The sequence below is a fragment of the Colias croceus genome, chromosome Z (genome assembly GCF_905220415.1).
Source record: "Colias croceus chromosome Z, ilColCroc2.1".
Lineage (NCBI taxonomy): Eukaryota > Metazoa > Arthropoda > Insecta > Lepidoptera > Pieridae > Colias > Colias croceus.
Genome location: NC_059568.1, coordinates 1,886,909 through 2,031,087, shown reverse-complemented (window position 1 = coordinate 2,031,087; position 144,179 = coordinate 1,886,909). Strand labels below are relative to the sequence as shown.

At 33.9% G+C, this 144,179-nt stretch overlaps 4 protein-coding genes across 7 annotated transcripts; 2 read left to right on the top strand and 2 right to left on the bottom strand.

Annotated features, from left to right (window-relative positions):
• Positions 1-9,291: 9,291 nt before the first annotated feature.
• Positions 9,292-19,015, bottom strand: LOC123705590 (hyphally regulated cell wall protein 3-like). Of its 2 annotated transcripts, XM_045654449.1 has the most exons (3): positions 18,986-19,015; positions 10,557-11,925; positions 9,292-10,022 (listed from the first exon to the last, which is right to left on the bottom strand). In XM_045654449.1, the coding sequence occupies exons 1-3, from the start codon at positions 18,998-19,000 to the stop codon at positions 9,340-9,342; spliced, it is 2,067 nt and encodes a 688-aa protein (XP_045510405.1). In that variant the 5' UTR covers positions 19,001-19,015; the 3' UTR covers positions 9,292-9,339. The 2 variants fall into 2 exon arrangements, with proteins under 2 accessions (XP_045510405.1, XP_045510404.1); XM_045654448.1 differs by having other exon boundaries at positions 9,292-11,925.
• A 25,724-nt stretch (positions 19,016-44,739) lies between these two features.
• Positions 44,740-66,875, top strand: LOC123705593 (protein artichoke-like). 2 transcript variants are annotated; one of them, XM_045654451.1, is made up of 8 exons: positions 44,740-45,099; positions 61,383-61,551; positions 62,540-62,746; positions 63,078-63,266; positions 64,177-64,407; positions 64,865-65,098; positions 65,191-65,389; positions 65,803-66,875. In XM_045654451.1, the coding sequence occupies exons 1-8, from the start codon at positions 44,774-44,776 to the stop codon at positions 66,150-66,152; spliced, it is 1,905 nt and encodes a 634-aa protein (XP_045510407.1). In that variant the 5' UTR covers positions 44,740-44,773; the 3' UTR covers positions 66,153-66,875. The 2 variants fall into 2 exon arrangements, with proteins under 2 accessions (XP_045510407.1, XP_045510409.1); XM_045654453.1 differs by having other exon boundaries at positions 44,741-45,099; positions 64,877-65,098.
• A 6,229-nt stretch (positions 66,876-73,104) lies between these two features.
• Positions 73,105-96,782, top strand: LOC123705592 (protein zer-1 homolog). Of its 2 annotated transcripts, XR_006753315.1 has the most exons (9): positions 73,105-74,413; positions 79,725-79,927; positions 81,120-81,291; positions 84,502-84,660; positions 89,855-90,016; positions 91,086-91,235; positions 92,451-92,594; positions 92,717-94,045; positions 94,762-94,888. XR_006753315.1 is itself a non-coding variant. In XM_045654450.1 (8 exons), the coding sequence occupies exons 1-8, from the start codon at positions 73,400-73,402 to the stop codon at positions 94,932-94,934; spliced, it is 2,286 nt and encodes a 761-aa protein (XP_045510406.1). In that variant the 5' UTR covers positions 73,107-73,399; the 3' UTR covers positions 94,935-96,782. The 2 variants fall into 2 exon arrangements, 1 of the variants encoding a protein (XP_045510406.1); XM_045654450.1 differs by lacking the exon at positions 92,717-94,045 and having other exon boundaries at positions 73,107-74,413; positions 92,451-92,703; positions 94,762-96,782.
• A 2,882-nt stretch (positions 96,783-99,664) lies between these two features.
• LOC123705597 (glutamine synthetase 2 cytoplasmic-like) lies at positions 99,665-135,878 on the bottom strand. Its single transcript, XM_045654464.1, has 8 exons — positions 135,765-135,878; positions 114,438-114,485; positions 112,848-113,045; positions 103,777-103,938; positions 102,929-103,142; positions 101,921-102,178; positions 101,323-101,462; positions 99,665-101,102 (listed from the first exon to the last, which is right to left on the bottom strand). The coding sequence occupies exons 2-8, from the start codon at positions 114,460-114,462 to the stop codon at positions 100,954-100,956; spliced, it is 1,146 nt and encodes a 381-aa protein (XP_045510420.1). The 5' UTR covers positions 114,463-114,485; positions 135,765-135,878; the 3' UTR covers positions 99,665-100,953.
• Positions 135,879-144,179: the final 8,301 nt, after the last annotated feature.

Genomic DNA, 144,179 nt, shown 5'->3' with positions numbered 1-144,179 from the left:
TAAAGATAATATATTCAGTTCTACGTTCATCTTATAAAAATTGTACCTAACTACGACGTCATACAAAATTGTCGCTGAAATACGTTTTTCCCATCACAATAAACGCATAAAATGCAAAAAATGGGGTCTAAAACGGTACCATTTTAAGAAAATTAACAGCCTAATCTATCTTCTTACCTATAAATTATTGAGGGATATATTTTTTTAGATTCTTTTTCTTTATAGATTCTGATAATCTTTTTGTATCTAAATCAAAATTTTATTTCAAACTAGCTAAAAAACCCGGGTTCGCCTGGGAGTTGATATGAGATGACGTGGTAGAATCGAAATAAAAAAATAAACTATGACGTAAAAAGTAAAAAAAAAGTTTATTGGAAACGTTTTATCAAAATTTGAAAATATTTTCTCTCTCACACTTTCTAGAGTATTCTGGTCATTATCGTCCGCCATAATAAAAGGTTCTATAGCGGTAGCATTTGTAGTAAAAGTGTGAACTTTAAAAACCTAAAATTTTTAATGTTTTGAGAACTAATTTGGATAACTAAAATTATGTCGCTTTAACTCCAAAATATAAGTTAGCTAATGACGTATAAATACACAAAATTTAATAACTTTATTATAGCAACAAATTAAATTTAAGACTTTATTGAAATTGGAATTTTAAATTTCGTGTCACTACTACACATGCTACAATTGCTCGCAACGCTTTTGGAAATGCAACCCAAACAATCGTTGTCCTGAATGAAGTTCAAATCTAGACACGCGGCAGCGTGTCAAGCCGAGTTCAAGCGAAGAGAACTGGCCAGCAGCAGCCGTGTGTATATTTACACGAACCATTTCGAGCCACTTTTCACCCCCTTATAACTCGAAAACTATTTAAGTTAAATAAACCAAATTTGGTACATATCAAGAGGACCTCAAGATAAACAAGAACCTTAAATTTTATAAATACAGATTAAACAGTTGCGTAATATCCAAAAATCGCAATTTTTAAGACTGACTGACTTATAGATATATACAAAACCTAACCCACTTCCAGATGACCTAGAAAGTTCAAATTTTGTAATCAACTAGGTAATAGTGAGCGTACAAAGGAAAAAATCAGAAAATACTGAATTTATTAATATTTAATTTTTTATTCAATGACATTAATTTTGTTTGTATGGAAAAATGGAAAAGTTTAAAAAAATAGAAAATAGTATATTCACCTTACTAGTCTTAAAAAATAGATCAAAACTAATCAGTGGCCGAAAAAAATTTTGAAATCCATCAATAAATGACTGAGATATAGATTATTGAAGTTTACACATTTTAGGACGAAACATCTGTAGATTCGAAGCGCCTCTGACATCACACTCACTCGCGCTAGTATCGCTAGGGCATTACTTCGATTGCATGATTTCTTTATTCAAAACTGTTATTAAACGTAAAGTAAAAGAAAATTGTAATAAAAATATTGCTCATACAGTTAAAAATAATATATAATTTTACATTTATTTATTCTTTATTTATGAGTGTTTACTTTAGTTTTAATTTCAGTGTAAATAAATAAATAAAATCTTTATTTTGCTTTAAACATGGTATTCAATGGTGATACAATTATATTAATAAAGCACAAACATGTTCAGCCAATACAAGCATGCAAAAATAATTACCATAAAATATGGTGTAATGGAAGAAGGCTTCGTCGAAGGTCGAAATGATTTAATTTGCGTAATATTAATATAAGTGAAACATCTTTAGGCGCGTTTAGAGTAAAATTTCAAGATCGCGTCATGGCAATACCGTAACGTCATGGAGTAAGGCGACGATTCTTCTACAACGATCTTTGCATCTTGGTAATTATAGTGTGTGTACAAATTCACGCTGGATGTTTAGAAGACCATGTAATCTTTTAAACAGAAAACGAGTTTAAAAATTGCAGATAATGACGGGGCAATGTGCGCTGACATTCATAACATACAAGAAAATATAGAAAATAATACTAAACAACATACAGAGAAACCGCAAGAAAAAATAAAAAAAAAGTTTGGAAAATCCAAAAGTGCACGCCTCATAATCTCATCCTTTACAATAAAATTGATTATTTATAAAGGTGTATATAATATAAGTATGTAGATACACTTGTTCTCATGCTCTTGTACTGTCTCAAGATCTTTCAAGGTGTCACTACTGTTAAATTAGATGGTAATTTAAATTGAAAATTAACAGGCTCGATAGAGCCTGGCGCCAAGTACCGTTCAACACATGTGCGTAGCACGTGTGCGCCAGCTCTTCGAGTCTCTATACCGTAATCAGAACGGTATTTTGAGGTTGTAAATTTTTTTCCCAAAAATTTTTTTTCACTCAAATATCAATTTATGTCAAAATATACACTTAAATAAAGTATATCCATCGTTACTGACCAATTTTTATAATATTTTTATAATAAACTCTATTTTTAATTAATATTATTTATTAGCTCAAACTATAGTACCCCCGATTTTTAGATCTTGGCTTTTTTTCATGTAAAAAGTGGACGGGCACAGACTATAAAAAAAAAATATGATCACATATAGTTATCTCAGAAGTAGATAGGATACTACGACGCGGCTTCCGCTTTTACACACGAGAGTGCGGTGTCTTTCATTTACATAAACTATAGGATCTGAATAGTAAATATGTATATCCATATACCTTTGCATGCCAGCGCCCCCAGTGTCCTTTTTCATAGATCTGTGTCGGTATGTATGTTGTCGGTATTGTCATAGTTAAGGGGAAATTCATAATTAAGGGGAAATATATCTGTTGGCAGAACTGGAAATAGGGAGGGGTTTGAATATACGGTTGAGGTGAAATGAATATACCCGTGAATACTGCAAGACATATTATGTAAACAAACATGAAGGATTAATAAATATATCCTAATTATATGATTCTAAAGTTAGCCAACATCTAATAATTTTTGAATTTTTTTTTAAGCAAAAAATCACTAAAAAAATTTTTTTTTCAAAATTGCACATGAAAATTTTTTTATTTTCTACATGTTCAATTTTATAAAATATTTTTTTTTTTAATAATTATTTATTAATTATTATTTTTATTTATTTAATAACAATTAAACCACATCGAATCAGACCCTGAAAAATGAAAGGGTTCTATTGCTGAGCATACTCAAGCGTAAGAGAAAAAAAAGACTCGATTAGTAAAGTATTTCAGTTAACAAGAAAATCCTCCGCACATACAGACACACGGACGTCCAAGACAGAACTTTTTTAAACTGTTTTTAACTAGTTTAAATAACAAAAATGACATCAAAAATATCATGAATGTTAAAAATAGTGTTTTTTCTTAATATGTGTGTGTATGTATTATCTTACAAGTGCAATGTATGATACATAAAGACATTTTAAGTTTGAAAAATCAGATGTTTTGCGCGAAGTGACAGTAGTACCCACCTCAACGCTTCGCTTATGAGGCGTGCAAAAATCGTATATAAAAAGTATTATAAGTATTCATAAAGTAAATCAAATTTGCAGAGTAATTTTCTGTACAAAAAGTAATGATATCCCATCAAAAACATAAATGTAAAAATTGGAGCCGAGTTCAATCGTTGACTTAATTTGCCAAAAAAAGAAATGAGATCTAAATGTGTGCCAAGTTCTGCAGACAGTCCAGAAATTTATTTACAAAGATGTATTAAGTTCTTAGGTTGACTGAAAACTCAATTGTTTTATTTTCCCTTAGAGAACAATGTTTATTCCAAAATATAACTTTTTTAATTTGAATAATATAATTATTTTCACAAAGCAAACAACTAATGACCTATTGAACCCCATAATTTGATGAGGCTAGTTTTACATACCTAGGTACTGTTTATATTTTGTGAGGTTCTAAAAACTTGGACGGATTTTAACGAAATTTGGCACAATTATTCTTCATACTCCTTATAGTATACTTTTTATAACGCTGCGATCAATATGAGCAGAGAGCAGTGTAGGGAAATATTGAGAAAACGGGAGAAGTTACTCCATTTTTTAAGCTTCCGTCGAGTGTGCACTGTGCAGCCATAATGGATAAAGCTACATATAAATCATGTTAAACATCTCATATAAGCAGAGATTTTAACTATTCTGGATTTCAAAAGTAATATGTACCAATAAAGAGAGAGCAACATAAAGTTAATCCTACTGAGATCTAATGCTGTGGAGCTAGTTTTAACCATCCATTGTTGACAACAAGGTAATGGGATAGCGTTTGTCACATACTTGATACTACGGTTAGACTATTGTACCTACAAGACTGCAACGCATCAATTGTTCAGTATATGACCTAGGTTTATAATATTTAAAACATGCATCTCGCAGCCCTAGCATCAACGCATTACCAGTTAAATTACTCGGGAATTCGATATTATGGCTCGCAATTCGATAAATCAAGATAACACAGATCGAGCATGCGGATGGGCAACATTAAAATGCCAGTAATGTGCCAACTTCAAATTGCAATCAGCTAATAGATATAGATATTAAAAAGCATCTGACGTCGCTTTTGCGTATTGGAAACAGGTGAAATTGCTGTACATTCCACAACTGATATTATGCCTCCATTTTATCTTGTACGTACTCTGTACAGTGTACACGTAATGTACGGATTAGAGTTTATTTATAACGATGTTCCTCAATGAAATGATCGATATTTGAGAGTCAGAAATATTTATACCTATATAAATGATTACATTTTTGAAATATGTGATTCTGGATGTATTTTATCTATTTGTATTATTTTTGCCGTGTAGGTACAATGCGTGTTCTATTTTTTTTGAGTTAGGTCCGATTTTTCAATCCTTTATCCATCCAACAAAGCAACAACACGAACATTTTAAAATGTCACCTGTAAACCTTCTGTAAACTGTCTTATACGGACAATTAGAATCCTACATTTTTGAAATGGTAGTATAATAAGAATTTTTAGTATTATATTTTGCATTGGTGAGCTACAGAGCTCAGTCGAAAAAGTTCTGTTCAAGACAAGACGAGCATGCAATCATAGCAATTCGTAATTACTAGTTAAAATAGGTATATTTTTCATTTTTTTACTACAAACTGTTTCAATCGGTTGAAGTTTGAACATATTATTATTGAAATAAAATAACTGGGTAAATTATATTATTTTTCTATATTTTGGTTGAAAAGCACTTCTACAATTTGTCTAGTTGAATAAATAATTAATGATTGAGTTCATTATGATTTTCACTAACCCGCACTTGGCCGGTTTGGTGGAATTTGTATTTTGTATTCTCAGCAGACTGAAACACAGGGAGTATGATGTCTGTATGCCAGTGGGAACTAGACATGGGCTAGTGATAATTGTTTATTTTATTTCTATAGAATAAAAAAATGAATTTCAGGTACACATATAGCTTAAGAACCTAAGTTAAGAACAGGTAAGTATTATTATTATTTCTGGTTCGTTGAAATCGTCGCTGCTTAGATTAGGGTAGGTACCTAATGATTGATTATTGTTCGTTTGAATCACGGCTGATTTTACTGTTGAAATATTCAAGGAAGCTACGGGAATGAAAAGGTGAGAAACAAAAATAAATAGGTGATACGAATTTCATCGGGATTTATACAAATACTAGGTTTCCGCCCGCGGCTTCGCCCGCGCAGTCAAAGAAAAACCCGCATAGTTCCCGTTCCCGTGGGATTTCCGGGATTGCGTTATATTCCTGGGATAAACAGTAGCCTATGTCCTTTCTCGGGTATCAAAATATCTCCATACCAAATTTCATGAAAATTGGTTCAGTAGTTTAGGCGTGATTGAGCAGACAGACATGCAGACAGAGTTACTTTCGCAATCATCTTCATTCTTTAATATTATTCACCTTTTTATAATGTATTTTTTTTTCTCTCTTTAATTTATGGAATCTGTGTACCTACATATCGTAATAATACACGCACAGGAAAAACAAAAAATAGTAGATAATTTACGTTAAAGTAATTACTTAATAGATAGTAATTATTATTATATCATCTGTGGTAATGTGGTAATGATATTTAAAGTGTTTATCGAATGGTTTAATGTGTAGATACAGTCTATTTAATATTCTGTTCTCGTTTTTAACATAAATGAATTCATGAATAGACATGAATATACAGGGTTACAGGAAAAGTCGATGTAGATCCGTTAAGGGCATGTAGTACACATCATTTCTGAATGATTTCACTATACCCGGCGCGGCCTAAGATGATCCCTATGACACTGACAGTTATTCTCAAGAGACAAACTTGTAATGGCGTCACCATTAAATTAGAAACGTATTGGAGGTGTCTAAAAATGGCATTTATTAATTTTTACGTAGCTTTATGCCATTACAATGATATTCCGTTGGAATTATAACAATTCTTAACATTTACGAGAAATCATATCAATCTGACTTTACGTTTACGTCCTTCAAAACTTACATCGTTGGCATTTATCGACTAGTGCGGAAAGTAGCGATAAACAAATTTCGATAATGGAAACGAGTTCACATTTTTTTCCATGCTTAAGCTATAGTTCATTCACTATTGAGTGGAACAGAAGATAGCAGCATAATTAATTAATTACCGTTCGCGTTAATTTACTTACCTATGTTAATATAAGTTTTTTACAAAAATGAAATGGGGGATTCTATTTTCATGATAAAATAATATACACTGTGTTAAACGGGTTAAAAATCACGAGAAAATGATAAGGTGCATTTTTATGTTTTGGAAAACTTTCGTTTCACTTACCGTTTCGTTTACATAATAGACGTTAAAAATTCATTTTATAATATTTGTAAAAACATGTTTACAGACGTGGCTGAATGCAAACCACGCCTTTGCCTATAAAATAGTAAATTATCGACACGATACATCATACGAGCAATCACTAAGACGAACTGTCATAGGGATCATCTTAGGCTGCGCCGGGTATATGTAACCTCCCATCCTAAACTTAACCGTTTTCGAGATATTCTAGTTTTAATTTTTTTTATGAAAATGCCAAATTTTTCGGCTATTCAATTGAATATTTTGAATTTTTTTGACTCTTATGATTATTTTTTTGGTTTTTTACATGAAGAATGAGATGCTTAATTACCTCAATGACTAAAATTGCACGTAAGTTAACTAAATAGGTCATTGTAGACGATCGAAACTTAAGAAAATAAGTACAAATTATAAAAATATATTTTTCTTTTCTGGATATCTCAAAAAATTATTATGGCACTTGCTCTGCAGATGTGCTTAAAAACATCTACATTTTATCAGCTATCCAACGAGGTATAACAACCTAGGGTTGTATTTAAACTCATAGAAAAAAACACAGTTGAAAAGGTTCAGGTAGTAGGTCTAACGGGTCCCTCGGCTATTGTCCTTCAAGTTAATCCGGTGCGTGTGAGCGAGAAAACTTACGATTTATGCAGATGAGAGTGAGAAAAATAATGTTCAAAAACAAGTTTGGGGATACAACATGCCCATTGTTTTGTATTTGGTCGTTTGTTTGCTTGCCATCCATTTTAGTCTGCTCATGCGATTCGTCCATGGTAGATGCGAATTATTGTGCTTTCGGATTCCCACACGACTTATGTGTGTGACTTCGGTGACCTACTAATGATCTCCCATTACAATTACTGCGGGACATGTGGTTTCAACATGATGGCTGCTCTGCTCATTTCAGAAGAAGCGTTAGGGAATGGTTGGACACGTAACTATCCTAACAAATGGATTGGACGAGGTTGGCCTTTACCCTGGCCACCCAGATGTCCCGACCTGACCCCCATTGATTTTTATGTATGGGGGCACATGAAGAGCATCGTTTACAGTGAGCCCAACCCCATATCGTTAGTGGAAGTTCTCAAAGAAAGGATGCTGCTTGTGTGCTGTTGAAATGCTGCTAACGACATAAGAAGAACATTAACCACATGGTGTAGTGAAAAGTGGACTACGTGAAGGAATGAGAAAATGTGTGCGAAAGAGGTGGACACGTAGAACATGAAGTCATGAACTATAAAATTTTATTCAAAAACATTAGGTGAATAAATGTTATTTTGAACTGATTTATTGTTTCATTTAGCTTACTACAATCACCGACGATCTGTACGCCAACTATGAGTTGAGCGTGAGTGACTTTGTATGCCAACTAGCGTTAACAACGCACCGATTACGTTATTTTCCAAACAATAGCCAGTAACTAGTCACTTACGCTCAAGTAATAGTTGGCGTACGGTCATTATTTGTACGATCGACGATGTGAACAAAAAAAATGCTATAAAACTGAATGATCTCCTAGGTCAGGATAGCGGGATATCGATGGATGCATGAAGGTTGTACCTAGCCGAGGGAGGCCTATGTTCAATAGTGGAAGCCAGTAGGCTGAAATGATGATGCTGAACTTAAGTCAAATTAATAAGATTAAATAAGGGCTATTTATTCTGACTGCCATGTAGCCTTAGAAACTAAGTTTCACCTTTGAGGTTAATAAATACCCTAGAGTGTTATACCTCGTTGGATAGCTGATAAAATGTAGATGTTTTTAAGCACATCTGCAGAGCAAGTGCCATAATAATTTTTTGAGATATCCAGAAAAGAAAAATATATTTTTATAATTTGTACTTATTTTCTTAAGTTTCGATCGTCTACTATGACCTATTTAGTTAACTTACGTGCAATTTTAGTCATTGAGGTAATTAATCATCTCATTCTTCATGTAAAAAACCAAAAAAATAATCATAAGAGTCAAAAAAATTCAAAATATTCAATTGAATAGCCGAAAAATTGGGCTTTTTCATAAAAAAAATTAAAACTCGAATATCTCGAAAACGGTTAAGTTTAGGATGGGAGGTTACATAGTGAAATCATTCAGAAATGATGTGTACTACATGCACTTAACGGATCTACATCGACTTTACCTGTAACCCTGTATAAAGCAAGGTTAATAAATATTGAATACCTAATCCAAGTCAGAGTTAATTTATTGTGATAATTAAAATCATTCATTCATTGAATTGTTGAATTTTTAAGATTCTTAACATTAAATCTTTTATAAAAACATCTTAACTATAGATAAATAATTGTTTCATAAAATGATTAATGTATTTTTTCGCATGAACATTTCGCACAACCTGAATAGTTTATAGGACAACTAATAACGAAACAATGCAATTAAAGTAGATAAGTGCATAATTTCAAGTCAATTGATAAGTGTCAGAACGTTGTAAATGGATATTTCAATAAAATATGAGTCAATATTTAAATAAAACATGATTTTTTGGATAGTCATTTATTTGCATCCAAAATTAAAAGTAACAGTCGTCGTTACATAGCGTTAAATTTACAATACTTTGAACTGAGGTGTTCCGTAAGTTTCGTGGGGAACACCTTGACTAGTAGAGACTAAACTTGATCCAGCTTGGTTGGCAGATAAGTTGCTCACTGTAGTTGGTTCGTATAAATCGGCTAAGGAGGATCCGCTGACAGATGATAAACCGTTTGAACCAGAAACACCGCTTCCAGATCCGAAAGAGGAGACTGTTGAGCCAAATCTGTTTGAAGCTAATCCAGATCCAAGGCTACCAGTGTAAGTACCGAAGCTTACGCTTGGCTTTGGCGTGTAGTAGGAAGAACCAGTGCCTTGACCACTGCTGCCGAAAGAATATTTAGATGTTCCAAAGCTGTTGCCTGAACCTAATGAAGAACCAGAGTAGACAAGAGGCTTTGTGTTATAGTAGGATGAACTCTTTGTTTCAGAAGAGTCAGATTTGTATGATCCACCGCCAGATAATCCACTTCCAGAGCTAAAGCTTGATGATGATGAGTATTTGTTGGATCCTGATGATGATCCAAGGTTACTTAATCCAGAACCGCTGTTGACGCCGAAAGATACAGCGGGTTGAGCAGTGTAATAACCAGAGCCGAAGTTACTGCCTTGATTTGCGCTCTCACTGCTGATTGATCCAGTTCCGCTGTTTAACCCAAAGGAAGCACCTGAACTTGATCCTAATCCTGAGCTTGAACCTGAAACAAAGGACGAGCTTGAGTCTTCGCTGCTTGACGCGGAGCTAGAACCACTCTTGGAGTCCGATGCATATGAGGATCCTGAGTTAGATTCTAGACCACTTGCTTTGTTAGATTCTAAAACATTTCCTGCGCTAGATTCTAAACCACTTGTTGTGCTGGATTCTACATCACTTCCTGAACTAGCTTCAGAGGAACTGCTTGAAATTTTGGAATCATTTTCATTAGTGTTTGATTCTGCGCCAAATCTGTTGTTAATCTTCTCTTGATCTTCTTCGTCCTCACTAGAGCTGACGACGCTAGCTACAGTTGAAATGCTTGAGCTAGGTATTACACTGATTACGGAAGATTCTTTATTATACAATGAAGATCCAAAGCTAGAAGCAGAACCAATACCAGACCCAATATTATTAGAGGATAGCTTGTTTACAGTTATTAACCCGGATCCTTTATTTGAGTTTGATTGAAGACTGACAGCTGATGGCGATTCACTTACTGATGAAAATTTATCTCCAAAAGAAGAGGATACTGCACCTGAGTTTGATGAGCTGCTTTCGGATGACTGGGACGATCCGATCAAGGAGTCAAGTGATCCAGAGCTGGATTCATCAATACCCTGGTTAGACGAGCCTACGATGGTGTACGGGGATCCTTGACCGGAACCTACGTTGAAGTTTTCAAAGGAGGCTTTTATACCACCCTTGTTATAATCACTAACAATGTTATCAATAAGAGCTTGAGACTCGGCCTTGTCGTTGTATTTAACGAAGAATACTTCAGGTTTGGATGGTGCCTTTGATTCGAATTGAGGAAGAGCAATGTTCTTAGCATCTTCTGGTTTCTTAACCAATACGTATACAATAGTTTTCTCTTCCTTCTGTTCTGGCACTGTGATAATTTGTGGAGCTGGAGCGGGTTGTGTTGGGGCCTTGACGAAAATGATCTTGTAGTGTTTTTGTGGTGGTGGCAGCACAATAGGTTTACGTTGGACAATTTCTGGTTCCTCGGGTGCTGACCATACGTAAAAGTGCTTAAACACTTGTGTTGGTTGGTTCGAATTTTGGATGTAATATTCGTTTTTCACGCCTGTCGATTGTTGATGTTGGTATTTACTTGCAGCTTCATAGTGACTACCAACATTGTCTAAAGCACTCGTGTCAGATGTACTTTGGAAAGTAGATTGATATTCAGTTAGTTGATGATCTGAAGATCCCACACTGCTGACAGCTCCGGGTACATTTCCTAAAACGTTGTAATTTGAACCACTTTGTGCACCATTGTAATAACCGGAATTCAATCCTGATCCAGTGTCGTAGTTGGATCCACTGTTTGAGCCGGAACCGAAAACGTTATATCCAGAACCACTTTGTGATGCACCATTGTTGTTATAACCAGAGTTGTACTGGCCGGAGTTTGATCCAAAGGCATATTTGCTGCCTCCAGATGATCCGAAACGATTTCCGGTAAGGTAAGCTCCTGACTGGTAGCGATTGTTTAATGCACCAGATCCTAAACCAGATGAGGAGCTGCTTGAGCTGTATTTGCCGCTGTTGGACGAGCCTTGAACATAACCAGAACCGGATTGGTATCCGGTTCCAGAAGAGCTAGCTCCAATGGTAGACAAGGTTGCGGCATTGCCTGCATCGTATTTTCCAGAGTTGGAGCCGAGGGCGTAGCCGTTCTGGTAGCCACTACCGATGCCACCCAAAGAGCCGCTGCCTCCGGAGCTGTAGGAGTTCGAGCCACTCGAGTAGCTGGAGCCTGACTGGTAGCCAGAGCCGGACAGCCCGCTGTTGTATTGACCGCTTCCTAATTGATATGTAGGCAAGCCGAACGACGGCGCTTTGTATTGGTAGCCTTGGTTGACATCAGCAACCACAGCTCCAAGAGCGACCGCGAGCACCTGAAACAACGAAAAGGACAATTAAAATAATTACGTTAAGATATATCTGTATAAAAATAAAAATATCAATGGAACTTCTCTATTATTGGATAAATTTCCAACATTTTAAATTTAAGTTAGTTTGTATTTTGCGCTTATGTTTCAGATATATCAGCTCTTCTACAAATATTGAATTTTTAGTTAGATGATGTAACAACGTTTTTACGTATCTTTTGGCAAATTAAATTTTTAAGAATGAATACAACCGCAAATGTCACGGATGTATATTTTTTGAAGATATAATTAATTGAAATAAAATTCAGTGTCAATGAGTTCCGGTGAATATGAATCGATTCACACCATTGTTCACACCTGACTTTTTGTCTTCGAAGTACACTGTTTTGTTCCGAATGAAATTGTATCAATTTGTTAAAAATCAATCAAATAGGACATAGGTAATTAACATTATTTTTACATATAAGTCCTAGTTCAGAACCGGATAAGTGTTACCATTGCCTAAAAATCTAATGTCGTTATGTTTAAAATCACTTTAAAATGCATTATTTTATTTATACCCCTATTGCGTACCTAACGCGTGCACTTGTAAATCTCATTTCAAAAAAACGCACTAATATTTAAAAACGCATATTGTTATTTGTTAGTAATATAGTGTTATAATATTATCTGTGGTAAAAGATGTGTTTATGGTCAGTTCAAGGTGGGTCTCGGTGAGGTTTGGACATTGCGCAACCCATGTCTCAGAGCATTGAACTTCACTGTAATAACATATAGGCTAAATTACGACTCCAATGCACACATTGAAGCGAAAGTTAAAATACGTAAATTAATGTCTTATTAAAAGAGAAACCTATCGTTTATGTATGTTATTGGTATTCCCTCCTTTTGTCATAGTAAAAAATTGTTTTTGATGATATAAAGATAGTTGGAATTTTGTAATACATATCTAGATTCTAGGTACTTTCTTAAAGTTACAGTCTAGTTAATGGAAATTATAACAAAGGTTATAACGTTTTCTTTGTTTACGGCGATTATCCATAATTGAATTAAAGTTACCAAATGTCAAATGTATCTTATTATATGTATACGAATATTTATATATATTGCAATTTTATATACGTAATTATTTCGCAATCAACACATTCTATTAATTTGTAAAGATTTTTATGAGATTGTTTTCGCCCATGAAATATTTTTATTTAGTATTTTTATGCACCCACGCTTATTATTATCTAACATGCAGCTATAAATTTGTCTATATAAGGAAGGATTAATAATTAATTTTTTGTATAATTATTTTTAAACATGTTTTATATATTTTTTTCGTTTGTGTTTTTTTAAATTAAAAACTAACCGGCTGACCCTGCACGATTGTTATTGATGGTAATGATTTTTTTTTTTAAATCTATACAATGTTTTATTATCCCCATTATTATGTAATTAAAATTGAAATCTTTTGCCAAACTCTAACGTTTCGTCCAATCGATTGAGTATATAGGTACCTACATGTAATTTCATCAGTCATTTGAAATGTACGAATAATATTACCGACTTTCTTGTGTGTGTATAAATGAGTAATTTTATTTGTGTTTTATGTACTTACACGATTATACACACACTATGAAAATTTAAGGGAAGGAGTTTCATGCGGAAGTAATTTATAATTAAAAAAGTCGTTGATATTTTATATAAAGGTTTTTCCCCATTCTCAAAAGGGCTAAGAGACCACAGACAACAATTATTTATAGGGCAATTACCACAGACAATATATTTATGACCGCCATAAAGTATAAACCATATCGGGGATTTCCGAAATCTATACATATAATAAATCTGTAGAAGGGTCAATTCTGTACATTGAAAATATTGAAAAAATAAATAGCAGGGGGTGTTACTGGATCGATACCAAGCCCAAATATGTGATTAAAAAAATTTTTGTCTGTCTGTCTGTCTGTCTGTCTGTCCGTCTGTCTGTCTGTATGTTCAGGCATCACGTGAAAACTAGCGGTTCGATTTCGATGAAACTTGGTATAATTATACCTTATTATCCTGGGCATAAAATAGGATACTTTTTATCCCGGAAAAATACGTAGAAAAAAAATAAATCTTAATTTTTCTTAATTTTTCCGCGCGGACGGAGTCGCGGGCGGAAGCTAGTTTTAAATATTTCAACAACAATGTGACCAAGGCCAATTCAATAATTCATTAAGTTTATTGCTGTCTCAATATTAACCACTATGAGGCAAAATGTTTTCGTGTTTGCGGGTGGAAATTAAATAGGAAATAGATATTAAGAAGCTTGACGTACAGCATCCTCGTGTGTCAGACTGTAAACAGTCTGACACACGAGGATATTGTACCTGGATCATAGCAAACTTTCATGACATGATCCGGGTGGTTGGTTGGTTGGTGATTTTAATTTTTGATTTATTATTTGCCGTGACACTTCGAGATTTTCGAAATGTATGTAGGTAGTAAGGTAAACGCAGGTATTAACGACCCCTCTAAGGCAATTTCAAAATCAACCATATTTTTTAAGTATACTGGTTCTTCTAAAGATTTATAATTTCATTTTATATGCTAGTGTTATGTATAAAAAATGTATTTATTGAAGCAAATACATTCTAATAAAGGATTATCTTGTAAAAAATAATTTACAATGTGACTTTGTCGATTGTTGCTATTACCGACCCATAAAAACAGCTGTGAAGCTATTAACGATTTTTATGCAGCTATTCCCGATCGTATGTGAGAGGAAGCCTTTTTCCAGCAATGGAATGTATAGAAGCTAGTGATGATGATGATTACCGATCTTAATAAAATGAAATAAAAATGCAAATATATTCGTATTTTTTAATTGTAGTTATTTTTAATAAAACAAATGAGTACTTTTTAGTAATGAACTAAATAATTATAAACTTTTAAATTAATCAACATAATACTATTAATATATGTACATATATTAAATTAAGGATTTCAAACTCTAGGATATTTCGTTATGCTATTTGATTGATTGCTTCGGCGAGTTGTGTTTTACTGAATACTTTGCGCCGCTTTCGTGGCTCCATATTTCTGGAAAAAATATACCTAATTATATGTTTTATGTTAATTTAACCTAAAACCTAAAAATATAATTTTTTTTAATTTTTTAAATTTAACCTAAAAATATAATTTTTAATAGGCACCTATTATGTCATAAAAGTAATAAAAATATATTTGCACGCTCAATTACGAGCAGAATGTTTAAGGATCAATATTATCTGTATATACAAACATCTTTATTCTACATTCTGCAAATAAAGCAATTTGAATTTGAATTTGTAGATGAGAAACTAAACAATCTATATTCGATCGGTAATAGCTTCCTATAGTTGCTATTGCCGACCCACATGGGTCGGTATTAAAGTATGTAAGTATAAACCTAAATTGTATTACCGACCCATAAAAAAATGGTTATTTTAATTCATTTGATCATCAGACTATAAAATAGATTATAATTGTACTACTTACTTCTGTAACTATTCGATAGGGATCCTCGAAAATATCATAACTTTGTATAAATTGACAACGCTAAAAGACACAACACTAGACAAAAAAGTTTAGTCGCTAATAGATTTTTATGAAGACTCATAGCTTAGATTTAAACTGGTCCATAAAACCACTTGTGTTAGTGTGATATAATAACATAAAAGAAAATAAAACAAAAAGTTACGTTGCTGCCATTGCCGACTTACGGGTCGTTGATACCTGCCGCGGCTTAAACTGGTGAAGCTAACACCGTCCCATTTTAATTTTAAGTTTTATCGTTTCAAATTACTTTTTATTAATAAAATGTTGTAAGAAATGAAAAGTTGACACTTAAATGCATTGACATTTAGTAATATAAATTAAAGTATAGATGTCATTTGTTTGTAAATGTCTTAAAAAGATACTCACAGTACTTACCCGAAGGAACAACGGAACAGTACGACACGTCCTGCTTCCACGCTACCCCGCAGCAACTTACGCATTTTAACTCTTTTTTGCTCAGTTACTCACTCTAACGTTAAAGTATACGATGCTCAAGTAATACATTCGTGTATAACTTTGCCTACCTATAGCTAGAATAGTTCTGGAAACGTTTAAATTTCGAATTACTTTTATAGGTCGGTAATACCTTCAGATTTTCGATGGGTCGTTGATAGCTGCGTTTACCCTAATTAATTTTCTGGGTCACTTTTTATTGGCATCTTTTCCTAGCCTGAGTCCAAGTTTAGATCAATTATTCACAATAATATTAATTCGTTTTTCGTATCATTCAGCGAGCTTGGTTAAATGCAAGTTTTAATCGTGGAAGTCGATCGAATGTTTTGACCACACAGAAATGATGTGATAGGTCTATTTAAGTTAAGAATTTTTTTTTTATATCAGAGGAAACAAAGGTGGAAGCATCCTATGAACATTGAACACTAATGGCTTCGACAAATAGAGCATTTACAACCCGCGCGTCAGAGCGCTACCAAGATATTGTAAGTACTACGAGCTTATGGATTTCTCAGATAGAACGCGTAAGCGGTCGTCAGAACGTCGCGCGTCGCGCGTCGCGCTGTGAACTTATAGCACCGCGTATCACGTAGGCGCTTATAGATGCGTGCTACGCGTTCTATCTGGCAAAGCCTTTAGTGGCCACTACCCCAATTACCAATTAGGTACCGATCTCTTGTAGACTTAAAATCGTAGATGCTCTTTTCTTGAACGCCCTTATTTCGTAACCGGTTATTTTTTATATAATTTTTATTTATCGTAAGGTATCTCATTCATTTCTTATATTTTCGCGGTTGTTAGCTTAGAAGTGGAAATTTATTTTTCCGTGATCCAGTTTTTAAGACTAGAAAGCTTCAGCTCTTTTGAGCAATTATAGAGTTTCTTGCAGGCTCATCTCTGCAGAAACTGCTTGTTGCACCTGCACCGTGACCGCGGTGGGTAAATGTAAATACTATCGGTCGGTATTTTGTTGCTAGATCTACTTTGTCTATTGTTAGGGAAGGTTTTATTACAATACTTATTTCCGCAAATTATATAATTTAAAAATTATTGTCAACCTCTTTGATATAATATTACAATTAGTTTTTAGTTTTTTTTTACGATTTTAATTTCATTCGGTTTACACACTCCTTAGATATTTTTATCTCACTATAAAAATCAGTGACATTTTTTAATTGCTCCTATAGATTAATTGCAATTACCTACTACCAAGCAGCGCAGCAAAATTAATTTTTAAAATAAAATTAGTTTTGAAAACAAGATAACTAATGAAATTATTATATTGTAACTGATCCTTGATAACTGCACAACGTTTGAATTAAATCTGAACGTTTTAAACGTTCATATTTCATGGGTCAAAATCGAGTCTAAAATAGTCTGTTATATTTTCATACAAACTTATAAAAATACAGGTGAAGATAAAAAGCACGTTAAAAACAATCACATGATTACAATTAGATGTTAGCGATAAGGATCCATAGTCTTATTCGGGTGATAGGTAGGTACTTTTAACTAAGACACTGTTATCTGGGGGCACGGTAGTGCCCCCGCCAAGACGAGCCAAGCGAACAAGCGAAGCGCACGGGCACTACCTACCTTTTCTCGAAGCGCTTCGACGTTTTTTTGAACCCTCATAACTTGGGTTTGGATTATGCTAGATCAACAAAATTTTCAGGATATATTGTCAATAGCGGACTTATTGAATATATTAAGTTTTAATTACATTAGCTTTTATACTTCAGATTTTATTTATATCTAAAAAACGCTAATTTCGTCACTGACTCACTGATGATCATCAAAATTCTTAAGGTATTTCCTAATGTCCTAGAAAGCTGAAATTTTGTATGTAAGCTAGTATTAGCACACAAACAACAAAAAAATTATAAAACTTGTAACTTTCATCCCCCAACCCCTTAAACTAGGGGATGGGAGTTTGTATGAGACCTGTAATTTTAAATTAAATTTTGATGACGCTAGAGGTCTAATCTAATAATCTAAAACTTGGTTCCCCTAGATATATAATATATCTATAGGTACTCCTTGTTAAAAAAAAAATTAATCGACATATAAAATTTTGTTACAAACAACTTACAAAAAGAAATGAAATCCCACCAAAAACATTTTCATGTAAAATGTTACCAAGACGAGCCCATATGACTCGCACGGTGAAAAAGTTATCAGATCTCATGTAGAGCCAAGCTTCTAACACTACACGCCCTAACTCTATAAGGCCTAACTTCACAAACTCTACACCTTAGTCAAAATATGTGGCTTGGCCGTTCGTTACTACAAGAACTATTGTATAACACAAAAGTAATGAACAGTGAATTAATTTTTCACCTTACGCCGATGTGAATGTAGCGAAATGGCCAAGCCACATATTTTGACTAAGGTGTAGAGTTTGTGAAGTTAGGCCTTGTAGAGTTAGGGCGTGTAGTGTTAGAAGCTTGGCTCTACATGAGATCTGATAACTTTTTCACCGTGCGAGTCATATGGGCTCGTCTTGGTAACATTTTACATGAAAATGTTTTTGGTGGGATGAGATTTTCAGATTTTCTTAATAGCACATAATATTATTGCCTCTTTATCAAATCGGTTTAATAGTTCACATATTATGTAATTAAAATAATTATTAAAATTAAACCATTAGTAGGTAACCCAAAAAAAAATATCTTAGTTCTTTATCAGTGAAACAAAAATTTTAAAGCAGGTAACATTTATATTATTGTTAGGTACAGCTAGAAAAACAAAATTAAATTCGCTTAGCAATAACCGTCGCGGTTCGATCACAAATGAAATATATCACTGAAAACTGTTACATAATATCTAAACTTAAACTAAAATATGCACGCTAAATATTATCTATGGTACATAAATTGGTAACACTGAAACACACATACCGACAGTCAATTTAAAAAATAAACACTACAAAGTTAGCGCAGATTAAATATTAAAAAAAAATTAATTGTCAAAATATGTCAAACACAATTATACCACAGATAATATTTAGTATGTAACTGAGAAAAGAATAGTTACGCACCCAGATAGTAAACATCTTGAGGGTCACAGACGAATACCGACCCGTGAATGTTGTTTGTGTGTCGAAATCCAACTTATATAGAGATCTGGTGCTCATCTCAAGTACAAGGTCATGAGGAACCGGTAACGAAAGCTCTCGCCGTGAAAATGCAACGAAATAAGTGACATCTATTATCTAACACTGTGCTTTAGGCAATTACGCAATGGAGATTATTTCGTTATAACTTTGCATTGTTGATAGGTTAGAAGTTTGTTATTTTAGACAGGACCATATCAGGCTTTACAATGTTATTCATAAAATGTAGTATGGACGATTAAAGTTTCGGAGTCTTTGAAATTTTATAGGAATAATATAATAAGTTAATAATAACTTAATAAGTATAAGAAATTTGAAAATATTAATACTTAAATAGTTTTTAAAGATAAAAAAAAATATAAATATTGGTATTTTATAAATTATTGGGTACCTATTAAAGTTAATCTTCCTAATACCACAGCCTGATTTAGACAAAACATCTGTGTAAAATGTTAAAGAGATTTTTTATTTTATTTTACATACCTACATAGATTCCTTACAGCTTGTATTACAATATTTATAATTAACTTTAACAAAACAATACGCCAATAAAAAGGAATACCAATAATAAGACAATTAATGTGACAGTAGTTTTACATTTCTAATATATAAAAATCAATGCCACTTTTCGTTGTAATTCCATAACTCGAGAACGGCTGAACCGATTTCGATAATTCTTTTTTTATTATATTCCTTGAAGTACGAGGATGGTTCTTATGTAGAGAAAACGTAAACATGTACCACGGGCGAAGCCGGGGCGGACCGCTAGTTAATTATAAATAACAATGATAAAGTGGAAAAAAATTTAAAATATTCTTTCGATAAAAAAGGAATATTCTGTATATTCATCAAGGTGACTTCTTCGCATTTGTTTTAACTCATATTATGAACCTATAGCACATCTATAGTCCAAATACTATAAGTCCAAAATATAATGGGACATATACAAGGTCTTACCCGCGTCGGTATACCTACTAAGCTCAAAGGAGGTTATAGCTGTTTTGCATACGCTGAATGCTGAATACGTTAAAAATACTAATAAAATTCCAGACGCATTTTTTTTTTCAGATACATAGATGAACTCTTAAAACTTTATGTGTTCACCCCTAACAAGCAACCCGCCCAACTTTGCCACCCGCACGTGAAACAAAATGCTCACATTATTTAGCGAGCGGTATAATATGGCGGCTGCGCGAAGCTAGAGAAGAAAACATGGATTTTATTTTAAGGAAAAGTTTAGCAACAATTTTTTGACGTAATTTTGTTGTTTAAGTATTTTTAACGTGATCAGTATATGCAAAACTACAATAACACAATAACAGTTACAAGGTTACAAGTTTAGTCTCTTCGCGCTAAGTATATCGATAGTGGGAGACCCTGTATGTATATTGTATATTATGCAGTCCGTATACTGACCGACTTATTGACGATCCTATCCTGCCGGACTAATTTTTTTTGTCCGCTCGGCTCTGGGATTTAAAAATCCACACCTTATTTGTATGTATTACCCCTAATAAATGTAGTTAACCAACTTCTTAATTCATGTACATGTCGTGGTCATATCGTAGATTTGATCATTTCATGATATGAGTGGCCATTTCACGAAATGGTCGCATATCGTGAAATAGCCAACATAGTTTGATCAGATCGTTAAATCGTCAACGTTTCACGATTTGGTCATCCACATTTGGCCAGATCGTATAAAATATAAAGAGTCCATAAAATATTAAAAAATTTCAGAATAACTATATTCTAAAAACTTGTTTAATGTCATTTAAGTTAGTGCCGCGGCAACGGCCGGCGAATGCCAGAAGCGAATCGTTTTTGCAATAGAAAACAATTAGGTTAGGTTACACTTTGATAAACAACGCACGAGCCGAGCGAGCAAAGCGAGCGTGCCGCGGCAGCGGCCGGCGAGTGCCAGAAGCGGATCGCTTTTTAAAAAACAAACAATTATAATAATATAGTAGTAGTTTCTTAAATTATTTTATTTAAGTCGCATTTTTTCTTAAATACATATAAGATATCCACATTTTACATAGTACTCGTACCTCTTCGTCGTAAATTCTTTGCTATGACTTTCTTCATAATATTGTTATTAAACGAATTATGAAGTTTAACTGCGAATAATTTAATTTTCGCCAGCGGCCGCCATCTTATCACATAAACACAGAGCTTGCAGCGCCTCTACCAACGATTAATGTAACTATTTTACGATATGATCAAATAATTTTGGTCATTTCATGAAAAAACCATGCGTTAATTGGCCATATCGTGAAACGATTTCTTATCATTGATCTGCCCAAACCACATCATGATGTGGCCAAACTAAATTGGCCATTTCACGATATGCGACCATTTCGTGAAATGGCCACTCATATCATGAAATGATCAAATCTACGATATGACCACGACATACATATATAAAACATTTTAAAGCTTATAAACACCTCTTCGGTTCTAAACTAATATGTTATTAATAGTCATTATGTTAATAAAAAAAAAGATATTTCCCGCCAATGGCTGTCAGAAAATGTTATGGCCCGAAATGTTTTAATTTCAAATTAGGTAACCAAATAATTATCATGGTAACGCGAACAATCCTTGACATGAATCCTGCTATTGATGTAAAAAAAACTAAAAAATGTTATACAATATGTTTGTTTTTACATCATCGTTGTGTAGTTGATTAAATTCTTTCTGATTTAAAAAACTATGACGTCATTTTTTGCGGATTTGCAAAGATATCAAAATATATAAGTTACTAGTAGGTTACAAATATGAAGTCATCGTTAATTCCCTTTATTAGTTAATTATAATATTCAACGCGCTGGAAATAATAAAATTTGGTTTTGGCAAATCCAAATTTTCAATGTCGTTCTAATTTTTTTGTATTGAATCGAATACTCTAGAGTCTAGTGTTGCCTGTAATTCAATTAAAGTCAGTAACGAGGCCGAGAAAATATTAAGAAATATTTGTATACTTTATGAAATATTTTTAATTCGGTCAATGACCTTTGATGATAAATAATTAATTAACAAAATATGTTATCGATTTTATCAATATGTTATTCTATGGATTTACATAAGAAATCCTATACTTGTTCGTACGAATTATATTGAAATTATTAGCATATTGTAATCTGTTAATTCGATTTAATATAATGTTATGATCTATCTTGTCACTAGTTAATCTGCTTATTAATAGAGAATACATGGATCCCGGTATAGAACGACCTTCACCCAGCTGGTTAAGGGATGAAAAGTATTTTATTTTAAATTGAATATAATATTGCAAACCATATTTTCAGACCGGAATGTACTTATTAACAATTTTAAAAACGTGAATCTTAAGGACTCAAATTTTATAAGTACATTAACTCCAAAATCAATATTTATTCATAAATCAAAACCGGGGAAATTACAGTTATAGATGTTCTTTTGTTACTTTTTTCATTCACTCCGCACCTAACTATTGACCCTGAGACACGCTCGTTGTGGCAGAAGCTTTTTGTTCTTTATATAAATGTCGGTGAAACGATTCGCTTATAATTTATATTCGCATAATATGACACGCGTAATACGCAACTGTTAATATCCTCATGAAATATAATTAATTTCTGTTAACTTTTTGCTGACCGCATGTGATAGGTCAAAGGTGCATATTAAGTTATTTCGAACTTTGACTCTGTGTTTGATGGCTATAAATTATCTTGCGAGTCCCAGATGGATAAAATAGGAGAATTCTCTCCTATTAAATATTGTATATTAAGATTTTAGGGGTTGTTTTTTTATTACCTATTACATTATTTTCATTGGTTTTAAGAACTTACTTACAGACAATTCTGAATGAGGAATTAGCTAAGTTCGTTTTAAACCGACATAAATAAATTAATGCAATAAATGGCCCTTCCATGTTTAGAACAGTTTACAGATCCGAGTTGCATCGTTGTAAAGTGTCTACACTCTACATTGCACCACTCGTAGCCATTCGATCTAATTTATCATTGTACAGTCCATACTAATCTACCGATTGGGTTGACATTTAGCATGCCATACCCAGTATAATGCAGCCTGCAGGCACCCAGGCTAAGAAAGGATTTTGATAATTTCTACCCCCAAGAAAGGGGATGAAAATTTATTTAGTCCACGCGAGCGAAGATGCGAGCAACAGCTAGTTGTTTAAAAATATGTATATGGAAAATCTTATCTATACCATGGACCAATATACTCATTGGTCCATGTCTATACTAATAATATAATAAAGTGGAAGAGATTATTTTTGTTTGTTTTCAGAAACTACTGGTCCGATTTGAAAAATTCTTTCGATGTTAGATAGCCCATTTATCGAGGAAGGCTATATTTCATCATCACGCTAAGACCAACAGGACCGGGGCGACGCGGGTGAAACCGCGGGGCGCGGCTAGTATATCTATACTTACTTCTCGGTTTTAGAGTTAAAATAATACCTATTATGTTTATTTAGTAAGTATATTATGTATATAAAAATTCAAACAAGTTTAACTTTTTACTTTATTCTCGAAAGAGAAATGAGTTCAAAAAATAGTAATTCTAAAACATGAATATTATCTATGGCGAGGACAAACCGAAAAAAATCTGAGAAATAAGTAATGGAGTAGTATTAGTGATCCGGTTGGTTCGTCTGCGGCAAATATTTGTGAAGCAAACTAATATATTAATAATATTTCTTATTCGCCGGTTTTTTTTTTGTTGTCCAGTCCAAGTATACGGATACAGATTACAGATACGGTGTGAGATTGACTCATTAAGAGTATATTATCCATACTAATATTATAAATGCGAAAGTAACTCTGTCTGTCTGTCTGTCTGTTACTCAATCACGCCTAAACTACTGAACCAATTTGCATCAAATTTGGTATGGAGATATTTTGATACCCGAGAATGGACATAGGCTACTTTTTATTGCGAAATATGTACCACGGGCGAAGCCGGGGCGGACCACTAGTAGTGTATATTTTGTCTATTATATGTTTATAAAAATGAAACCAATTTTGACGGCATCACACGTGAACGAGTGGACCGATTTCGATAATTATTTTTTTATTATATGCCTTGAAGTTTGAGGATGGTACCTATGTAGAGAAAACGTACCACGGTCGAAGCCGGGGCGGACCGCTAGTAAGCTATTATTTTCTAGTATCATATTTTTTAAATATTATTTTATAGCTGAATCAGACAGAAATTATATAAACTATACGCACTTAACGGGAATAAATGGGCTTAAGTTGTTTAACCGTCTGTCTGTCTGTCAGTTACCCTTTAACGTAAGAAATTCCTCACAAACTTTAGCATTTATAACATGAGTAGGACGGAAAATGCACTAATTTTGAAGGTTAACGTATTTATAAACTATACCTGGCGGCATCTTGGAATGATAATTATTTCTTCCACTTATTAAGGGCCCTTAGTAGGTGAACACGGCAAAATGGACTGTTTTCTATGAGCTATAATTGAAAATATTGAAGAATTTTCGCTCTGAAATTTCTAATATGTATTACAGAACGTATGTGTGATGGGATGACTGTTTCCAAAACACGATAGGAAAAATTTTGCTCGATAAAAAAAAATCCTGAAGTTACCTCTAAAATATCATATAAATGCTCATTACAACCGTATTTTACGATAATAATTCGTATAAAATCACAAGTACATAGGCATTTACCTTCTCGATTTCGTGACTGTTTTAGATTTAGAAAATACTAAATATTTTCATTCACTTTTTGATAAAAATGTGAATGGCGCTTACGTTTTTTAGTTTCGAGCACGTTGATTCCATACTAAACGCGGAACCCCTCACCGCTTACCTCAGACCCGAAAAGCTGAATTTTTGCTCACCGCCTAACCCCCCTTAATAAAAATAAAAAACTAAATTCACCTTTAGCGCGTAAATCAATCTCTTATATAATAAACAGCACCGAGTTCTAATGTATTCAGATACTATATTCCCGCCCTTAGTTTCTCCAGCGTGATGATATAGCTTAAAGCTTTCTCGATAAATGGGCTATCTAACACCGAAATAATTTTTCTAAACGGACCAGTAGTTCTTGAGATTAGCGCTTTCAAACAAACAAACTCTTCAGCTTTATAATATTAGTACCTAGATACCTATAGATTAAATATTATCTATTACGACAAAATTCGAATGATAGCCTGGGGTCCTTTGAATAACTCAGCGACCCCTGTTTAAAGCGTTGCGATGGAATACCTACAGTGGGGTTTTAGATATTACCCACGGTCCTTCCCCGGGAGTCATGGGCTCTATGCAAGATTTCCTTACGAAAAAATAACTTGAATGTCTTCAATGCACAGACATCATACAACAACGCTTTATATAATCACGTGGAGAATATCACATAGGCTTGATAATACTAGTATCATCAATATGAGGTCATTAACCTTTATGCGTGTATACCTACATTAGTTAAATAGTTGAGAAGCAGTCGTTAGATGGGTTTGGGTGTCAAGAGTAATAATTTATGCTATAAGTGTATTTTTATAACCGACGAATTTTTAAATTAATTATTCATATTATGTTTCCAAATAGTTATCAAAACAAAAACACTTTGGCAAAAGTTTGGCAATTAAATAATAAATTACATTAATTATATTAAATAATAATTAAATAATTATTTGCATTTTTACGGCAATTATAACGTGATAAATAATTACTATAGTAAAAACATGGTAAAAACGCACTAAATGATTAAATTATGGTATTGTCACCGATAGATAAAAATTGAAATAAGTCCTACTAATTATTCCTACTAATATTATAAATGCGAAAGTTTACGAGGATGTGTGTGTGTGTGTGTTTGTTACTCTTTCACGGAAATTCTACTGAACCGATTACAATGAAATTTAGTAAACAAGGTTTCATCCCGGAAATCCCACGGGAACGGGAACTATGTTTTACTATGTTTTTCTTTCAAAACGCGGAAGAAGCCGCGGGCGGGAAGCTAGTCTGTTCATATATGAACAAGATTCAATTTCAAGATTCAGATTCAATTCAACTTTTGTACGCTTTTTAAGTTTTATTATTTTACACTTACGGATCGTAATCGTAGTGGATCGAAATCAAGTCTAAAGGAAGTACCTAGGCTTTATAAAAATATTCAGGTGAAGCTTTTATAAAAAGTTTGTTATGGACGATAAAAACCCATGGAGGGTTGTCGCGTAAAAACCACAGGACAGTTCTTTGGCATATTATGATTATAATGTACATGTCGTGGTCATATCGTAGATTTGATCATTTCATGATATGAGTGGCCATTTCACGAAATGGTCGCATATCGTGAAATGGCCAACATAGTTTGATCAGATCGTTAAATCGTCAACGTTTCACGATTTGGTCATCCACATTTGGCCAGATCGTATAAAATATAAAGAGTCCATAAAATATTAAAAAATTTCAGAATAACTATATTCTAAAAACTTGTTTAATGTCATTTAAGTTAGTGCCGCGGCAGCGGCCGGCGAATGCCAGAAGCGAATCGTTTTTGCAATAGAAAACAATTAGGTTAGGTTAGGTTACACTTTGATAAACAACGCCAGAAGCGGATCGCTTTTTAAAAAACAAACAATTATAATAATATAGTAGTAGTTTCTTAAATTATTTTATTTAAGTCGCATTTTTTCTTAAATACATATAAGATATCCACATTTTCCATAGTACTCGTACCTCTTCGTCGTAAATTCTTTGCTATGACTTTCTTCATAATATTGTTATTAAACGAATTATGAAGTTTAACTGCGAATGATTTAATTTTCGCCAGCGGCCGCCATCTTATCACATAAACACAGAGCTTGCAGCGCCTCTACCAACGATTAATGTAACTATTTTACGATATGATCAAATAATTTTGGTCATTTCATGAAAAAACCATGCGTTAATTGGCCATATCGTGAAACGATTTCTTATCATTGATCTGCCCAAACCACATCATGATGTGGCCAAACTAAATTGGCCATTTCACGATATGCGACCATTTCGTGAAATGGCCACTCATATCATGAAATGATCAAATCTACGATATGACCACGACATACATATAACACATATAATGTATTTTGTAAAATTAAATTGTAAAACTGACATGATTAAAAATAGCAACTATGGAGTTTCTTGCCGATTCTTCTCCGTAGATACTGCTTTCCGAATCGGTGGTAAATGTTAAAATATGTAATGATAGATAGGGAGGCGAAGAGGGGAATTTTCTGCAATACTCGAGCGTGGCAGTTTAAGATATGAGAGATACCTTAGACCTAATAGAACAACCTTGTTAACTATTTAGCTCTTTAAGTAGTGACGCGCGCCCAGGATAGACGATCAGATTAGTAAAAAAAAATCGATAGTCTGAAATACTCGAGCGCGTCAGATTAAGATATTGGGGGTTGATTTTAGTGTTTTAAGACTAAATTTAACTAATCTGACGATAAGTCCTTGACGCCGCCAAGTTATAGGGTCGTGAACTTGTAAAAAAAAAAACGTTAATCCGGCATTCTCGAGCGCGATTGTTTTTATTTTTATTTTGAAGAATATAGTCTAAAACTTACTAAAAATACAAAATCTGCCGGTTTCCGCGTGACCGGAAGTCTGGAGGAGCCATTTCGTCTTCCGAAAAACGCGTTGCAGTATATAAGTCGCGAACGATACATTTTACAAAAAAAAAGTTTGAATAAACAAAAAAGGTAATTTTATTTTACACAAAAAAGGTCTCTTTACATTTTTGTCCAAAGTTAAAACTTTTTGACTTGAAGCATCATAAAAACTCAAACTCCCGGTTTTTTGAGTATATCTCGAAAACTGAGGGTGTTAAGAAAAATTGATATGAAATAACGATGATTAAAAAAAAGAAACTCTCAAACCTTTTTCGGTCAGATTAAGAGAACCCACCAACATTTTTGTCAGATTAAGAAAATATGCTTTCAGGAGACCGAGATAAACCTCCCCTATGAAAATCTGACGCGCTCGAGTATTTCAAAAGGACTTTTTTTTTCTGCATTTTCAAAAATTCATCGTAACTTATCGTCACGCCGAAATCGTCAGTTTTTTTAAGGGGAGCTTCCTTGGGGCCTACTTAACACCCCTTCCGAAAATCTGACGCGCTCGAGTAAATTTTTTTTTTTGTGCATTTTTGACGAATTGATATGCCTAGCCCCACCACGCAAACCGGCAGATTAGTATACCGTTGTTATCAGAGGCACTTGGGGCATACGTAGTATGAATATCTGACGCGCTCGAGAATGCCCAAGTAACTATTTTTTTTTACATTTTTGAAAATCCGTACACGCCAAACCCACCGCTAAAATGGTTTTTACCATAGAAGCTTTTCTTTTCGAAATTATTTTATCTATCGATTTTGATAAGTCTCGACGGCGCCGTTTAATTACGCCATTTAGCTACCTCGCCTCCCTATCTATGACGTTTCAAAAGTGCTTCTAAAAGAAGTCTAATTGAATAAATAAATGTTTGAGTTTGAGTTTGAGTTTGAAAAGTACGTGCCATACCTGAGGAAATAACTTAGTACAATTCGCCTTCCATGCCTTCAGCTTCGGGACTAAGTAAAAATATATGGATTTTTATTTGTTTTTACTATTTTCATATCTTATCTATACATCTATATGTCGTGGTCATATCGTAGATTTGATCATTTCATGATATGAGTGGCCATTTCACGAAATGGTCGCATATCGTGAAATGGCCAACATAGTTTGATCAGATCGTTAAATCGTCAACGTTTCACGATTTGGTCATCCACATTTGGCCAGATCGTATAAAATATAAAGAGTCCATAAAATATTAAAAAATTTCAGAATAACTATATTCTAAAAACTTGTTTAATGTCATTTAAGTTAGTGCCGCGGCAGCGGCCGGCGAATGCCAGAAGCGAATCGTTTTTGCAATAGAAAACAATTAGGTTAGGTTAGGTTACACTTTGATAAACAACGCCAGAAGCGGATCGCTTTTTAAAAAACAAACAATTATAATAATATAGTAGTAGTTTCTTAAATTATTTTATTTAAGTCGCATTTTTTCTTAAATACATATAAGATATCCACATTTTCCATAGTACTCGTACCTCTTCGTCGTAAATTCTTTGCTATGACTTTCTTCATAATATTGTTATTAAACGAATTATGAAGTTTAACTGCGAATGATTTAATTTTCGCCAGCGGCCGCCATCTTATCACATAAACACAGAGCTTGCAGCGCCTCTACCAACGATTAATGTAACTATTTTACGATATGATCAAATAATTTTGGTCATTTCATGAAAAAACCATGCGTTAATTGGCCATATCGTGAAACGATTTCTTATCATTGATCTGCCCAAACCACATCATGATGTGGCCAAACTAAATTGGCCATTTCACGATATGCGACCATTTCGTGAAATGGCCACTCATATCATGAAATGATCAAATCTACGATATGACCACGACATACATATAACACATATAATGTATTTTGTAAAATTAAATTGTAAAACTGACATGATTAAAAATAGCAACTATGGAGTTTCTTGCCGATTCTTCTCCGTAGATACTGCTTTCCGAATCGGTGGTAAATGTTAAAATATGTAATGATAGATAGGGAGGCGAAGAGGGGAATTTTCTGCAATACTCGAGCGTGGCAGTTTAAGATATGAGAGATACCTTAGACCTAATAGAACAACCTTGTTAACTATTTAGCTCTTTAAGTAGTGACGCGCGCCCAGAATAGACGATCAGATTAGTAAAAAAAAATCGATAGTCTGAAATACTCGAGCGCGTCAGATTAAGATATTGGGGGTTGATTTTAGTGTTTTAAGACTAAATTTAACTAATCTGACGATAAGTCCTTGACGCCGCCAAGTTATAGGGTCGCGAACTTGTAAAAAAAAAAACGTTAATCCGGCATTCTCGAGCGCGATTGTTTTTATTTTTATTTTGAAGAATATAGTCTAAAACTTACTAAAAATACAAAATCTGCCGGTTTCCGCGTGACCGGAAGTCTGGAGGAGCCATTTCGTCTTCCGAAAAACGCGTTGCAGTATATAAGTCGCGAACGATACATTTTACAAAAAAAAAGTTTGAATAAACAAAAAAGGTAATTTTATTTTACACAAAAAAGGTCTCTTTACATTTTTGTCCAAAGTTAAAACTTTTTGACTTGAAGCATCATAAAAACTCAAACTCCCGGTTTTTTGAGTATATCTCGAAAACTGAGGGTGTTAAGAAAAATTGATATGAAATAACGATGATTAAAAAAAAGAAACTCTCAAACCTTTTTCGGTCAGATTAAGAGAACCCACCAACATTTTTGTCAGATTAAGAAAATATGCTTTCAGGAGACCGAGATAAACCTCCCCTATGAAAATCTGACGCGCTCGAGTATTTCAAAAGGACTTTTTTTTTCTGCATTTTCAAAAATTCATCGTAACTTATCGTCACGCCGAAATCGTCAGTTTTTTTAAGGGGAGCTTCCTTGGGGCCTACTTAACACCCCTTCCGAAAATCTGACGCGCTCGAGTAAATTTTTTTTTTTGTGCATTTTTGACGAATTGATATGCCTAGCCCCACCACGCAAACCGGCAGATTAGTATACCGTTGTTATCAGAGGCACTTGGGGCATACGTAGTATGAATATCTGACGCGCTCGAGAATGCCCAAGTAACTATTTTTTTTTACATTTTTGAAAATCCGTACACGCCAAACCCACCGCTAAAATGGTTTTTACCATAGAAGCTTTTCTTTTCGAAATTATTTTATCTATCGATTTTGATAAGTCTCGACGGCGCCGTTTAATTACGCCATTTAGCTACCTCGCCTCCCTATCTATGACGTTTCAAAAGTGCTTCTAAAAGAAGTCTAATTGAATAAATAAATGTTTGAGTTTGAGTTTGAGTTTGAAAAGTACGTGCCATACCTGAGGAAATAACTTAGTACAATTCGCCTTCCATGCCTTCAGCTTCGGGACTAAGTAAAAATATATGGATTTTTATTTGTTTTTACTATTTTCATATCTTATCTATACATCTATACATATAATAAATCTGTAGAAGGGTCAATTCTGTACATTGAAAATATTGAAAAAATAAATAGCAGGGGGTGTTACTGGATCGATACCAAACCCAAATATGTGATTAAAAAAATTTTTGTCTGTCTGTCTGTCTGTCTGTCTGTCTGTATGTGAAGACATCACGTGAAAACTAACGGTTCGATTTCGATGAAACTTGGTATAATTATACCTTATTGTCCTGGGCGTAAAATAGGATACTTTTTATCCTGGAAAAATACGTAGAAAAAAATTTATCTTAATTTTTCAGTTTTATCCATAGACGTTGTTCCGTAGAACCGCGAACACACGTTGCGTATTATTATAGGCCTAGCCGTATTTGGGAATTGGGTCCAATAGATATTTATAAGATGTTATTGACAGAGGTACTCAAAATGGAGAAATAAACCATCCACGCGAAGACCGACATCCGCGCGGACGGAGTCGCGGGCGGAAGCTAGTTACATAATATAATCTCCAAGTTTTACCTACTGAAATAATGGTTCAATTTCAAAGTTGTGTGAAGATTTTTCATTACATATTCATTTTGATTACTAGCTGTGCCGCGCGGTTGCACCTGCGAGCGAATCTGGGGGGATAAGTTACGTTAGTTAGTATTTATACAGCTTTTGTGGTCATTCTGATTGAGTATTATCAAAATCCGTTTAGTGGTGAGTTCCCGTGAAGGTGTAACAAATACAAATATAGGTATCAATCCTTTAAAACTATCGCATAATTACGATATTAGTAGGATTTTGATGTCGAGTGAAGGCGATTTATAGTTTTAACCTTTAAAGGGAGAGAGGTTCATTTGTCATGATAGTGAATTTCTTTACCCCATGAGGAAATCCTGTGACGTCTCCAAAAAAGCTAGCATTGAATTATTTCAAAGAATTGCTTTTAAAAGATTTGGGCAAAACAAATTTAAAACTGTTAAGAATTAATGAGGTGCATCTAAACACAAATCACTTTTAAAAATGTCTAATAATATACTTATCTATTATTTAAATACACACGGAAGTCTTGTATATGCAAGCATTTTATCTAATAGAGTGCAAAACAAAGGCGACCCCATATTTTAGTGCAAAATATTAAATTTATTGTGCTTGTTTAATTAGTTGTATATTATCAACTTGTTTTATATTTATTATTTCTTTATTATGTTTGTTTAAAGTATATTTCCTCGTTTCAAAATAATACAGAATTATCACTTATAATACCACAAGAGCTTCAAAATTATCGGGTATTTTCCGATAGGTTCGTTGCAAACAAATGAAGGAGTCAAGTTTTTAGTCAAGGCTAAAAAATCACGAGGGCGAAGCGCGAGTGATTTTTCCTGAAAAACTTGACGACTTTATTTGTTTGCAGGGAACCTTGAGGGAAATGCCAGATAATTTTGAAGCTCGTGTGGTATTCGGGGTTCTTACTGTTCTGTGTATTCAGGAGATTATTTTTCCGTCCCAAATGTCGGCCAATAATTTCACAATTGAATTAAACCTGTCAGTTTGACGTCAACGACCAGAGAAAATTTTCAAAAAATTATCATTATACCATGTAGGTGACGTGACGTCGAATGGTGCAATTCTATTGGTCGATATTTGGGTCGGAAAAATAATCAAAGATAAATGGGATAAAATATGTTCTTATAAATTATTTACTTAATATATATACAAAAGATATATATTATTATACATATTTATCATAATATATAGCTTTTTTATTATTATATACTTATATGATAAGAATATTTGTATGTGGACTCATATACAAAAGAAAATGTTTACGCTACGGAAGTCTACGAACCCATAGAGTCGTTTTTAGGACGCCTAAGGTTTCGATGTGAGATTAATATAATATCAAATTACGTGATTCTTTATAAATAATATGTATATGTATATATATATCTAAGAAATAATACCAGAAACGTTGTATTAATTAATGTTTTACTTTTATTTAAGTTAATTTAGTTTTTTTTTTTAATTACAGAGACCAGAAATTCAAGTATTAAAAAGTCTAGCTTGATAAGGACACCATTCTTAAATTAGTTTATATTTTTGTGGGATTGTAGTATGTAAATATATTAAACTGTTTGCACTTTGAATATACATAAAAAATACGTCATAGAGATGTAGAGCTTAAAGTTATATCGATGTCTATGTTTGTTTATTGCTTTGAAAAGTTATAATAATAATAATTAATTAATTAATTAATTATTAAGGTAATTCTCTATTCTTATCAATCTGTAAAGTGTGATGAGTAATTGATCCCTTCTTAAACGATTTTTATTATTATGAAATATATCAACCATTGAATGTATAAAAAAATATCTAAGAATAATATCGATTTTGTAATTCTCGTTTTATCCTTATTATACATGTAAATTACCAACTTATATCCTACCCGGATAATTCGTTGATAATCCTAAAGTATGTATGACAAATCTCTAATAAATATCATAATAATAAAAAATATGTTATATCTTGACCGCATTTTGGCGGTCAAACGGAAGCTATGAAATGCACCTGTTAAGACGCTTGCTCATTCTTTTCAACACAATAAAAATAAACATAGCAGTCAAATGGTAAAGTTGAACATTATCAGATCTATTATAATGTCTGTTGATTTCATTAATATTGATGTTTTTTTACTAAATTGATCAAGTTTTATAGTTTTAGTCTGGACCAATTTCATGCAACAGGTAAGAACAGTTTTTGACTTATACTGTACACAATATTGCATGTTCATTTATAATTATTATTATTTAAAACAATCGGAATTTCCTCAACTCCATTTTGAGATCTAAATGAAACGATTGTAAAAATAATGCGAATATATGATAATTATATGGCCCCGGCGTTTATTTTATTATTATTAGAGCATCTAATAATCATTGGCAGCTCATTTGGATATCAAGTTCGACTCTCATAATAGAGTTGGTATTATTTTTATCGTCAATTTGTGTTGAATATATTATGTCTGTTAATTACTAAAAGAAAAAAATGTTACGCAATATTTTGATAAAACCAGGCTTTTAAAAAATATGTACACTTTACCTACATGTGTAAATGATACTAACGATATAAATAAACATTGCATCAATTTGGCCCAATTAGCTACATTTCCGCCATGTTGGCAGGAGCTTTAGGCAAGAGCTAATTCAAAATCAAAATTTTGACATGACGGCTAATATTATTTAAAAAAACCCGCGCAGTTCCCGTTCCCGTGGGTTTTCCGGGATAAAGCCTTTCCTATGTGTTAATTTAACCCCTCTATATGTGTGCTAAATTTCATTGTAATCGGTTCAGTAGTGTCAGCGTGAAAGAGTAACAAACACACACACATCCTCACAAACTTTCGCATTTATAATATTTAGGATTAAGCTTTTGCACACTCATCTAGTCTAGTAGCACAATCTATAATACTATCTAATATCCATCTAATAGTCATGAGCTTTTCATTAAGTTGGACGCCTTCCTACAACAAATGTGTGACACAGTCTCTGAGGGCGGATTTCCTCCTTCAAGCGAAGGCGATCCGATTTACATCCACACAACTTACGTTCTCCTGTAGATATAAATAATTTTATAGTAATAAAATTGTAGTTAATAATTCATAATTTAAATTAAACGAAATTTCTTCCAATCATTCTATAGATATAGAAGTGACTTCTAAATTCTATTCTTCCTTAGATAGATACAGTTTGAAATAAAACATCTACCTACTATTTATACTCCCTCAGTTGGGTTTTAGTTTCAAGAAATAATTTGTATTGTATACTCGATTATTGATAAATAATAAAACCAGTCCTAAACTTCAAGTTTAGGACTGGTTAGGATTAACCCATACCTGCTTAATTTGGCAAACGACATTTTTAATAGACCTTAGGTAATATTTTAAATTAATAGGTAACTTTTTATTTTCTTTATCATCTTCTTTATAATTTATTCAAAAGATGTTCTTGGTAATCTAAAAACTAGTTTAGTATCCGGGTGGATTTTATTCCACTGAAGTATAAGGCAAGTTACAAACGACGCGATATGAAAAACTATTGGGCAACAATTGTTATTCTCAAGTTCAAACATTTATTCAACTAGACTACGCTCAGACGAGCGTAAGCGAAGGGCCGTTTAGTAAAAAAAAAAACAAAAAAGAAATATGATATTTCTTTTTTGTTTTTTTGACAAATGATAGAATATAGTTAGTAATTAAATATGGCCACCACCAATTTCTGATATTTTCATATAACATTATGCGTAATTTCAACAGAAAGAAGTTGTGAATCAGGCCTTTGGTTAAGTTGTTTAGATAGTGTTATAATCCATTGTATACAATGTATCCACCATGCACATAACATTGACATTTGACATTGATTGCTATTTTCCAGGAAACCAAACGAACAAGAAGTATAAAAGTTGTAAATTATTTTTTCCCAGACGTCCATTAGCGCGGCTTTCCCATCGTTGATTGGGAGTATTAATTTACTCTCACCCCTCTTTTGTTTGCACCATGTTTGTACAAAACATAATGCGTTGTTGTTAACGTTCTAGGTCTTACTACCTTTGTTCGGAAAGTGGTAAACACGTGGCATAACAGGCTGTTAACGTATTTTTCTCACTACATTTTTATGTGAAGCAACAAAAAGGAGAAGCGGTTAATGATAGATGTAGATGGATTAATCATTAATTAGATGAGATTGCTGCTCTAACGACGAAGGAAAACATCGTGAGGAAATCGACATGTCGTCTAATCAAAAGTTCGATGACATGTGACATCTGCCAACCCGCACGTGGCCAGCATGGTGGACTATGGCCTGATCCCATAAGAGAGGCCCGTGTCCCAGTAGTGGGAAAATAATGGGTTGATGATGTCGATTTAAATGGATAGAAATCTCAGTTAGTTTCTGTAGTTTTGTCCATTGTGAATCACATTGTCTTTTAATTTTAAATATATATTAAAAATACGTGTATTATCATGTATTTCCCAGAAGTTTCTCGGTCGCTGCGTACGCTGCCCCCCTTAATTATCTTTGACGCTAGCCTATATAAAATCCCATTTCTTTGTTCGTTCTTAGTATATAATGTATCCAACCTATAAATATTGATAGAGCCACCGATCGTCGAAAACAAGGTCAATACACTCATATAATATATAAGATATATTATTTCTATATAACTAGTTAGTAACGAAATTATTAAATGAAAAATATAATTAAAATGGATTATAGATCTTTACAATTGTAAACTAGGTAAGTTATGATTGAACTAATGTTTGCGGATGTGTCTACTGTCACTACTAAACTTAAATTATATTTATTTTTTATTTTAAAGTACAATGAAAAATAATCAAAAATACATGATATCGATTATCGAATACAACATTGATAATCAAACCAATATAGCAGTATATAATTTAACTCAATTTCCCTAGAAGAAAAATACGAAACAAAACATCGAGTCCTGATACCTACTAAAAAGAGATCAATAAAATCTGTTTAGGTATTTATAGTTAACATTTCACTCAGTAATAATAATTGGATCGACTTTCCTTATGGCTGTTAATTAAGTCCACCATAGTCAACGTGGAGTTTGGGACTAATGGATACAATAGTAATTTGCGATCCTCTAATTGGCCCTTCGTTAGTAATTGTTTACATTTCACGAGAAAAACTGCTTATTTATTTATTATAGAATTTTCCAGAATGATCGATGTTTATTTGAACTAAGAAAATACGTTGTAAACAATCGTGAACTCATAAGATTAATTTTTCGCATGATATATTTCTGCTAACGATTGTTTATGCTTTTTAATTGGTATGATTTTTATCAGGAGCTTTTCATAACTTTTATATTTCTATTGTCTTTGCTTATAGTCTTATATCAACAAAGTTTCTAGCAAAAAATTATAAGTAAGACGGTAGCTTGTAATATTTTAATGAAGAAACAAAATGATAACTACTTAACTTGATTGTTTCAATTTTTCTTTAAAGGTAAACTAGCTGTTCCCCGCGGTTTCACCCGCATTGCTCCACTCCTGTTGGTCTTAGCGTGATGATATATAGCCTATAGCCTTCCTCGATAAATGGGCTATCTAACATCGAAACAATTTTTCAAATCGGACCAGTTGTTCCCGAGATTAGTGCGTTCAAACAAACAAACAAACTCTTTAGCTTTTATAATATTAGTATAGATATAAAGTTTCTCAAAGGAATTTTAATATGTTTCCTCCTCAGGTTTCCTCTATTCTCGAAATGTCAAAGTTCAATAATAATTGTAAAAACAGACATTTTTAAATGTAGGTAACGATCCATTTATCTAAATTTATTCTTTGTCTATCATCAATACAACATGGCGGACGCTGAAACGTCATTTTGACATTCCAATACATAGAGTCCATAATCTATGCGTAGGTATTATATTATTCTGATCAATTAACGGAATTTAGGTTCCCCTTTCGTGTATTTGAGTTGTATAAGATAACAATGTTCACACCTTAAACTACTAGAAGTACTTGTTAGTTGTTACTGATTGACAACAGACAGAGGTCCCAAACTACTTACAGCAATTAATCCGTTCTCGATACATAATTGAGTAACGTGCATCGCATATATCCGATCGATATCTGTATGACAATAACGCATGCGTCCTGTAGATGCTCGAAATTAATTATCCACCACACTGCACACATGATAGCATGCGGATTGAGTTCCCAGAAATGCACCTCAAATATAGGAGATATGAGGGGGAAACACAAGGGAAGACGATCAGTTAAGGTCTTTGATATGTGGGTGGTGGTCTATGTCTTTTGATATGTGGGTGGTGGTGATCTATGTGGGTAGGAATCAATGTCGTTACTGCTTGAAATAAAGGTGGAAGACTTGGAGCTTTTGAGAGAAGGATTAATTTTTAGGGTTTCATGAAAGTAAAACGGGGTCTATTACTAAGATGGACCTATTAGGAAAATGGTTGGCATTTTAATTACCAATAATTAATCTTCGTTGAAAAGATGCTTACAAAAAATATATTCACTAGCTTTCTTCCCGCGGTCCAATTCGAGTAGCAAATCCGTGGTAATCTTAAGTTCCACGTTCTACGTTCCACTTATTATGTCTCGTCACCAATACTTAATCATAAAACGGTTCCAATACGACGTGAAAGAAAGACAAAAAAGCTCATTTTCGCATTTATAATATTAGTAATATCTATTCATGAAAATGCATGCATGTATTTAAAACTCGACCGGTTCTCAATACATTGTAATTAATAATAACCCCTACTAATTTTTTTTTACATATTTTCATTGTACAGACACCACTTTTCTAGAATTTTATTATATGTATTGATGATGATGATGATGATAATTGAGATTAACTTCAAATCCTTTCATCGGTACAATGCCAAAATGGAATAATTATTAATTATATAACCATTTTGAATTAAATTTCTATTACCTACGCTTTCTTTTTACAAAATCTGCACTTATAGTAGTTACAAGTTTTTATAACAATCAAGTTAAGAGAAAAAAAGACAACATATTAATCTTAATGTTAATAAGTATATATATTATAAATCTCGTGTCACAATGTTTGTCCTCAATGGACTCCTAAACCACTTAACCGATTATAAACATTCGCACACCATGTGCAGTTCGATCCAACTTGGGAGATAGCCATAGGATAGTTGAAATCTCAAATCGTTTTAGAAAAAGCGGGCGAAGCCGCGGGCGGTATGCTAGTTATCTATTAAAACAAATAAAAAAAAAAGTTACCTTATGGTCTGCCCATGATTCATGCATGCCGTTGCCGTAGCCGCAATAAAAAAACTGAGAGCACCTACTAAAACTTAATAGCAATATTGTATATATCAAGCTAGCTCATATCAGCTATTGTAGGCGTTTAAGTATAAGAATTATTCATATTTGTGTGTCCACTGTCCCCTATTTGTTAAGTCGTTTATTATTGATAATATTATTATTTTATTGAAGTGAAACTTTTTTAAGCGCGTTGAGATTTAAATTTCACGGTCGTGTCATAACAATACCGACCCATCATCCGAACCATAAGGCGACGATTGGTAGGTATCCTTGAAACTTGACAAAGAAGTTTGACTTCTGATATGTGTGCACACACCCTCTTTTTTTAAATCCTCATCTTTCTGTTCGTCTGGACATTACGTATTTTTTAATAGGTACATATAATGAAGCTGTTGTATAGTACCTCGACTTTATTATGTATTTGTAGGTACTTATTTTGTTGATTGTACAAAACATTTTCAGTGTAACCTACATATTTTATAATTTGTAACTTGTAGTTACTTTACCTATATGGTTGTTTAACACGACAATGGAATTTGGATGTATAAGATTTAACCAAGGATTGAAAAATCGGCCCTAAGATTGTTTTTTATTAACACAGAATACTGTGAAAGGTTGCAAAAATATAACACCTTACTTTAAAAGCACGCTAAAGGTAAAGTTGATAAGTTCCCGAAATAATGCTCGTGTATTAGATACTAGCTGTTGCCCGCGACTTCGTCCGCGATTAGGTCGTTTTTCGTCATTCGTCGTTTAAAAAAAATACGTGACACTATTTTAAAATGTTCTTAATTATTGTCTCTTATAAAATTTAACTACATTAAAATTGAACACTCTGATAAGAAAATCTTAAAATCTGAAGAAAACATGAATGAATGTGGTTTAAATTCTACATTACTTAGTATCAAATAATAATCTAAATTAAATGTAGATTAACAGTTTGAGCACACCATTATAGAATATGTACCTAAGTATTAAATTACGTTAGTTTACATAGTAACTTTACTAAAAACACGATGACTATCTTTCGCGCTCGATACCACAAACTAAGCATGTTTGTGGTACGTGGCCCGCGTCACTTGACCCCCCGTGAGTTCCCCTCCGTTGCTATGTGAAAATACATTCGTCGCCCTACTGTAGGAAAAATTGTAATACTGTGGCCTGCGCGTTATAACACGTCCAGGGAGTTCCTGAGTGCCGATATCACCATCTTGAGGAAAAGCTTCTAATGTCGATTTAAAACTGCATACATACGAATTAACCTGTTCTAAAATTGTGAAATGAGTTCAGTTTTAAATTTGAGAAATATTGATTTCTTGTATTCCACTATTCGTTGTAGTCGAATACAAAATATATTTAAACAAACTTAGGTTGGCCTTCAGACAAAAGGGATCCTATCAAATGGTAAACTTGACCTTGTATCTTAAAATATAATTATAATATTCGCGTCCCTACTCTAGTCATTGCTTATGCTCATGTTCATCTTATTATGATGCACCCTATCATTTGTCAAACGGTCTTCATATTGAGTAAGTAAAGTTTTTAATTGTGAAAAAATGTATTATGGTTTACACTACATATTAACACTCTTTTATCATTTAACATAAAATATACCTAAGTCTGTGAGTGTGTAAAAATAAATCCAGCTAATTACACATTAAACTTATGTTTATAATTTGGTATACGACATGAAAATATATTAATTGTCAAGCAATAATAATACAGATAAATACTGAACATAAGTATAATAGATATTAAGTAGTATTAGTTAAAATATACTTTGACTACTTTGACTGTAAGTTAAAGTTTAATTTTACTAACAACATGTTAATGAAGAAGAAATAATAATTACCAACGTACTAACCTTTTCTATAATTCTATAATACTTAACACGGCACATTTTTCAAATTATCTTGCTCAACTCTACTAAAAAATTTGAGGGTTTTGTTGGAACTTTAATATGTAAAAACTATGATATATCTAAACTACGATACAACTTGCATGCGGAAATGCTCATTACAATTGTGAATCTAAAGAATAACTAACAACATACTGTTCAATTTTATTGAGCTGATGAATATCTTTTGCCTGGAAGAAATCACCGTCGCCTAACAAATATAATGTGTTTTCTTATAAAACCGTTACATAATTAATTTTATCTACTTAAATAATGAAAATGATATATTTATAAAATATAAAACATATTATGTAAAATGATTAAAAATAAATAAATGAAGCAACTACGATTCAAAGAAAACTTCTTTTTCAGTGTGAAAATGCTCTAAGCAATCCTGGATGATGAACTGTATATCATGTACCTACTCTGATCCCAGTACGGTCGGTACGTCGATAGCCATAACGATAAATATTATAATCAGATAACCGCAAAGTCAAAATAAAAATAAAATTTTGACTTTGCGGTTATCTGATAACTTAAAACATTACTTGTAAAGTTGTGAGTACAAAATTTACGTTTCATTTGGCAATAACATTTTTTTCGGTACTAAAACGTAGTAGTTTGATATGTGGTTGGCTGCCCCTCCTCTCCTTCCTGAAAAATATCCTCCAAAATTTCCCGAGATACTTCCAATGATTGAACCATTGGACGTTGGACATTAACTTCAGTCAAAAATTGACGAAGCGGATGATTACTAATTTCCACTTAATCCTCGCTGCTACTGTCTTTATCATCAAATCATCAATTTTCAAGTGGTGTAGTAAAAATATCAGCAGAAATCGTCTTCCAAAGGCGATATAATTTTATTAGCATTGAATCTGTAAATAAAAAAATCAAAAGTTAACTGTAAATCTATAAAAAAAGCTACTTACAAATAAAATTTTATCAAAAACTTCTGTTCCCAATGCACCTCAAAATAATAAAAGAAGCATTCATTTCATTTCATTTAACAACTTACCAACAAACAACAACAACTTACCTTTTGTGGGAACGCATGATGGTGAAAATTCACAAAACACGAAGATTGCATTTGTTATTTTTTGTTTTATGGCATTCAATTGCTTTATAAATATCACTACATAGTATAAAAAAAGTCGCTTTCTCTGTCCCTATGTCCCTTTGTATGCTTAAATCTTTAAAACTTCGCAACAGATTTTGATGCGGTTTTTTTAATAGATAGACTAATTCAAGAGGAAGGTTTTAGTACATAATTTATTAGGTTTTAGACAAAGCGGACGAAGCCGCGGGCGGTAAGCTAGTAAATTTATAAAACACGAAGATTTTTAAAATTGTAACTAATGAACACAACAATATATTATTATACTCTTTGGAACACAATCATTAGATTAACTGTAGATAATGGTGTCTATTTTTACTTAAAATAATAAACATCTACCCTCACTTTAAAAAAAATGTAGTTTATTATTTACACGAAATATATCTTATAGGGAACGGAAGATATGGGTTAAAGAGTTAAATAAATAAATAACATAATTATATTTAAATTATTAATTTTTAACATTGTGTTCAGTAGTGTTAACATGTAAATTGATTTGATTTTTACGAAATCTCATAGATGGCGCTGTTACAAAATTAACATTATACAACTTACATTCTTTAAGCTATGTTTCTCTTCCCAAGTTACTTAAATGGCATAATTTTTTATAGTGTCAATCTAGATATTGTCAAACAACATTTATATATGCGTCATTTGATTATTAATTTCCAATAGTTAACGTGTAAATTGATTTGATTTTTATAACATTTAATAGATGGCGCTGTTTCTAATTTGTCTTTATACTACTAAATTCATTAAACTGTTTCTCTGCCCAAATTACGTAAATGACATAGTTTTTATTTTGTAAAGCTAGATAATAGCATGGCTTACTCGAAACCAACATTTAAACATGAGTCTTTAGATTGTACGCTGTCGTAATACACGGAATACGTAAGAAAAATAAAGGTTCACAGCTCCTCCCCCGTAGGTGATAGCTTAATAATATGTAGCCTATAGCCTCACCCGTCCTGTTAGTAATATTCATACAAAATTTGAAGTAAATCTATGCAGTACTTTTCGAGATTAGCTCGGACAAACATACAGACAAACAGACAAACAGACAAACAGACAAACAGACAAACAGACAAAAATTCTAAAAACTATGTTTTTGGCTTCTATATCGATTATAGATCACGGCCCAGGTATTCTTTTAAAAAAATATTCAATGTACAGTTTTGACTTTCCTACGATTTTATTATATGTATAGATAAGCTTATTGTATAATGCTCAAACGAACCTGTCACGTCGCCCATGCTAACAAGCTTTCAGAAGCCGGATAACGGAAGTTTAATTTTCAGTTTCAACAGAATTAACTTCAGGAAATTGCGCAACTGGTCAAATGTTATGAGCGAAGAGCTAAAGGAAATCAAACCATAGATTTTAGAATTAATTTATGATAACACTAGCAGCTCCACCCGTCTCCGTTTGGACTGACTAGGATAAAAACGAAATAAAATATCCCAAAAAAGTAAAATAAGGCTAAACAACTTACTAATAATAATAAGTTAATAACGTAGCTTTCTATAAGTGAAAAAATCACTAAAATCGGTCCAGTTCTTTTGGTGCCTATTATACAGGTTGTCCCACTATACTAAGCGCGAAGATATACTATAAGTAATACTATATTTCTATAGATTTTCTTTCATGAGAAACTTCTTCTGACAATAACACAACAACAAAGATTTATTGAAATCGGTCCAGTTGTTCACGCGTGATAGCGTTACCAAGCAAAAAGGCATTTATTGTTATAAATAGAATAAAAGAAATAAAAGGTAATAATATAATATTTTAGAAATAGAAAAGATCGTAAAGTACCTACTTTAGGAATATTAAGAATTTCAGAAAAAATAATAATAATACATGAGGAGCATGTAAAATAAGTGTAAAATAGACGCAATTTTTTGTTTATCTATTAATTGATATTTAAAGAAGAAGGTATTTTTATATATTGTAAAAAATATGTTGCCTTAGGTATAAAAAAATCTTATTGGTACTGAAAAACATTTCATATTCGCTACAGTTCTTGATTGATTTTCCGAGTTTGTATTCAACTTGTTCAGATTCTTTAAAAATTAATAGACCTATCTTTATTCCATGCAACGGTTGAGAAAACTAATAGGTAGGTAAGTAACTACCTAGTTAATAAAGTTATGAATTACTTTTACAGCGTTTTGTTGAGACGCATAGGTAATAATTACACACAGTTTATTTTTTATGTCAAGGATAGGTACCTAACTATAAATAATAATAATATTCAATATTCATCACAAACTAAATTAAAATTGGCGCAACTCTCTATTTACTACTAAGTCTCTAGGCACTCAAAACTCAAAAGGCAAATAAAAAAAAATAACATTAAAGATTCATAATACGTAAACTTACTATCAAACTACTATGAACCAAATATCAAAGCTGCGTAAATACTCACAAATAAAAATTTTATAAATAGCCATTCAGAAATATTTCAATTCACAAAACATCAACATCATAAGTACCTTTATTCATAACTCGCACTCGACCTTAACGTTCAAATTTTCGCTTTCAGCACAAGTGTGTTTACGTTGCCAAAAATGTAAAGTGAACCGCCGTATCTACCGAAAGCATTTCGAGTGCCGGAAACGGATCGATAAAACGGGTCGATGTAATCAATAATTTGGCGAGCTTAGAAGTGCAATTGCACGGGAGGGGTCGGAGGGAGTCCAGGAGGCAGCGGGTGCGTGCGCGCCGCGCCGGGAGCAGCGCGGCCTGCGAGGCAGCGGGCAGCGCGCAGTCGCCAGTCAGTAGCGCGAGCCGCCCCGCCTGGCACGCACGATGTTTGCGCTCGCGCTCGCCGCCGTCGCCCTGTGCGCGCTGTCTTCCCGCCCCGGCGCGGGCGCCAGCCTCCACTGCGCCATGCGCCGCGAGATCTCACCCTGCACCTGCCGCCGCGAGGACAACGGCACCGGTGCCATCGTCGTCGTCTGCAAGAGCATCAGCACCTACGAGGAGATCGCCCGAGCGCTCACCGACAAGTTCAACCCGGAGACCAAGATCGTGCTCGAGGTGGCCAACTCCCAGCTGCCCGACTTCGCGGACCACACTTTCCGCGAGCTGGGCCTCTCCATCACCAGGCTCAAGCTCAACTTTGACAACCTAAGGCAAGTCTCACGCGAAATGTATGTGCGAGCTCTTTGTGTGAATGATCTTCGACACATTAAAACGTGATAATACAAAACAGTGCGTGAGTTGAGAGAAACGGCAAGTCCATGATAAGAGCGACAGCGATCGGTTATCAACGCAGTGGGCGGCTCCAGCAGGGTTCACCATGGCCCAGCTGATCGACCAACTCGGCTACGCGGAACGCGAGCGTCGAAAGCGTGACTCTAACACAATTTTTTCCCAGTAAATTTCCCTTTGGAATGAGTTTATTATTGAGCTGTGCTTATCAGTAACTACAATAATTATTATTAGTGTACGCAAACACGAGGAACCCGAACTATGTAATTACGAGCGATGTTGTCGAGATACGGTTGATTTTTTAATTTCGATAGTCAACAATTAGGGCGCCCGTGACCCGTCACCTCGATCCTCGTTGACCACAATTGATCCGAAATTTTAAAGTAATCGATCGGCAAAAGTACTTTGAATTTCCCCTTAACGTATTCGCAATGAAATTCTGCTAAATAATGAATCATCAGAAAGTTATCGCTCTCGTTCGTGGATCTTTATGTTTTTCTGACAATGTTTTTATTATTTAACATTATGTACAATTGGAGTAATTCATTGATGATAAGTTTGAGCGAATATGTGTTTTTTGTGAAGGATTACGAGTATATTTGTAGGTGTGGGCTCCAGTTATAGCCGTTCTGGGGATAACATCTAGGAGGGGCAGTGCGATAGTTTACCGGGTTATCTTAGGTCGCTTCTAAAGCAGTAAAATTGAATGATATCGCATTGGCCGTGTTGTATTTACTACATTTACCCTTAATGGTATGCTAACAAATTACAGCGGTCGTTTGAAAAATTAGCTGATGCGACTTCAATATTCAAACGTATTTCCTTTGTAAAAAGTACTATCAAAAAAGTATGAATGCAATGTATGATTTTTATCAAATATACGTTGTTTGTACATAAAGTCTATTTTGATACATTTTAACCCATATTGATGGGTCTTTAGGACTTATCACAGTAAAGTGTCGTAATAAATAATTGTAGAACTCAATTAACGCTTACACATTATTTGCATCATTGCGTATTGTAATTGTTTTAGTTTGTGTTGGACTGAATTCGAACAGAATTTTTGCCCAATCTTCTTAATATATATAAATCTCATGTCACAATGTTTGTCCTCAATGGACTCCTAAACCACTTAACCGATTATAATAAAATTCGCGCACCATGTGCAGTTCGATCCAACTTGAGAGATAGGATAGGTTTTATCCCGGAAATCCCTCGGGAACGGGAACTATGCGGATTTTTCTTTGAAAACGAGGGCGAAGCCGCGGGCGGAAAGCTAGTAGTCTTATAAATTGGCTTGGAAGATGAGAGAAGAAGAGAATGGAATGAATGGAAGATGATAGATGAAGAGAATTCTTGAATTATAAAAATATAAATATCACTTGTCAGTCCAAACACAAATCTGTACCTATTTCATCGGTTGGTACATACTTACGGAAAATCAAAGGAATACCTCAATCTCTAGAGAGAAACGTAATAAGTTCACTAGATTATAACATTGAACATAATATATCAAAATATTTCCCGAGGGATGTTTAAAGAATAATATTGTGTGTAATAAGATAAATTGTGTCGAAGAACCGGCATCCGGCAGCGAAAGGACTTCCAAGAAATCGGATAGATAGAATATTATAAAATAGCAAATCTGCGTTGCTTTTCAAAGTCACAACGATATATTTTATGTCAATATTTCTCCTTTGTATGTCTAAGTTACATATTTATTATAATTATGTTCGTCTAAAATTACATTGTTTGGTACCACTTGGTACCCTATTTGGTTATTTTACTTCTATTTTTAACTACTATTGTGGTAGTCACTAGGTTGTCATGGCCACATCTAATAACATTGTCATAGGTAAGGAAATCCTGTTAGCGCAGCAACAAATTACATATTTAATATTTTTGTAAATTTTGGTGCGTCGGCACTCGGCCATTGTTGTCGGGGAAATATTACGAGAGAGAGCAAGCAAATAATTAATTGAGCAATAAATTCCTCACACGGGTGCAAAAATCGCACACCCCGCATATTTTCACTTCGACCTCAATTATTTCCAAATATATTTTGAAACTTTAAACAAAGAAAGTATACACAATAAGGTTCATCACCATCAACCCGTATATATTCACACTGATGGGACATGGGCCTCCTCTGAGGGTACTAGCTCTCTGAGCTTTAAAATTTATATCCACATCCTTAAACTTATTACGTGACGATACTATAGATATTCACAACTTTATTGTGCACTACCTATGAAGAAGACTTTACGAGAAACTAGAAAGAATCAGTAACAGTTCTTTGGGAAGTAGTGGAGAGGCAATTTTAATATCGAGATATGGATTCCCAATTTATTTGTTTACTGGGAATTTATCAAAGGATTAAATTTGACTCGAAACGGTGATATTCCTCTATTAAGTTTCATCTGGAATCCATATTGAAGCGCAGCGTAATTCGATCAAAGCTTCCAAAGTAATTAAAACTGCAGAATGCAGATATCTATTCTGAGAATTTTCTGAAATATTGCTTTGTTTTTAATAATATTTAACTACCATCTCGTCATGATAACGGTCAGAAAAAAACATACCCTCTGTATTCATATCGATAATAAGCTTTTATGTGTATTCGGAAGGTCTGAGAACGGATCGTCCATTTTTTTTTAATAGGTACCCATGATTATAGTGTTCTAACATAATTTGCTGGGTCGTCTACTATTAGTAAAAAAGCTTTACCAGATACGTATAAATATGATAACGCAATTATTTATTTTAAACTATCGTCTAAAAACTATTGAAATAAAAATATTGCCGAATTGCTTGCATTTTCTTTCCTTTTTAATTTTTCACCGTGCTAAATTTGGTTTCAATATCTTGTATTACTGTGATCGTTGTTAATGTGTTTAAATTATCTCCATCTTCGAAAAATACATACAGTAAAGTCATTATTTCTAAATAACGCTAGCGATGATGAATTTGTTTCATGACGAAAATCGAGAGATAAAGAGAGACGTAATAAGCCTAACTAAATCTATACTTTAATATTATAAATGCGCAAGTAACTCTGTCTGTCTGTCTGTTACTCAACTACAAAACCGAGAAAGGACACTTTATGTGTAGGACCTACTTTTTATCCCGGGAAAATCACGCAATCCCGGAAATCCCACGGGAACGGGAACTATGCGGGTTTTTCTTTGACTGTACAATAAATTCCAGCATTGCTTGGCTAATAAATTGGATTTGCAAAGGTATGTTCTGCGGCGTTCAAACAATGCTTTATGGCACAGCGTATGGAGGAATTTCCAATAGAGCGCTGGAGTGAGGATTACAACATAGCGTGAAATAACCCGGTTAGAGCTCTGGTAAATCCAAATTGCTGCGTTGTCTTTGTAGTTGTTAGGAATCGATATTTGAGGAATATTCCTGGTTGGAGTAACAAATAATTTGAATCGTTTTAAGTACGCAAGGAATAATCTAAAATGATAAAATCAATTTTACTAAAATGATCGACGCTTCGTGTTCTGAGAAAGAAGGTTATTATTTATTTCAAAATTTTGTTGTAGCACTTCTATATCTATCCCTTCTAATATTTTATACTAGATTTCCGCCAAAAAATGATCACGACCCTCAGCAGTGAGGATTTCGACTTAAGGAGGAGGAGGATGAGAAAGTAACTCTGTCTATCTGCCTGTCTGTTCTCCATGCCTAAATCACTGCACTGATTGGACATAGGATAGGTTTTATCCCGGGAATCCCACGGGAATAGGAACTATACGAGATTTCCTATACGGCGAACCGCGAAACCAAGGGCGGATAGCTTGTAAAATAAAAGAAAGTTGCATTAGGTACCCCCAGTAACATACCTAACTATTTTATATTCGTTGGTATATTATAATTTATAACCATTTAAACCATATATTATAAAAAGTAAATTTAATATATGTTCAAGTTTTTACCTTTATCAAATTAAATACAAGCACCACCTCTGTAATTACACATCAATATCGATTCAGCAATTTACCGTGTAATTGAAATAAACATGCTTTTGCAATTGTCGCACACTAATGGGTGAATAGATAACGTTATCGAAGCAAGTGTACTGACGTAAACAATTTTATAATTTGTTTATTTATTATTAGTTCTTGAGATAATTGAAATGGTTTTATGTGAGGGAACGATAATTCCGGGTAGCTGTTGTATTTATTTCTTTTTTTTATTAAAGCGGGTCACAGAGATGGTTTGCTTGATGGACGATTACCGCCCATGAACCATTGCAGAAGGACCTCTTTATAGGAAGGGAAAGAGAAACTTTAAAACTAAGGGCGGCGAGGGGGTCGCCCTATAGGGCTTATTGCTCATTTTCATATGGTAAACCAAAAATGCGAATATGAGTCGATCGAGCATCATAATATTATTTAATTCTAGTTTGATGAAAGCTTCGTAAAAGTCAATAGACCGTAAGGAAAAATATTATTTTAACTAACTTGTGGACGCTTTTGTGATCATCGAATACTTGGACTAGTGAAGACGTAATTTTTGAACTTCGTAACCCACTGTGAAATAATCGTTTCCTTAATTAAATGATGAGTGGAGTTTGTCGTAAAGTATCGTCATATTACACTGACGACACTCCATACATTTGAAGTGATTTAATTACTCGTAACAGCTTGCGTAGCATGAGCATTGAGCATAATATTATGTCTTTTACATACGTGTGTGGGTGTGTGCAAGATTTAGTACAAATCAGTCACTCTTATTTATTATGATGCATAAGTAAATCTTTAAATTAAACAATACTTAGGTACCTTTTGTTTTGGAAATTATTCAGAATGGAAAATAACACTTTATAATCCAATTTGGCTAAGAATCACTCTAAAAACACACAGTAAAAGAAGTTCTCTAACTTTATAAGTTTAAGTTTGTTGAAATTGTTTAAAACAACTGTTTAATAAAATAATCAGCCTGATTTATCACATTTCTAGTTGCTGTTGGCAACGCGACGCGAGACTTACCCTTTGCTCCTTAGAGCCGGATCAATTCGGAGTTATACCAACATAACAGCTGATTACTAATTCACACGTTTAATTACAACGTTAATTATGAGTCCTAGTTAGCCGTTTCACTATTATACTGACCACTTATGAAGTCACTTAGTACCAATTTATAAGTTACTTGATGCAAATATTGGTTTAGGATTATTTAAATAAATACAGTATGCTGAATTATAGGGGAGGGAGATATTATATCAAATTACGAGCATCAAATATTCATCAGATTAAATAAAATTAACTGCGTTAAAAACAACCGACTTCAAAAATGGAAAAGTAAAAAATAAAAAAGATTTGATATTATTAATTACTACATATTATTAAGATGTGCTATTTATTAAATAGGTTTGATGTCGGTGCACGGGCTTAATACTAAGTGCTTAGTGTTTGGCACCGACTTCAAACCTATTTAATAAATAGCACATCTAAATAATATGTAGTAATTAATAATATCAAATCTTTTTTATTTTTTACTTTTCCGTTTTTGAAGTCGGTTGTTTTTAACGCAGTTAATTTTATTTAATACTTTTTAGTGTAATTTTCAACACGAATCAAACGAGCCCAAACTCGATAAAGTTGAGTCAATATATTACTGAGTTCCTATGGCCACCGATTCCATCATCAAATCAGCTCTATGTCATGATAATGTTTCATCGCTATCCAATTTACACACTTATACAAAATTTCAGCTCAATCGGTTACCGGGAAGTGAATCAAAGTTACTTGCTACATTCCAATTAAGTCATCGAGTACAGACAAAAATGCTCATAAAATAAAAACTACTGGGCCTAGCCGAATAAAATTTTTATGGGACCAATTCGACACCATCCTGCATCGAACAAAAAAAGAATCACGTAAATCGGTTCAGAAACCTCGGAGTAATCGGTGTACATACATAAAAAAAAAAAAAAAATATATACCGGCCGAATTGATAACCTCCTCCTTTTTTTTGAAGTCAGTTAAAAATAATCATCAAGTATGTAATGTTTGTGATAATATTATTATTCCCGTGTTTATTTAAAAGAACAGTCAGAAAGCTTGAAATGACCAAACTCTATCAGATTCCAATAACCTTGCCAAAAAGCTGTACGGATCAGTGAATGTACCTACAAAGTAAAATTTGTATAGTATACATTTATGTAGGGATAAAACAAAAAATAATAATATGAAAAATATCCAAGGAACAGAGAAAATGTTGTGATCAGTAATAGCAAAAACAATTCGTCTACATACCTACGGGCAAAAAATCTTCGCTTATTGTTAATAAATATACGTCAGCATAAAATTTCCTATTCCAAAAAAAAAGCGCGGCGGTCGCAGTGGACTGTTCTGGGCAAAAATATTATGTATTTGGTTCACTTCAGATCCTATTTACTTAGTACCTCTATGAGCACGGATAAAGCGCGACGGTGGACTGTTCTGGGCTAAAATATTATTTGGTTCACTTCAGAATTCAGATCACGGAGCACGGATAGAAAAAATAATGCGTGATAAATTGTGTTTATGTGGAGATTTTTTTTTTCCTTTAAAACTACGTATATTATAGTCTATAGTGGATCAGTGTTTTTTCTTTGTTATTGACAACTTTCGAAATGGCGTCTTTTAATAAGATGAAAGTGCAATTAATTACAACAACGAAACTATTAACTAATATTACTAACTAGCTCTCCGCCCGCGGCTTCGCCCGCTTTGTCTAAAACATAATAAATTATATACTAAAACCTTCCTCTTGAATCACTCTATCTATTAAAAAAAACCGCATCAAAATCCGTTGCACAGTTTAAAGAGCATACAAAGGGACATCGGGAGAGAATGCGACTTTGTTTTATAGGTACTAGGTATGTAGTGACGACAAACTTATATGTATATTAGTTTGTCGTTAATAATATTACCCATTTATAAACCTATGCACAAAATTAACTTAGGTATGGGCCTGTATTAAATCATATATTAAAGACTAGTGGTCCGCCCCGGCTTCGCCCGTGGTACATATTTCGCAATAAAAGGTAGCCTATGTCCTTTCTCGGGTATCAAAATATCTCCATACCAAATTTCATGCAAATTGGTTCAGTAGTTTAGACGTGATTGAGTAACAGACTGACAGACAGAGTTACTTTCGCATTTATAATATTAAGTATTATTGATAGAAACAGTTATCCAAATTCCAATCTAAATTTAAAGGACTGTAAAGTCCTGCGCGAATAGATGATAAATAATCAAAATTCCAGTTATATCATATACATAGTACATAATATAAACATCAGTCCGGAATATAGTAGAGTAGGTTATGATAAGCAAGATGTTTTGAAATCGCCGTGTTATGTCTACATTATAATAATTATGTACTTCATGTTGGGAACACATTTATTGTAACTTTAAAATTGAAGTAGAATGTTTGAGAAAAATGGAAACGAATATTTTATATTTATTATTAGTTTTCACTTCGTTCGCTTGCTTCCGTCGCTTCAGTGCAATTTCCTAATGTAAAAGGGGTGACAGACGTACGAGTAAGTACGCGAACTTGTGGCTCGACGACCTTTTTCGCTCGTGTGTCACCCCAAGTACGCGTACTTAAAAACCGTCGAGTAAGTTCGTTGACGATCCAACATGTTTGAAATTTTACTCGAAGCCCGCCTTGGCTCGCACGTCTGTCACCGCCGCGAGCCGAGTAAGTACGCGAACTTTAAAACCGCGACTTTAAAGGGCTGATAGACGTACGAACTTTAAAGTCGCGGTTTTAAAGTTCGCGTACTTACTCGGCTCGCGGCGGTGACAGACGTGCGAGCCAAGGCGGGCTTCGAGTAAAATTTCAAACATGTTGGATCGTCAACGAACTTACTCGACGGTTTTTAAGTACGCGTACTTGGGGTGACACACGAGCGAAAAAGGTCGTCGAGCCACAAGTTCGCGTACTTACTCGTACGTCTGTCACCCCTTTTAAAGTTCGTACGTCTATCAGCCCTTTAATACATAACAAGCTTTCAAGCATTCCCAATCCATATTACCTTAATTCTTTCCGTTTTCATTTCCCGCCAACAGCATCTACCTATTGCGTTTCTAATCTTCCAGTATTCTTAACATTTTTATAAATATAAAGTACTTACTAGAATTTTTTGTTATTTAAAATTATTTAAACACTAGCTGTTCCCCGCGGTTTCACCCACATTGCTCCGCTCCTGTTGGTATTAGCGTGATGATTAGCCTATTATAGCCTTTAGATAAATGAACTATCTAACACCGAAAGAATTTTTCAAATCGGACCAGTAATTCCTGAGATTAGCGCGTTCAAAAAAACAAACAAACTCTTGCAAAACTTGCAAAACAAACGCTTTATAATATGTATCTATTAGTATAGATTTGAAAGTATTTTTATGAATTTAAAATTCTTACTTTAGCCAAATAAGATATAGAGATAGAATAAGATAATAGATATAAGTAATTTATTTTTTACTTTTAACCTACATTTCAATTCGATAATATTATTGGAAAATGTAGGCGCTATAACATCTCAGGATAACAAAAGAATGAAATGAGTGACGATGAGGCCCAATTAGCTTGTGTTAAAGACATCTTGATAGTTCACTGATCTTCATAACCACGTGCGAAATCGGAGACAACTGAAGATAATGTACCTATAGATTTAAAGTGGTTTAAACAGGAATTAATAGTGAATGATTCGTAATGGTTTTTCCTGAAAAATAAATTAAATTAAAATAAGATGTAAAGAATGTAAATATACATTATATATATGATATTTTCCATGAAACATTGAAATTGTGTCTTTCATGAGAAAAGTAAAAGATCATAGAATTAAAAAGAGAAATTACAATTATATAATTTTAATATAAATATGTATAATAATGTATAAGTCTGATTTTTAGTCAAATCGTTCTCTCTCACGATAAATTTTCATAGCAACATTAAAGAGTGTAATTTTTTTTCAGATTTTCTTTATATATTTTTATTTTTTCTATGTAAATAATAAGTTACTAGGGTCGTCTTTGTAAAACTCCTGAAACGCGTGATGAGGCATGTTTTCAAAACTATATCTTGAAAGGTTAGGTATTTGGATGAAAATTACATTTTATTCTAGTTCTGTTGGTGCATTACAACGGACATTCAACAAGATGAATATTTTTAATAAAAGGTAGCCTATGTTCTTTCTCAGGGTCTAATTCTAAAGATTGTCTGTGCCAAATTTCATCAGAATCGGTCCAGTAGTTTATGCGTGAAAACCATACATACAAACATAATTACAAACCTTTCCTCTTTATAAGTAATATTAGTATAGACACTGACGAAAAATTTCGGGTCATTTGTAACAGGATGGCGGTTCTACAGGGGTCTTAGTACGCAATGACAAAAAGAAAAATGATGGTCAGAACGCTGATACCGGATACCTAAGATACTGTAATATTTTATATTAGAGAATCTTAACATAAAATATTTTAGTATCTTCACTGTTTGTGACGCGCTTGATTTCTTTCTTTCCTTGTCGATACTATTGATTAATAATTTCTAAATTGTATGAAGGCTTTTCTTATTCAAGTTTAATAACTTTAAACTGCACCCTGATAGCTTGTTCACGTTTGTGGAGAGCTATTTAGAATTCCCCGACTGTAGGGTTGCCAACAATGTTTTTTTTGTTATCAATAATATATTTAAAAAAGTAAATGCATTTTTAGATTAAATCGATAGGTACAATACTTATTTATTTTAGTATGTAGGTACCTAAGTACTTACAACATGGTTCATAACGTACCTAATTAAAGTTCTCAAAATCTCAAAAATTCCTACAGTTACGTAAATTATATTTGATAAATTAATTTTCATCGTCAAAATTAAAAAGCCCTTAAAAAAATAAAGAAACAGTTTTCAAAAACAAGTGACCTGTATTTTTATTACAAATGTGAAATTTACACATTTTCAGTTTTGACGTAGAACACGTAAAAACGCGTAGACACGCGCGAGCGCGGCCCAACGGGTAATTGGTCCCATTTTGTAATTTAATTAACCCTATGGCCCGGGCCAACGACAATTACGAATCGACTCGACTCATATTCAACTACTTGAATATATTATTTATAGGCTGGATTTGTAATTTCAATAACCGATTGTTTAACGTTAAGTTTTCCGAGTCGTATATCAATCTCTTGCATTGGTTCCGGCATCTAACAGTAATCAATGTTGATATGTTGATTGTTTTTAAGTGTACCTTCGTTGAGAGTAAAATTTCAAGGTATCTTGGAATCTTGTCAAAGTTTCTTCTGATACGTGTGCTAGGCAGGCAGGCTCTTATTTATTTTATTGTACGTTAAGGAAGCTCTTGACCACGATCTCGCCTGATGGCGATGGTAGATGTGGCCTAAGAAGGAAGCGTGCTTCCCTAGAACCTGTTCACTCTTCTCTGGAAGACCTTCATATTGTACTCGAGGCACTTGATCTCCAAATTGTATGCATATTATCCATGGTGCTCCGATCATTAGTGAAAACTTCTAATGAGACTAGAATGTTCCAAAAGCTTTGATAACGTGAGACATTTCCGAACTTTACATGTTGGATTATAGTTTATACTAAGGTTTATACTCCCATAGAACTTGTGTCATTGATACTGTGTAAGTTTTGAAGAAAATCAAACGAAGGCTAGAGTATGTTTATGATTACATTTCATTAGGTGAATTAATGTTAGTTAATTAATGTTCTTTGGTATCGTTATAAACTACGGATATTCGATAATGTGTGGGATTACGGAAAACACGGTATTATTCGTTTATAATGCTTAATAATAGCAATTTTATTCAGTGTAATTAAACAATAAGTATCTAGTATTAGTTGATACGAATGATAATTTTTTTAATACAAAAAATATAGTTACTAGTAATTTGTAAAAAGCTTTTCCAATGTACTAAAATAACGCACCATGAAATAATAAATTAGTATTAAATTAAGAAATCTAGCGTTTAAAGTAAATCTATACATATAATAAATCTGTAGAAGGGTCAATTCTGTACATTGAAAATATTGAACAAATAAATAGCAGGGGGTGTTACTGGATCGATACCAAACCCAAATATGTGATTAAAAAAATTTTTGTCTGTCTGTCTGTCTGTCTGTCTGTATGTGAAGGCATCACGTGAAAACTAGCGGTTCGATATCGATGAAACTTGGTATAATTATACCTTATTATCCTGGGCGTAAAATAGGATACTTTTTATCCTGGAAAAATACGTAGAAAAAAAAATAATTTTAATTTTTCAGTTTTATCCATAGACGTTGTTCCGTAGAACCGCGAACACACGTTGCGTATTATTATAGGCCTAGCCGTATTTGGGAATTGGGTCCAATAGATATTTATAAGATTTTATTGTCAGAGGTACTCAAAATGGATAAATAAACCATCCACGCGAAGACCGACATCCGCGCGGACGGAGTCGCGGGCGATAGCTAGTACTTAATATAAGTAGATGATGCCTGCGATTTCGTCCACGTTTCATCGTAGTTCGTAGCAAAGGTTCTACATTCTGCTGGCAAGCTAACTACTGATTTTCCACATAAGTAAATTTGTTGAATAATTCAGATGTTCAAATAAAATTATCATTTCTTGGTATATATATTTACTTTTATATCAAAATGCATTTTTATTTCACAAAGTGTCTCTTCAAATTTATTTTTGAATAAGTATTCCGACTCAAATAGCACAAAGCTTTGTGAATGTTCTGCCAACGGCTATGTCCGATCCGTCGTGTTATTCCATCTGGTTATCGTTATAAATAAATATATTCGATACTATATAGTTTATTGTTTATTTTTACAATAACAGCATTGTTTACTATCTGCCATTTAGTAAAGACTAATTGACTGATAGATACAATATTAAAACCTTGTTCGCTACTTACCAACTAAATAAACGTTTTTCATTTATATCATATTGAAAATCGGAATTAATTATTAAAAAAAATGGTTTCATTTGTAATGTCTAATTGCGGAATTATAGAGTGTTGCTAGTATAATACGTTCTGTTTGTTAGTATACTTTTATATGTACTTTAGATTTTGGTTAACCTACTTACATACCACAGTTACATACTTACATATGTCGTAAAGGGCACGACTATATTATTTAATACTAAAATGTATCATCATTATTTCATGAACTCTACCGCCGTCTATCTACTTCCATTTCCGTAAATAAGAAAAAATCCTTAGATATTATTACAAAAATACCACATAAGTATTATCAAAAAGAAATCGCACTACAGAATCGACCTGACACAACAACCGTGTCCACTTAAAACTATTTCTCGTTAATGGTCTAAATAGAACAAAAATTACAAACCAAACCAAGTAACAGTTGCATAATACATCATATTTACACTTCGAATGCACACATTTCCCCGTGCAGGGTAGTCGAGACGACCCTACGACCGTTTGGCGCCGGCCCTCTAGATAACCCAGGAACGTTGACCCCTCACGTTTGTGTACTAAACTACATGCACTTACATCGATTGTGTACTTTCTATAGATAACTATAGACAAAAAAAAGAAACTGTCAAAACATTAAAAAAAATAACGATTGTTTTCATCTGTGTGCAAACTTTTTTACGTCACATGAGTAGAGCTTTGGACTAATCGGAACAGTTGCATATTTGTACTGTAGTCTTAGATGTTGTTTTTAGGGCTATACTTGGGCTATATATTTTAAAAATCTTACTTTTTCTTATTTTAACCCAGAGCTGGCTGCAAGACAAGAAATATACAAAATGTATAAAATGATTAAATAGGTACGTTATGAACATCGCTCGTTCATTCAAGGCCAATACCTCCACAGTCTTATATTGATCTCCTGTCATATAAATAATTAATATAATTGTAATTCAGGTTAAGGTCAAAGGGTTATGAAGACTTAAATATGTCATCACTACATAGTATAAAACCAAGTCGCTTTCTCTGTTCCTATGTCCCTTTGTATGTTTAAATCTTTAAAACTATGCAACGGATTTTGATGCGTATTTTTTAATAGATAGAGTGATTCAAGAGGAAGGTTTTAGTGTATAATTTATTACGTTTTAGACAAGGCGGGCGAAGCCGCGGGCGGTAAGCTAGTAATATATAAACACTTATTTTATTTTTCATTTTTTTCAATCATACTATGTAATTTTCACTTCAATTTGGTTAATACCTATATGTATCTAAAGTACGTTGCTTAAAAAGTGTAAGTGCCCTTATTAATTTGTACAAATGTTACTTGTAATGCTTTATCAATTGTAAAGACAATATTTCAATTACATTTTACAGTTATCACTTATGAATTGATAATAATGAATGTATAACCATATAGTCATATAAGTCAACCTAATTTTGTGTTTGGATCTATTACAACAATATAGGCTTCTTCGAGTGTAGATAGTCTATCTATATTCGATAGTTCTGTAACAAATGCTTGATTAAAACCCATGATGACTGAAGATAAAAACCCATGGAGGGTTGTCGCGTAAAAACCACAGGACAGTTCTTTGGCATATTATGATATATACGTACAGTTACTTACATATTTTGTAAAATTAAATTTATAATACTGAAATGATTTAAAAGAGCAACTATGGAGTTTCTTGCCGATTCTTCTCCATAGATACTGCTTTCCGAATCGGTGGTAAATGTTAAAAATATGTATTGACGTTTCAAAAGTGCTTCTCGAAGAAGTCTAATTGAATAAATAAATGTTTGAGTTTGAGTTTGATTGTTTTCACCTTTTTCCCTGTTATGTAATATTTAAGAAACTGTACTTACTTTTCTAATTAAAAAAAATATAGGTCCAAAAATTACTTACTGGCACTTTTTATACTTTTTTTACCTAAAAAGTTTATCATAATATCTGACAGAGATGGCTTAGAACCATAAGGCGGAAGGCCGCTATTTGAACATTTTGAATGGTTTTGTGTTACTTTTATTTTATAAGATCTTGTACAATAAAGAATAAATAAATAAAATCATCAGCGAAGTGTATATACAATATACAATTATACATATAAGAAATGAAATATTAGTTATTATATCTCTACTTTGACGGCAAATTTCGATAACGATTTTTTTTATAAATGAAAAAATAGATAGTAAAATACGTTAATGAAACATAAACAATATAATATAATACAATAATTAAACATAACAACGAAACGACATACGTACAGCTACTGTATTTGATTTGCTTTATACAAAGATAAACTACATTTACGTTTTCATTAAAAGTGAATGTAGTATCTTTCTCACATGGTCAATAAATACATATAAATTATCACATAAAATAATATATTAATTCTAAATAAAATTATTATTGTTCTAAAGACGTCAATTATTATCTAACAAATATCTACACAAAGTATTGAAAAAATACCAACCCTACTTAATTCGCGGAAACTGAGCTTGTACTAAACCTACACAACCTCAAGTACCCTCCTATTAAAACAATACTGTCTGGAAGCTAGCATACATGACACAAGTTGCATTTTAATTTCTACGCGATACGATAGTGAATAGAGCCATACAATAAATGAATTTCAACAATGTACTCATCACAATGATAATTACACATACCTATCTCGTTGTTTACGCTGGCTCGGCCGTCTCATTCTAATTCACTTGTGTTTCGTTCAACAATTACGTTTATCTGAAGCTAAATAAAACTCGACGGACATTAAATTATTTAATTTATACCTTATCTATAGTGTAGTCTAAAAATACTTTTCCTCTTAATGTTTTTTGTTTAGTGAAATGATTGTAAATATTTTATACTAGGAATACTAGACACGTTTGTTTAATATATTAAATTATGTGTATCGATATTGAAGTATACGAGCATTCGATACTGGTATACTGATATTTTGAAATGCATTTTACCAACACATATTTGTTGCGCCCAGAAACTAAATAAATAAATAGTACTTATATTCTTCGGTCACTCATTAATGAATGGATAATTATTAAAAACCATTTCATTTTTGTTTTAATTCACAATTGAAACCTTTTATTTGAGCAGCGATTATAAAAAGCTTGTTTGAACAAATTGATCATACAATTTTATTTATTAATTCTTGATGTTCAAATTGCATGAGGCGTTTTACAATACCTAGCCATAATTTTTGAAGTTATACTTCTTTTGGCGCGATGGAGAAAAATGATGAGAGTCGCGCGCACACCGACACCTAAATTTAACAGCATGAAGTTAGTTCTAGGTGGTATGAAAATTGAAAACTATGTTTAAGTTGTATTTTCTAGTATTTTTTTCCATACGCCAAAGAAGTATAACTTCTAACGCGTGTAGGTACATAAGGACACACACTCTTTTTCTCCATATAACTAACAATAAAGCTAACTTTTTAATTTTTATCGAACGTATGTGTTTGATTGGTTTTTCGTAGCAATTTTCTTGGCAAAACCAAATAAGTGCAATTCATTAGATTAGCAGCGCAAGGGCGACTGCCATACGCATACCTGACTCACATACAATTAGTAAGGCAAAGAAATTCACGCTGAAACTTTCCAAATAGAACTTACATAAAAACTATAAAGTATAATGACCACCTTTTATATACTTAAAGTCAGCAATGGTGCTTCAATTTAACATGATTCGTTATACATGTTTATTTATTTATTTATTTAATTTAGACATACCAACAGAGTACACATGAAAATTATCACAATTAAAACTAAACAACTATCGAATATTAATATGATGTATACACCAATTACAGGTATGCACAAGAAAACTTATAATATAATTACGTTACTGTTGTTTTAAGTGCTTAAATAAATTTAATTACAAGAATAGAAAAAATAAATGTTAAATGGAACCGATTTCAATCAATATTTTTACTGACACAGATGCATTTTACTGCACACACTATGAAGTATTCAATACTCCACCAGACATTATCATCACTAAATATCAACTAAATTATCACCGAATTCAATAATCTATAAAATAATAATAAATACAAAAATCTAAAAATCACGCTTCAATACTATAAACTCATGAAATTATTGTCACCCATCCCTGATAAGTGTACAGAGTTTAAATTCAATCTTGCCGCTAAAAGAGTCGGTTGTGTACAAACATACGAAGCTAATATTATAAGCAAGTAAATAAATATATTATTCTTTAAATTGCAGTGAATTAAAAGAGAGTGTGTTCACCAAACTGGACCTGGTGGAATTCTTCAGCCTGGCCGACAATGCGCTGACGGAAATGCCGCGTCACGTGTTCAGGCATTTACCGCATGTGCTGACCCTGGACCTCTGCAGGAATAAGATCACTAAGCTTACAGAGGAAGACTTTAAGGTACAAACATATTATATTGTAAAAGAAAACTTAAAAAAATTAAAAAGACGTGTGGCACTCGGGGACTGCCGCGGTAAAGCTATAGCCCGTCGGAGTGGGGAGCGTGAGGTTTTTTCGTTATGGAATTTCTCGAAACGGTCCCCGCGCTCAAGGCCCGCGATAGAAGCTATGCAATAGCTTAAAACACGCTTTAAGAAAATAAACTCATGTTGTTTTTCTCCTATCCTTGTACAAAGTATGAACTAATTCTGTGTGTTAATATAAGTTTAACATAACGTATATCGTAATTTGTATTACTATCTCGTTATTTCGAGTTTATCGTTAATTCACGAGTTTTTTTTATAATTTATACACATAACTATTTAGTTAACGTATTTATTCGCGGTAAAAAAACAAGGGCTAATACTTTGTACTTTGTAGCCTACCCTTTAGGGTTTGATTTTTTAAGAAAAGTAATGTCTTTTCCCTGATAGCCAACTATTTTGCAAATTGTATCCAAATATAGTTCGAGGGTAGTAGCCTTAAAACTTAGTAGCTAGTAATCAAATAAGTATTTAACTTTTAATATGCCTAGTTTTTATACTTAGTGACCAGAAAATTAATTTTAAACGTATTTCTACAAGAAATGTCTTCAATATAAACGCTAATATGGATTGAACCCTAATGTAGCTTACCTGCAATCTATATCCATAAGAAGGCGCACAGAACACTCAATTATGCAACGTTAATCTATTTTTGCTCTAACAATGTTAGTAAATAAACAAGAAGAGAAGTTTATGTTAAAATCTTAGTTCAGCATGAGGAGTGGAATTTAAAAATGCCCTAAGTTTTTTTTTATAACTTTAATAAAGCTTTGATAGGGAATGTAGTTCTTCATTATTATGAATTAATGAAGAAAATATAGGTAGGATATCAAATGATAAACAAGTTCAAGAAAATCGTAATCTTTGAAAAACGTGAATAAATACTAATTATCTTCATTTTCCAGGACATTCAAGGCTTAGAGCATCTATTGGTAGCTGACAATCAGATATCCAAGATCGAAAGACACGCAGTACCCAAAGGTCTGATCCACGTGCATTTGGGCATCAACAAACTGAGCAGTCTCAACGGAGCCCTAAGGGATCTCAATGATTTGGAGTGGATCTTTATCAACGCCAACCATCTTAAGTCGATTGACAATGAACTGCCAGTGGTAGGAGTACTTTCCTAGCTACAAAGAGCCTTATTAAAGAGCATATTTTCATGTCCTTACCTTTTAATTATCGAGTGAAAGACGGTTCCATTTTGAAGACCTATCGCAGTTATCCCATTTTATATAATTTTTTATCATGCAATGTTTTATCAAATTCGGTTCAGTGTTTAAATGTATTACAAATACACAAAGTTTTATAATAACATATTTATGTTGTTATATTTATGCATCATATTAGGGTCTTTCAAGTAATCGAATTTAATACCACATAGGTAGTTATGTATTTCATAATGTCTTTCTACAAATAATTGTTCTGTCGGATTATTTCCAGAAAGCCAAAAAGCTAGTACTTATCCATGCCGCGCACAATGAATTGCAGAGTTTACCAAAAGACTTACAACAGATGCCTTCACTGCAGTCTCTTTATTTCTATGACAATCACATAAAGTCACTGGACGGCGCTTTGCAAAAGTCGAGACGGTTGATGACTATTAGTTTATCTTTCAACAAAATTGAGATGGTAAGTAGGTATAATTATTCATGTCAATTAAATGACTGATCGTTTAAAAAAAAAGTTTTATTTTTTTGTATAACCAAAATAACATACTTAGTACCTACATAACATAAAAACTCTAGCTGTTAATATATTATTTCGCTTATACAACAATGACTTCTCTTGATAAATAAACATAAGCGCTTATGCTTAGATTAAGGATTGGTCCCAATTCTTATTCTAAGCATAAGCGCTTATAAAATAAAAACACCAGACCATTACAACTTATCTTCTTGTATAATACTTGTATTAATTTATACCTCCTTACACCGTATCTAGGTGTTTACTATCTTCATAACTCATCAAACTTTTTGATAGAAAGCTCTAGAACTTTAACCGTGATAGTTACGTGTTTGCATAATTGAGCTACGCTAGACTGTTTACGACGGAGATGTTTATAGTTTCATCACGAACTTTCGAGTATTTCTCATAGTTATTCACTTAATACCATCTGTTTAATTATTATCTATCTGTTGGAGTAAACTAAAATGTTACAATACAGATTTTGTACCTGTTTTATATATTTTTTTACTTCTGTCAGTTTCTTAGTTATTAACATTATTTTACAGGATTACAAATAAAAAAGCCTTCCTACCTCTTAATTCCCGAGTTCATGGTAAACTTTTATCTAGCAACAAAGTTGACTCAAATAATTAGCGTTAGTAGAATCCCTGTTAGCATAATTAATTATTATTATTGCTGGCATAATTTTAAGTTGCGGAGTTAACGTTTTGTTGAAAAAATGCCCCGAGGAGCAGCAACATTTAAATTTTAAACAAAGCTTCCAGCAACATTTTTAATCAATTGTTTCTCTACAAATGCTTACCACGAACGCAAAACTGCGAACAATATAAAGCCACAATCCCATTGTTTACAGCTTGCCGAAGATGACTTCGCTGAAGCGGAAATACTAGCAGATCTAGATATAGCATACAACCAGTTAAGGTCGCTAAACGGCTCGTTAAGGAGTCTCAAATCCCTTCGGTATCTGAACCTGACACATAACGCGTTCACAGAGTTCTCCTTGCAAGAGATAAAGGGCCTTAAACGGTTGTCCGTTATCGATCTGTCCCATAATAAAATTAGTTTCATCACTGGAAATATGGAGGTAACCCATAATCATTTCGCTGAAATATATCAATTTTTTATAATAATTGTTGTTTAACTAATCTTAGAGAACATGTAGCGTAATTTATGAATGTAATGATAAGTATTTTAATTAATAATAGGTATTGTTTGTGAATATGTTAGTAGTGTTTAATTACTTTAATGAAACATTATTTTATCGTTCAATTTTTACTAAATTACAAGTTTGGTTTATTATATGTATTAATATATAGGGTTGGGTTATTGGGTGGGTTGCCTGGTAGAGATCGCTGCCTAGCGATAAGGACGCCCTTTGCTGTTTTTTGTCTTTGTTGTATTATGTATTTATGTATTTTCAATGCAATAAAGAATAATAAAAAAAAATATATGATGGTAACTATATTATAATATATACTCGGGAGAAGAAAAAAGCACGCACGATAAACATTAGAAATAAAAAAATTATGTAATTTAAAAAGATATTGTTCCAGAATCTCGTTGACGTAGAAACAAGGGTATTAGAACTGCGTCTCGATCACAACAACCTCCACAACCTTGGAGGCGCGCTCATGGGCCTGCACGGCTTGCTGCGTCTGAACTTGAGCAATAACCAAATACAACAGATCTCGCCTGACGATCTCATCGGCTTGGAGGAACTCAGACTACTCGACGTGTCCTACAATCACATAACCACGCTCGAAGAAACATCGAAGGTTTGTTGCTGTGATGCTAGCGAGCGGCTGCGAATTGCACCTCCAATTGCGAGCCAACTAATTCTATTGTTTAACGAACGTGCCTTTTTCAGACTTTCTTGCCGTATCTGGAGGAGCTGATCGCTCACCACAACAACATCACCGCGCTCGACAAAGACTTCCACGGGCTCCCGTCTCTCTGCACGGCTGATCTTTCGTATAATAAAATTCAAACTGTGAATTATGAAGTCGTGTCCAAGTCGCGATGTACCATCAACGGAGTGCCCAGTATTTTGAAGATTTATCTTCAAGGTTGGTTCGGTTTCAATTACTTGATGGATAATGTCAAATTTATTTATCGTATTACGTATAGGCTATGCGATCTTGTGTCAAATTGAGCAAAGCGATTTTTTAAATTTTTTGTAAACTTTGTGTGAACGTTTAGCAAATTTTTCTTTTAACATATTTGCGCATATTGGAGATAAACATGAATGATATTAAGAATATTTACTTAATGCAATGCTTTATAATTTTATACATATACATATGTGTGTTATTGCTCTGCGAAATAAATATATATACATGTCGTACCATTACCACAGAATTACCTACTCACATTTTTTATCAGTGACACTTTAATACAAAATTTCTAAATTCGTGTTTATCATAATTAAAACACGCACCTCGTTTTCATACATCGATAAGATGGTACTCGTTTGTTGCAGACAATCCAGTATTGTGCGACGATCGGCTGTACGAGCTCGAGACGGTGCTGCTGGGGCTGAACGCGCGGCTGAGCGGCGACGCGACGTGCGCGGCGCCGCAGACGAGCGCGCCGGTGCTCATGCGCGCGCTCAACGACATCGTGCCGGACGCGCCCGTGGTGCTCGTCGCCCGCGTGGCCGGCGCGCGGCTGCTGGACGGCCTGCCGCAGCACGCGTACCAGCGGGTCGGCGCGCTCGGGCCCGGCGTGCCGCCCGCCGGCTCCAACGTGGTCGTCAAGTGGCCCGACGAGCGGCCCCACCCGCTCGCCGACCACCTCCGCCTGCGCGATCTCAAAGCCTCCCCGCAGTGAGCCGGCGCCCGACGCCCACGAACTTAGTGCCTCGCTGGCGACCGCCGCTTCCAAGCACGGAGGATCGGATGATATCATTGCAATGTACATAGCGACCATCGTTACTACTACACCAAAGTGATATTTCAAATTATAGGCACTCTCGATAGCGACGTGCCGTGTACCTACATAATATAAGTATAGCGTAGAATTCGAATATAGATGTTTGATGTTGCCGAATGTCAGTGTGTGAATGTGAAAGTATTTCTCTTGTAATTCCAAATTTACGGTTTTAGTAAACCGATTAATGTGTAATGATTATTCGCGATATTGTTTATTATATCTGGTAGAATATTAAATGCCCTATTCGACTTTATTTTTAAGTGATTGTGGTGTACCTAAAATAATTTATGTATCGTAATAATATTGTTAATTTTACTATGTAGTTCATAGAATAATTTATATGGCAATTAACAATACTCAAAGCTATTGACGTAATAATATAAAAATATTGTCTCATTTTAATTCAAAATACTAACAGATAAAAATGTATACGCCCAATATTTTCTGAACTAATTTTATTCGTAGTTCCTTACAATATAATATAATTATTATAATAATATATTAATTGATTTTTTTAGTATCCTACGACCCGGTTGAGTGTACCGGGAGATTTAGCTTTACGTAATAGCTGTACGAAAGATAACGATTGTATTTGTTGTTTCCAATAAATGATACCAATAGTATTATCTGTTATTTACCCTTCGAATAAAATTATATCGTATGATTCACTAGGGCTAAGACCGCTGATTACAATATATTTTCAGTAAAAGAATATTATAGGTGTCTAGCTAAGGTGTCTAGTCTGTGTCTCAAAAAGCAAGGACTTTTTAAGTTTTATTATTATTAATAACCACCGAGCAGTGTGGTTATTTAAAACGCCGTTTCTTGTAGCTGTATAATCTCCTAGAGAAATACTGTCCTTTCGAAATAACTAATTAGTTCCACCCACGAAATTATTTAAAGCTTCTAAATAAGGGACGTTAAGTATATTATCTTGACTAAATTGTTGCGTACTGATCGTGTATAGTTTGTATCGTGGATGCTAGTGTCTTCTTTCCCATTCGGGAAAAATTCGTGTTTAAATTGTAATCATAATATACTTAAAAACAGCATTACAAAATACACGCGAGCAGTTTCTTCAGGTTGCGTTCTAGCTATGTAGGTATAGAATGGAAATACGCTAAATAGAGATTGTCTTTCCCTCTTCTGTATGACCTAAATCTTGGCAAGCATTCGTGATATTCTATATTGAAAAAACGTTCATTGATCATAATTGAAAATAATAATATCAGAGCTTTTTAGTTTTTGCGCTTAATATTGTTAACACCTAGGAGATAGGACCGAGCGAGGTGTAAGGTAAGAGTAACTAGTAATTATATACTAATCTGTGGTATAAGGACAGAATACTAATTTAGTAACAAACGCTAACTTACAAGTCTGTGTTACAAGTGAAAGATAGGTGATTGTAATATTTTGAATTTTTTATCTGTAGGTAGGTTTAAAATATAAGTTGATTCATACACTAGTTTTATAGAATACATAATGTGTTGTCCCCACAATGTCCCACATATTCTAGAATCTATAGATCTACTAGCTTACCGCCCGCGGCTTCGCCCGCTTTCTCTAAAACGATTAATTGAGATTTAAACTATCCTATCTCTCAAGTTGGATCGAACTGCACATGGTGTGCGAATTTTATTATAATCGGTTAAGTGGTTTAGGAGTCCATTGAGGACAGACATTGTGACACGAGATTTATACAGTACTAGCGGTCCGCCCCGGCTTCGCCCGTGGTACATATTAACGTTTTCTCTACATAAGAACCATCCTCGTACTTCAAGGAATATAATAAAAAAAGAATTATCGAAATCGGTTCAGCCGTTCTCGAGTTATGGAATTACAACGAAAAGTGGCATTGATTTTTATATATTAGAGAAATAATATATTAATTGATTTTTTTAGTATCCTACGACCCGGTTGAGTGTACCGGGAGATTTAGCTTTACGTAATAGCTGTACGAAAGATAACGATTGTATTTGTTGTTTCCAATAAATGATACCAATAGTATTATCTGTTATTTACCCTTCGAATAAAATTATATCGTATGATTCACTAGGGCTAAGACCGCTGATTACAATATATTTTCAGTAAAAGAATATTATAGGTGTCTAGCTAAGGTGTCTAGTCTGAGTCTCAAAAAGCAAGGACTTTTTAAGTTTTATTATTATTAATAACCACCGAGCAGTGTGGTTATTTAAAACGCCGTTTCTTGTAGCTGTATAATCTCCTAGAGAAATACTGTCCTTTCGAAATAACTAATTAGTTCCACCCACGAAATTATTTAAAGCTTCTAAATAAGGGACGTTAAGTATATTATCTTGACTAAATTGTTGCGTACTGATCGTGTATAGTTTGTATCGTGGATGCTAGTGTCTTCTTTCCCATTCGGGAAAAATTCGTGTTTAAATTGTAATCATAATATACTTAAAAACAGCATTACAAAATACACGCGAGCAGTTTCTTCAGGTTGCGTTCTAGCTATGTAGGTATAGAATGGAAATACGCTAAATAGAGATTGTCTTTCCCTCTTCTGTATGACCTAAATCTTGGCAAGCATTCGTGATATTCTATATTGAAAAAACGTTCATTGATCATAATTGAAAATAATAATATCAGAGCTTTTTAGTTTTTGCGCTTAATATTGTTAACACCTAGGAGATAGGACCGAGCGAGGTGTAAGGTAAGAGTAACTAGTAATTATATACTAATCTGTGGTATAAGGACAGAATACTAATTTAGTAACAAACGCTAACTTACAAGTCTGTGTTACAAGTGAAAGATAGGTGATTGTAATATTTTGAATTTTTTATCTGTAGGTAGGTTTAAAATATAAGTTGATTCATACACTAGTTTTATAGAATACATAATGTGTTGTCCCCACAATGTCCCACATATTCTAGAATCTATAGATCTACTAGCTTACCGCCCGCGGCTTCGCCCGCTTTCTCTAAAACGATTAATTGAGATTTAAACTATCCTATCTCTCAAGTTGGATCGAACTGCACATGGTGTGCGAATTTTATTATAATCGGTTAAGTGGTTTAGGAGTCCATTGAGGACAGACATTGTGACACGAGATTTATACAGTACTAGCGGTCCGCCCCGGCTTCGCCCGTGGTACATATTAACGTTTTCTCTACATAAGAACCATCCTCGTACTTCAAGGAATATAATAAAAAAAGAATTATCGAAATCGGTTCAGCCGTTCTCGAGTTATGGAATTACAACGAAAAGTGGCATTGATTTTTATATATTAGAGAAATAATATATTAATTGATTTTTTTAGTATCCTACGACCCGGTTGAGTGTACCGGGAGATTTAGCTTTACGTAATAGCTGTACGAAAGATAACGATTGTATTTGTTGTTTCCAATAAATGATACCAATAGTATTATCTGTTATTTACCCTTCGAATAAAATTATATCGTATGATTCACTAGGGCTAAGACCGCTGATTACAATATATTTTCAGTAAAAGAATATTATAGGTGTCTAGCTAAGGTGTCTAGTCTGAGTCTCAAAAAGCAAGGACTTTTTAAGTTTTATTATTATTAATAACCACCGAGCAGTGTGGTTATTTAAAACGCCGTTTCTTGTAGCTGTATAATCTCCTAGAGAAATACTGTCCTTTCGAAATAACTAATTAGTTCCACCCACGAAATTATTTAAAGCTTCTAAATAAGGGACGTTAAGTATATTATCTTGACTAAATTGTTGCGTACTGATCGTGTATAGTTTGTATCGTGGATGCTAGTGTCTTCTTTCCCATTCGGGAAAAATTCGTGTTTAAATTGTAATCATAATATACTTAAAAACAGCATTACAAAATACACGCGAGCAGTTTCTTCAGGTTGCGTTCTAGCTATGTAGGTATAGAATGGAAATACGCTAAATAGAGATTGTCTTTCCCTCTTCTGTATGACCTAAATCTTGGCAAGCATTCGTGATATTCTATATTGAAAAAACGTTCATTGATCATAATTGAAAATAATAATATCAGAGCTTTTTAGTTTTTGCGCTTAATATTGTTAACACCTAGGAGATAGGACCGAGCGAGGTGTAAGGTAAGAGTAACTAGTAATTATATACTAATCTGTGGTATAAGGACAGAATACTAATTTAGTAACAAACGCTAACTTACAAGTCTGTGTTACAAGTGAAAGATAGGTGATTGTAATATTTTGAATTTTTTATCTGTAGGTAGGTTTAAAATATAAGTTGATTCATACACTAGTTTTATAGAATACATAATGTGTTGTCCCCACAATGTCCCACATATTCTAGAATCTATAGATCTACTAGCTTACCGCCCGCGGCTTCGCCCGCTTTCTCTAAAACGATTAATTGAGATTTAAACTATCCTATCTCTCAAGTTGGATCGAACTGCACATGGTGTGCGAATTTTATTATAATCGGTTAAGTGGTTTAGGAGTCCATTGAGGACAGACATTGTGACACGAGATTTATACAGTACTAGCGGTCCGCCCCGGCTTCGCCCGTGGTACATATTAACGTTTTCTCTACATAAGAACCATCCTCGTACTTCAAGGAATATAATAAAAAAAGAATTATCGAAATCGGTTCAGCCGTTCTCGAGTTATGGAATTACAACGAAAAGTGGCATTGATTTTTATATATTAGATATATTAAGATAATTATTCAACTTCTATTGTTTTCTAATATTTTATTCATTAAATTAATAGAATAAAACATAACTAATAGTTTCTATCAAATATTTTCACGTACGAAGTCGCAGTTAGCTCATAAAGTTAGCACGTACCTAAAGAGTTTAAGCGGGAGGCGGACTACGGAGAGCAACATATTAAATAGGTGAGATAGAAAACATCGGACGAAACCTGACGAAACAGATAGATAGAGAAATTCATGTACACGTCTAGAAGTTTTTAAGTCTATGGTATACGTCAGCGAAGTGACATTGATAATTCGAAAAAGATGTCCAATATTTGGCCAATTTCTCTAAAAAATACTGGTTAATTGAACAAAATACTATGTAAATGATTATTATTAGAATAATATAAACAAAGTTTATCAATGAAAATATGTAGAGTTAAAAGCTTCAATTCGTACAGTACTTACAAATGACATTTCCATTTCTCTGCTTCAGTGTTACCAGCAACTAAAGATTTTACCCCAAAGTAGGAAATTTTATTATACCAGTGCCTTATTGTTTTAATCATATCACCACGCTATTTTTGGAAATGCATGGGAATTTGATTATTGAAAAGTTTTGAACTGTTATGTGAATATAATGTACCTTTAATCTTAAGATTGGATGAAATAGAAGGTTTCACGACTAAAAAAGAACAAAGAAAAAGATACAGAACGTTTAGAGAATAGTTAGAATTAGAATAGTTTATAATATCGCTCTTTAAAAATAAAATAAAATTTATATGAGATTAAGAAAAACTAAAACAAGACGTTGTATACTTATTTTATTTTTATAGAAAATAGTGGGCTCTATAAATATAAAATAATCGGTCATTACACATATTCACACATTCACTCTCATCATTTTTCTCCATCGTGCCAAAAGAAGTATAACTTCAAATTAAGTTATACAAGAGGAATGCTGTATACATATTATAAATTAACAAGTTGCAGACAACACGGGCGAACAGTGTCGGCTTAGGCCCTACCAGCGCCCTGGGCGAGATTCATACGGCGCCCCCTAACTGCAATTCAAACCCATTTGGAATAAATATATTTAAAAAAAACTAAAAAACACGCTTAACATGTATAATCAGCTCTTGAAAAGAGACTTTTTTTCACAATTATACTATGTACTGGTTATTGTTTAATTCCTACAGTAATAATTATTTTTTATTAGTATCTGATGTCTATCTTGAAAGCGTGTTTTTTAGTTTTTTAAACGTTATTTTTTAATTTTTTAGTTAGATTTATGCTGAATAATGTCCATGCACATATTTACTGCTGCCGTCGACGCGCCGTGGACTGCCGTTGACATGTGGCGACGGCTAAAGTAGCCTCTGCCGTTCACAACTTACCGTTCGTCTGTTAGAACTCTAACCAATATATTATAAGGATACTGCTACTGGTCCCCCCCTTCACCCGTGGTACCTACATGTTTACGTTTTTTTAAGCTATTGCATAGCTACTATCGCGGGCCTTGAGCGTTACCGTAACGAAAAACCTCACGCTCCTCACTCCGACGGGCTCGGAGACGTGGCTTGAAGGCATGCAATAGCTTTACCGCGGCAGTCCCCGAGTGCCACACGTCTTTTTTTTTTCATAAGAATCATCCTCGTACTTCAAGGAGCACGCGATGACAGAATATTAATTATTATTAAGGATTTTTTACACCTTGGGTTACATTATTGCATTTTTGGTCTCTAATTTTTTTTTAAATGCAATATAGCCTATGTTGCTCAGTGAAGATGCAGCTTTCCAACGGTGAATGAATTTTTGAAATCGGTCCAGTAGTTTATGCGTGAAAACCATACATACATACATACAAACCTTTCCTCTTAATAATATTAGTACCTATAGATAATATTATGTTGAAGAAGTCGGAAAAAATTAAGTGTACGGGGGCTGTCAACGAAAATGCTATCTTGAACCCTTTGACATATAACGAAATAATGTAATAAATACAAGTTTTAGACTAGCTTAGGTTATAATAAAAGTTTGTATTGTAAAGATATGTGCATAGTGAGGTATTATTTCCTTTTTTTTGATTCACCTTATTATTTTCAAAATTATTTTTTTAGTTATTTTAATTATTGTGTCAAAATTTGTAATTTTATAATTAGTTTTTATCGGTAAAATGAAAGTTTCAATGGCAACATTAGTGGTACGTACATCGCACTGTGGACAACTTCTGTGTAAATCTCAAATGGTATTAAAATAGGTTGCCAGTTGCCTAGTCTAGATTCGTAGTTTACTATATCTATGAAATGTGAAATATTGCGTTTTCAGTCATCATTTATCACTCCGGTTCAGATCTCGTCCCTGTGAGGACACCTTTCGCGACCTTGTGTAAAAATTATGATCCGTATTGTATTGATAACGACGTACATAGAATCTGACAAGTGAGCAGTAGAAATGGTGTAATTGCGTGTGTTTTGATTTGGCAATTGAAAGGAAAAACCGAGAACTCGATCAAAATGTGGATGGATCAGGAAGTGTTTTCTTTGTGCGACAGCTCCCCGGACAGCCTTTACGACATTTGCATGGGATATGTGGTCAACAATTTGGACGTAATCACAACACAAGATCAACTCAGTCGATGGCGTAAGTTGAGAGATAATATTATCCTGCCAGCTGAAATATGTGAACGATTTCTAGAAGCTTACCAGAAGAAGAATCGCGTCAATGATAACGTCGCGAATATATTTCGTGACCGTGATCGCACACGCTTGACAATCATCAAACTGCGGAATGCGAGGATCACAGATGAAGGCCTGCGATGTTTGATGGAGCACAAACCAGTCACAGTGGAGCTCGTGCAGTGCGAATACTTGTCGCAGGCATCCATAGACATCATCAGTGAAAATAATGAGAATCTAGTGGCTCTGAAATTTGGCCCGCTCACTTTTACACCCACACCAACATATTCGTCAGACAGTTTCTACCACAAACGGCGCCCGGAGGCACACAAGCTGCGACGTTTGACTGTCCAATGCAGAGGTATGCTGATAATGCCACTTATGCTATTGAAGCCACTGAAGAACCTCACTCATCTCGATCTATCAGAATATTCATCTGCCGGAGCCTACTCATTGTGCGAGTTGAAATGTCTACGCTCGCTGATATTGCACAATGTGCTCTGGTCAAAAGAGATCATTGACTGGATCTGCGTGCTACACAATCTGCGTCACCTTGATTTATCACACTCTAATGACAGACATGGGAAATATTACAATCCCAATGAGATATTGTTGAAGCTGGTGAGCAGACTGCCACATCTGGAGTCACTTGATATTTCTGGTACAAATCTGGCTGGGAATGGAGCTGCTGCTCTGTCGATAGTGAAAGATGGAGAGCAGGAATGCATTGAGGTCCAGGCACGCTGTGACATCCCGGGGCTGGTGACTCGCGTGCACAACCCACTGGAGTTCCTCGGCTTGTATGGCACTCATCATGGAGCTTGCAAGAGACATGACATCCCAGCTAAAGTGGTGAGTATGCATTTTTATATACAAATTCATTTCAGATTTCAACTACTGTACCTACTTCATGTTATGTATAGTATTAATATGATTATAATATAAAATTATTTATTTACCAACTTGGCATGTAACTACAACCACTATGGGGCTGTCCATTAATCACGTGAGGCTCGAAAGGGGGGGGAGGGGTCCATCAAAAAATCACGAAATATCACCAGGGGGAGGGGGGGTAAAGTAATATATCACGTGTATTTATTTTTTCGGCAAACGCGCGATACTCAACCGAAAAGCGGCGTTACATGTTTTTTTTTTAGTCAAACGCGTACAACTTTTTCGTATTTCTTTCATTATTTTTATGTCATTCAAAAACAAACTGCAATCTTTCTGTCTACCTCTGGACGTTTAGTAGTCTTTAATTTTCTATAATAAAATTAGATGATACTTATTTCAGTATTTTTTTATAAATAAAAATAGATTCTTTGCAGGTACGAAAAAATACACGTGATATAGGGGGGAAGGGGGAGGGGTAGTCTTAAACCTCACCACGTATCACCAAGGGGGAGGGGGGGTCAAAAAATGCCAAAAAAAACATCACGTGATTAATGGATGGCCCCTATGCAGGGTGTAATCGTTAAGTGTGCACAGGAGATTATTCCGTAACTATCACAGACATCAAAAAACTTTAAACTGATATCGAAAGCACTTAACCTAATTAGTAAAATTTTTAAAAATAAAACGAGAAATATCTTTAAACATTTAACTTGAAACCCTCCCATACATTTAGTATGAGATACGACTAATGACTATCCTATTTACATTTAATATGAAAGATTTTAGCTTATTCTTCCTTTTTTTGGTTTTCTGCTTAAATTACTTCGCAAATTTGAAGGGAAGTTCATTTCGAAACTATAAATAGAGCTCCTCATTGTATTGCACAATGAGGACTTCACTTCGAAAATCTGCTATGAATACAAAATGTATGGGGGCGTTTAATGTAACATTTTTGGAAATTTCTCGTTTTATTTTTAAAAATTAATTTTACTCATTAGGTTAAGTACTTTCGATATCAGTTTAAAGTTTTTTTATATCTGCAATAGTTACGGAATAATCGCGTGTGCACACTTAACGATTACACACTGTATACAGTAGACCCGTGTTACACCGGCCCCTGGCCTATCCGTCGCCCCCTGTAGTCCGACATGTCTATAATTGCTGAATCCCTATTTTTGGACAATTTTTGCATCAATCAACCAACGTCACAATCAACATTGTACACTGTACAATGCGTACAAAAAAATACACCACTATTGAGCTCTTCCACAGGCTCTAACTACTAAGATATTGTCTAAATTCCAAAATACACAATGAAGCATGATTGGTAACTACTTCTGAAACAGAACTACCTCTAACATCAGCTTATCATTAGGCCAGTAATTTGTTGAATTACAAGGTACTCTTGCCTAAAAACATAGGGTACTATAGGGGGATCCCTAGGCAGCAGCCTATAGTCTGAAAAATTTGATACTTCGACAAGGCCCTGCAAATGATTGTTAGAAAACCACGGGTCTACTGTATGAGTCCTTATGTACTGGTGGTGGATCCACAATTAACCTCTAAAAAGAGGCTCAATTATCTGAGTTGTGTTTATCCAAACTCATCAAATAACTTTTCAACTTTGAGCAGACTGAGATGAAAAGCATGTTAAAATAAAGCATTAGAATGCTATAAAATAAAACTTAAATATCAACTTTTTAAAGATATAAATGATAATGTGAACAAAAATCATTAACCGACTTCAAAAAAAAGGAGGAGGTTATCAATTCGGCCGGTATATTTTTTTATTTTTTTTTTATGTATGTACACCGATTACTCCGAGGTTTCTGAACCGATTTACGTGATTCTTTTTTTGTTCGATGCGGGATAGTGTCGAATTGGTCCCATAAAAATTTTATTCGGATAGGCCCAGTAGTTTTTATTTTATGAGCATTTTTGTCTGTAGGTATTTGTAAATTTTGCAAGTGCAAGTTTGAAGTCGGTTGTTTTTAACGCAGTTATCACTTGTCTCTCTTTCTGTATGTAGGACGTAGGTGTTTGTTTGTGAATCAAGTCTACGATTTAAACTCAATAGATTCCAAAGTCAAACAAACAAACTCTTCAGCTTTATAATATTAGTATAGATAATATTAACTTTATACTTTATTTCATAGTATAAAACAAAACAAAGTTCCTTCCTGTGCCTGTGTCTTAATCTTTTAAACTACACAACAGATTTTGATATGTCGTGTAGTTTAAAAGATTAATATATAATTTTAGTATAGGAATTATTTTAGTAGATAGTGGCTCAAGAATAATGTTTTAGTACATAATTTGAAAGAAAGAAAAAAAGAAAAGAAATTTATTGCAAAAAAAAAAACACATTAGTTATAAAATGTATCTTACAATTAGGCAAACGGATACAGCCTCAGCAAAATGCTGCACAAAAGCAGCGCTGATTTTCAGGCTGTACCGGTTGCGGTTCGTCTTAATATTAAAAAATTTAAATTTATTAATTTGTCAAGTTTTAGGTAATGCGGGTGGAAAGCTAGTTGATTATAATATGCTCTTATTAGTTACTTAAATATACAGCTATTAAAAATGTAAAAATTGTTTAGGTTTCATAAATAATAAGTCCAAAATAGAGCAGGCTATTTTTATTGGTCATGGGTATAAAATACTACTTAATTTCTGTTGTACTGATTAATTTGGTTTTCCCCTTCTCAAATAAGTAATAAAATTATTTCTATTGAATGTAGAAGAAAAAATTAACGAATTTATTATATGTATTGGAATTGTATTTGTTTTAAGATATTAAAAAAGAATAGAAATAATATTGATAAACATTGAAAAAAGTTTTTCAACAAACATTTGTTTCTCTATGTTAAAAACTTATTATATTCAAACATGCACTTTGGTAGAACAACGATTGTGTACCAAATAAAAATTCCAGTGAAGTTATAAAACAACATGGTATTTTAAACAACCAAAAACTTCAGACGTGATGATATTTAACGGAAGTTGTTTAGGAAATATAAATAATTTTATCATGCGTTAATCTAAAGCCTACGTGTACCAAACAGAAATTCCAATGAATTTCGTATACCTTTGTATACCTATATAGGTAAAGAGTTTTAATCGTGAAAATAAAAAATCTGAGGTGGCAGATGAGGGGTGACAATTGACCGGAGGATGTTTAGAGAATATAATATTATGTATTTTATCATGCGTTAATCTAAAGCCGACGTGAGCGAAATAGCGGCAATCCGAATACGAGTTTATGATTAAAAGCAGACTGAAAAATGTATCTATAGGTAGGTAGTATGAACTATAGATGTACCAAAGTACCGAAATAAAACAACCAACCACAGAACAGTTATGGCCGACAAAATTCAAAAGCGTGACAGTGAATTTGCATTTTGCACCGAGCACAAAGCCACGCCCACAACGCGTCAATCAATACCATCCAAACATTGGGTGGGTAGTTTTAATTAAAATATAACGAGAAACGTTGACGCTTCTGTTTCAAAGAAATACACGCAACTTATAGTATAGGCTTTTTCAATTTTCATGAATCCTGATTTGTTCGAAAACATACAATGTCGAGGTTTATTATTTCAGGATAAAATATTATTCAGTTTTATACATGAATAGCTGTGCTCCGCGGTTTCACCCGCATTGCTCCGCTCCTGTTGGTCTTGATTATTAATAGCCTATAGAACTGGACAACATTAAAATAGGACCTATCGAAAGGCAACTCAAATAAAAAATAGATCGTCAAAATCGCTGAAGAAAGGGTAACAAACCCAAACAACAATCGCACTTGGAGTCTGTTGAAAAATCTATACTAATATTATAAGAATGAAGAGTTTGTTTGTTTGAACGCGCTAATCCTTTCGGTGTTAGATAGCCCATTTATCGAGGAAAGTTATCCATACTAATATTATAAATGCGAAAGTAACTCTGTCTGTCTGTCTGTCTGTTACTCAATCACGCCTAAACTACTGAAGCAATTTGCATGAAATTTGGTATGGAGATATTTTGATACCCGAGAAAGGACATAGGCTACTTTTTATCCCGGGAAAATGACGCAATCCCGGAAATCCCACGGGAACGGGAACTATGCGGGTTTTTCTTTGACTGCGCGGGCGAAGCCGCGGGCGTAAACCTAGTCCATACTAATATAATAAATGCGAAAGTAACTCTGTCTGTCTGTCTGTCTGTTACTCAATCACGCCTAAACTACTGAAGCAATTTGCATGAAATTTGGTATGGAGATATTTTGATACCCGAGAAAGGACATAGGCTACTTTTTATCCCGGGAAAATGACGCAATCCCGGAAATCCCACGGGAACGGGAACTATGCGGGTTTTTCTTTGACTGCGCGGGCGAAGCCGCGGGCGGAAACCTAGTAGGCTATATATCGTTACGCTACGGCCAACAAGAGTGGAGCCACGGGGGTGAAACCGCGCGGAGCAGCTAGTTTGAAATGTAGGGAAATGGCCTCGTTTACTGTTTTATTATACGAGTACCTATGCGAGTATGTACGTAAAGCTTGTTTTCGAAACTAGCTTGTGAAAATGTCATCCACATTGGGTTATAATATTTCGTTCCTGGTTTTATTCATTTTTAATAATATTAAAATGAATGAGGTTTTGTATTGATTAATTATTTATTTATTTTCACACGCTTTATGTTAAAACAACATAGAACGCTTTATAAAACTTACAATTTTAAATTAATATTAACTAGATTATTACTGCATTGAAATATGAATTATTTATTGGCTAGATTAAATTCGAGATTAATTTTCAAAAATTCTTACTGGTGTTAGCACAGTCCATGCACATATACCTACGTCAGACCAACAGAACCAGATGAGTGTGTAGGTACAAATCAATTCCACTCAGAATGAACTCGTATTAAACTGACCCTTCTAGATATTCTATATATCAGGCAACTAGAAGCAGACCTTTAATGACTTCAATACCAATTCTCAGAAAATCAGAATAAACTCATATTAAACTGACACTTCTAGATAATACCTACATTCCATACATCAAACACCTACAACCAGAGGAGTAGCGTTGATTAACTGTAGTACTCATAATGGGCTCATACTGAACTGACGTTTTTACATATCCATATTCTATACATCGGATCAATAGAACTAGACGGGACATATGAACAGTTTTAGAATGAAATCATTATAAATTGACTAGAGAACTAGAAGAGTAGACAACCTTTTGAACAAATAATGAACTCATAAACAATTGACAATTATAGATTTCCGGCGATGCCAACGAGGAGCAGATCCTGACAGCTGCCAGGGCGTACATCGAGAGACCAGCGATGCTGACTCGCGTGCTGAACGACCTGTACTATCTGTTCAGATACGAGAATATTGCGTATGTGGGCCGAGCGCTCAATGTCGTGCTGAGAGCCATGGAACAGTACGTGTCGGAGAAGCCCATACAGATTTCGGGAAGGTGAGTTCTTTTCAGGGGTCGTCTCTGCAAATGTCCATTTTTTTTGTCAATGGGTGTTGGTACAGCGCTTATCTTCAGATGACCCACCAACTCCTTGTCTATGACATAAAAAATACACTGTCGCAAACTCACAAACTGTTAGAAACTTTTTCTGGATAAAGATTAATAAAGCTTTGTACATTTATGGTGGGGGATAGCTGAAATGCTCTCACTAATAAGGAATAAGTATGATGTATATGGATCGTTTTATGTGTATCCTGCTAACAAACAATATATCCGTAGGGGATTACTCATTATGCATTAGTCCTGTTTGTGATGCAGTTGGAAATGATTATAATCGAATGATTACTTACAAACATAAGTATCTACTTTTTTAACCTTATGATTTCCTCTAAATTCGAGACCAAAAGAAGCATTTTAACCATTTTTACAAAAGGAGATAAAAAATTGTGAATATCCTGTAATGATAAGTTCTATTTTCTAGAGAACGTTACATTACGACGAATTGTTCTAGCGTTATTTTTTGAACCTTTCATGAGCATGATACGTTAATTACTATAGTGTAATTATCATTTTGTCATAGACTGTTTACTATGAAAGGCGGTTGGAGCACTATTTCACGGGATAAATGTTATGTGTACAACGTAGTTTTATATTTTAGTTTTGTACCATTATCTAGACGCTGTACTGTGAATTACAAGTGCAATTTGCCAACGATGATCCGACCCAAGGTCTTGGTATAATAGAATTACTGTAACTGCGCTCAAATGCCACTGATAAGTGAGATGTCTTTATGAAAATATAAGGAAGTATGCATATTATATATATATTTGATACATAACATATATTTCTTTAAACATTTTTATTGCTAAAAAAAATAAATCAGATTAATTAATACCTAAGTATACAAAAATACAAGTTGGTTAATTTGTATATTTTTTTAAACTGCTCAATTAAACAGGTTAGCCGTTAGGTAAACATAGAGAAGCTATATTTCATTCCTTTTTTTAATTGTAAATTTTTTGTAAAGATAAATTTGATTGCTGCCGTAAACTTTATGTTTTACAAATAATGTATATTGTAATCAAACAATGTACGATAAATTGCTACTGTAAAACTAAAATCCCATCTCTATCTGGCCAAGTAGACTCGTATTGAGGCCATGTGCTAACAAAGCGCGTATAACTTCCAGCGCAACACTGTTCTACATAGTAAAAGGGAAGGAGAAGCCGCGCATCGGCATGAAGCTCAAGCGTCGCATCATCACCGCGCTGCTGGATGGTATGGACGCCCATATCGGTGATGACACGATGATGAGGAACGGCTGCCTGACACTCTGCCAGTTCAAGATACCCGGCGATGTGGTGAGTGACTTGGCGCATATGGCGTTAGAATTTGGTCGGGTTATGCTTCGTGAGCAACATTGGTTGAGCATCATCATCAACATGACATCAACAATGTTGGGAACCTTTAGTTTTAATGTTGGCGCTCCAAGGGTGACTTTTCAACTTGCCATGGTCTAATCTGCATGTTGCATTGCTGCTTCTGCATATTGATAGCAACTGTGCTGTCTGCAACATGTTGAATTCCATTTTTGCTAAATAAATAGTTACACTAACCCGATTTAATAATTTTTATAAATGTTTTGGTATAATTTAGACCCTGGAGAAGGACATAACTTTACTTTGTGTTTCAAAAATAAATCAAGTAGTATGATATAATTATACAAGTATATTAAACATACTCGTGTTGTTGTGTGTATAGGTAAACCAGAATCTGATGGCAATTAGGGAAATCAAAATTTTGAGTGTGCAACCCTAGGGAAAATGGACTGAACGATCTTGATACTGCTTATTTTTTCATCTTGTACTCAATATCATTAGTCACATTACATAAGTGGATAATACTGTACTTAATAATGAGATATCCACATAGTATTATGTAGGTACTTATTACATGTATAATATACATATTACTTTCATATAGGTAATAACTCAGCCCCCGGAATCACAGACACAATAGAAAATCTATTGTGTCGTGGTCAGCGGGCCGCTCAGGGCTCAATGGGTTATTATATGTTATGTATTTACACAAACCTATATTTGTATATATTATCATTATCACTACGGCATGTGTTACGTTCCGGCCTTAACAGCAAACTGCCGACTACGCCGTTCGCATGGGAACGGAATGCGAGCGTGGTTTTGCTGTGTTAGATTTTAAGACTTCTTTAAAATAATTATTAAAAATGTATAATGATTCCTTAACTCCGGTCTGCATCGAGCAGACATGTGTGTAAAAGTCTCATTTTAATTATTAAATGTAGTTAATAAAGTAAATCAAGTTTTTTTTGGCGCCTCCGGCTGTGGGAAATGTAATTCATATGAAAATATTGATGTTATGATAATGCAGATCAAAACTCGATTGTTTATATTTTTTTATAAAATAAAACAAAAATAAAAATAAAATTATGTTTATTTTCGTAAGTATTAACAGATACACATTATAAAATTGACTTGAACAGTTGGACTTGACAAATAGCCTTATTGGAAACTCCTGTAATTAGTTTTCATAAAATTATATTTTAATCAACAAATAATATTATAGTTACCTACTTATAATATTTTTAATTTAAAGTATCAAAACGGGTAAGACCAATGTAACAATAAAATCTTCCACGCGCTTCAAAATTGAAAATTGTGATGTGTTTGAACCTTCTTCATCGAATATTTTTCTATACATATTGTAAACAACTCCTCTTGCTTGTGATCGCAGCGACTTTTTCGACATTTTCGAAGATTTTGAAGAAAAAATCCTAAAAATTAATCATCAACTCAAATAATTTGACAACCAATTTGATAGGTGTCAAATAAAGTTGCCACATGAGAATCTTTTACTTTTTAAATATAAATATACCATTAGATTCTGCTAGACCTATATGATTATTATATTAATATCTTTATTTGAATATGTATTAGCAAAATAATAACATGAAAGTAATTATAATAAAAATACTCACTATAGATAGAAAACTATTCAGACCTTGAATATAAAATAATATTCCAACGTAAGATATGAGCAAATTCACCTTGGAATTAGTTCAGTGCTAAAGTCATATTCAATATTCGTACCGAGTTCGTTGTGAAAATATGTTGCTTCAGATTCTGCAGAAAAATAATAATATCTATACATATAATAAATCTGTAGAAGGGTGAATTCTGTACATTGAAAATATTGAAAAAATAAATAGCAGGGGGTGTTACTGGATCGATACCAAACTCAAATATGTGATTAAAAAAATTTTTGTCTGTCTGTCTGTCTGTATGTTCAGGCATCACGTGAAAAGTAACGGTTCGATTTCGATGAAACTTGGTATAATTATAACTTATTATCCTGGGCATAAAATAGGATACTTTTTATCCCGGAAAAATACGTAGAAAAAAATAAATCTTAATTTTTCCGCGCGGACGGAGTCGCGGGCGGAAGCTAGTTTCAATATAAAAGAATCAATTGAACTTCAAATATCTAATTTGACAAGTATTATATTCTAATAAATAGGATTTCTTTCATAGACTTTCATGAATTTTGGAATACTACCATCCTCATTACGTATGATTTTGGCCACACCAACATTTATATAAATAAATTATTTTTTACATATTTTCGACAGATACGATTAACGAATATCTAATACTTTGTACATCAATAATACAAAAATAAATGTCAACAGTTCCTACTCATTTAACTTCACGCAGAGGGAAGAAAAACGAATGAAGTTCATAAACCCATACCTTTCTAATTAGTATAATTCCGAATCAAAAGAAATTATTCTCACACTAGCCGTTAATATTATAAATAACTTGGCAATACATATGGAAAACTTGGCACTCTCGTACATATTAATTATCATATACATTTAAATAGTCGATATACCTTTTGAGTAAACACATCGTGGGACGAACGCACGCAACGGATTTTTTTTATAGAATTTCCAGTCTAAAATAAATTACATTTTCAATTTTTCTACTAACCTGATTCTGCGTGTTAACTCGCGTAGTTTAGAAGATAAAAGCTTATGAGTTAACCCAGTTTACAATCTATATCTAAAGCGTCGATCGCCTAAAGCATAGGTCTAGTACCTAGTTTAGTCGATAGTCGTGTCTCATGTATGTAAACTTATTATAATGTGGGTCCAAATAAATATTTTTTCTTTTCATTTTTTTTTCATATCTGTCCAAAATGACACAGATAACTAATAAGCTGTTTTGGAGAAAATAGTACTCGACCAATAAAAAAAAAAAACCTACAGCACTTGAGAATATTTATTTTCTCATTGTATTAAAATTTTCGTAATTTGGAATCCAGACTATTAGATTTCTAAATTAAAGCGTATTTATTTCACTAGTTTCAATTACTTTAAACAATAATTCTATCGGTTTCGTAAAAATCTTCTCATCGTATCAATTGTACTGGAAAACATTCATTTTTTGTTAGATAAAAATTGTATGCTAAATATTCTATAATCATCATGTGTATTGTAACCAAAAAGTAACCATTCCACTAAACGTTTCCAGCTATACGAATACGAGCGCGTGGTGCAAATCCTACTCAACGTGGCAGAAGCTAATCAAGAGTGGTTCGTGCAGCGCATCGCTATATATCTGCTGAACTCGCTCGCGTGCCAAGTGGACGGCAAACAGAAGCGTTTCCTTGGCAACAAGGGGGCTATAGCGGTACGTATTTATAGCTAGGCATGGAATGAGTTCCTTATGAAACTTGTAGGAATAATTATTGGAAATTCTTACTTGCGTGCCAAGTGGCAACAAGGGGGCCATAGCGGTAAGTATTATAACTATGGAATGAATCCCTTATGGAACTTATCTTTTTTGGTTTCCTTGTATACTATAATATATAGTGAGCTTAGAATATTTTCCCTGCCGTGTCCTTTAAATTGTTCTTTCATTTCTTAACATTCGTTCTAAAATGTCCACTGTCGGACTTGGGGATTAATCTTCCCCGAGGATTTCCAAAACGCCTGATTCACTCACAAACTATTACAGAAATAAAATTCGACAAGTGGATTAAGTATTTAACATAAGGTATAACATAAATATAATTTGTAATTCAAAAATTTGGGTGATTGTTGTAATAATAATAATTATTACAATCATTACAAAATTATTAAAATTGAATTATGGTTTAGATAATAAAATAAAAATATTAATCTAGAAAGGTAAGTTTGAAAAGATAAAAAGAGGATCGTCGAAAACTGCTTTATTTATTTATGTATTTTATCCATACTATTAATATTATAAATGCGAAAGTAGTCTGTCTGTTACTCAATCACGCCTTAACTACTGAACCAATTTGCATGAAATTTGGTATAGAGATATTTTGATCCCTAAAAAAGGACATAGGCTACTTTATACCCCGGGAATAGGATAGGTTTTGTCCCGGAAATCCCACGTGAACGGAATCTATGCGGGTTTTTCTCTGACTGGACTGCGCGGACGAAGCTGCGGGTGGAAAGCTAGTATAACACATTTTCGGAAATCTCCTATGCAATTAGTTACAATGTTTTTGTCCAAAATGATGTGTATGTTATAATAAATTATAATGTATTGAGCACTGCACTCACATAATATTCTAGCGTTTATAATTTTTTGCATTGCAATTGTATATTATATTATCTGTTAATTATTATTATTAGCTGTGCAAAATGAAAAAAAAAGAAAGAATCCACAAAAGTGACTCGACAAAATAAAACCCTCCTGTGTGAATAATAAACCATAAACCACAATATTTCTTCGAATTTATTACAATTCTAATAGTATAATTTGTAAAAAATATTTGTGTGAATGTAAAGTTGCTTATGTTACAAATACATAGATATCTATTGAACTGATTCGGCTGAATTGAATGTAGAACTATTGTCATATCATCTATACTTATAATATTATAAAGCTGAAGAGTTTGTTTGTTTGTTTGAACGCGCTAATCTCAGAAACTACTTTACCGATTTGAAAAATTCTTTCGATGTTAGATAGCCCATTTATCGAGGAAGGTTATAATAAGACCAACAGGAGCGGAACAATGCGGGTGAAAGCGCGGGGCGCAGCTAGTGTAAGATAATATGATTAGTGAAGTATCATGAAGATTGACCGAAAAACGAGTTGTTTTCTTGCGAAATCCTCATTTTAACGTTTGTGTGCATTTGCGATTTTATTTTTTTGTTTTATGCCAAGCTATCTGATCCTAAGGCCTTTGCAATATAATAATGTTTGTCTCTGTCGTCCATAAGCTGATCATATTTGGTTTTATGCTCTGTGTGACTTCGAACATTTATTATGACAGAAAAATAAAGAAGATTTATTACTATCAATTATTTTCTGTGAGCTAGATTGAGTTAGGGTTTTGTTTGTACCCGTTTGTAAGGAAAGAAACATAAATACGATATAAAAAATAAGACTTATTGAGGATTTTAAATCATAGTAAGAGCTATTGCTATTGTTCGCATATATTTGGCAAAGCGAATTTATTGACTGGCGTTATTTAAACCAGCAAATTTAATTACGGTGATCTGAAGCTTATCCTATCCTACTAATATTATAATTTATAAATGCGAAAGTGTGTCCGTATCGATGTATGTTTCTTACTTGTTCACGAAAAAACTGCTGGACCGCTTTGGATGAAACTTTAAAGTAACCTATATTAGGTTGTACATAATAGAGAATCTATAGAAATACATGATTTAGCAAATACAAAGAAATATATTTGTTTCATTGATCGATTGTTCTTTATGTTCAATGGTGTTTTATCTCTTTAGTTACAGGGCGTATGAACTTTGTACAAGAATTGAACACAACACTTCGATTTTACAGTTAAGTGAAGTCCCATGTCCCCAAGTGGGGTAAGGGCCATATGCATTATGCATACATCTGTTTCACTGATCGATTTTATTTAGGGACAAGTAGGTGATCAGCCTTCTGTGTCCTGCCAGACCGAGACAATTTTTTTCTTCGTCTCCACCGGGAATCGAACCCAGGACCCCTCGGTTCTTCACACGCCACACGCCAACCACTGTACCAAAGAGGCGGTACAGTTAAATTGCGTAAAATATTGAAAGCTATGGTCTATAGGTACTCTATAGTCTATACTCTATATCATTGATGAAATACAAAATAAGTTGCTCAGTTGCTATGCAAATGTTTGATCTTTGTATAAGTCAAAGCGAAGGCTTGCCTGTTCTTTTTCAATTTGTTATTGTGTTACATGCATAGCGAATGAAATGTCAAATGAATAAATTTATACAAAGGGTTCATTTATATAGAAAAAGTTTCGTAGTAGTCGAAATCAGACTGTAAAAAGAGTAAAAAGTGAAGTGCTTTTAAAGGTATATTGTGTGCATTATTTTTAAATTTTATGAGATGATTTTTCTTAAAATATATATAGGTAAGCGGGTTACACTCCTGACGTGTAATCCGCCCAACTGACGTAAATATTAACACATTTTTATTACTTTTTATCGTTTTCCCGAAGAATCTGGCAAATTAAAAAAAAAAAGTTAAAATATCAAATGTTTCTGAAACTTACAAAACTATTACACCTATAACAAGTCACCCTGTATATGTATATTCCTCACCTGTTACTCGAGTGCCCAATTTTTGCAAGCAATAGATATGCTATTGAGCAAAAATTGGGCATGGCGATGACGGGTGAGAATCTGCCTTCTGCCCTGGGGGACAAGTGTAGGGATGCGTTCCTTCAATATTGTAGAAATATTGTTGTCGTAGTCAACCAAAGGAATAGTGTGTGATATTAGTTAGCTCTTTACTGTGATATAGGATTAAGTTGAGTGTTTTTGTGCCGTGTTTTTACCGAATTTTTATAATAATTTTAATTTTATAGCATTTTAAGCAATTATGGTACATTTTAGTCATTTTATTTGTAATTTAATACAGTATTTTTTTTATTTTTTTTTATCTTGTTTAAAGTAGTATGTTATATTGTATTTTTTTTTTATTGTATTTTATTGTATTTTAATATTATCCATACAAAAAAATAAATAAAAGCAAAAAATGTCTCTGGACTATAATCCAGAGGTGGCGCGAACACCCTGTGATGACGGGTGCCTTTAAAAAAAAAAAAAAAGTCACCCTGTATAATAAAGCAGTTTTCGAAGAATAATAATAATATATGTTTTAATATTGCAAAGGCAAGCGTCCATAGTCCCTATAGACTTAACCTACCGAACACCCCCTTTCCATAGCCCAGATTTTCAATATTATAATAATATTTTGCAATAGCTGCGGCCCAGGGCTGTTTTTTTTTTTATGGGACTCTTATCACACACGGCAGGATCTGATCCCATACTAAGCTTTCGCTTGTGTTATGGAAACCAGATGGCTGATAAACATACATATATAATTTTAAATAAATACTTATATAGAGATAATTAACACCCAGACACAAAGCAAACATCTATGTTCATCACACAATATTTGCCCTGGGTGGGAATCGAACCCACGACCAATGACTTGGAAGGCAGGGTCACTACGAACCAAGCCAACTGGCCAGTCAAATATATCTCTATAGTGCAGTCATGGGCAGGCTGCGGCTGGTGTCCCACAACACATTAAAATTCTCTAAAGGGCCTCTGCGTGTTGGATCCATGTACCCACGTAAGCCTCCCAAAGGACCGGTTATCTTCCTCATGGTGGTACCCGTGTATTATGGAGATATGTATAATGTATATGTAATCATACAACGTATGTATGTTTGTAATTTGAATAAAAAAAATAACATTATTTCAATCATTTGAATTAACAAATCTGAGCATAAATAAGTATTCTTAATACACCTTTGTAAATAAATTTCTGGACTGTCTACAGAACTTGGCACACATTTAGATCTCTTCACTTCTTTTTTCGGCAAATTGAGTCAACGATTGAACTTGGCTCCAATTTTTACATTTATGTTTTTGGTGGGATTTACTTTATTCTGAAAGGTCATGGGACTTTTTTATTTGTATTTCAATAAATAATATATTTCCCTGTCGAAAAATAACAATTTCTAGCCATTGTCTGAAATCGGTTTAAAAAAATTGCACTCGGTTGTCCCCTGACAACATAGATTCGTATCATCAGGAGGGCAATTTGACGATGATCCTATGAAAAAGATTAGGTGGAATCGTTGCATGTACTCATGCGCCATATCGCACTGCTAGTTTCCCAAGTTTTCATAAACATTAGTTTATCAAATATACTTATTCTAATTGCTGATGTTACATATACACACCTTTTTCCTTTCAAAGAAAAGTTAATACCAGAAGCATTTTGGAATCAATAAATATAATATGTTGTATGTTGTGTTTTTTTCACCCTGCAAAAATTAAATATGTGAATTTATATTAAATCTAACCCGTTACCTGTATTTCCCAGTTCTGTTATACTGACAACACGTATGTAGGCAATAATAATGAAATTCAAAATTGTTATGATAATTCAAACTTCCAATATAAGAAATAAAAATTTGTATGACGCTCGATGGTTCTGTGCTTTGAAAGGCTTAATAATGAAAAATTAAATAAAAATAACCATATAGTAAAATAAATTCAGCTATTTTTTCTTACATTTTTATTAAGGAACAAAGCCTTCCTTCCTGAACTTTTTCTTATAGAGATAAATCACAAAAATGGGTCAACAAGGTCTGCCGGGGCTGCTTGTGTAGTATTAAATCGTTTATTAAAATATGCCTACAGTTACAGTTGGCATTTGGTTGACGTGTGAACGTTTCAACAAAGAGGTCTCAATATCGATGCCCAAAAAACAGAGTCACGAGTATAGGGTACATATAATTAAGTGAAGTTTCCCAATTCCTACACTCTAATCTATTGGAGAGAAATATGTGTTCATGTGATTGTTCCAGAAAATGCTGAACGTGATATCCGAGCGCCTCAACCGTCGCGTGTGCGATGACGTCATGGAGGTGGCTTGGTCCACCATGTGGAACGTCACCGATGAGACGCCACAGAACTGCCAGCGGTTCTTGGATAATCGCGGGATGGAATACTTCCTTACGTGCTTGAAGGTGAGATTCGGTAGATTTGATCCAGTTAAGGATACTAAAATTCCACGCTCGCTCTACAGAAGGCTCTTTCTGTCAAATACTCGGTACGACGAATCATGTTTCGTAATGAAGAGCATCTGTTCATCTCTTTTACATCTGTTTTACTGATTGATTTTGAGTAAGGTTGGTTGCAGAGCTTGACCGACCATCAGTGCATACCGTCGGTCCTGACGATACGCATCAACAATGTGTATGACTATGACACTACGCATGACAATACGCGTGCGTATGGTCGGTCTAGCTATGAACGGTTTTATGAATTTCCATACATATGACAAGCGCGACTGACGTACGCACTGATGGTCGGTCAAGCTCTGCAACCAGCCCAAGGATGAGGATTAATAAAAGAATACGAGCTTTAGGTTCCTCCCACAATCGTCCAACAACGGTACACATCAAATAGCATTCACATGTCTTCTGTGGGGGTGTGGTACATTCCCCAGTGCGAGTTAGTCCAATTTAAGCAGACGAATTTCTATGCTGAGTAAGATCAATGTCGAGGATATAATAATAATATCATAGTACTCTATGTAGTCTAGTATCATAAACTCCAAAAAACTTATTTAACCAATCAAAACTTTGAAAATGAACTATCTCTTTATATGAAACCCTTACACGCTAATTAGGATTAAGTTATATTAATTATAGGAGCGCATCGCCAATAAACTGTTAAAAAGTGTAAATTTATAAATAAATAAAAAAAAATACCTTCACTGTAAAATGTTCTATTTAGTTTACCTGTCTCTTAAAATGATAAATGTATGGAAATGTACGTCGAAATGTGTTTAACGAGTCTCAAATATCCCCACATCTGTAGAATCCATCCCAATTGGAAATGATAACATGGCTAACTAAAATACAACCCAAACCAGTGCTTCCCGGACAAGGACGAGCTACTCGGCAACAAAATGCCTATAATTATAAGCAAGTGTTGAAAACATCCCTAAGTACAACTATAACCTTGTGTTGAAACTGGCCCCAAACACCACACATAAGTTAACATGGCTATCTAAAATAACACCCATTCCAGTGCTTCCCGGACAAGGACGAGCTACTCCGCAACATGATGGGGTTGCTAGGCAACGTGGCTGAGGTGCCCCACCTTCGCCCTCAGCTGATGGACACGCTGTTCCTATCCGTCTTCTATGAGCTACTGGACTCCGCTAGCGATGGCATCGAGGTATATGGGAAATATTGGACTGACTAGTGACCCTGCCTTCCAAGCCAGAGGTCGTGGGTTCGATTCCCACCCGGGGCAAATATTTGTGTGATGAACATAGATGTTTTCTCTGTGTCTGGGTGTTGAATATCTATATAAGTATTTATTTAAAATTATATATGTATGTTTATCAGCCATTTGGTTTCCATAACACAAGCGAAAGCTTAGTATGGGATCAGATCGTGCCGGGTGTGAAAAATTGTCCTGAAAATATTTATTTATTTAATCTCTTTTACATGTGATTTTTGTCTAAATTTGTTTTTCGAATAAGGTTCTATTGAAGGTTGAAAAAAAATACAGCGTGTAAATAAGTCAGTTTTGTCTTTTGTATAGTGGACAAACTCACATTCAAATGGCTTGAAATTATAGTTTCATAGCATCTTAAATTGAAAAATCCTGGCACTTATTTTCAGTTACACATATTAGCAGTCAGTACTTCAGTTAAGGTTTTGAATGGTACCGAGTTAAAAGGTTATTATATAGAAAGAAAGAAACCATTTAATTTTATTTTTTTTTTTGGGTCTTATACTATTCACTAATCATAGTATAATAAAATACACTACAATTACTAGTAGGTACACATTTGAAATAGGACCGTAAGGACAAATTTTCAAAAGAAGAGTGAACAAGTACCTTCTATCATCCATACTAATATTATAAATGCGAAAGTAACTCTGTCTGTCTGTCTGTCTGTTACTCAATCACGCCTTAAGTACTGAACCAATTTGCATAATATTTGGTATAGAGATATTTTGATACCCGAGAAAGGACATAGGATAGGTTTTATTCCGGAAATCCCACGGAAACGGGAACTATGCGGGTTTTTCTTTGACTGCGCGGGCGATGCCGCGGGTGGAAAGCTAGTAAAGTAATACATTGAGATTAGAAGCATAGAAGAAATTAATAAAAAAGTCAATACTTTTTATAAAATATCAAGGGTGAACAAAGACGAGAGTATTTGTATGTACAAAATTTCTACCATGATTCTATTCATTTATTCTCTTAATCCAAAATTTTGAATTTTTCTGTATAAAAAAAAACATCCTTTTTATGTTTTATCCTTTTATTTTTCTGTAGATTACCTTTTTGGGCTTAAATGAAATTGATGTATAACTTATCGTTGAACGTTCAATACAATAACGAAACGGCTGGTGTAATCCGTGTGCGGTGTGGCAGGTGAGCTACAACGCAGCAGGCGTGCTGGCGCACATCGCGTCGGACGGGCCGGACGCGTGGACGGTCGCGGAGCCGTCGCGCGACGCCGTGCTCGAGCGCGTGGCCGCCGCCGTGCAGCGCTGGGACCGCCTCGCCGAGCGCAACATCAACTACCGCAGCTTCCAGCCCATCCTCACGCTGCTGCACGCCTACCACACGCCGCAGTGCCAGCACTGGGCCGTGTGGGCGCTGGCCAACCTCACCAGCGTGTACCGTGAGTGCGCAACATCAACTACCGCAGCTTCCAGCCCATCCTCACGCTGCTGCACGCCTACCACACGCCGCAGTGCCAGCACTGGGCCGTGTGGGCGCTGGCCAACCTCACCAGCGTGTACCGTGAGTGCGCAACATCAACTACCGCAGCTTCCAGCCCATCCTCACGCTGCTGCACGCCTACCACACGCCGCAGTGCCAGCACTGGGCCGTGTGGGCGCTGGCCAACCTCACCAGCGTGTACCGTGAGTGCGCAACATCAACTACCGCAGCTTCCAGCCCATCCTCACGCTGCTGCACGCCTACCACACGCCGCAGTGCCAGCACTGGGCCGTGTGGGCGCTGGCCAACCTCACCAGCGTGTACCGTGAGTGCGCAACATCAACTACCGCAGCTTCCAGCCCATCCTCACGCTGCTGCACGCCTACCACACGCCGCAGTGCCAGCACTGGGCCGTGTGGGCGCTGGCCAACCTCACCAGCGTGTACCGTGAGTGCGCAACATCAACTACCGCAGCTTCCAGCCCATCCTCACGCTGCTGCACGCCTACCACACGCCGCAGTGCCAGCACTGGGCCGTGTGGGCGCTGGCCAACCTCACCAGCGTGTACCGTGAGTGCGCAACATCAACTACCGCAGCTTCCAGCCCATCCTCACGCTGCTGCACGCCTACCACACGCCGCAGTGCCAGCACTGGGCCGTGTGGGCGCTGGCCAACCTCACCAGCGTGTACCGTGAGTGCGCAACATCAACTACCGCAGCTTCCAGCCCATCCTCACGCTGCTGCACGCCTACCACACGCCGCAGTGCCAGCACTGGGCCGTGTGGGCGCTGGCCAACCTCACCAGCGTGTACCGTGAGTGCGCAACATCAACTACCGCAGCTTCCAGCCCATCCTCACGCTGCTGCACGCCTACCACACGCCGCAGTGCCAGCACTGGGCCGTGTGGGCGCTGGCCAACCTCACCAGCGTGTACCGTGAGTGCGCAACATCAACTACCGCAGCTTCCAGCCCATCCTCACGCTGCTGCACGCCTACCACACGCCGCAGTGCCAGCACTGGGCCGTGTGGGCGCTGGCCAACCTCACCAGCGTGTACCGTGAGTGCGCAACATCAACTACCGCAGCTTCCAGCCCATCCTCACGCTGCTGCACGCCTACCACACGCCGCAGTGCCAGCACTGGGCCGTGTGGGCGCTGGCCAACCTCACCAGCGTGTACCGTGAGTGCGCAACATCAACTACCGCAGCTTCCAGCCCATCCTCACGCTGCTGCACGCCTACCACACGCCGCAGTGCCAGCACTGGGCCGTGTGGGCGCTGGCCAACCTCACCAGCGTGTACCGTGAGTGCGCAACATCAACTACCGCAGCTTCCAGCCCATCCTCACGCTGCTGCACGCCTACCACACGCCGCAGTGCCAGCACTGGGCCGTGTGGGCGCTAGCCAACCTCACCAGCGTGTACCGTGAGTGCATAACTGACCCTGCAGCCGCGCCAATAGCTCGCACGAGCCACTAGCCACTAGCTGCCAGCCAGTACGGCGAGTCTAGTCCCTCGACATAGCGCGAGAGGCTGCTCCGCGTAGCTTATGCGAATAATCTTACGTGGTATATAGTGAGTTACTGCTGCAAGTGAAGTCCCTTTGTACAGCGTGAGTAGCTGCTGCACTGTGAGTGCAGTCCCACGATAAACCGTGAGTAGATACTGCGAACCTCCGTGGTATAACGTTAATCGCTTCTCCGAGTTAAGTTCCGTGATACATATGGAGTGACTAGTGCGAGTGGTGTCCCGTATGTAGTAATGTGAGTAGATTCTACGAGATTGACTTTTTATTAAAAATATATTTAAAGATATCCTTCGTAAAAGTCTACACTGTACTTTACATACAATGTTGACAATATTTCTATTTATTTGTAGTTAATGTCAAAATTTCAAACAAGAATTAACAAATAGATTGTATACAAAAGATGCAATTAATTAAAAAGGTAAAATCTGGATAACAAATGAATCACATTGTAACATATCCATTAGACCTAACCAAATGCTTTCTCAATTCCAGCGGAGAAATACTGCAACCTGGTGGAGACCGAGGGTGGGTTGAATCTTCTCCACGAGCTGCTGCGCCATCGCCGGCCATACGCCACCATCAAGGAGCTGGCCATCATCGTGATCAACAACTGCACCCGCTTCACACGCGAGAACCCTCCACCGTTTGAGAGTCCGGACAACTAACTAGAGGAGTTCATTGAGGGCGTCAGCCCTCAAATACGGGAATAGCCAATCGTTGCCGAATGGCTTTTAGCGTTCGCAAACAATTTGGTGGTGATCGTCGCCGCGCTGCGAGTGCTAATCGATTTCCCGTAGACTGGCCGACTGGCCCAGTGTCGTCCAACATGGGTCATCAGTGGAAGTGATGTTTGAAGTGAAGTGAACAATTTTGTGCTCGGATTTGTGCAGTGTTCGGACAATGATGGCAAATGTCGGCTGATATGGGTTTAACTGGCTTTTAGTTAAACATTTGGACGCAAACTTCAGTGTGAACACAAGTGTTTATTCTATTTAAAATAAAGTTAATATAATATGATTAGTTGTAAGCTTGTGCTTCGATCTGCTCAGCTTCTAAAGGGTTTTTCGCTCTCTGTGTGTAAATATAACTTATATAACAATACTAATGAATTGAAAAAAAATTTTAAACTCTCTTAAATTTTAACCTTTAGGACCGTTTTGTTTCACAAAAAATTCATACTTAGTCACCGTTCAAATGTGCGGCTTGCCTTGAAAATATTGTATAATTACGTTATGAGAACAAAAAATGTTTATGGGAGTGTTATTGGACTTAGAATATTTGAGATTTTATAAGCCTACATTTTTATGGGTAGTACCTAAAAAATATGTGAAAATTATAAGTGGGCTAATATCAACAAAATTAAGATTTTTGTGAGAAGGTGTAAATAGAAGGTCCCTAACTAAGTTACCCCGAAACACTAAGGCTTGCTTCTAGCTGCCGAAATTGAATTGTTCAAATAGTAAATTCTCATTCAAAAATATCGAAGAAGAAAAATTAGCTAAACTTGATCCTTCTCTATTATTCAATCATTTGATAGGGACCTCTAAATACTTTTAGCTATTTAAATAGGCATTTACGTGAGTTATAATAATGCAGGTTCATTATTATCAGTTAATACAAACTATTTAATTGAAATTTATAAATCTGATTTTATGTTTCACAATTTAACAATTATCTTTGTAAATATTAAATAGGTTTGCGATATTTTTTAAATGGTATGACATATACATTAGGTATCAGAAATAATGCAATAATATTAATGGAATTGAGATACATAATAATTAATATAATAATAATATTTAATAATGTATTATAGATTTTATTGCAATGCGCCGAAATAATTTTAGTCTATGGTACAAAGATAGGGTTTGTTCCGGCAAACCTCATCTACAATAGAATAAAAATGTTTAGATTTAACAAATGTGAGCGCTATCTTGGAAAATTTGACTCGTATAACATATTTAATATTAATTGTTATTTAATTTGATCGGCACATCGTTTAGTTTTAGTATTTATGGTAAATGTTGCTTCCCTCAGTAATAAGCGTATCTTCAAAGTTGTTTATAACCGTCTTTTGAAATTAGACAATATATATATGAATATCTTTTAATGGCATAGATTTATTATTGTAAGTAAAGTGTATAAAATGTTAGTGCATGCTGATTTTTAACACTACATAGTAGTGCGGGAAGCGATGGGAACATTGAGTTTGTAAATAGAAAGTTGGTCGGATGGTTGGTGACTAAAATCGCAATTGAGAACTAGGATCTGACTTACGGGGCATCTAGAATATTCAAGATCTACAGTATGGTTGACAATGTATATTTGGTAGGGTCTATATGTTTAGTTTTTGATTATATAGTTCCGTGCAATTTTAGTCAACTGTTTTAAGGTTCCTAAGGCACGCACATCACTGAAAACGTCGACAAATAATATGTATGTGTATAATATAGTAAGTTTGAGGGATTAACGATCTAATATTTGATCATACACAGCACAACAACCAAAATTTATTAAATCGATGGAAAATTGTAAAATATTGTTTACTCATCATAATATTTCGTAACAGTAAGTGGATTACTAAGAAAATTTTATCTATGAAGTATGTTTAAGGTTTGTAACATAGTGATCATTTTGTTAAATGTTTTTTCTAAAATTGGTACATTATAAGATGACAGTGTCACCAACTGCACTTTTTTAAAGTAAGATACATTTCAAGCACTAAGTGTTTACTCGAAAGCTGCGATTCATGTGGAATACATAGAAAATTTTAATCTTTGTGTCGATATATTTATCAATTCAATGTTAGAGAAATAATTTAGAATAAATGTTTGGAGTTTCGCTTAAATTCGAATGCATCTATATTGTTATTCTTTGTGTGTTGATTGATGAAAGAGTGCGAGTTGCAATGTGACTGAGAAATTATACTGTCAGTGCTATGAAATAATGGGTTGGGGAAAAAATTTCTTCGCATTTTTTACGAAAATTCAAGAGATTTTTAAATATAGTTTATTTAAATTTGGATGATTAAGTTTTTGCCATCTTGTCGGGACATGACCCCATTTGCTATATAAATTATTGGGCTTCTGATTAAAAAAACCGCTACACGTAGTTGTGGCTGTCCACTCGTGATGTTAACTTGACACTGCCTAAAGAATTATGATGAGACCGAAACAGACGGATATCTGAAGGTATATGGTAAGGACTATGCAGCCGAACCTCCCAGCCAAACTCTTAATTTTTGCTGAGTGGCTTAAGATGTGTCAGATTTAGCGTTATCACGTTGAAAAACTACACCCCTTCGAGTTTCGAGTGTACCCAGGCTTCGTCACAGTGTGTGAAACCTGATCGGCCTTTGACCTCCACTTTTCATCATAAATTATCAGGTTCTTGAAAAATTCGGTTTCATTACTTCGTAATAAAGAATCACAAATGAGTACACGGTTCATTTGATTTGTTTCAGTGGACTCGTAAGGTACCCAAATATTGATCTTGTTTCTATAGGTTTTTTACAAACCTACTTCCTATCCATTTTTTTTCAAATGCACCAAAACTGTTTTGTGGTCAATTCTCAGTGTAATAACATGTCACAGTGCTTCAGCTATGTTATGACTGATATCCCGTTTTTGCTCCACTTTTTCACAAATGGCATTCATTTTCTCCGTAAGGCCAACCGGAGCAAAGTGCATTTTTGATATCAAAATTTCTGGATTGACAATGCTTAAACCAAATTGTGCTACTCTTACAGCCAGACAGATATTTTGTTCGATGTTCAATCATATTATAGCGGAATGACGCTTTCCCCAACCTAATATAGCAGACATTTTTTGTTGTCAAGAGAAAGACAACTGCAATGAAATTTTTCATGCGGTTGTATTGCTGACACTTAGGGAAAATGTACAAGTTTTAGCTAAGTTACGTTTTGCTGCGCATGAATATAAATTTAAACTCGCACTCAACATTTGGGAAGTAATAGAAATATTAAATGTATTAAAACAATATTTGGTGTCATTGATGTATAATGTATATAATATAATACTTATAAGTGTATTCACAGCTCTTGCAATTTGTATCATTAACCCATTTTCTTTGAAGTTGGATAATTATTTTACCTTAAACAAATTTGCAAGCTTTTTAATTTAACGCTTAACAGTGTGCCAATTATAATTTTTTTTCTAACACTTACTATCCTGTTCATAAATTTATTTGAAGATGTATTTCGTCCATTGTTAAATTGTTTTCTTAGTCATCACATAGGATATTGTAGGTATACACTTTTGTTATTTATAGATAAGTATAAGATGATTTACTCTTGAAAAGAAGTTAGAATTTATGTGTCGTCAATAAAATATTAAAAAGTTATTTTAGTTTCATTTATATTAACGAGTTTTTAGTCGTCAGTACATGGATATGATTTTTTTTCTAACACAAATAGTGAATATTTCAAAATAAAATAAGATGGCTGCCACATATGGAGGAAGAGGAGTAGGAGGAGGCGCATGTTTAGTGTGTATTTAAAGTGCAAAATAGTTGTAATATAAGTGTCCTAAATTTTGTTAGTCCGTGCTCACTGCTCGAACACATTCTATATTATAGGGTACTAGGTTTTCGCCAGCATTTTCAAAGAAAAACCCGCATAGTTCCCGTTCCCGTGGGATTTCCGGGATAAAACCTGTGTTACCCTCTATTGTGTGCTTAATTTCATTGTAATCGGTTCAGTAGAATTTGCGTGAAAGAGTAACAAACACACACACATCCTCACAAAGTTTCGCATTTATAATATTAGTAGGCTGTAGGATAGGATAGGTATAATTATTAACCACCCTTTTTACAACACCATCCAATATTTAATTATATAAGGTTACAATACAAAATTATGTAACGTAATTTGTCGTTTCTAGATCGTATTCTGTACCAAAGATCACCACGATCGGTTAAGTTGATTTGATGATTATATATGACAGGCTTATACTATGATATATAAAAGAGCTAGATACGTTACCCGCTCTCTATTTTGGCAAGAAAAAACTCAGGTAAGTGCCCGAGTTTCACTTAGTCACGCACCATTCAGCGTCGTGGCTGGACGTTCTTTTTGTATTTTAATCGGCAGTTGTTATTACGAAGTACATGAGTGAGACATGTATTATGTCTCGTGCGTGAGAGTGAAAGAGAGAACAACTGTATTGGTGATAATGCGTTAGTAAGTAGGTATGTATTAATTACGCTGTTTTTTAGTGCAATGATGTTGGCGTATGCCGCGTCTACTAGTATAATAGGTCATTGGGCTTATATAGTTATTTTCGCATAAATTTCGTTAAATAGTTATTTAACCTAGTTCTTGACCTAGTTAATTATAGGTAGGTAAAACATAAAGGTGAATTAAATAAAAGAAAAATTTCATACAACAATATTATTTTATTTGTATAACATTTCATCCCATAATAACATATTCATAAACATTTCATTAAATAAATCTCAATTCCTTGTGTTGTATGAACATTCAAATAAATGAATATATACTTATTATTATGCTTATTTAATTATTATTATCGTGGTGTTGTCGTTATTTTTCACAAGTGTATATGGCTGTATGAGAAGTAACCGAAAGTCCTCGCTAGTCAATGCCAGATATTAGGTACCAACCAACAAGATTCAAAGCATATGACGTGTTCCTATCGGTAGTTTGACATGGTTTTAAAACAATTTGCATTACTCTATTGTTTTATATTAATATAGTATCAATACAAGGCCATTTTTGTGTCGCCACAACATAAAATATTTTTATTTGCGAATGCAGGTTTGAACAGATTTGAACTCAATAAAATATCGGGCAAACCGCTCGCGCTAGACTCTTGACTATCACTTAACAATTTACTCTAAACCTATAATTAGTTCGACGTTGTATATTAATAATTATTCTACTATAAATCTGTAGGCATATGTTAGTAAATGATATATCCGATTTTACTTTTTATTATTTCATGGCTGTTAATAATGATATGTGATTAATCTTGTAAACGCGTAAACTATAACATGAACATAACAATTAACGTTTAAATATCACATAATATTAACAATATCCTCTATAATATTTATTATTTAATATCTTATGTGGTCCATCAATGCGCCTTTATCACGCCAGCTAAGCAATTAGAAGCTGCCTATGGAATGTTGCTAATAAACCACTGTATTTATTCCTCGAATATATTTCCGTGCATGCATATTTAAATAAATTGAATCATGCTTTCTCTTTTCGAATCATTATTAAAGAGCAAGATAATTAATGTAGCTCTTGTGGAATCGTTCCTTTTTTTGGAATAAATTATTTTTTACTATACCGTTCATTACAATATTCTAATTAATATGACTAAGGCTGTTGTATTAATCTATTTATGGAACACTTTATATTATTTGTAGACTATTACTTGTAAGAATTATTACAAAATGTATAAAAAGGAATACATATTAAAACTATTACTATAACGACGTGAACTTTTTTTTTAAATTGTGCGATTAATATTATTTTGCTAGGTAGGTATATGGCGTATGTCAAAGTACCACAGATATTTGACGCAATAAATTGACATTGACGTATATAAATTTTAATTGCCATCTAATGAAAAATGGGTTATATTAAAGGCGCTAGCTAACACGTCTAAAGGTGGCATGAAATCGACTCTCGTGTTATTCGTTCAGTATACAGGTACGCATGAGAGCGTCGATGACGGCGTAGGGATCGCAGTTGGAGGCCGGCCGGCGGTCCTCCAGGTAGCCCTTCTTCTCCTCAGCCACGGTACGTGGGATTCTAATACTGCATCCACGATTTGCGACTCCTGAAACAATAGAATGGATCAAATGTAACACATACATAATACAAACATTTTATCATAAGAGACATAGTTAGTATTGTTGTAGGATCAGGTTAAAATGAGCCTATTGTGTAAATGACAATGCCCATATTTTAATCCTTAATTTTTTGCAACAAATTTATCTATGGCATACTAAAGGTTCTTATAATTAAACTAAATTAAAAATATTAGTGTCAAATCGTACCAGCGCTGAAGTCGTTAATACTGGCAGTCTCGTGCAGGCCGGTGAGGCGGCGCTCGTTGTCCTTGCCGCCGCGCGGGTCGTACACCTTGATGTGCTTCATGTGCACCTTCGACAGCTTGTCGATCGCCTTCTCGATCTCACTGGAAACGTAAACACAATAATTAAAGCAATCGTGCTATATTTAGCAAAATGTAATTTTATGGTAACATGTCAGTAATTTCTTGGAATCCTTTCAAATGGCAAGCGCCAAGCGTTTTACCATAGTACCTCAGTAGAGCCAATTTTTTTTATTTTCATATAAAAATATGTAATATATATTATTATAAATTAACATTTATAGTTCTATCCTAAAGTATCAGCATAGACTGTACACAACAAATTTAAACGCAAAATAAATTTGACGTGGGTCGATTTAAATTTTAAATCATCTGACGATATGTTCAAATAATCGCGGCTACATTACGCGTACCTATTTATTAAAGAAACCTAGTTAATTTCTCTCACACAAATAAACCCGCACTGTATGATAAACTGTAGGTTCATTAGCACTAAATTTAACTATAACATGAGTACCAACATTCAATAAAAGCATACTCACATGATACCATTCTCTTCCCGCATCTTCTTCGTCGAGAAGTTGGTATGCGCACCGGAGCCGTTCCAGTCGGCGACCGGCTTGGGGTCAAAGGTCACGATCACACCGTACTCCTCGGCAAGCCGGTGGAGGATGTAGCGCGCGATCCAGAGGTCGTCAGCAGCTGAGACTCCCACCGAGGGACCCACTTGGAACTCCCACTGAGAGGGCATCACTTCCGCGTTCGTACCGGACACGGGCACTCCGGCGTACAGGCAGCAACTGTTGATGTATTTGTTTAATGGATCTCTATCTATCACGTAGGTAGTAACTACTTATTAATCTGTTGTTGAACGAGCTAGTTTTGTAGGTTTGTACCGTCAGTGTATGTACGCTGAAGGTTCGAAGAGCAAAGCTAAAGCTTAGTGATCCAGGTCCTAATTATTCTTTATCTGCATTTTTTTCTAATTTTATCTCTTATTTCGTTACGACAGACATCGCACGAAAAAATTGATAAAACATCTAATTAAAATGTACATTAATTACAGTCAACTGTGATTATGTCAACTGAATTTGCTTGGTGTTGTTATCAGAAATGAGTATGTAAGTACTTATTTGTAGCATGATAGACGGAATAGATACTGCTAACGCAAACAAATAATTTCATGTCAATAAATGTGTAGCTTTTTGTTTTTAAAACCGATGTTTTAATGAATAAATTTACAAGAACAGAAGTCGCTTCAAGAGCCTAAGCATAGAGTCATGATTTATATAATATCTAATTATTAAGTACAGCACATAGATAACAGAAAAATATTTCATATTTATAGGCAGATTTAGTTGGTTATCTATTGGCTATTGCTTAATATAAAATACTTTATTGATAACTATTCCTATCACAGATAAGAATAGAAATAAACTATGTACATGTAACTTATATCAATAAGTAAATAAAAATCAGTAAGTTTATTTAAAACAGGAAAATTACATAACATGATATATGAATATATATCATCTATAGAGAATACTCACATATAATGAGCCTGTACAAGATCCCTGGCGAAGACCTTGTTAGCGCCGACACCGCAGTAGTAGGGTCCCTGCGGGGGCGGGCAGCCGCCGGGCGGCCAGCCGAACGGCCGCAGGTCGGCGTCCAGCAGGATGTACTCCTGTTCCACGGCGAACCACGGCTCCTCGTCCTTGCACTTGTCGTACGCCTCCTGGCATTTGATACGGTGGTTGCTCTCTGTTTGAAGTTAAATATGTAAGTATAGCAATAGTGTTTGATGCGAGGAAGTCAAGACTTCAAGAGGAGTTATGACAGAACATTTTATAATTCGACATAAACATGAAACGTTCTTGAATGATATTGAGATAATCTCGAGACACATTAGAAAAGTAATTATTTGTCAAAAAAAAACAAAAGGGGAATTACTATTTTTTAAGTATCCTAGAAATATGCATTAAAAATAATTGGCGCGTGAGACCGTACTATACCACAATTACGAACATTAAGCCCTTCACAACACGTGAAGACGGTGGTGTGAGTAATTATGTGTAATGTGGCATTTTAAATTACACAACTTCGTATAGAAAGCTTGGATGTATAATTACACAATCGTATTGGATATTATGGATTCCTAATTACCTACATAACGATCCATTCTATTCTAATTGAATATTACTCTAGCACGAAAGATTTTTTAATTTTTATTATAGACTCAATTTATTTTCTATTGTCTATGGTCATTATCATTTGTCATCCGTCAGGATTGGGTTGTATGTCTTTAACTGGCTCTACTAATGATAATCATTAATTTTTGTAGGATTATGACACCACTAATAAATCATTTGTTTTTTCGACGTATATTATTATTTACCTGTAGGCTCCATATTGTACTTGTACGTGTCGCACATGACCAGGATGTGATTTCCGCGTCTGAAGGGATCCTTGTAGATCGCTCTCGGTACCAGGAAAATGTCTGAATTGTGGCCCTCCGCTTGACCTGTAGAACTGCCGTCGAAGTTCCATATCGGCAAATCTGAAAGTAAACATTTTTATGCATACTATTCGTTTTATTATGAAACACTGAGTTTTGGTTCTCAAACAATAAAAGGCAGAGTCAATAACCGTGGCCTTTTAGAATCTGGGTCACAAAGGATTCGAATTCCGTTGAAACCATTCAACTTAAGATATAAAGTGTGTTAATATTAATGTCTATGTTATGTAAGTATAATATGTTATTGTATATATTTAAAACATAATAAAACGTATTATTAGTTTTAAATAATCAGTGTCACTAATTATTTATTCTAATCGCATTCAAGTCTCGAAGTTATTTCTATGAATGCATTAATTATTTTATGTATTATGCAGCTCTATTTATAAACAGTCATCATCGCCTAAATAATATACATCGCAAACGCCAAACTAATAATCTACAGGTTATTTGCAACAACGCAGTGGTAAAATTAGGTACTTTACGTCATTACTGCGATATTACGTTACTAATTATTATTACTACTAGTTTAAATGCTATATTTAATATCTGTAACTATCATCTAAGTAATAAGTACTCTATTTATACCTACACAACTATTTAATAAAGAAGAACCAGGATATTATATTGAGTAAAGTTCTCTAAAATTGAAATCTGGAAAGTGGCAATACCGTTAATTGTCTATGAATTATTTTTGTATCCATCTAACTAAAAAGTATCTACATGAAAATCTAAACACTTTCTCGATACGCTGGACAGTTATAAGACTGCAGAGAGCAATATTAACATGAAACCTTTTAAATTCTCATCAAAGCTGTCCCTATTCATCCGTTCCCGCCACTTGCATTGGAAATCAAAGTCATTTTCGAGATCCTTCGGGAAAAAGAATGGAGGCAGATATTTTTCTGCGTGTGTTGCATTTGTTCGATTCCGTACTTCAAGGATACAATTTTCGGTCATCGCTTCTAGAATTCTTGTCAATTTATCTACACAATACAAGCAATCATTAACATGTTTAAAAATCTTATTACTTACCTTAAAAATCTAATTTATAATATTATTACTTACGTAGTATTGAGGAAAACGCGTGATGGAAATCATTGATACACAAGGTAAATAATAAAATTAGGTTAATGTAACTTTATATCTAAACCACAAGTTGTTTTGTCATAATATAACAGAAGGAGACATTGAAAAGTTATGTTTGTTTTATTATACCACATTGTAAGAATTATTATACCTTTAAATATTTATTTCGAGACTACATACGATAAATGTGAGTTTATAAAGAAAATGAGTGCGTGTACTAGTGTACACACGTAAGAAGTGAAACTTCTTTATAACCTTATTTTTCAAAAAATAATTTACTAGTTACCTATATGCAACTTTACAGAAATACGTCGAATCACGCGTGGTAGGGATAAGAAACAGATGGCGCGTAACGAAAAAATGTTACACTAAATTTTTTTCCAACCCCGATAAAAAAGTTTCACTTCAAATATTTTAATTTCATTTAACATTAATTTATAAAAAAATAGCATACAAGTGGTTGATGAAATAATGAAACAATATTATTGCTGTTCAAATTGACAAAGCCAAACAATCATGAAAAATAACATCTACATTATTTCGCCCCACGTTTGATGAAAAGAAGTAGGTGTATGTAATCGTACTAAAATTATTATTATAGTATCGCCCTGTGATTTCTTAGTAAAGTTCGCATGTTTTTTCCACAAGGCCGGGAATTAACGATTCATTCGGAACGCATAAGTCAAGAGTTAATATCAACCTATTTTAGGTTTTTAAAATGTTACTATAGCGGTGTTCTATTCAAACGTCCATCAGAAAACTCCGTGGAATATTTTAGTCATAATTTCTATTGTTAGTTTTAATGAATTCTTATTGCTCTAAATGGTGTAATAATTCAACTCTTTGAGATTTAAGCGTCTCAATAATGAGTATACATTTTAAATATGTACTTATATGTTCAATTAGTCAGAAGTATAGCATACTAATTTACAAGCGTATTTAGAAACTGTCGTTTTAACTAGGTGTTTAATATGAAACTAGAATAAAATCAGTATTCTTATTATTCTTTGACATAACATAATATAATAACAATATACTTACTTGTTGAAAATATGTTTAAAACGTACAGCTACAATATGATAATATTCATGATAGTAATGTTATACACAAGTTTACATATTATAAGTGTGTGTGTTGTTAATATATTCATCTGATACGGTATCTGCTGCAGACTGCATCTGCATTGTTATTGCACTATTTTATTGCGTATTGTATGTAACAAATAACAATGCATATGACAGCGTATTGTAATTTGTAATAATACTTTGAAATCTTCGTTATTTTTTATGTTTCACAGAAATAGAGATGTGAACACTAGCTAGATAACATGTATGTAAAAGATTTAAAGCCGCCGTAATTTTAAATTCTCGAACAGTCGGTTATATTCCCAGTTGTAGAAAATCATAAATCAGATGTCAATTGTGCCTTTTGAAAAATCATCTTAGATTATTTTAAAGTAAAAACACTATAAATCGTTATTATTTCACAACGGTAGAGAGCTTTATATTTATATTTTCTTTATTGTTAACTAGCAATTGGGAAATATAGGTACATAACTAATAAATTAGCTAAGTACCTAATTCTATTTTGACTGGTCAGTTGGCGTGGTTGGTAGTGGCCCTGCTTTCCAAGTCACTGGTCGTGCGGGTTCGATTCCCACCCGAGGCATTTATTTGTGTGATGAACATAGATGTTTGCTCAGTGCGGGTGTTAATAATTATCTAATTATCTATTATATTAGTATTTATTTAAAATTATATATGTACATGTTTATCAGCCATCTGGCTTCCATAACACAAGCGAAAGCTTAGTACCTATAGAGCAGGCTCCAAGGAGATGTTCGTTTGCAAAAATAGCGGACCTAAATCTGACTTCTGATATATATTGTATAGATCCCAGACATCCTATAGACAGATGTTGCCAACCAGTTTTGTGGTCCCCCTCCCCTCCCACCCCGGTAATTAAATATGGCATACAAAGAAAAAAATAAACATTTCCAAAACATGCCGTGTGGGCTATCAAATGAAAGAGCTTATTGAGTAGATCACAAATATATAGCATACTATAACATTTCTTACACTTTCTCTAAGATTTTTTAGAAAATTTACGAAAATGCTCCATTTTTGAGTTAACTTTATCCGGTCCGGTCTAGTATGGGATCGGATCGTGCCGTGTGTGAAAATTTTCCTGAATATTTTATTTATTTTCCTATTGTTTATTGAAAACTGAATAATGAGCTATTTATATTTCGCGATTACAAACAGCAACCACTTTGTGCTTATGCGTTATACCAAATTGATTAGAACTTTCAACCATAGATACGAGTTATTCCCATACAAACATTCACAAGCCTCGTGCCCTGGTGTACCCGTTAAAAACGCTAATTAGTCTGAAGGTCAACACGCGCTAATTATGCGGATGTTCCAGTTCAGATGACGCGTCACGTTTCCTATGATTACATAACTAACAATAGTTTTAATAACACTATTCGAATAACGTGGGCTCTAGGGATAAACGCGTGTTGCGTGCTGACAAACGTGTACCTACAAGTCCTACGTGGACATTAATTGAATGATGCTATGTGGATTATTTACCACATACATTCGACTGGGTTTGTTATCTCAGAACTTTCGACTGAGCCTCATTTTGACACTTTTTTATATGAAAGCTGGTGCATGCCAAATGAACTTATATTACCTACATACTTGTTGAAAATTTGTGAGGATGAATGGATGGATGTTTGTTCCTATTTCACGTAAAAACCACTCAACGAATTATGATGATAAATAGCAGTAATGTAGCACACAAATGAGCTATAGAAATACTAGCTTTTACGCGGGTGAAATCCAGTGGAACAGTTAGTTTTAAATAAATAAAATAAAATAAGTATGTTTGAACAAGGTTTGAACATTCTACGGCTAATATAATGAATAAACAAGCATTCAATAATAATTAACGCGTTAAGATATGCTAATAAATTAGTGACACACGTCTTCAACACTTAATATGATGGATATGCGTGTAATGTCACTTTGACAGCTCCCCAAAACAAAAAAAAACGACGTGTGGCACTCGTGTGTCGACGTGTGCTATTGCATGCTATGCCTTCAAGCCACATCTCCGCCCGTCGGAGTGGGGAGCGTGAGGTTTTTTCGTTACGGAAATTATCGATTCGGTCCCCGCGATAGAAGCTATGCAATAGCTTAAAAAGGTTAAGAAAAAAATAAAGTTATTGTTTGTAAACACTCCAAAACAAATTTTTACAATATTTCCCAGTTCCCTGAAATACCAATTTTCATGCAAGTGCAAAGGGGATCAATGTTGCCATAACTCTCAATCTTTTTGCCCTCCTCGCTCAAAACTGACACAAACTGCACAGGCTAAAAAAATGTAAAACGTCCAGTAAATGTCGTTTGATGCAATGCGGCACGTGTACCTAGTAGCTACAGGCGACTTAAGCTTAGCAGCAAGTAAAGTGATTACTTTACAGCGCCGGGTAAAGTGCTGAATAAATTTGTGTTACTTCATTACTTAATTATAAATCTTTATAAAACGCAACAAGCGAGGAATAAATTTCGAAATTTATTAAATTGTTAATTATTAAGTATTAACTATACTTGCACTAAAAAGATCTTTTGTGGCTACATTTTATTTTTCAAAAATTGTAAGATATCAAAAATATTTTATTCCCTTCTCAACTTGTTAAAATGGTAATAAACATTTTAATGGGTACCTAATAAAGCTGCAGTGCCTACTTTGATGTGAATTCCATCAAATAAATGTCAATAGTACCTAAGTATAAAATGCAATAATTTCTGAATACACTCTGGCGGCACAAAATTATATTCGAATGTCTTAGATTACCAGAATCATAGCAAGCGTAAATATATTTCAAGAGCCCATGATTTCTGGCCAGTACAATCCGATGATCACGGGCTGGTTGGCAATTAGACAGACCGTAAAACCGATCCATTTATTTATTCAATGCACACTGCAATACGACACTGTATGCAGATCTCTTATTATCCTTTAAGCCTTTATTAGATATTGGAGCAGTACTGCACTAGATCGCGTTCGCAGTTGATTGCAATCTGTCTATTATTACGCTTTGCAACGCCATGAAATGAAAAACAATGTATTTTTAATTGTATAAAAAGTAGGGCTTCGCTTATTTTCTAGGTAGGTAGTAAAGGGTGCAATTAAAAGAAGAATATTTACTTAATAATGTAAACACGTAAACAGAATGCGGATTGTGGAAAATTATAATAAATTCAATATGATTATCAGTGTCAGCTTAAACCGGTGTTCATGTAGACGACTAATGAAGTTTTAGAGTTAAACCAGAGTTTATCATAATATTTAGATATGATAACAAGTTGTTAAATGTTCACTTTGAGGTCAATGCTACTTTAATCACGACATTTTTGTCATAGATCAAGAAGCTTATATCTAATACACTGGAGATTGCACTATGGACGTTGACTTGTCACGGGAAGGTATGACCTTGAATGACGCCTGGTTGTTCCTTCATCCCTTTCAAACCTACTTGCCAAGTAAGGTGTGAAAGGGACAAAAAACAACCAGGCGTCATTCAAGGTCATACCTTCCCGTGACAAGTCAACGTCCATAGTGCAATCTCCAGTGTATTAGATTTAAGCTTCTTGTCATAGATTGAGAGATGTTTATTTAATAGGTACACACACAATATTATTTACTTACTAAAATGCCACGCACTATAGGCAATTATTAAATCGATAGCAAATAGCGGTATTCAGCTTTTTAAGTGGTTTATAAATAGGTCTCGTCGTGTATTAACTGATAGGTAATATTCAGGCTATAACGATTACCTATTGATAGTAAATAGTGATGATAACATTCATACATTTTGATGAAATAAAAAGGGAGTATTTGATAAATTCACGGCTTGTAGATATCGTTCCTAGTGGTCTATTTGAAACTTTTGACGTGACAACGTCTTATAAATTGGTTTGCCGGGTGACACTTCAAGAAACTGCGTTACGCTCCGCTCACGTTATGCGCTCACAATGAGAGCGAGTGAGAGGCACGCGTCCCTTCCACTCGGGCTGTCGGGCATGGTTAGCCCGCCTAAGAGCGAGAGAGACAGACATAAAAAGTCGTTGTCACGTAAAACTTTCGCCCGTAGTACCGACTTTACAGGCAACCAATTTTTTGACGAATATTTATGTATATTATCCCTAATTATCTTTTATGATAGGTAAACTACTCAGTAAGTTGTGAATCCTTCATATAATTAATATCTCGATAATAGTGAAAGGTTTTTAAAAATAGGATATCCCCAGCTTTTCCTAGAAAGGAAAAAAAACGTCACTGAACGTGAACGCTTTAAAAATAGGACAAAGGAAAATCGAAATGATACTGTAAAGAAGTGTCTCGAGCACACGGGCTCAAATTATTCATTCGTCGAGAGTGACACGTTAGCGGCAAAACCAATATTCGCTGCACAATGGCCAGTGCTACAGGGAGGGATATTACACTTTACAGCCAATTTACACGAGTAAACTCATATAAGTTGCATGATGTATCTAACAAAATTTGTATGTAAATTTCGTTTACCATTGACTATTTACAGTCTGTATCTTACTAATATTACGTCTTACTTATATTATAAAGCTGTTTGTTTGTTTGAATGCGCTAATCACAGGAACTACTGGGCCGATTTGAAGAATTATTTCGGTGTTAGATAGCCCATTTATCGAGGAGGGCTATATGTATACTATATATAATCACGCTAAGACCAATAGGAGCTGAGCAATGCGAGTAGTCCCGAGGGGCTAGTATTGGGAATAAAAGTAAACGGATCCATGAATCCTATACTATTTTTATAAACTAAAAATCGATTTATACTTTTCAGCACTCTACATAATTGGTGGTGATTGTATGAAACATCCTCAAATAAATAGCCTCAAAAATACGAAAGTTATTAAATGTAAATTTTATTCAGGACACAGGGAATACTGAACCAATGCATCGAGCCAATTTGAATAGCGATATGTACATACTACATATGCATACTGAAGCCTCGAAACGCGAAAATGTTCGGTGCAAAAAGCAAAAGATCCTTTGTTGTGAATTAATTATACACTACAGTACTCTGGGTATGCAGGTGCCATTTTATTAGCGATGGTATGCTAACTCTTTTATGTTACATGTTAAATTATAGAGAAGTCTTTTCTATTTAATCTATGTAATGTCATGTTTCATTAATATATACTAATTATTATTATTATCTTAATATATAAAATCTCGTGTCACAATGTTTGTCCTTGATGGACTCCTAAACCACTTAACCGATTATAATAAAATTCACACACCATGTGTTTTTTTTATTATTTTATGTGCAGTTCGATTCAACTTGAGAGATAGGATAGTTTAAATCTCAAATCGTTTTAGAGAAAGCGGGCGAAGCCGCGGGCGGTAAGCTAGTTTATTATAATATATGGTATATGAAAATCCATGGAGCGTTGTCGCGCAAGAACCACAGGACAGTTCTTTGTCATATTATGATACCTATATTATGTAAAATTAAATTGTAATATTGACATGATTTTAAAAGAGCATCTAAGGAGTTTTTGCCGTTTCTTCTCAATAGACCACCGATACAAAAATTAGAATAAGTAATCTGTACTTTATTAGCCTGAGAAGCTTAATTTGACTTCATCACTTGTTTATCTTGGTTGAAATCATCGAGGAGGCGTTATAACCGACTTCAAAGGAGGAGGTTATCAATTCGGCCGGTTTTTTTTGTAACCACAATATTATATGGTTTAGTTATTTTCTTAGAGCATTGTTATTTTCTCGTATGATCGAATGGAAAACAACTAAACATTTGTCATTGAATACAATGTACAATGAATAGTTATTCTAAAAGTATAAATGCATACGATAAACCTACATGATCGTATCTGTAGTGTTAAATCATAAGTTATTTTATATAAGTTACCTGTGGGTGTATGTACTTATATCTCAATATTGCGTTGAAAACAGGTAAGTATACCGTATAAGTAGTTAGCGAAGTTGTTAATATGGAACACTATACGTGAACTTCGGTGAAGCGGTACATTGATTGAACTTGCTAATTATTTTCTATTGTCACAAAAGATATACTTATCCTACTAATATTATAAATGCGAAAGTTTGTGAGGATGTTTGTGTTTGTGTGTGTGCGTGTTTGTTACTCTATCACGCAAATACTACAAAAACCGATTACAATGAAATTTAGTACACTTAAAGAGCCTAGAGGGTAACTTGGATTAACACATAGGATAGGTTTTATCCCGGAATTTCCACGGGAAAAGGAACTATGCGGGTTTTCCTTGGAAAACGCGGGCGAAGCCGCGGGCGGAAATCTAGTCAAACTCAAATTCTCAAATACTCAATTCTTTTATAAACAATACGTTACACGTTCATATGGTTTTAATAAATAGTAGACCGCAATGCTACATAATTAATTAATTATTTATATCCTAAAGTATGTGCCAGTGCTAGAGAGTACAATATATTATAATATAATTGATCGATCGCCCAACGCTCTACAGCTGAGAAGTTTGCCAACCGCCACTAATTGACACGTTTATCCGCAAACCACCAAACCGCTGATGGAATGACCGGGGCGTTAAGGCTTTGATTCCATTTTTCTTTATTCTAACAAAGTAAATTCACTTGAAGAATTCAATTAGTCGGATCCTATCCTGCTTTTGAACGGATATTTGTTTCGACGGATTCGGATTTATCTCCGTTTGCATTTTGCAAAAAAAAAACATCATACCGAGCCTAGGTATTTCAATTAATATTCTTTTTAATTAAAACTGTTGTCTACATACCTTTAGGCTGCTTCGGGATGATGTTAATGGTGCGATCCTTGCACCTCAAGTGTTCTCCCGTTCCATCGATCCAAATGTAGGTGGCGATGATCTTATCAGCCGCTAATGGCAGGTCCTGGTACCGACTGAGGAGGGTCTTGGAGAGTACCGCGTTGGGAGAATTCGTTAGAACTGGCCCCGACAGGATTTTTGGGTTATCTGTGGACGGATAATGAAAGCTTATTTGTTTGTTTTTGTTTTTTTTTTTATCGAAGGTGGTATATATGTCTGATACCGTGGTTTAAACATTGGTAGAGATAGAACGTTAAATCTTATCAACCAAAAATAACTGAACTTAACGAAAGTTTTATAAAATAATAAGCTTGGTAGATTAAAACAAATGAAGCAACTAAACTTTCTTTTAAATATTATAGAGTGGAAAAAATAAATGTATTATATAACAAGCATACTTATACACAATTTCCTTTATGAAAATATACTTGTGTCTCGTACATTTTTATAAGAATAAGGCATACAGTTCGTCGGACATCCTGGTCTGAACAAAGAAAATTTATCTCAAAAGACCGCATGCGACCTCTAAAAGGAAAAATATCTTTTTGTTTTTTAATATGTATTATTTTGATAGCTGTTATACTAGTTTCTAACGCTTTTGTGTGTTTAAAAAAAACAATTTGCGTTCTAATAGAGGTTATCTGTGTGAGATAACTCGATGTCATTGTGTCAAATGAGAATAAATTATGTTGCAACATTTAAAGCTAATTATAATGTGTTTCAATTAATTAGATCATCTCAAATGTTAATTATATGATTTGTGTAAAAAACAGTTATTCATTAAAATATTATTAAACAAGCTGCCCCATCAAAGATTATTCTGCCCCATTTCCCCCTTTTTCTTGTTTTATCTCCATAAGAACATTCCAAAAACGTTAAAAAGTCGATTTTTACGCTTAGAAACACATGAGGCGATTCATTTACATTACATAGATAGAATAGATATTCCTTGTCTATGTTCATTGACTATATCACTATTTACCTTTGCGGCGATCTATCACTTTTGACATCCAAATGTCAAAACACATCATTTTGTAAGAGGTTAGTGACCCAGGTACGTTGTATGAAATTCCACTCGCATATCTTAGTAGGTAGTTGGTGTGCGAGAAAATGTATTTTACTATAATTTTGCACATCTATTAAATTACTTGCAATTTTTATTACACAAAAATTTCGCGACGGCGACGCGACGGTTCGAATATTATGTCAATTGAAAATTAGTAATTTCCAAATTATGTCAAAATGACATGGACTCAATCTGGGTTTAATTATTTTCAAATTTTGAAGATATGAACGAAGTTTTTGGTTGTTTTATCTATTATCTATACTAATATTATAAAGCTGAAGAGTTTGTTTGTTTGAACGCGCTAATCTCGGGAACTACTGGTCCGATTTGAAAAATTGTTTCGGTTTTAGATAGCCCATTTATCGAGGAAGGTATAGGCTATATATCATCACTCTACGAGCAACAGGAGTGGAGCCAGGGGGGTGAAACCGCGCGGAGCAGCTATTAATTAATAATTATGAAAAATTACTCACGCTCTATTTTTGCAGCATCCGCCATTGTTATTATTTACTAAAATTGACCTGTAACAATAAAAAATAAAAATTAATAATGTTTCATTACTTTCTATTTATACACAAAGAGAAAAATATATAAATAAAAAATATATACAATTAAGAATCGCTTTTAATGCATTATATTTTTTTTAAACAAACAAACTTGTGTTACTTGAGTCAATGTATTAAAATCTATAAATTATGAAACAGGTAAATAAAAACAATGTTATAAATAAATAAATGATTTTCGAAATATAGACAATAAACAACTTATATTATATAATCAAATGTATGGGTTGCCTTGACATTTGTATAAATAAAACGTGAATAAAACATAACATTGCCATAATGGGCAAAATTATTCGGTATAAGACACTCATATTTATTAACATTTTAATTTATGTAATGTAATCTGACTTTGTTCTACGCTAATTAAAAATGTAATTAGTAATTATTATGGTATCATGAATCCGAACGGCATTTAAAATACTTTTTCTATTTATTTTTCTGTTCATGATAGTGTTAGAATAATTTTTTGTTTATTAAATACATAGTTAAATAAGAGCTTTCCACCCGCCGCACCGCCCGCGCAGTCAAAGAAAAACCCGCATAGTTCCCGTTCCCGTGGGATTTCCGGGATAAAGCCTATCCTATGTCCTTTCTCGGGTATCAAAATATATATCTATACCAAATTTCAAATTGGTTCAGGATTGAGTAACAGACAGACAGACAGACAGAGTAACTTTCGCATTTAATCCTATTTTAACGCAATCCGTAATCCGCATGGATTGCGTTAAAAAAACCATAACGTCTAAATATTTTACGTAAAAATACCTACATTTTACTTATTGATAAAGTTTGATGGTTTTCCATACGAATTTTCTTTGTTTTTAGTTTGCAATTAAAATGTTTTTATCGTTTTCATATCCTGTTAGTATAAATAGATATAGACGGTTATTTATAACAATCCCTACATACCGTTCCACATAACATAATATATCTTTAATTTTAATTGATTACGAATATGTATTTATGTATGTAATAGGTATGTATTATGAATTCTATATCCAAAGGTTGCCTGGCAGAGATCGCTTAAAAGCCATAAGGCCGCCTATTTCACATGGTTTACCTAATATGTTTCTCTCTTTTCTTTTTTGTTTTCTTCTTCTGTATGTGTGTGTTTAAGAAAGTATTTCGTGTTTTATTGTATTATGTCACTCCCACAGGTAATCGAGATGTTAATAATGTCCGTGAATAACGAGCACAATGTTGTGATTTGGCATTGACACAAAGTATGTTTTACGGCACTTGTTGGCTGTGGTCACGTTAATAATAGTTAGCACCACGTTAGCACGGAAAGTGGCATAGATAAAAAAAGAAAAGAATAATAAGTTAGCCAGTATCCAAACAATCCCGTGTGAGCTTCATGTAAACCCTAAAGGACTAGATTTTAAACGTGGCAATTTTAGCCTTATAAATTGGGTTATGAAGTTTGAAAATATTGCTATACTAAAAAAATATAAAATATCTAGATATATTATAATGGATACCTATAGAGATTAGAGGTATAATTTCATGTAATTGCGTGTGATCTTCCTTTTCGTTTTGTCTAGTGAACGATATATCAACGTGTTAAAATATATAATATATTTGTTTGTAAATAAATAGAATCCTTGACACCGAACATGAAGTGATGAATAAATTGGCACGAAGACGTTAAATTAAATCTCTAAATATATATTTAGTGCCAAAATTTTATAGATTCCAAAGAACGTGATTTATAAATTAGAATGTCAATCGTTTCTATTATAATTTCTATATTATATTGTGAAGATTGAAGGCGACTTCGTAATAATTGAATTTTAAGTCGTCGTACATTCATGTAATAAACTGAATTTTGAAATACCGACCAGACTATCTGAATCGATTCTATGATGTATATTGTATACCTTACCGGTTTTTATTGACCTATAATTTTATAATTATATGTATAATTTACCTATTGTAGGGCGATATAGGTACCTAGTAGTGAGCTGCCTTAAATTTGGGTTAAACGCCGCCCGCGATACCTATTATTTCTGCCTAGTGTGTTCAGTGGTCAGTACACCGAACATCTATTTTCGGTTAATATTATCAAGAATTAATATAAAATTAAATTAAAATACAGCGCAAATTAGAAAGACAAAAATATTATATCTCTCGTACCTACATAGTTAAAAGAAGAATATATTTTTGGTGATAATAACTAAAATTTATGACTTCAATCATTGAAAATTTGGTTTAAAAATACATTCAATATAAAAACTTTATGTTCAACTCGGTGAACAAAACCGTACCATATTCGGTGTCTCTACCAATCACTACAAACATGGATTAAAGATTTTCGACAATGACGGAAAGTTTGAGGAAGTCCTTGACATAGAAGCTCGTGTTGAAGAAATCGATTGGCAAAGTGCCCACCGAAATACTACGCGTGACTGTTCTACGTAATATTATTTTTGTCTACATTCGTGAATCGTGTGTAAACAAAGAATGGAATATTTCGAATAATTGGTTCACGTTCAAATATAATGACAGTTCTGTAGACAAATTAGTATAGCTGATAAGCGAGCGGTCTCGTTTATTACACTATAACCACATAACCTTATTACATTCATCGTCCTTGTTCTCTAACAAAACGGTAAACATTACGCCTAAGGACATAGGTAAGGTACAATTCGGTAATTAATAATTATGTACTTTCTTAATTAGAACATAAATGTTAAGCGATTTCATCTGCCATTTCCAAAATGAGGACGGTTCTAGATTCGTTTGTTTTTGTTCTAACTTAGGTACGAAGATCGCGTGCACATTCGGACTTCAGAGTTCCTTGCCAATTAGTGTTGGCTGGAAGAGATTGCTTTTGAGCAATAGGCCGCCTTTTCGTACGTTTGTGCATTGTGCATGTTATTATTATATCAAATTGTTATATTTTTTTTGTCTCCATACTGATTTATAGACGCACAATAAAGAATAAATAAATAAAGAGCCATACCATACGTCAGTTGATATGATAATTCTAAAAGGAACGATAGAGATTATCGGAATAAACCGCGCCGAGTATGGAATGAGGCCAATAGTAACATATTATTAACTGCTCAAATAGCCGCACGCATTTAGAATTATCCAAACGCTCCACCAAACATCTAGTTACGCATATTTAAACAAATGTTGTTGTATGAATATCTTGAGATATTTGAATTTAAAAATAATCAAATTTTTTAGACAAACAACCAAATTACATTCAGTGATCACAAGACACACAAAGCACAGATTAAAAAACAATATCTATATTAACTTTTATACGTAGATAATATTTTAATCAATGAAAACTACATACACGCGCACGCTACAAAGTTATTTCGGTAACACAAAAGCAATATAAAATAATCAAGTGTGGGTTTTAATTAGCCACAGTTTCACAGTGGGTACTTTATCTCTCAACTTGACCTATTTATACTCGTAGATCCTTGATATATTGTTGTGAACGGGTTATCAGCAGATAACTCATTAGGTATCAATAAACACGTTTGTAGCCTTGACACATCCAATTTTAGTGCGTCAATGACATTACTGAAACGTACCTAGTAGAATCGAATTTTAAGTGATATAAAAGAAAAATGTTGTTAATTATGAATCAGTTACAGGACATGAATACCTACTTAGAAAAAGTATCCATACAAATTTTCCAGCACAGATTAAAAATATCACTGCTAATAGACTCGTTCCAAGAAGCTTATATCTAGGATATAAGCTTCTTGACTCGTTCAAATGCAAATAATATAAAATTAATGGTGATTGGTGAATGGTTACAAATTGCCGCGTAATCTTGTATGAAGCGTTCTGCAGCACTAGTTAATTATTAAATGTTCGGCTTTGCCGATAATTGAAGGTGTGAATTTATAACTGCATTGGAAAGCTTCGGGCTTAAGAGTGGGCATAAAGTCAGAGAATTTCTAAAGTTATGGGCCCCGCCCTAGCGCGCCATGCCGCGCGCAATCATTCTTCCATCATACACGGCTCACCGTACTTACGTAAAGTTCATCGGACGCTAAATTAAACACAATATTCTTCGCGCGTTCAACGCGTATTTTCGGTAGTTAGTATACAGTGAAGTTGAAATCATGGCAAATTTGAAATTATGTAATATGATAATTTATTATTATTTTTTAATTTTTATTTATAACTATTGATGATAATCTATACGTATATAATAAAACAGTAAAAAAAGTGTATACGTATACATACGTATTACATATATTCAAAAAAACGATATTAGGGAAACAGTATAGAGCACGAATCCGTAAAAAATTCTGTCTGTTTGTTTGTATGATTTGAATGAATGTTAAATTGTTGTGTTTATACTTTATATTATATTTATTATATACTAGCTTTCCGCCCGCGGCATCGCCCGCGCAGTCAAAGAAAAACCCGTATAATTCCCGTTCCCGTGGGATTTCCGGGATAAAACCTATCCTATGTCCTTTCTCGGGTATCAAAATATCTCTATACCAAATTTTATGCAAATTGGTTCAGTAGGCGTGATTGAGAGTTACTTTCACATTTACAATATTAGTACAATATTAGTATAATATTAGTACAAGGTAAATTAGCTTGGAGAAATATTTGCATATCTAGTGGTGTGTATATTACTCAGATCTTAGAGCGCGTTTCCACTATAACGTTCAGGCCTATACAAAAATGTTTCGATATCCTTACATTACTATTTAATTTTATACTTATTCCTAGCAACACTCTGATTTTTGTTTTCAATAAAAACAAGTTTTTATTTGAAAGAAAATGGTTTTGACTTTATAAAAAAAAAAATAATTATCATTCAATTTCACGTTCTTGAGCAAACGACAAAACGACTACCGTGAAACAATAAAATATCGTGTCCATAATAATTTGTTTCGTTATTAATATTTGACCGTAATAATTACGAAACAAAACAAATAAATAAATCGTCACTTGATAGTTGAAAGTGGAAACACGCACAAAACCAGAATAAACCAGTTTACGCTGTCCGCAGGTACCACGTGCAGTCCGTGAGTCGCTTGGTACCGTTAGAACATAAAGCACACATTTCATTCAAAAGTTATAATTATTACGTAATTGTTAAATTTTGTATTTGTTGATTGTTGTTATTATTTGTTATTATTGTTATAATATTTGTTGAAGTGTTTAATTTGTGTGTAAGTGTTGTAACTTTATATTGTTAATTGTTAATTTAAAAGTTATACGTATGTTAAATGTGCAAATATTAAAATAAAGTTTCATCTTTTTCAGAGGAGAAACACATATAGTTTAATTTAAAATCCCATATACAGGGTTATTTGTAAAACACCGGCAACCTCGCAGGACAAGATAGCTAACATCATAAGTAACATTTGTTCTACGACTTTTGGCTGTTGGCATAACGAAATAAATTATTTTTAAATGATTTTTTAAGCTTTTATTGTACTCTCCTAACGTTTGTAAGTCTATGTTCTACTCATCATCGAAAGGACAACCGCGACGCGACGCCCCCTTTCCCCTCCCGTTCGCTTCTTGTTTACGTAATTTTTGTGATGCGCGTAGAGTTTATAATATTTAAACGGAAAATGAAATGAACATTTATTTTTTTATGAAAATAAAATCTAACAAAATATCAAAAGTCGTAGAACAATTATTAATGTTGTTACTTATGATGTAAGGTATCTTGTCCTGCGAGGTTGCTGGTGTTTTACAAGTAACCCCGTATATATAATAAAAACTAAAAATAAAATGTTGTTTTTTTTTATTTGCTGACCATACACTACTACAAACGCAAAAATTTAGCAAAATTAGAAAATCCCCGAATTTGCATTCGCGAGTGTATTCATACTTAGGGTTGCCAAACAGTATTCTACTGTTTTTCACTAAATTATACTTTTTACTGTTTAACAAATAAAAAGTATTTATACAAAAGACTGTTTTCAGCATAAAAGTGCAAACACATAATATAGACAGTATAATGTGTTACATTTAGACGCTCACAATTTTTTTTTATTTAGTCAGAGGGCACACACTACAATAAATACTGTTTGTTTTGCTAAAATACTGTTTAATATTTTTTTTTACACGGTCGTAAGAGACGCCATGGACAGAGACCGGTGGAGGCAAATCATCCGCTCCAGATGCAACCCTGATGCTGACCACGATCCTCAGACATGAGGGACCGACAAGAGAGAGAGAGAGACCTGAATAATGAATATACGTACTTTATTTCTTGTAAAAAAAGTTGGCAACCCTATTCATAGTGTTTGTTTATAATATAGGAGTGGCAAGGTCGCCGTCGCGTCGCGCGCAATTGCTGCTATCACCGTCGCTTGAAACCGGCGCTCCAAAAATGGATATTCCATCTTTTGATTCACGCGCAGGACTGTCGCGAAATTTCTCTTATTGGATTTCGTATGTAGGCATTGTACTGAATGTTGTTTCATATGAGCGCAATCGAGAGCGCTCCGTTTCGCGTGTTACTTATGAATGATATATGTATTTTATTTGTAACTAGCGGTCCGCCCCGGCTTCGCCCGTACATATTTACGTTTTCTCTACATGAGAACCATCCTTCATCCTTCAAGAGATACAATAAAAAAAGAATTATCGAAATCGGTTCAGCCGTTCACACGTGATACCGTGACAACGCGAAACGGGTTTCATTTTTATATATACAAATAATTAGACGAGTAAAGTTACTTATTTTATTTAATTTTAACGATAGATTTCAAATAATGAGCAGGTATAACTTTATAATTTACTAGAGGTCCGCCCCGGCTTCGCCCGTGGTACATATGTATTTCGCAATAAAAAGTAGCCTATGTCCTTTCTCGGGTATCAAAATATCTCCATACCAAATTTCATGCAAATTGGTTCAGTAGTTTAGGCGTGATTGAGTAACAGACAGACAGACAGAGTTACTTTCGCATTTATAATATTATAGTATGGATTATAATTATTTATGGGAGTTCACTGCACCAGTGATTATTATAATACAGATTGTGAATATATTATATTATATATATCTACTATTCACAACCTATTTACGTTATTTACTGGAACAACCATAGGAATCTATAAATAGGTAGTAGGTAATCATAGTAGTAATGGTAATAAGTAATTAATAAAAAAATATACTAGGTACATATAAATCTTTCTTGATTTTATTGATGTAACACTATGAATGAAATATTTGTATCCATATAATATATACCTATATATATGTTTGTATACCTAAGATCGTCGCGTCAATACTCAGCCCACGGAAACGAATTTATGCATTTGCATAAATTCGTGTGAGTGTGATTAGATATTACATATTTATGTAATATCTAAACTCACCTGCATAAAGTTTCTGAAATGAATCGAAAGTCGTATTTTTTATTAATACATATTAATAAATAATAATTATTATTATTTATTATAAATAATAATTAGGTATTTATTAATATGATTACAATACTATACTTATCTTCGAAAATTAGTTAGATATCATTTAAATATGAATCTCTTTTAGTTCTCGTTTCTGAAGTTTCAATGTTCTTTTGTTGTTTACCATTTTCAAAAAAACAATATTGAAACAATATTATTAAAAAATCGGCGCGCGGCACAGCAATTTAAGCATGGTCTACTCGTCTCAACGGAGCGATAGCGTCTGATGTATGAAATAGAATTATGTTTGAAGCTCCTAGAACGTGCGATGCAAGATGATTTCTTGCGTAATTAAAAATATAGTAAGCGCCAAAAGTGTTTTATCGTGATTAAATCATAACAAAAAGTAATGAGACAAAAGTGGTATAACAAAGTTCTCACAAATGTTTCAATATAATTGTTTATGAAAAAAATAACATAATAGGCATAACCATGTCAAGTAAAAAACGTCAAAGTGTGAAATTTAGAGGTAACTTCGTGAATTATTTCTATCGAGTCAATTTCAATATTTTATGTTTTTGATCAAACAGGATAATCGAAAATATCATCAAGTTTTACATATATTTTATTTTTTATATTTGGTCTTGAATATTACACGTATCAACTAAATGTTGATTGGTGATTTGACTTTAGTCGCGTTCTTAATACTAGGGATTTCATTGAAAATAATCATGAATATAATATATGCCTATATTTTCTACATTTGTAGTTAGATATTGAGTATGACTGAGCGTATTCTGAAATCAAGAATCAAGATCACTCCAAGAATTAAACTAAATTGTGATTAAGCGCGGTTGTTAAACCGCGCATTTAAAATTTCCGAATAAAACTATAACAACAGTTAACTTCGGAAAAATAACCGATTAAATAGGCTCTGTACTAGCGTGATACATAAAAGTCGCGCGGTAATAATTTGAGACTTATCTAAATCTGCAAAATTGCATCAATTAGAGCAAATTTTTGAATTATAATAGGAAGAACTGGAGCACATCATAAAGCCTGCTGAATTTTGCATCACAAATTTTAAATACATTCACACCACGTTGACATTTGACATTTGAAACAGTATAGTCATCAAAGTACTTTAGTACGACGCCGGTAACTGAATTATTCATGTTTCAACTCCATAATTATTCATCTCACAGATAATTCATGTGGAATTTAATAAACAACGACACCATACTTGCCTTGAATGTAAAACCAACTTAAAAGAGATAACTAATGGGTTAAAATTTGCACATGATAACTAATAGAAATACATAGGTATTAAAGATAATATAATTTTAAAGTTTAAAGATTTTTCGAATGTTATGCTTTCCGATGTTAAAAAAAAAAAACATTTTAATTTAGTAAGTGCCAACATAGCCTAGCTACCAATAATTTTGACTTCACTATTCTTTATTTAATAAAAGTATCTAAACAAGAGTTGGAAAGCCAAGGTAATCATGAGATAATACGCCGTATTCAGCACACATCGTTGACGATCTTAGCCACATTATAATTACTTTATTTGCATTTAACGCGGCCTCGGCCAAGGATTTTATAACTATCCACGCGTGAACTGGTTTTAAACGGTTGTAAGCTTAAGTATAGAGCTTCCTTAATACGCAAAAGGAAAAATTGGATTTATTGTTGAATGCAAACAATAGAGTGGTGAGAACCAGTAGTGCCTATATCAAACCGTACAATTTGTTGGAATATTCATGGACTACGATCTACGGACTGTCCCAACATTGAAGTAATTATACTAGAATAGACATGCAAACGACCCCCTATAGTACGATTTCCTTGCACAACAATATGCATAAATAACCATGTACCGATAGCAAATACAATCCAATTATTCAATCCTTTTCCGGAAGCCCGGGAATAAAAATTTATTTGTAAAATGACGACTAAAAGTGATTCGAAAGAAGTACGCTTCCTTTGAACTCGGATGAATAAATGTACGAGTCTAAACGAACTGCGACCTCTATTTAATTGGCACTATAAATTAAAAACGGTGGTTACGACTTACGAGTACTACCGTAATTAAAAATAGTATTTCAACCTGGGCTTATCAGTTAAAACTCCATGATTCATATCAAGGTGAACTAGACTTTGTTTACTGCATTGTTTGTGTAAGTTTTTAGGAAGACATTCTTAAACCTCATAGCATGTTATAAGAAATCAATCACCTTGATTAGGTAATAAGTACTATGTCATGATCAATCAACTATTTAAATAATGTAATTACCATTCTGGCGACCTCATTAGGAGAGTTTATATTCACCAAAAATTTTTTTTTGTGTTTCTATTTTAGAGTTTACTGCTGTCACTCAGTTATGAATATTCAAAAATTATTATTATGTTATTTATAATAAATTTTAGTTCACCGTTTTTAAACATTGTCGGTTTGGATGTTTATTTATAATTTCTAAGCTACAAAAGGGATAATTTTGAAACCTCTATGAAATTAACTTTTATTATATACTATTAGGGAAATATAAAATATTGGGTAAGGTATCTATCTAGTTTCGATTGCCCATAAACAACATAAATTAATTCCACATTAATTCGTATAAGAGTTTAATAATGAAACAAATTTTAAATTATTATTATAAAAGAGTTAGTTTTGTCGCCTAAATTGTCAGAAACAATTTCCTATTTTTTCTATATCCTTCGATATCAATATAATTATGGCTACATACCTATCAAACGTTATCAAAAGGAAATTAGGATCAACGCCATCCAAAATATAATGGTTTTCGTGTGCTTCATCCTATCTTGTTTCAGGCAAGGCCAAATAAAATTAAGCTAATGGCTATCCATTACCCTAATTTGAAAGGTTGGTTTTAGTGCAGGCACCTACCTATTGGGATAGTATTGTTGATTTAAGGTATAACAGCAGAAGGTTTGTTTTTATTCTGTAGGGACAGGTACATTAATTGTTTTACCTACTTTTTTATCAATTACTTTGTCTGATTGATCTGAGAAATATATAGGTAATTAATATAAGAATATATCTTCGCTGTTCAGTTGGAAAACATAACAAATTCATGTAAGCTACGAGTGCATTATTCAAAGCACTGCACTGCTGAAACGGTGAATGAAAACATTGAACTCAATTTACGTAAATACCTTATGTTTATACGCCAGTGTATCAGAACAAAGACTTGATGTAAATGAAAAAAATCCAAAAACACGGCGTGTTTTCCGACAAAGAGCTGAACGAACATCGGCCCGAAATAAAGAGGATGATATACAAAAACGGAACAATCCATCTCGGGTTGGAGTATATACAGGCAATGACTCCGCAAAGTTTCAATCGGTTATCAAAATTAATTTATCTAAGGTCGCGTATATTGTCTCGGACGTGCAGGTTATCGACCTACGATTGGGGTATTAGCTTTACTCGCATTATCTTCTTTTACGTCAATGGCTGGTCGTGCACCGGGTTATCGTGCCACGGCGTGACGTGGACCCGTGCTGAACATGTGGCTGCGAACTGCGTTGATAACACGGCTTAAACGCGGATGTAATCACAAAGAATTAAAAAAAATAATAATGCTATTAGTACGTACACTGTGTATTCGTGTTAATTGGCCTTTTTACACGCTTCATTGAATAGAAATGTCACACTTCAGCTTCAGATTAGTGAGGTTCTCAACGTTTGGTTTATTATTCTTACTAAACATCTATTCGAGAGTTTAAATATTTCGTGAATTGTTGCAGTTGTACTTTTCTTGCGCGCCGACTTTCTGATACAGCACAATTTTCGGAAATCTGGCCAATACGTTTCTCGCATCCTGAAGACTGGTGAGGCCATATTATGTAGCGCGCAAGCCGCAAGGCCCGTGTTCTAAACCCCAAATTGAAATCGTGTCCCAGCAGTAGGAACATAATTGGCTGATGATGATGACTGTTACTGTTTATTAAGAATATTAACGACAGGATAGGACTGTTATTAGCACGCGAACACAACAAGTCGTTCCGATATCCTATGGCTTATAGAAAGTTGAAACTTTTCAATTATATTTGTCCTGGACCTACAATACAGCTATGTTAGCAACATATTAAACCTTTTACTATGCTAGCAAACTAGCAATGCGGTTAAACAGCTGATATCTTCATATTATGTATAAGTGGTCCAACAAGAAGTGTTGCAACCGATGTCGCATCTACACTTGAAATAACCTTTCTCAAATCTTTTAAGGTTTAATATAGCATCTGTGGAAATGTGGTTTTTATTAAAGTGTCTTTAGGTGGGTTTTGCAATGACACAAATATGACCCTTTTTAAACAATAAAATTTATTTTAAGTCCCTATAAACAATACTGTTTACACACGGTACAAAATGTATGCGTGTCGAATATAAATTATTAAGAGATATTCAAATAAATATACAAGTTACAGTCTACTTACTAAAAAACAATTGCTAAATGCTCGCGTATAACAAAACGTAAGTTTAGACTTTAGAGTATAAAAAATTAAAGTAATTGTCGTCGGAAATAATAATTAACTAGAAGTACATTTGTACTTCATTTGTACATTTGTCATTATGTAATATAATAACCTAACCTAACTACACTGTACTTATTAGAATACTAGCTGTACACTGTACAGTGTACAGCCTGTACACTGTACACTGTACAGGTTGTACTCCGCGGTTTCACCCGCATTGCTTCGCTCCTGTTGGTCTAAGCACAATGATAATAAAATCTATAGCTTTCCTCGATAAATGAGCTAGGTATCTAACACCGAAAGACTTTTTCAAATCGGACCAGTGGTTCCAACAAACAAACTCTTCAGCTTTATATTATTAAGCATAGATTGATAGGTATCTATATTATTAAACAATGTTATGTGACGTAAAAATGAACGAAATTTCGTTACCTTCTTGCTATTAATAACAATAAGATTTGATAAGAATAAACGAAAACAAAAATCAAAGTATTCGGCGTGTAAATTATATTATGTACGATTCGATAAAAAAAAATTAACGGCTTTTTATCGTAGTTTGCGTCAGAATTAGGTCAGGAACGTTAAGATAATACAAGTTATTGACGTTTGATAATAATTGCTAATACCCTTGTAATTATAAGTTGTAATTGAGTCATGGTGCGCATTTATTAATGATAAATAATCCTTTAATTGTTTTAAACAAAAGACTTATCGCTTAAATTCGCACGAAAACTTAAAAAAAACATATTAATGAAAACGATACAACGAAATAATGTTATTGTTATCATGTAGATTAATATAATAACAAAGAAATATAATTAAAATCTAAAAGAACAGTGGACCAACGACCGGCCAGTCATCCTCCGCATGATGACTAAGAATTTTTTCGAGGTTAATGAAATTGCCGACATGGCCGACATGGCCGACACAGGCGGGCGGTGGCCGACAAAACAGCTGCCTTTGTTTACAAACAAACACTACAGGACAATAACTGATAGCCTAGTTCGGTTTTAGTGTGAACTTGTTGGTGTACGCGAAATGATAAGTACAATTTATTGCGATGGCGACTTGGTTTGTAATATTTAAATTATGAACAATTATCGAGACTGAGAAATAGACAATATAATAAATTCTATTTGTAGTTACAAATCTGAAATGTTGTGAATAGAAAGTAAAGTAACACTATCACCGTTTTATTTTAATTAAACAAAGAGGTATATGTATAGTATGGAAATAGGACGGCATGAAAATTGATTAAAAAGTTGTTAAGCGAGATTCTTTCATCGAGCGGTTGCGACAATTTTATAAAGTGCTTTTACTGAGAATTTAAATAAACTAGCCGAGTTTAAGTAAACTTGAATATTATGAACGCCTTGAAATGAATAAAAGTAAACGTAAAGTAGTCTATAAGTTATTATTTACTAGCTTCCCGCCCTCAGCTTCGCCTGCGTAGTCAAAGAAAAACTCGCAGTTCCCGTTCCCCTGAGATTCCCGGTTAAAACCTATCCTATTACCTTTCGCAGGTCTCAAGCTACCAAATTGCATCGATTCAGAGTTTGAAGCGTGAACAAGAGACAGACAGACAGAGATACTTTCGGATATATAATATTAGTTATGATGGCATAAAATCGTATACCTACAAATTTGAAATTATTGTTTTATACTGAGCGTCTGAGCGTATACGACTACCTTGACATAATGAAGCAAGCTTACATCACAAAGAAATTGCCGAACCGAGTTGCTTTGTTTGTAATAAATGTTATTAGTCATTTTCGAATGGACGGTGAATAATCGTTTTATGAAAATACATATTATCAGTCTTTGTTGTGGATACGGCTCATATACAAATATACAATAGTTACGCCTGTAAAAGATAAATATTAATAGAATTTTGACGATTATGCAACTTGTTAGTGGATTTAAAAATACAAAAAAACGTGATTTGGATAAAAAAAATATCACTCAATACACACACGTTTCAGTGTTATACTAATTAGGTGAAACCTCTAACATCATTATAATATACTAGGCGTGCAGGATGCAAGAGGAAGTAAATCAATTAAGGTAATATGGTTCCAGTTGCTTAAATGATTTACTTTCACCAGTATAATGTTATTACGTAGTCAAACATTCAAAATTTATTTCATAAAATGTTAATGGTCGCTATAATATATATATTTTGTACTAACTTTTTTAATATTTCACAGTCGTTTGGTTTTTAATAAAATATTTTTACGCAATTTTAAAACAAAGACACATACAGCCATGAAATTAAAAAAATATCTTTACAAAATTCCACCGAAAACAGTTTTAAGCCATCTTTTAAAATAATTGTACAATTAACGAATATATAACTAAAGAAATATAAAGAATAAGTAATCTACATCGAAACGTTTATGCACTAATTAGTTGGCTAAATAATATGTACATAGTATTCAATTAATCATTTACTTATAATCTGTTTATTTACTAATTAATCGGTGAAACTCGCTTATTACGCTTAGTACATAATACATATTCGTAAATTAATATTTTATAATATTTTCGCATTATCAATTTCAACAATGATGTATTTTTTCATACTATGTTCATTTTATAATCAGACATTTTTTAACATTATTCAGACTGCGATAAAAATATATCTAGAGTCACCTATAACTAGCTTACCGCCCGCGGCTTCGCCCGCTTTGTCTAAAACCTAATAAATTATATATACATACATACATTGACCTTCCTCTTGAATCACTCTATCTATTAAAAAAAACCGCATCAAAATCCGTTGCGTAGTTTTAAAGATTTAAGCATACAAAGGGACATAGGGACAGAGAAAGCGACTTTGTTTTATACTATGTAGTGAAGTGATGATGTGGTTAGCTTCTGTCACACCCCGGACACTCCATACAAAATTATCGTTTTGACAGTCACACTGTAGATACTGCAAATGTGTGTGTTAACGCTTTATGGTTGGCACATTTTTGACTAGCGTAAAAAAAAATTCGCGTTTTTCTGATGAAATACATCCGTAAACAGCACAATATCTTACCATTTTCTACGAAAAACGATAATCACAAATCCAAAATAATAAAATTACTTTAAGTCAATTTGATTAATGTTGTCAATCTTCGTTGCGTATCGTCCCTGTAGAAAAATATGGACCATATTTTTATGTCTGATCGTGCGGGGTGAGGTAAGTGTTTAATTTTGGCGGGAGGCGGAGAGTGTCCGTTCTGTAGCGTTTAGCTACTATTATGTATTCTGTGCTTCTGTTAAGAATTTTGATTGTCAATTAACTATTGACAAATATTTATTTATTTATTTACTAATTAGTTTGTACCAATGTTATTAATGACCGTGTTTGTTTATACTTTACCTTTTATTAACTATGCAATAGACAAACCAATTTATAGAGCTCCGTTTGTTTTGAATAATTTATTTGTTAATTTTATTATTACATTTATTATATTTTGTTCGACAGCGATTTGAAATAGTGTATCGTTAAATTATTCATTATAATATTATGGAAATCGGCCAACGAATTTTACGTGCACTTTAATGACACGTATCTTTATACGAATTGCTGACCTGTAAATAATACTTGGAAGAAAATAATTAAAACCCATGAAAATCATACTACGATAATATACCAAGTTTACTTTAGCAACACAAACGTACCTATGTTATCTGTATATGAATTTTCCGGGCACTTTTTGCAGCAATAAAAAGTTCAGGCTTATAAAGACGTGTAACTGACTGTAAATATATTTAGTTCGAAGGTGCACGACCGCTGATTCATGTACCTACGTCCTGCCAGCTGAGTTTTTATTTTGATCCTCAGTGGAGTGTCACGTGATAGGCGAGTGATCGGCAGCCGCGTGCCGCGTGACGGACCAAGCCAAGCTTTCCATGTCATGTACTGGTTCCGTACTAGAATCAACCCCTTGATCACTGAATTTTTTTGTTATATCTAATTTATTCAGGATAGAGTGGTACCTAAATAGGCAACTTACTGTACGGTACTTATGGAACTGTTTTTTTCTACTGTTGTAATTGAAGTATTAATTTATTATACATTATTTACAAATTGATTTTATAATTTTTTGCAATAATGGTTTTTATTAAGATGTTGATTTCAGTGTGTATGCTTCTCGTCTTAATTATACAATAAATTGATATATAATATCTATATATAAATATAGTATTGATAGATGTAAGGTGAACCGGTTTTTGTGATGTGAATTGAATACATTGAACACGTGTTTGTTAAAAATTATATTAGGTAGATATATTATGCTTGTGTACTTAGTACTTACTCGAATATAATCGTGTTCAGTTTAAATTTTGATTAATTTAACCTGAAGGTTAACGGACAATGGATAAAAAGAATATATTAAATACGTATTTTCTGTATTACCTAGTTCACTGTTCCATATGATGTGCGCCGGTTAATTTTTTGTGTTTTTATAGTTTTTCCTTGGGAGATCTCAGATCAACTGAACCATAATTAGCTCAATATTCTGAGGTATTGATTAAATACTTGTTCGTTTTTAGATTTAATTTAGCATAAAAATATTTTTTTTTAAATAACATCAGACATTAAAATCAAAAATGGTTTCCCAAGGTTGCTAGCCCCTATAGTTTCCATTGCTTATTTAAAAAATAAAGAGTAATACTTAATATTATAATTACACCTATGGCACTAATTTTCTTTCTACTATCTATACCTGTGATCTATACCAAGAAAAAAGTAATTAATCTTTATAAAAACATGTAAAAAAAGACAATAATTACAATTGAGATAATTGGTATTATTATCGTCATTCACGACATTATCAACAATTGTTATACTGTGACATTATGTTTGTAAATAAGAACGTCCTTGCGATCCAAATAAGTTTCAATGCAGTAGTCATTAAAAGTATTTAGATGATAAGGCGATAGGAAAAGCGCTTTGTTTGATATAATAATATTACTTATATTGATAATAAATCTGCAGTCATGTGACGGTTTTGTGTTTGTGTGTGTTTACAAATTTTTTTCTGATTACAGGCATATAATATTGAATAAATTGTATCGCATATCTCAAGAGGCTACTTGAAGAGAAGTCATGACGAATTACCTGAAATCCTTAGTGATAAGGCAAAGCAAATAGCTGTCAATACAGCTGTATGCTGTATGGATGATCAAGATAAATGCATATCGTACAATACTTGAGCCTATTGAGATAGCCTGAGATATGAGTTTATAATGCACAATGCAATACGATGTATATCAAAAAGGATAAATCAATATATCTTTTTATTTAGAATTTATGATTTGTGTGATTATTTTATTATATTATTTATATTTTTTTATTTTTATAAATGAGCTTTGTAAATGATTATAGGATGCAAATAAATCCATACTTAATATTATAAATGCGAAAGTAACTCTGTCTGTCTGTTACTCAATCACGCCATTTGCATGAAATTTGGTATAGAGATATTTTGATACCCGAGAAAGGACATAGGCTACTTTTTACCCCGGGAAATAGGATAGGTTTTATCACGGCAATCCCACGGGAACGGGAACTATGCGGGTTTTTCTTTGACTGCGCGGGCGAAGCTGCGGGTGGAAAGCTAGTGATAAATAAAATGTATTATCATCATTAAATCTAGTGTGTCTCATCATGGATTGAATTGTACTTGCAATTCAATTGTAATTGTCTGAGTATTGTTACCATTTTATGAAATTACTTTTAGTTCACCATGTACGGAAAAAATATTGTAATATACTGTGTACGGAACCCTTAGCGTCCCAAACTGTACAACTCGCTTACGGCGAAATTTTGACGTGCAACCTATTCGATATACATACATATATTTTTTCATCAAAAAAAATATGAACGCAATAATCTTGCGGTAGGATCTTGTACTACATTTCGTCAGATAAACAGACAAATCATCTATACTAATATTATAAAGCTGAAGAGTTTGTTTGGTTGTTTGAACGCACTAATCTCGGGAACTGCTGGTCCGATTTGAAAAATTATATCGGTGTTAGATAGCCCATTTATCGAGGAAGGTTGTAGACTATATTTCATCACGCTACGGGTAGCAGGAGTGGAGCCGCGGGGGTGAGACCGCGCAGAGCAGCTAGTGTGATATATATCACACGATTTGATCGCAACGTTACGAGAAGTGAATTAGAGATCAAATAAATCCTTTATATGGAGATTATTTCTTAATACATATACTGAGTATATGATAAACATGTTTAGATGCATACCAAGATTACTTGCATGAATATATTGTATTTGTTACGAATTTAACAGAGAGAAAGGGTTGTTTTAGTAGATACCTATCTAATTAAATTCATTCAAGATATTTATATTTAAAAATAACCTTCTCAATGTGTATAAATAAATTTAATCTTTGTAAGATTAAATTAATACCTAGCCACTTTATTGCATTGTTTTGTTTATTATTAAACAACAATTTAGAACAGTAGGTATGTTATGAGATATGCGCTCGGGAATGTACCGAAACCAAATTATTACTACAATTACCTAAATACCTTATATATATGTAGATATTAAATAAATACAAGATCAAAAGCGTATTAGAATTTACGCTCACTTTACTAATATGTGTTTAAAGAGTTTTTTTATTTCTTGAACGCCTTAATCTCAAATGCAACGGGCCCGATTTGAAAAATTATTTCACTGTAAGATATCATTTATCGAGGAACGCTATAGGCCTTAGAGCATATCTGCTATACAATATTATATAATATATTATTATCATCACGCTGACTAATGGGAGCGGAGCAATGCGGGTAAAACCGCGGGGTAGGTACAGCGAATTTCATATGAAAGTAATCTTAGAATATTATAATTAATCTTAGATCAAAATCTTAATAAAAAATTAAACACGTGTAATAATTAGTCTAAAGTTAGAATAGTTAATAGAACAAAATATAATTTTAATAATCTACTGATTGTTTTAATGTCGTAATCTCAATATTTCAATTATGTTTTATCGTCGAAATATTGGACATCATTCGTTTGGCTCGTGTCTGATAAGTAATAACAATATAATCCTTATCATATCTTTTATATCTCAAGTTTATTTTTACTTCTATATTATTATTTTTAGAACTAGCTTTCCAACTGCAGATTCGGTTGCGTGGACTAGAAAATTTTGCGCTTTGTTAATTTTAAAGAATTGACATTTTAAAGACTTTTTTTTAAGTTTACGTAATTAGTAACTATATATTTTAGATAACTCGTCAAACAAGCATCGAGCCTGTAAGGATATTTTTTTTTAATATTTATAAAATGGCAATAATAAGATTTACAAATACATATCCGTGATTTTTGAAGTTCTGTTAATTCATGTACCTAGTCTATATTATATAAGCCACTCCTAATTATTTTTAAAATGAAATACAGACTATAAAGTTGAATTTAATATCGATCTTTCACCATAATAAGGCGGAAGTTGTTCTGCCCTTTTCCCCTTTTACGTTTTTTATCTCCCTAAAGACCTTTATTGTAACTTAACAAAATCTCAAAATTTACCCGAACTGGTCGATACTTTCTCGAGTTAGCAACTTGTCGATTCATATTATTGATATCTAGGTAGATTATTATATTTAAAGATAATCATTAGATCTCTTTCGTGCGTTGTTGTTATGATAATAAATAGGTAATAAGCATTATTTAATACTTGTAATTTTTTGACACGTTATTATTTTTATATCAATTGGAATTATTTTTCGATAGATATATTTTACGATATAAATTGTTATTTCAAAGTCTTGAACTTGCTATAATGTTAGTTTAAATAAAATTAATTAATTTTTTAAAGGACATTATTTGTATATTTATAAACTAGCTTACGCCCGCGACTCCGTCCGCGCGGAAAAATTAAGAAAAATTAAGATTTATTTTTTTCTACGTATTTTTCCGGGATAAAAAGTATCCTATTTTATGCCCAGGGTAATAAGGTATAATTATACCCAGTTTCATCGAAATCGAACCGTTAGTTTTTACGTGATGCCTTCACATACAGACAGACAGACAGACAGACAGACAGACAGACAGAAAGACAGACAGACAGACAGACAAAAATTTATTTAATCACATATTTGGGTTTGGTATTGATCCAGTTACACCCCCTGTTATTTATTTTTTCAATATTTTCAATGTACAGAATTGACCCTTCTACAGATTTATTATATGTATAGATATTGTGATTTTAGTTAAAATTTATTATAACTTTAAATTCAGTTTAAATTTTAAAATAGATTTAATTAATAGATTGTTTGTTTGATTTTCGAAGTTTTTTGTCAATATTGTTTTGAGTTTACTTTTTGTAAACATTGTTTAATGTTTGGTTTCCTCTTTGTCAATTAAACTTTCAACATGTTTGTGTTATTTAAAACTTTTATAATTTAATATTTGAATTTACAACTCAATTTTTAATCAAACCCAACGCTGTGTCCATGTTCTATAATAAATAAGTATTTTAAATTACATTTTTCCTTTTTTTCCTTAAACATATAACAAGAAATAACCCGGTTTTAGAAAATATAAAAAGAGGGATCAACTAATACATGATTTTATGATTATAATATTTTGTAAGTTTGTTTATGTAATATTTTATTTTTATTTTAGTTTAAACGTAATCTAAACAAGATAATATCCATGTTCCTAAGCATATTATTATAAATTACTTAAATATTTATTCTCTTGAAATGTAAAATATATTTTTTTTTGTTTAGTTTTATATGCAAGTTAACACCAGCATGTTTAGTTAAATGTTACATTATATAATATGTTTGTATTAAATTGCGGTGTGTACAAAGTATGTACTGTGACTTTAATATTAAGATCGCTCGACTCCAGAGGGTGAAATCGACGGTCCGGTGACCTAAAATAATAATTAAGTGAGTACGGAATGCTCCCTTCATTTAAATTCCCACAAAACCTTTCCAACACTTACATCCATTTAAAATATAAAAGAATAAAGCAGTTCAAGTTCAACAAGTAGTGATAACGAGGGAAACCAGTCCGTTTTCTCCGCAACTATGTCGAAACTTCAAAATAAATATTTTAAACGAATACACAGAGGAGTTTTATACCATCGGAATTTTTTACTGCATCTTCAATCGGAGTTTGACCGTCCTGTGTTTTGATTTTTCCTATGGGACAGTTCAAAAAAGTTCGCATTGCACATAAAGTTAACGCGGGAGCATTTAAACGTGTATTTCGATCGGGAATGATGCAATTCGCAATGCAACCAACCTCTCGCATGTACGGATCACCCGAGCTGGGATATTTCCATTCCGATCCCGCTTACACGCTATTCTAAATAATAATGTCTTATTTACCTTGATAAGTCCAACGAAGTCACGCGCGAAACGTACGAACGTGTTTAACACAAATCAACCGCCTCACGCGGGATTCACAGATTGACTGATGTGTGTACGGTGTGCGTTTGAATATATATGCGCGCGCATCTTTGCGCTTGCGTGGTGGGAGATTGCGTACAGTCCTCCGCGGAGTAACAGCAGCCGAGGTATGGTGGGAACGCTGCAGGGAGGTGCGTGTCGCCAACCGTACAGTTATCATCAACATCCGATGTTTCATACCATTAAACTGTTCTGCCAAATTGGAACAGGCAATGGGTGTGAACGGTGAAGGTGAGAACCGAGGTTCGTTCCCGACTCCCTTATCCTATAATATTGGAAGTATACATTCATACAATAATGTACCTGTGAATGTGATGGATAATAACAATTTTTTATGACGTGAAATAAATCAAAACACGTAACAACATTAAGTATTTGACATTTATCTTGGACGTGATTTTTATGTGTTCCCTTTGTGTAACATAACATTGTGTCTGGGAGTCTGGGACCGATCGGGCCGCTTGGGGCTCAATGGGATCAGATAAAATTATTTTAATATTATTTTTTAATTTTCACAGTTAAGTCATTTGGGCACATGTTAAATATATTATCAAAATACAGAAAACTTTATTTAACTTACAGACATAACTTCTCATTACAGCTATTTTTATATGATTATCAAAAACAAAACAAATAAATTCACTAAAACTGCTAAGAATACAAGCAATTAAATATTTCTTTTAAATAGTTTTTTTCATTAACACATTAACCTTAAAACATTAATTGTTCGCCAAACCCTAAACCTATTTAAACTAAATACAATGTAGTGATACTGACACAAAAAATAACATAAAGCGGATTTTCCTGAAAAGGAAAACTCAGTTATACACGTCAAGTATACTGTAAAATAACATTGAAAGTAAAAAAAAGATTGAAGAAAGTGAAAAATATTTTTAAACAACCATAATTTTTATGGTGCATTTTTGTAATATTTTTCGTCGATTTTCGGCTCATATTGGTCACACGATATCTATAGTTTACAATCCTTTCTTGATAAAAAGAATATCCAGTAATTTTTCAATTCTAAATTCCCAACCCACTAATATTTTAATTAGTTTGTGCCGTTGCCACTTTTATCCCTACTTATATCTGTCTGTCTGTTACGCTTTCTCGCTTAAACCTCTCAACCGAATTTGATGAAATTTGACACAATCTTTAGACCCTCAAAAAGAACATAGGCTACTTTTATTGCGAAATATGTACCGCGGGCGAAGCCGGGGCGGACCGCTAGTTTTGACATATTTTTGGGTGAGATGCGGCCATAGAGATACGGCATGTGTCATTATACATAATATAAAGGTCCGACTTCACTAAGCGTAACTACACGGCAGCTGCAGCGTAGCGACGCGACACAGCTTAATTATATTCTTTAGATTATGAAACCAGAAACTATATGAGGTACTTATAATCGATATTCTTTAGATTATGAAACTATAAGAGGTACCTATAATCGATGAGGTATACGCGATACCGACTCTGCGCGCCCACGTCACGGGGAAATTTGACCAATCGGCAATTAAACATGTCGCGCCGTGATGCGTCGCCTATTTTCGCTTAGTGCGGTTTACCTTTACCTTTTACCTTTATAGATTTATAGTTAACTAAGCTTTAACCGCCCGCAGGCCGCAGCTTCACCCGCTTTGTCTAAAACCTAAATAAATTATATACTAAAACCTTCCTCTTGAATCACTTTATTTATTTAAAAAAAACCGCATCGAAATCCGTTGCGTAGTTTTAAAGATTTAAGCATACAGAGGGACATATGGACAGAGAAAGCGACTTTGTAGTGATCTATAGCCGGCAGTACACATGGGGCCAAGGTGTTGGGCCAACGTGTTGGGCAAAAATGATGAATAACCAAGATTCATGTGCTGGCTTACTGATCATTCTGCATTGGCGCTTCAAAGATGGACGTAGAAGTTCCTGCAGCTGCGGAAATTTATATAGAAAGTGCGTTTACTTATTACGTACATATGTGCACCAATAACAATGAGTGTACTCAGCCGTCTGCGGACTGCGATGATACCATTTTTCAATAGAGATATATCGTAAAAACCATACCAACCGCTCTTTTCAAGATGGCCGCCGTGGGACAAGGGTGGCGACCCCACTAACTTGGTGATAGCTTCACACTGACTCCCCCTACACACCAAAAAAATAAAATTGCGTCCTCTATAAAACGTGACCCCAAATGTAACTTTTCAGTGGACTAATATATGTAGTGTATGTTCTTTAACACGGGCTCTGAGAAGAGAGAAAGCGGCATTGTCACACGGATTATTAAACTTTTTCCATTTCGTATGAATTTTTGATTTTTCCTTAATAAGATTAATTAGTGCTGGTGTATACCATTTGGGATAATTATACCGGGACGTAAGTCTGACAATAGGGATATACTCGTCAATACAGGAATATATAACCTTATAAAATAGTACAGGATACATCGCCCATTTTTGCAAGTGACTACTATCAAGCTGATTTTCCGTTTGTAGCTTTATTTTGATGAGACACCGAATAATTTCGTGTACGAAACTCTCGATTGTGCTAGCTAACAGAGATAACAAGGATAAAATTTTTTGATTTGATGGTTCTCAAATATTTATTACGCAATTTGTAGGACAATATGTCTGTTGAATTATATAAACATTAACTAAGTGAAAACAAAAAAATCAGCTTGTTAGTAATCATTTATGATGACCTCGTTATCGATACACTTTGGAAAAGGGGACTCTTTGAACAAACCATAGATTTTGTAGGACAAATATTTTTTCGAATAATTTAGGTAATTATCTTGAGATTGAACAAAAAAAAAATTCAGTTAGTAATAAATATTTGAGAACCATCAAATCAAAAATTTTTATCCTTGTTATCTCTGTTAGCTACCACAATGGAGACTTTCGTACACGAAATTATTGGGCGTCTCATCAAAATAAAGCTACAAACGGAAAATTAGCTTGATAGTAGTCACTTGCAAAAATGGGCGATGTATCCTGAACTATCAAGTTATTGCCGAAGAGTTCAATGCCAAACGTCAGAATTTTATATTTATACATATATCCATACTAATATTATGTATTTTAAATCCAAAACTAACTCTGTCTGTCTGTCTGTTACTCAATCACGCCTAAACTATTGACCCAATTTTCATGAAATTTGTTATGGAGATACATATTTTGATACCCGAGAAAGGACATAGGCTACTTTTTCTCCCGGGAAAATGACGCAATCCCGGAAATCCCACGGGAACGGTAACTATGCGGGTTTTTCTTTGACTGCGCGGGCGAAGCCGCAGGTGGAAAGCTAGTATTACATAAATATGACATATAAAAATAAAATCGCATTTGAAAAGAGCAAATACAGAGTTCCATGTCGGTTCTTTCATGGAAATTGCATTCGAACCAGTTGCAGTTGTACCTAATTGCTTTGTGATTTCACGATTCAAGCGCTTCCAAAGGAAGTCTAGGCGAATAAATTAATGTTTGAGTTTGAATATATGAAACGCGCTTTATAAGGAAATCTAGTTGGTTGTTATTTGAATGTTAAAATATAATAAGAAATTTTAGTAAGTTTGTATCGCGATGTAAAGTTGGTATTTCCCTAGATTATAATGTATAGTTTTAACTTCTATGAAACTTAAGAATTTGTTTATTTTGTTGATCGCGTTAATCTCAGTCCAAATCGTCGAAAGAAAATCATCAGTGAAACGATGCTATGTGAAACCCGATCGAACAAATACCTACCAATCGTCAAACAACGATTTTATTTGTTTAAAAAAATATTAAACAAACAAATACCTACTACCTAGTGTTAGTATGCAAATGACAAACACGCTATACCAGCTCAATAAACCAGCTCAATTATTGAGGATTATTTAAATATCTCAAACATACATACATAGTAGCTTCACGTGTATATTGTGTGTAAAAGTTGTAATTTTTATTTAGTGATTATTGTTTTCCGTAAATACTTTTGGTATAAAATGTTAAATACTTAAACAAACATAATTTAGTTGCTTTTCTAATTTCTTTGGTGCTATTTTACTCGTATTTTTTGGCAGTGAGACCCAAAGAAATAAGGTTTACTATATAGAAATTATATAATTCAAAATCTGCTAAACTGACTGTTACTCAATCACGCATAAACTACTGAACCAATTTGCATGAAATTTTGTATGAAGATATTTTGATAAACGAGAAAAAACATAGGCTACCTTTTATTGCGAAATGTGTACCACGAGCGAAGCCGGGGCGGACCTCTAGTAAAATATAAATTTTAATATTGTATTCGTGATTGTCTTCAGAAACTAAACTAATGACGTAGGGATACTTTCATACAATTGTTCTAAATTGCAAATTTAGTAGTAGAAAGTAGTAAGTAAAATTGTAAATGTATAATTATTTTTGAGGAAGTCTTCCCCTCAACCTTACCCTACATAAAACTGTTCGATAGTATAAAATATTGATGTTTTGCATTAAAACAAAACATGTATTATGTGTTGAATAAAACACACAGCGTTGGATGAAGAAGCAGTCTATGAATCCTATGAAATCTCTATAAATAAGGTCACCTTACCGACTTTCCGTGTATCTTTCACCTCACTAGCAAGTGCGCGTCCCTAGTTAATGTCATCGCTCCTGACGCGCCGTCATCTTCAAATGTCAATACGGGCTACGGCATAGCATCTTCATCAGCAAGCAGTAAACTGCAACGCTGTGTGTTTTATTCAACACATAATACATGTTTTATTTTAATGCAAAACATCAATATTATGTGTCTTTCTAAAACACACAGCGTTGGATGAAGATGTGTTTGATATCTGCTGGTGAAGAAAGTCATATAAACGCTATGTTGAAATTAAATTATCTTGTTAGTATTGTAATACCTAAGAGTGCTGTATTACAATTTAAATTTCATTCCTTACAGAATGATAAATGAACATGTAATCCTTTAGATTCCAAAAACAATACAAAAGGGTTATGTAGTAACAACAAAAAATTGTTCTTCTTCCATGTAAGAACCAACCATATCTTCTAATATATAAAAATCAATGCCACTTTTCGTTGTAATTCCATAACTCGAGAACGGCTGAACCGATTTCGATAATTCTTTTTTTATTATATTCCTTGAAGTACGAGGATGGTTCTTATGTAGAGAAAACGTTAATATGTACCACGGGCGAAGCCGGGGCGGACCGCTAGTATCCTCTAAATTTTAAATTGTTCTCCTCAGATAATCTTAGCAATAAGAAAATCCTAATGAACTGACTAAATCTTAGAACCTAAGAACCCATCCTTGAACAAATCAAAGTTCAAAATATAATAAAATAAAAATAACATCTTATATATTACAACTCAATAAGATCAATATCACCAAGGATAAATAATGGAGCCTCTAAGGCTAAATATTTATTTATTTTATTTATTTAATCATCTTTATTGCAATGAACAGTATAATATATATTTGTATGGATGCGGGGTACAGTAAATGCTACAGTAAATAACATCTGTATATAAAATAACTATAATAACAAATGTTAACACAACTGTACTTTAAGCACTAAGTATGCTTGTTACACATTGATCATTACCATGATCTTCGATTCTTCTTAATTCTTATCGGTCCGCCCCTAGATAAGAATTAAGAATCAATTATCTACTTCTATGACTGAAAATCTGTCCTCTGTCATTTGAACCAAGTTTTTCACATGGTCATATGTGTTGATAATGTGTTGTTGTATCAGTATTCAGGCCAGGATATAATCCTACTTTGCTGTGATAAAAAACTCTCTTTTGAGATTTTCAGAAGTCATGTTTATGTCAAGAGCTTCTCGGTCTGACACCAGTAATAGCATAAGGGCTCCTGAGAGAACAAGGTCAGCTTGCTTATTATAGACCTAAGCTAATGAAATAGAATCTGTGTGTATTAGATTACACGCATTTTTTTTTTATTATTCTTGTATTTATTGTATCATGAAAGTCACCTCTTGCTTGGAGGATCATGTTGGCACTGTGGAGGGGCACCACTATTTAACAGCTCCTTCTTCCTTGCTTTACAATGGGCTGTTTTCTCCCCCCCCCCCTTCTTCTGACTGAGCAGTTGGAAGGCAAGGGCGTTCACCAATGGTCTGAGTGCTCCTGACTTCAGGGTCGGTAGTCAATAACCATAAGCCACCCTTGGGTGCTATGTAACTGCCCCGGTCCTGGGGTGCGAGGTGCGCTAGTACACTTGTAGGATTACCCTAGGAAGGGAATATTCAACCTAGGCGTCAGCTCCATCAAAAACTGCAGATGTCGCAAAATTCGGAGCAGGCTTTGGAAAATAAATCAAAATTAGTCTATCTTGAGATTGACATAAATCCAGTTATTTTTTGATAAATCTATAATAGTTTCAACCAATCCGAAGATGTGTGTACTGTGTACTCTGTAACTCATACTTATCGAATATATTTTGTGACCACCCGCGATAAAATAAATGCAGCTTTTGTATTAGGTATACGTCACGTACAGTTCATCGTGTATAACATAATTTTCATCTTAATCTTAATCTAATATATAAAAATCAATGCCACTTTTCGTTGTAATTCCATAACTCGAGAACGGCTGAACCGATTTCGATAATTCTTTTTTTATTATATTCCTTGAAGCACGAGGATGGTTCTTATGTAGAGAAAACGTTAATATGTACTGTAGTGTATGTGAGTGAAAGAGAGGGAAGTATTATGTCATCTCTTGCGCACATGCAACGGTGACACCGCTCACACAGCTCAGTTGGCTGCAGGCGGTCGGAGTGAGAGGACGTGTGCGTCTAAGAGCCGATAATAGGGAAGGACATACACTACATTTTGGCGACGAGGTAAATTGGGAATAAATGTAAGTAATTTTTTTTTTTTTTGATAATAAAAAAATTACAAAACAAAAAAAAAAGGGAGGAAATAGGTGTGCTGTGATAACTATTGAACTAATTATATCCACAGTCGAGTTACATCGAAGGGAATATTAAAGTTAATAATAATATACACACATACTTATTTCATTATGATATTTTGTGCCGCTTACATAAAAAAATACCCGCACAAAGTAGATAAATAACATGTGCGTGCCTTTCGAGAGGCCATCGCGCCGTAGAAAACGAAGGTTTCGTTTACATAAAGATTTAGCAAAACCTCTTAAATAATTGTAGCCAGAAGGATAAAGTAGGTGTTGTAAATTGTTTCTTGTATACATAACTACACTGATACCAATGCATACGCGGGCTGTCTTTATTGCTCGGGCGTATGGTGCCTGTATGATAAATACACTGTACAGTGTACGGGTATACAGCTAGCGTCGTCCAGTATGTACTCACGTAGTCATGCATAGGACTGTAACTGCGTTAAGCGAGACTAAATGTGATATTTTGTTTAGTCGAGGCTGTAGATTTTGAGACATTTGTTTACATATAAATTTATTAATACTGATATGTAAAAACCTGCTTAGAGGATTGGTTAAACATGATTAAATGAGCTAAGAAGGTTCGATTCCCGATCAGCTTAGAATAGATTTGTCTGGTTACAAAAATATAATTATACCAAATACCCACTTAAATCTTATTTAATTACTCGATGTGAAGTTGCATGAGTATTATTTAAGATTATTCATTATTGCATAAAGAAGTAATTAATGGTTATCATGCAAGGAACGTAAGTTTCCTGGACAGGCTAATATAGTAACATTATGGAAGTTCTGATGTATGTGTTTCGATGGTGATGTGGACCACGACAAGGGATTTCTAAAGTTGTTGTTGTTAAGCTATAATGTTACAAGATGAAGCCTGACAAAAAAAAAGGGTAACGCCCGTGTACGTACTTTGAAATGTGCTACCAGATGATGCCTGGTAGTACAGGAAAAAACGGGTGATGCCCGTGTGTACCTTGTACTGTGTTACCAGATAATGCCTGGTGGTCAAGAAAAATCGGGTGACGCCCATGTGTATTTTGTAATGTTATACCAGATGATGCCTGGTAGTACAAAAACAAAAAAATCGGGTGACGCCCGTGTGTATTTTGTAATGTTATACCAGATGATGCCCGGTAGTACAAAAACAAAAAAATCGGGTGACGCCCGTGTGTATTTTGTAATGTTATACCAGATGATGCCTGGTAGTGCATAAACAAAAATCGGGTGACGCCCGTGTGTACTTTGTAATTTCATACCAGATGATGCCTGGTAGTCGTAATATAATTACAATACAGGTAATGCCTGTAGTGATGTGATACGGGTGATGCTCGTATAAAATGTTTATATTTTGGGTGATGCCCATATTGCGAATTCATGCGCTTAAATACGCGATTTAAAA

What these genes read in the sequence shown, in the direction of transcription:
- LOC123705593 (XM_045654451.1), top strand. Translation starts at nt 44,774, where the DNA reads ATGTTTGCGCTCGCGCTCGCCGCCGTCGCCCTGTGCGCGCTGTCTTCC. An exon ending in TTACAGAGGAAGACTTTAAG is followed by an intron (nt 61,552 to 62,539) that starts GTACAAACATAT and finishes TTCATTTTCCAG; the next exon opens with GACATTCAAGGCTTAGAGCA. An exon ending in CGCTCGAAGAAACATCGAAG is followed by an intron (nt 65,099 to 65,190) that starts GTTTGTTGCTGT and finishes TGCCTTTTTCAG; the next exon opens with ACTTTCTTGCCGTATCTGGA.
- LOC123705592 (XM_045654450.1), top strand. Translation starts at nt 73,400, where the DNA reads ATGTGGATGGATCAGGAAGTGTTTTCTTTGTGCGACAGCTCCCCGGAC. An exon ending in GCAACAAGGGGGCTATAGCG is followed by an intron (nt 84,661 to 89,854) that starts GTACGTATTTAT and finishes TGATTGTTCCAG; the next exon opens with AAAATGCTGAACGTGATATC. An exon ending in ACTTCCTTACGTGCTTGAAG is followed by an intron (nt 90,017 to 91,085) that starts GTGAGATTCGGT and finishes CACCCATTCCAG; the next exon opens with TGCTTCCCGGACAAGGACGA.
- LOC123705597 (XM_045654464.1), bottom strand. Translation starts at nt 114,462, where the DNA reads ATGGCGGATGCTGCAAAAATAGAGC. An exon ending in GGATGCTGCAAAAATAGAGC is followed by an intron (nt 113,046 to 114,437) that starts GTGAGTAATTTT and finishes ATCCGTCCACAG; the next exon opens with ATAACCCAAAAATCCTGTCG. An exon ending in CGGGAAGAGAATGGTATCAT is followed by an intron (nt 101,463 to 101,920) that starts GTGAGTATGCTT and finishes TTACGTTTCCAG; the next exon opens with TGAGATCGAGAAGGCGATCG.